Genomic DNA, 122,689 nt, shown 5'->3' with positions numbered 1-122,689 from the left:
CCGCATAGCACACAACTTCATACATTCAGGCCCACAACTTTCCCCCCTAATTATTTATAAGACAATTTGAAAGTACAAAGATAACATAACAAACAAAATTTTTGCTTCTGAATTATCAGCTATTACAGTTTCTTGTATTTGCTTTCAACATACAATTATTTGTGATGTTTTGTTTTTTTTTTTACAGATATATGTACTGTAAATCTTAAAAAGTCTCTTAGAACCTGTTTTGGCATCAACCTCTATATGAATGTAATGTACATCAACTTCTAGCAATGACAGGCAACTTCTGTCATGAGTGTAAAGTATTATTTGGACACTTCAATACATATCTCTTCACTCTGCACTGCCTCCAGCTACGGCCAAAACCTGGGAGAACTTTCTGGACTGTCCACATCATCTCTCCTCCCATTCTCCAAAATCCAGCCCAGTTAGGTTTTCACCCCCAAATGCTGTATCTAAACCCTCTTGTCAATGTCACTAATGGCCTCTACTGGAGAGGAGAAGTCTCTTCTTCTACGCATCATAGGGTCTCCTGCTGGGGTCCTGTCAGTTAGACTAGCCAAAGACCGATTAACAAGGAAAAAGCAAAGAGAAGGGGCACCTGGGTGGCTCAGTGGGTTAAGCCACTGCCTTTGGCTCAGGTCAGGATCTTAGGGGCCTACGATTGAGCCCCACATCAGGCTCTCTGCTCAGCAGGGAGCCTGCTTCCCGGCGCCACCCACCCCGCCTGCCTCTCTGCCTACCTGTGATCTCTGTCAAATAAATAAATAAAATCCTTAAAAATGTATTTTAAAAAAAAAAGAGAAGAGAAGTTTGTGGACACATATCATGTACCCACAGATGAGTGACTCAAAGGTCTAGTTAGATCTTGGGCTTATATATCATCTTAGCACAGGAACAATACATTTTTAGGGAAGCGACAAGACAAAGGAAAAGAACCTGTCTCCAGGGACAGCAAATTGTGGGAAGGCAAACAGAGGAAACTAATGACAGAGAATGGCTCATTAGTGAAGTTTGTTGTATAGACTCTTGGGGTACTAGTTCCAGCTAAGGGTCTAAAGCTGTCTCAGGGATTAACTCTTGTCCTTCTTGGTGGAGAAGGAGCAGGGACACCTTTGTAAATCTGTGTCCTCCTTTCATCTGAAGAGGGGGAGGACAGAGAGCCTCCCTTCTATCAGTCACTTCCAGCTCAAAACGGTCCTTACGCCAAAGCGGCATATTTTGGGGTATTGTACTCTGCCCTCTACACTTCCATGTTGCTCAATCAGCCATTCCTGAGTCCTTGTCTTTGTTTACCTACCAGAGCCTTCCATACATTTGATCACTTGCTCCTCAAACCCCTTTCTTCCATCAGCTGATGAAACTGCTCCCTCCCAGTTCTCCCCACCCCCCACAAGTCTTCCTCTGCTCTTCTGGCTATTCCTTCTCAGTCTCCTGTTGCTGAACCCTCCCCTTCTTGGCTCCCTTCTCCTCAGCTTCCTGCACGATCTCTACATGTTGAGGGCCCAAGGCTTGGTTCTCACCTTTGCACCGCTCTGTATCTATACTCACGTCTCTGGTGATCTCACCTTTTCTTGTGGTTTCAAATAACATCTATCTGCAGACCATACACAGATTTTTTTTTTAATCCCTTCTGCTTACAGTCCAGACTACTGTGTCCAGCTGAATACATGATTACCTGCTTGTCCAACAGAAACCTCAAACTCAGGACGTCCAAAAGGGAGCTCTAGGCCTTAGCCCACCTCACCATCCCCATAACCGCTTTCCACACTGTTTCTCCATCCAGGAAACAGTCCTTCCATCTTCCCACTTACTCAGGCCAAAAACCCGGGTCACCCTAGACTCCTTCCTTTCTTTCATGTCCATCCTCAGCAAATACTACCAACTGGATCTGCAAAATATGTCCAGGACCCAACCACTTCTTCGCACCCCCACTGCAACCATTCTGGTCCAAGCCACCGCCATTTCTTGCCAGGTTACTACAAAAGCCTCTGAGCGGTCTCATCTCAACAAAGCAGCCAGAGGAAGCCCTCTAAAGCCTCAGTCAGGTGCTGCTACCCCTGTTCAGACCCCTCCAAGGTCTTCATTGTGACTTCTAAGCACCCCCCCCCCACTGTAACCTCCACATCTCCTGGGCCTCACCTCTGACCTTTTCCCCTTCTTCTCTCTGCTTTAGCCACCCAGGCTTCCTTGCCACTTATTTTTCAAATACTCCAGGTTCAGAACTTCCTCAGAGCCTTCGACTTTGCTGTTCCCTCTGTCAGGAATGCAGTCACCCCCAGAGAGCTGCACGGTTCTCTCCTTCCTTGGGAATCTTTGCTCAGATGTTGTCTCTCAGTGAGGCTGTTCCTGAATGCCACATCCCCTCCTTAAATGTAATACCCCCACTCCCTTCTCCCTCTTTCCTCCCCTTCATTATTTTTCTCCACAGCTCTTCCACTGTCTACACACTACATACCCTACACATTTGTGTGGCCTGTCTCGCCATCACAGATTCAAGGCAGAGAGCGTAATGATTGGTAAGACAGCCTCGGAGCCAGGCTGGCTGGATCTGAATGCCCTCACTATCGCGGTCTAGACATGTGACCCTAGGCACGTTCACTTCACGGTGCTGCACTATGAGATGGGAGTAATAGGAGCACCTGTGTCATAAGGTTACTATGAGGATTCAATGAGCTAATGCATGTGAAGTTGTTAGAATTATACCTGCTCTGTAGTAAATGCTACATAAGTGTTTGCTGTTATTATTATTACTAATTATTATTATTACGGAGTGCTTGGCTCACAGCAAGTCCTATATAATTGTCAGCTATTACTATTCACTGCTGTATGCTCAGAACTGAAAATTGCACTTGGCTCGTACTAAGGCACTCATGAAAGTTCTATTAGATGAATGAATTAGGATACGTGTAAACATAAACAATATATGGTGGGGCGCCCAGGTGGCTTAGACGGTTAAAGTGTCTGCCTTCAGCTCAGGTCATGAACCTGGAGTCCTGGGATCGAGCCCCGCAGGGGAAATCCCTGCTCAGCAGGGATTCTGCTCTTCCCTCTGCCCCTTCCCCCTGCTCATGTGTGCCAGTGCGCCTGCGTTCTCTCTCTCTCTCTCTCTCTCTCTCACAATTAAATAAATAAAATTTTTAAAAAACCAATATGATATGTTTGTGTGTCTGTTAAATTTATATCCATGGCATCATATTTATCCTTCTTCCTCATTACTTTTTCATTCAATATTATATTTTTAACATCTAGCCATGTTAATATGTATAGATCTTGTTCTTTCCTTTGAACTGCTCTATAGTAAATATTTCATCATATTAATATATCTCAATTTTTATTTTTTTTATTTTTTTTAAGATTTTATTTATTCATTTGACAGAGAGAGATCACAAGTAGGCAGAGAGGCAGGTAGAGAGAGGGGGGAAGTAGGCTCCCCGCTGAGCAGAGAGCCCGACACAGGGCTCGATCACAGGACCCTGAGATCATGACCCAAGTCGAATACAGAGGCTTAAGCTACTGAGCCACCCGTGCTCCAATCTATCTCAATTTCTAAGTAAAGATTTATTTATTTCAGAGAGAGAGAGAGAGTGAGTGAGTGAGCATGAGTGAGGGGGCAGAGGGAATGAGAATCACAAACAGACTCCACATTGAACGTCTGTAGAGCCCAATGTGGGGCTTGATCTCATGACCCTGAGATCACAACCTGGGCCAAAACCAAGAGTCAGACACCTAACCAACTATATCACCTGGGCACTCCAACATATCTCAATGTTTAAATCTGTTTCCCTACTGATGCACATTCAAGATGCTCTAATTGTTTTTGTGAACAATGTCATATCAACTGCCCTTATACTTATCTCTTAATGCACATAAGTGCTTAAGAATTCTCCCTCTATACTTGAAAATTATTTCCAGATTGCAAGGTTTGTATATTCTCTGATTTCCTAAAGTGTTTTCCTAAAATATCTTTTTAAAAAAATCTCTATGCCCTATGTGGGACTCGAACTCACAACCCCAAGATCAAGAGTCATGTGCTCTACCAGATGAGCCAGCCAGGTACCCCTTCCTAAGGTATCTTTTGCCCTCCCCTCTGCAAGTATGAAAGAGCTACTTTACCCATATCTTCTCAATACTTGCTTGAATCAAACTTTTTATTCTTTGTTAATTTGATGGGTAGAAAAATAGTGTCCCAGCATTTTTTTTAAAGATTTATTTATTTATCAGAGAGAGAGAGAGCGAGAGCATGAGCAGGATGAGCATGGGGTGAGAGAGAGAGAGAATCTCAAGCAGACTGCACTGAGCACAGAGCCCAACACGGGGCTTCATTTGAGATCAGAACCTGAGCCAAAACCAAGAGCTGGAGGCTTAACCAACTGCACCACCCAGGTGTGCCTCCACATTTTTTTAAATAAACTTTTTATTTGGAGTATTTATTATTGGTGTATCTTTAGATCAACAGAAAAGTTGCAAACATAGTCAAGAGAGTTCCAAAATACTCCTCAGTTTCCCTTAATTTAACATCTTACATTACCATGACAGATTTGCCAAAACTAAGACACCAACATTGGCATATGACTATTTTTATTTATTTATTTATTATTTTTTTAAAGCAATCTTTATACCCAGTTGGGGTTCAAACTCACAACCCTGAGATCAAGAGTCGCAAGCTCTATCTACTGAGCCAGCCAGGGGCCCTGGTTTATTACTCTTAATTAAATTCGAGATTAATTCAGATTTCACTAGTGTCCTTTTCCTGGCCCAAGCTCCCATCTGGGTAACTACACAGCATTTAGTCTCCTCAGGTCTGGGACAGCTTCTCAGTCTTTCCCATCCCTATGACCTGGAGAGTCTTCAGGAGCGCTGATCACATCTTTGGCAGAATGTCCTTAATATGGGCTTATCTGATGTTTTCCTCATGACTAGATGAGGTTATGGGTTTATGAGAAGAATAGCACAGAGGTGAAGTGCTCTTCTTGGCACATCCAACCCCAGGGCATGAGCTGCCCATGTGACTTGTTGTGACTTGTTACTGGTGACGTTATGACCCTTGAGCACCTGATTAATGTGGTGTTTCCAGGTTTCTCCACTGTGCAGTTATTTTCCCCCTTGCCACACTCTGCTCTTCGGAAGCAGTCCCTAATTATGTTAATTTGCATTTCTCTTAGGACTTCCTCTCACAGGATTGCCTGTTCCTGTGCTTTGCCGATCTTTCTACTTGCTTGCTTATCTTTAGTTCTTACTGATTCCTAGGTGTTCTTTATATATGAATTGAAATTATCTTCTTCCAGGGAGCCCTTTAATGTTTTCACTCTGTTTACAATGCCTTTTGCCACGTATAAGTTCCTTATTTTAACCTAATCATATTTACACATTATCTCCTTTATTCTTTGTGCTTGTCGAATCACCTTTGGAAACCCAGCCGTGACTCAGCAATCCTCTGCTAACCATTGGTTCTCTATTCATGTTGCCCCTTGGCCTTGAATGCCCTTTCTCCCTTTCCCTCTCAGGTAAGCTACTTATCTTTGCTGCCATAAAACCAATGAAACCTCCGCTGTGGTTATCCCCAATTCACCCAAGTAAAATTAGATGGTTGCTCTCTCCACATGCTCCCACAACTTATTGCCCAAATCTTTAGTAAAGCACTTATCACAGTCCATTCTGTTGCCCTTTGCTTAATTATTTGTGTATCTTCTGTTCCAATGAGTTATTATTACTTAATAATAAGGGGACCCCTTGATGAGGGACCCCATGTAATTCACTTCTGTAGTGGAGCCCTGGGCACAATACAGTATTTATTGAATGAATGGATGAGGCTGTAGTCTGGATCAGTGGTCTTCAGATTTTTTACTTTTGTGGCCCCTTCAGGGACTTTAAAAAATTCTGTATCCCTTCCGTATTTGTGAGGATACCAACAGGAAACAAGTGGCACACTCAAATTAATATCCAGGAAACAAGTGGCACACTCAAATTAAGGCAATTCAAGACAGTTATACTATATACAAAGTGGTAATTTAGAAGGCGTGGTCAAGGTAGAGAAAATCACCAGGGATCATGCAGGAAGCTGGGACAGGCAGCCACAAGGCTGTTACCACCAGAGACCTAGAGGGGCAGTCCCTCTGCTGAAAAGCAGCATAACTCCCTGTCCAAGGACAAGGTCAGACCAACTAGACTTGCAGAGGTAGGAACCAAGGCAATAGAGACCTTGACTTCACTTTCTTACCCTCCTGCTAAGACTCCCCATTTACCAAACCCAAGCCATGGCCAGAAGTCACAGAGCTGGGCAACCCTCTCGGGTCGCCCCCTCCTTGGGACTTTGTACTATCACTTTGCTATCTCTCAATAAACTCTGCTTTGCTGCCCACCAAAAAAAGAAAAAATAAAAGTCACAGAGCTGTTGATGTTCTCCACCCAAGTGTTGTAAGATTTTTAATGCCTGCAGTTCTTGGTCCCACCACTTTGAAGAATAAAGAGGTAGAGCAGACAAGCAGCAAAATTTATTGAGCGATAGTTACCTTTACTGAGTGATAGAGTAGGAAGCTCCCAAAGAGAGAAGGGACCTGAGAGGGCCGCCACTGGAGCTTCTAAGTCTAGGGGCTTTTATGGGCTTGCTGCCAGGCTGTTTTAATCTGAGCAACCCTCCCTGTGCCTGTCATCCAATCAGGTTTTTGTCATCTATCTATCACGTGGGAAAGGGTGGAGGGCTCCTTCCAGGGTGGGGTAAAATCCTTTTAAGCATGGTTTCCGCTTGGGGGGGGCGCTTCCAACTATCTATCCTTGATCTCAAGTGAGCCAACTAGGGCAGAAGAAGGGGGGAGGAGGGTGAAGAAGGGGTCTGCAGGTCCACAGGTAAGATATCTGGCATAGTTTTAAGTTTTTGTGTTTTTTTTTTGAAGATTTCATTTTGACAGAGAGACAGCAAGAGAGGGAACACAAGCTGGGGAAGAGGGGAGAGAGAGAAGCAGGACTCCCGCTGAGCAGGGAGGTGGGATCCGATCACAGGACCAGGAGATCAGGACCTGAGCGGAAGGCAGAAGCTGGACTGACTGAGCTACCCTGGTGCCCCTCTGACATATTTTTGATTGACAACTAAAATGTTCATCATAGGGCGCCTGGGTGGCTCAGTGGTTTAAAGCCTCTGCCTTTGGCTCAGGTCATGATCTCAGGGTCCTGGGATCGAGCCCCGCATCAGGCTCTCTGCTTGGCGGGGAGCCTGCTTCCTCCTCTCTCTCTCTGCCTGCCTCCTGCCTACTTAGGATCTCGCTCTGTCAAATAAATAAATAAAATCTTTTAAAATAAATAAATAAAATGTTCATCATAAATGTAAATTGTTGCAAAGGATATCCTTCCTAGCATATTGTAAATGTCAGTATTTTAAATAAAACTGTTCCACCATCAACATACTATCATTCATTCCAAGAAAATACTGGAACAAAAGCTCTACTTTAACAGACAGAAATGGTGTTCCATTTTCTTTTTCTTCTTGAATATATAGCTAGTTAAACATTTTGCTTCCTCTCATGCAATGTTATCTTAGGCTGATGTATTCTATGCTCGGAAGTCTGTTATTGATTACCTAATTCATACTTCAACAGAAATTTATACGTAAAGTTACAGTTTAAAAATTTTTGAAATTTAGGGGCACCTGGGTGGCTCAGTGGGTTAAAGCCTGTGCCTTCAGCTCAGGTCATGATCCCAGGGTCTTGGGATCGATCCCAGGGTCTTGGTCTGCTCAGCAGGGAGCCTGCTTCCCCCTCTGTCTCTCTGCTTGCCTCTCTGCCTACTTGTGATCTCTGTCTGTCAAATAAATAAATAAAATCTTAAAAAAAAATTTTTTTTTTTTTTGAAATTTACATAGCACCAATATTATTATAGGTAGTAGTACACAACTGATCAAAGCAATGTATCTTTTTTAAAGATTTTATTTTATTTTATTTAAGATTTTTATTTATTTACTTGAGATGAAGCGAACAAGAGAGAGCATGAGCAGAGAGGAGAGGGAGAAGCAGTCTCCCCACCAGCAGGGAGCCCAGTGTGGGGCTCAATCCCAGGGATGAAGTTGGAAGGCAGGTAGGCCGGGACAAGTGCCCCTGCCCTAAGAGGAAATCTGCCTTAAAAGGATTTTACACAACCCTGGAAGGAGCCCTCCACCCTTTCCCATATGATAGATAGGTGACAAAACTCCAGTGGCAACCCCCGCCAGTCCCCGTCCCTCCTTGGGAGCTTTGTACCGTCACTCTGCTATCACTCAATAATCCTTGCTTTGCTGCCCACCACTCTGTCCAGGTCTCCCTCTTCATTTTTCCAAGTGGCCTAACCAAGAACTGCAGGCACCAACGGAGGAAAAATCCTGCAACCCCAGGACCCTGGGTTATGACCTGAGCCAAAGGCAAATGCTTAACTGACTGAGCCACCCAGGCACCCCAACATTTTATTTTTAAGTAATCTCTACACCCAACCTGGGGCTTGAACTCATGACCCCAAGATCAAGAGTCTGGTCTACCAACTAAGCCAACCAGGTGTCCCCATGACACATATCTTTTGATACATGTGAAAAAGAAAATCACAGGCCCCAAAAGGTACTACTTGGGCCAGGCGAGTTACCAAACCAGGGTTATCCAATTGCTCTTCAACCTCCTTGAGAAATGTAAATCCTAATCAGTCAGTCAGAAGCACCAATGAGGTAATCCATGCATAGGCCTTCTCAGTCTCCCAAAGAGAAGGCAGTCCACATAAGACCCCTGTCTTTCTCTCTAAGGGAAGACAATCATGCCTTTCTTTTCTTTTGTTCAGAACTTTCTTGCCCCACCCTCCTTCCTATATAAAAACCTTACATTTTGTACAACTCCTCCGAGCACCCCTTTACTTGCTTGATGGGGTGCTACCTGATTGATGATGGAATTACTCAGTTGAATTTTGTTTTTTAACATAAGTAATTATTAAGGCAAGAGCAAAATAATGTTGGAAATGCATCTCATTGAAATAGACTGTTGGGTGCCTGGGTGGCTCAGTTGGTTAAGCATCTGTCTTCGGCTCAGGTCATGATCCCAGGGTCCTGGGATCAAGTCCCACATCTGGCTCCCTACTCAGTGAAGAGCCTGCTTCTCCCACTTCCTCTGCTGCTCCCCCTGCTTGTGCTCTCTCTTCCTGTGTCAAATAAATAAATTTAAAAATCTTTTTTTTTCTTTTTTAAAAGATTTTATTTATTTATTTGACAGACAGAGATCACAAGTACGCAGAGAAGTAGGCAGAGAGAGAGGAAGGGAAGCAGGCTCCCTGCCGAGCAGAGAGCCCCATTCGGAGCTCGATCCCAGGACCCTGGGATCATGACCTGAGCCAAAGGCAGAGGCTTTAAACCACTGGGCCACCCAGGCACCCCTAAATATATAAAATCTTTAAAAAAAGAAGAGATAGACTTTTTGCAATGTGTTTACATATTTCTGGATAAATATTACTTATTGTTGGAATAAGGCTGGGTTCTGCCACAATTTTATATCAGTTTTTTATTTCTGTAAGTAGAATCACTGAGAAACCATGTTACCATAGGTAAGATGAGAATGGACAGAGTTTTGTTATAATAATGTCACTTAATTATTTGAATTCCTTCTGAGTTACAAGCCAAAAATCACATAGTGATCTATCATCAAAAGTTATTATAATCTTATTATTTTTTATTTTTTTAAGATTTTTAAATTATTTATTTGTCAGAGAGAGAGCAAGCACAAGCAGGCAGAGTGGCAGGCAGAGGCAGAGAGAGAAGCGGGCTCCCCACTGAACAAGGAGCCCGATGCAGGACTCGATCCCAGGATCCTAGGATCACGACCTCAGCCAAAGGCAGCGGCTTAACCGACTGAGCCACCCAGGCGTCCCTCAAAAGTTATTTTTAACGACAACAAAATGAGAACTTCCTTAAACTGTATTAAAAGCAAGGAACTAGCAACTGCCTGATTTGCAAAATGCCTTATTATTCAGTCATCAGAATCCTTCACCTTTGGTTGGTGCCCTGAAGTCATAACACCCCCACCCCCAATGCTGTGGGCAAAAATTTGGGTTGTTTGGGTTTTTTAAAACACTTTATTTGTTTGTTTTTGTTTGTTTGTTTGTTTATATGAGAGGAAAAGAGAGTGGGCACTCAAGCAAGAGCATAAGAGCAGGGATTCAAGAGCAGGGAGATGGAGAAGCAAACTCCCCGCTGAGCAGGGTGCCTGATGTGGTACTCAATCCTAGGACCCTGAGATCCTGACCTGAGCTGAAGGCAAACGCTTAACTAGCTGAGCCACCCAGGTCCCCCTAAAGACCTGGGTTGAGTGACTTCTGTAAAGCATAAGGAGGGGAGACGGGAAAGAAGAGGGCCCTGGACTCCATGTATTCTCTATGGATTTTCGGAAACAGCCCAAGTTTGAGGATCTGATATCAGTCCTTGGAATTATCTGTATCATTTATCTCTGCCCTCAAGGCGCTCCCAATCTAGTAGGCGACGGAAGTCAGCAAATTGCCAAAGTACAGAATATATGGAGGGGTTGGTGAGTAGTAGTTCTGGAGGTGTTACAGAGTTCATTCTGGCTGTGAGCGGCCAGGAAAGGCTTCATGACTGAGGCGGCATGTGAGCTGCTTTTCAGGTTCGGTAGGGTTCAGGAGAGATAGGAGAGAAGGCATTCTAGATTGCGCATACTGGATAAACAGAGGCTCAGAAACAAATAACCAAAGGGCATGTTAGGAGGATAAGAACAATGTAGTAGAAGCAGAATGTAGGCATAGGTAAAGTGCGGGAGAAAGGCTGAAGACCTAGAATTATAAACTCTCCAGGATGAAATCTACATTAAAGATCACCTAATCCTGGGGCGTCTGCCTGGCTGGGGCAGAAAAGCATGCAACTCTTGATCTTGGGGTCATGAGTTTGAGCCCCATGTTGGGTATGGAGATTACATAAAAATAAATATAAAACTTTTTAAAAAATCATATAATTCTGATAACATCCATTGAAGATGACACAAAGAGATGAAAAGTTATTCCACATTCGTAGATTGGAAGAACCAATATTGTTAAAATGTCCATACTGCCCACAGCAATCTACAGATTTAGTGCAATCCTAATTAAAATACCAACAACATTTTTCACTAGAACTAGAACAAATAGTACGAAAAATTGTATGGAATCGCAGAAGACGCTGAATAAGCAAAGCAATCTTGAGAAAGAAGAACAAGCTGGAGGTATCACAATCCCAACATGTACGACAAAGCTGCAATAATCCAAACAGTATGGTACTCGCACAAAAAATAGACACAGATCAATAAGGACAGAGTAACGAGCCCAGAAATAAACCCACACTTATATGGTCAATTAATCTATGACAATGGAGGCAAGAATATACAATGGGGAAAAGAGAGTCTCTTTAACAAGTGGTGCTGGGAAAATTGGACAGCTCCATGCACAAGAATGAAACCGGACCACTTTCTTACACTAATCACAAAAATAAACTTAAAATAGATTAAGGACTTAAATGTAAGACCTGAAACCATAAAACTCCTAGAAGAAAACATAGACAGTAATTTCTTTTACCATCAGCCATAGAAACATTTTTCTAGATACATATGTCTTCTGAGGCAAGGGAAACAAAAGCAAAATTAAACTATTGGGACTACACCAAAATAAAAAGCTTCTGCAGAGTGAAAAAAACCATCAACAAAACAAAAGGCAACCTGCTGAATGGGAGAAGATATTTGCAAATGTATCTGACAAGGGGCTAATATCCAAAATATATAAAGAACTTATACAACCTTGGGGCGCCTGGGTGGCTCAGTGGGTTAAGCCGCTGCCTTCGGCTCAGGTCATGATCTCAGGGTCCTGGGATCGAGTCCCACATCGGGCTCTCTGCTCAGCAAGAAGCCTGCTTCCCTCTCTCTCTCTGCCTGCCTCTCCGTCTACTTGTGATCTCTCTCTGTCAAATAAATAAATAAAATCTTTAAAAAAAAAAAAAAAGAACTTATACAACCTAATACCAAAAAAATAAATAAATAATCCAATTAAAAATGGTCAAGGACTGAATAGATATTTTTCCAAAGAAGACACACAGATGGCCAACAGGCACTTGAGAAGATGCTCGACATCACTCCTCGGGGAAATGTAAACCACAATCACAATGACTTAGCACCTTACACCTGTTGGGATGGCTAAAATAAAAAAGACGAGAAATAACAAGTGTTGATGAGGATGTGGAGAAAAAGGAACTCTTGTGTCCTGTTTTTGGGGATGTAAATTGGTGCAGCTACTGTGGAAAACATTGTAGAAAACAGGTTCCTCAAAAAATTATAAATGGAATCACCATATGATCCAATAATTTCACTAGTGGGTATTTACCCGAAGAATATAAAAACATGAATTTGAAAGGAGATATCCATGTCTATGTTCATTGCAGCAGTATTTGCAATAGCCAAGACATGGGAGCAGCCCAAGTGTCCACCCACTGATGAATGGATAAAGAAGATGTGAGATACATATATATATATACATATGTGTGTGTGTATATATATATATATGTGTGTATATATATATGTATATATATATATATATATATTTATATCTCCAGAGGGTATACTGCTAAGTGAAATAAATCAGAGAAAGACAATACCATATAATATCATTCAGATGTGGAGTTTAAGAAACAAACAAAGAAAAAAGGGACAAACAACAACAAAAAAAGCAGACTCTTAAATACAGAGGAACAAATTGATGGTTGCCAGAGGGGAGGTGGGTAGGGGGAAGGGAGAAATAGGTAAAGGGGATCAAGGGCACTGAGTAATTTACAGAATTGTTGAATTATTATATTGTACACCTGAAACTAATAGAACATTATATATTATTATACTTAAATAAGTAAATAAATAAATACCACCTAATCCCATCTCCAATGAAGCCATCACCACTCTACCAAAATCCAATCAGTGCTCAAATATATCTGGTCATGGGGACACCACTGTCTGATAGAAATATAATGGAGGCCATGTATATAATTTAAATTTTTCTGTTAAATACCAAAAAAAAGTGGTGCCTATGTGGCTCAGTGGGTTAAGCCTCTGCCTTTGGCTCAGGTCATGATCCCAGGGTCCTGGGATCGAGCCCCACATCAGGCTCTCTGCTCGGCGGGGAGCCTGCTTCCCGCTCTCTCTCTGCCTGCTGCTCTGCCTACTTGTGATTTCTCTCTCTGTCAAATAAATAAATAAAATCTTTTAAAAAAATAACCAAAAAAGTCAAACAGTTGAAATTAATTTTCACAATGTTTTAGTTAATTCCACATATCAAAAGTATCACCCTTTTAGCAAGTAATCAATATAAGAAGCTGTTAAATAGATATTTTACATTCTCTCTCTTTTTTTTTTTAAGATTTTATTTATTTATTTGACAGAGATCACAAGTAGGCAGAGAGGCAGGCAGAGAGAGAGGAGGAAGCAGGCTTCCTGCTGAGCAGAGAGCCCGACGCTGGGCTCAATCCCAGGACTCCAGGATCATGACCTGAGGCGAAGTCAGAGGCCTTAACCCACTGAGCCACCCAGGCGCCCATTCTCTTTTTTTTTTAAGATTTCATTTATTTATTTGACAGACAGATTACAAATACACAGAGAGGCAGACAGAGAGAGGTGGCGGGATGGGGGGAAGCAGGCTCCCTGCCAGGCAGAGAGCCCGATGCGGGATTCGATCCCAAGACCCCGAGAGCACAACCCGAGCCGAAGGCAGAGGCCTCAACCCACTGAGCCACCCAGGTGCCCCTACATTCTTTTTTTTTTTTTAAGATTTTATTTATTTATTTGACAGAGAGAGATCACAAGTAGGCAGAGAGGCAGACAGAGAGAGGGGGAAGCGGCTCCCTGCTGAATAGAGAGCCCAATGTGGGGCTCGATCCCAGGACCCTGGGACCATGACCTGAGCTGAAGGCAGAGGCTTTAACCCACTGAGCCACCCAGGTGCCCCCCTACATTCTTTTCTTGTATCAAATCATCCCAACTCAGACCCAGCCATGGTTCTTGTACTCACTGGCCCCATGTGGCTAATGAATGAAGCACAGATCTAAAGCGAGCCCATTACATCCTCAGATGGCTCTGGTTAGAAAGTTTTCCCCTGGACAACAGAAATGCTGGCTTGATTTCTTCCTTAAACATCTGCGTCTCCCAACTTGTTTACCGTGAACATGCATTAATACAGAATCGGCATAGGAATAAGCATCAGGTGGTACAAATGCTCATATGAGGGGGTGCCTGGGTGGCTCAGTGGGTTAAGCCTCTGCCTTCGGCTTAGGTCATGATCTCAGGGTTCTGGGATCAAGTTCCGCATCAGGCTCTCTGCTTGGCAGGGAGCCTACTTCCACCTCTCTCTCTCTCTGCCTGCCTCTCTGCCTACTTGTGATCTCTCTCTGTCAAATAAATGAATAAATTCTTTAAAAAAAATTGCTCATATGAGGGGCACCCAATCCTGGCCTTGCAGGTCAAGGGAAGGTTTCAGGAAGAAGAGACAAAGCAATGAACACAATGGTAAAAACAGATTTGATTATCTTCAGTTTATAATTATTCTTTAAACTGTACTTATCTGCTTGATGTACTCTTCTGTGTATATATAGTACACAATTTCAAAACATAGGTCTAATACTTTTCATTAAAAAAAAAAAAAAAGTCTACTCCCCAGTAGCAACAAGCAAGGATCCAACATCTAGATTTTGGGTTCTAAAAAATATTCTCCAATAAAAAGAACCAAGGGGGCACCTGGTTGGCTCAGTCATTAAGTGTCTGCCTTCGGCTCAGGTCATGATCCCAGGGTCCTGGGATCGAGCCCCGCATCGAGCCCCACATCGGGCTCCCTGCTCGGTGGGAAGCCTCCCTCTCCCACCACCCCTGCTTGCGTTCCCTCTCTCACTGTCTCTGTCAAATAAATGAAATCTTTAATAGATAGATAGATAGAACCAAGGATCTTTGGAGAAACTGATTCTAGACTTTAGGATTTTATCCTGTGGCAGTGGGGGACCATTGAAGGGCTGGGGCAGAAAAAAGGCAAGATGAGCCCAGAGCATCTTGTAGTACCAGGAAAGAAGGAAGCACTCAAAAAACAAAAGGATGGGGGCATGGCAAAGGGACATAGTAGTCAACCTGAAAGATCGCCCAATGACCAAAGCTGGGACAACTGGAGAAACAAAATAAATAACATAGTATTGGATTATAGCCCAAAGCATGAAACAAATATATAGGAGTTGAGTCCATATTGATATGAATAAATAATTGAATAAATGAATAGGGAAGATGAGTTTTTAAACTTAAAAAAAGAATTCCAAATTATGCAGTCGTTCCCCCTTCCGGAAGGTAGAGCTTAATCCCACTCTCTACCTCTTGAGTGTGGGCTGGACTTGGTGACTTGCTTAAGAATAGAGTATGCAAATAGCAGAGGGGGGCCAGGGAGTAGGGCGTGGGAGTGGATGGAAGTATTTTCACAGTAGAGAAACCTGGAAAATATCACGGAGTGATCCACTGTTTATGTTACCAGTAATAAGTGATGTGGGTCACACGTGCCCCAGATTGGATGTGAGAAGGCACTTCACCTCCGTCCTATTCTTTCTGTAAACCCGTAATTCTGTCTAGCCATGAGGAAAGCATCAGATAAACCCATGTTTTTTTGTTTTTTTTTTTAAGATTTACTTTTATTTATTTGACAGACAGAAATCATAAGTAGGCAGAGGCAGGCAGAGAGAGAGGGGGGAGGCAGGCAGAGAGAGAGGTGGGAAGCAGGCTCCCCGCCGAGCAGAGAGCCCGACGCGGGGCCCGATCCCAGGACCCTGAGACCACGACCTGAGCCGAAGGCAGAGGCATTAACCAACTGAGCCACCCAGGCGCCCCAGATAAACCCATGTTAAGGACATTCTGCCAAAGATCTGATCAGCGCTCCTGAAGACTATCCAAGTCACAGGGACGAGAAAGACAGAAGCTTTCCCAGACCTGATCAGACTATGGAGACCTGAGAAGTGCAACGGAGTGTCCTAGGTGGGAGCCTGAACCCAAAAAAAAGGCATTTGTGGGAAAACCAGTGAAATCTGAATACATCTGGAGTTTAGCTAATGAAACATATCAGTGCTGAGTTCTTTTGAGGAATGCACCTTGGCAATGTCAGACATTAGTAGGGGAAGCTGGGTGAGGCGCACAGGGAAACTCGCTTGACCATCTCTGTACCTTTTCTTTAAATCTAAAAGTACTCTCAAAGAAAAGGTTGTTTTTATCTATCCTGTATATGATGTGTGAAATGAAATGAATGGGAATGGCATCAGAAATGAGGGAAAGGCATCAGAAAAAAAAGGTCTTGCTTTTTCCAAGCAGAGAGCACTGTAGGAAGCATGGGAGGGGATAGGCTGGGTTCTGGTTAAGCCTTTAGGACTTTATCCTGTGGCTGTGGGGAACCACAGAAGGCTATTATGCAAGGGTGTAGCTAATTACATAATGACTCAGCCAAGTTCACACAGTTCAGCTTCTGGAGGTCCCCCTACAGCACTCCCCTCCTGATCCCCCTTCCTTCCACGTGCTTTTCCTTCTTTGCCCACAGAGGCCAAGCTCTGACAAGAATCTAAGTCATTAGCACAGGAGTGATTGCCTCCACAGCACACGCTGCCGCCCCCACTCTGGGCTGGTTCAGTGGTCCTTAGAGGCTCGGCAGTTAGAATCTCAACATGCCACACCTGATAAAGGCTGGAGCCTCCCACCCAGCATGGAGACCCCCTGGCAGGGTGGAGCTTTATTGCACCAATCACCAAACTCTAGGTTGAGTCATTTTTTCCACCACCTCCCCTCTGCTCATTCCTGCCTCCCAGAGTGAAATTGGGGACTCGGGGACAGAGGCAGGACCTGAAGACTGAACCTAGGAGACTGTGCCATCAGAAATGTCTGTTACAGTCTCGCTTCAACAGGCTTGCTTGGAAACACAAGTAAGTAAGTCCAGGTCAGAAGCTGGGGGAGGAAAAGAGAGGAGAGGAAAATGTGGTGAAGGAACATATATATTGGTGTACACTTTTCCCTCCTCCCATCATAGCCATGAGAGTTCAATTCTAGAATTTATTAGATTCTCACCTTGCCTTAGTTAGACCAGTTTTCCCCATCCCATATCTTTTAGTACCTCCACGGAAAAAGAAAACAAAAGGTTAAATTATTGAAGAATCTGTTCTTTGCCAGGCACTATGCCTAACTTCATTTAGCCCTCTGTATTAGTATACCCGTTTTATAGATGAGAAAGCTGAGGCTCGGTGAAGGTTAAGTGACATGCCTAAGGTCATGTAGCTGGTGAGCAGCATCACTGGGAGGAAGCAAAACCAATTTCTGACCTCAATCCATGCTGTGGCTAGAGTGGCCCCTGCATACAGGGAATCTCCCACCTCTAAGCCTTGCCCTTCTTTCTGCCCAGTAGGGTGACCCCTGCTCCCCATATCACTCCCTCTCTTCTTTCATGTCTGCCTAAAAGTCAGAGAAGCATTTCTTTATTACCCCTTCGAAACGGCAGCCTCCATCACTTACATCCTCTTGCTCTGTGTCATCATGGCACCTTAATGTACTTATTTTTTTGCTTCTTGTCTGTCTCCACCCTCTAGAATGGAAACTCCATGAGGAGGTTCCTTCCTGTATTCCTAGTGTCTGACACACAGTAGGTCCCTAATATATTGAATGAATAAAAAGAGGAAATTCTGCTTCCTTCCACAAAGAGTACTTGACCCCGCTCCCTAACTCCCCATCAGTTGCTAAATCCCTTTGCCCTTTGAAGCCCCTCCCTCTGGTCTCCCTTCAGGGACTACTCCCTCTTCTCCAGCCCAGGGATAGACACAGCCACCCACGCAGCTGCTCCAAGCCAGAAACCAGAAGTCATCCTCAACTCCTTCTTTGTTTCTGCCTGACTCCCCCCTACACACCCTCAGTTTCCAATCAATCACCAACTCCAATCCATTCTTCCTCTTAAATTGTTTCCCAGATCTGCCATGTCTCCCAATCCCTGCAATGCTCCCTCCACCAGGCAGTCCTCCGTTCTTGCCTGAATGCTCCATCAGCCTCCTCACCAGCCTTTGCCACCAGTTTGGCCCCTGCCATTCAGTTTCCACTTTGCAATTAAAGTGATTGGTCTAAAGCTCAAATTCCCAGGGTAAACACCCCATTGATTTCTCAGTGGCCCGAAATAAAGTCTAAGATTTTAATGTGGCTTACAAGGCCCTGCCCATAGCCTCACTTCTAATGCACTCCGCTTCTGCCTGGTTGAACTACTTCCAGTTCCCTAAATGTGCTCATATTTCTTTTAGCCTGGGACCTCTGGCCAACTCCTGATCATCCTACACATCTCAGCCTAAATGCCGCTTTCTGCAGGAAGCCCTCCCCAACCTCTTTTGCCCCATCAGGCTGGTTCAGCAATCATTGGTATATAGAATCAGGGCTTTCTCCCCACCCATAGGGATCCCAGTGGTTATCTGGTTCAATTTCATACCCACTCCCCCTGCATCCTTTTTTTTTTTTTTTTTAAGATTTTATTTATTTAGGGACGCCTGGGTGGCTCAGTTGGTTAAGCCGCTGCCTTTGGCTCAGGTCATGATCCCAGCGTCCTGGGATCGAGTCCCACATCGGGCTCCTTGTTCTGTGGGGAGCCTGCTTCTCCCTCTGCCTCTGCCTGCCACTCTGTCTGCCTGTGCTCGCTCTCTCTCTCTCTCTCTGACAAATAAATAAATAAAATCTTTGGGGCACCTGGGTGGCTCAGTGGGTTAAGCCGCTGCCTTCGGCTCAGGTCATGATCTCAGGGTCCTGGGATCGAGTCCCGCATCGGGTTCTCTGCTCTTCGGGGAGCCTGCTTCCTCCTCTCTCTCTGCCTACTTGTGATCTCTGTCTGTCAAATAAATAAATAAAATCTTTAAAAAATAAATAAATAAATAAAATCTTTAAAAAAAAAAGATTTTATTTATTTATTTGACAGACAGAGATCACAAGTAGGCAGAGAGGCAGGCAGAGAGGGGGAAGCAGGCTCCCCGAGAAGCCTGATGCGGGGCTTGATCCCATGACCCTGGATCATGACCTGAGCTGAAGGCAGAGGCTTTAACCCACTGAGCCACCCAGGCGCCCCTCCCCCTGCATTCTTAACGGGTGTCCCTGCTTGAAGAACCTCCACTGATTCTCCAATGCTTCTCCCCTTTCAAGACCCATCTCAAGTTCAGACTTACCCAGAAAACCTTCTGGGGAGTGAAAAGAAGCATGTCACTGAGTCAGGGTGCCCCTAACTCAAGTCCCACTTTTGCTACTTCCTAGTGCAACCTTGGGTAGTTACGTTGCCTCCAAGAGCCTCAGTTCCCTCTGTAAAAAAGGAGATGACAACATTAATTTCCACCTCACAGTTGTTATAAGTAAAATTATAGATGTTAAAGGACAGTGTAAACACTGAAGTGTTATGTAGACATGAGGATGATTATTATCTTCCCTGGTTCTGTGCTCCCACAGTACTCTCGGGCCATGACCCACCATTTTGCACTTAATTATACCCTGTCTCCAATGATCTGTTCTTGCTTCTGTGTGGCAGCCTGCTGGGATCACATCTTCTACACCCCTTCTGCAACCCCTAGAGTTCGATATCAGTCCCAAGCAAATAGAAGGTGTATGTTATTACTGTAATTATAGCCAACTATCATTTATTGATCACCTGTTATGCACTAAGTACTTTATGTATTAATTCAGAGGCTCAAAACTACCCATGAGATAGGTATTTTCTATCTCCACTGTGCAAACTAAGGCTTGGAAAAATTAAATAATCTGCTCAAGTTCACAGAACTGTTATGATCTTATGGGTAAGAACCTTGAGAATCTTTATTGCACTGTCCCCAGCTCGATGTTGAGGGGCTTATAGATTTCCACCTGCTGACTCTTCGCTTGGTCATCAGTTGAGCTGTGTCTAGAGAAAGAAAAAAAAAATCAAACTGGGGGCCTGGCAGAGGAGGTGGCTGCCATGCCATGGACCAGACACAGGGAGAGTCTTTTGACCTGTAAGTTGGGTATGGCTCCACCAAGAGCAGGGTCACAAAGCTTGTTCCTGTGGATGGAGGCTGTGGAATGTGATCGGGAAAAGCCCAGGGACACCTAGCAGTGTCAGCACAGAACTGCTTGTCCAAGTCTGTGAGGAAAGCAGACTGAAGTGGGATCTCATGGCCAAATTAGGCAGAGGAAGAAAGTGGTCCCCTCACAGTAGTTTCCGTCCTCTTTGGCCAAGAGATTCACCCAGAAGAAGGAGATGCAGGGTTCATAGTGCACCACTAGGTGGCACTGTGCAAGAAAGAAAAAAAATTACCCAATTAGAAGCCCCCCCCTTTTAAAAATAATTTTTTATTTTTTTGTTAACATATAATGTATTATTAGCCCCAGGGGTACAGGTCTGTGAATCACCAGGTTTACACACTTCACAGCACTCACCATAGCACAAACCTTCCCCAGTGTTCATAACCCCGCCACCTTCTCCCTAGCCCTCTTCCCCTAGCAACCCTCAGTTTGTTTTGTGAGATTCAGAGTCTCTTTTGGTTTGTCTCCCTCCCGATCCCATCTTGTTTCATTTATTCTTTTCCTACTCTCCAAACCGCCCCCACGTTGCTTCTCAACTTCCTTATATCAGGGAGATCATATGATAGTTGTCTTTCTCCGATTGACTTATTTCACTAAGCATAATACCCTCTAGTTCCATCCACGTCATCGCAAATGGCAAGATTTCATTTCTTTTGATGGCTGCATAGTATTCCATTGTGTGTGTGTGTGTGTGTGTGTGTGTGTGTGTGTGTATATATATACCACATCTTCTTTATCCACTCATCTGTTGATGGTCATCTAGGTTCTTTCCATAGTTTGGCTATTGTGGACATTGCTACTATAAACATTCAGGTGCACGTGCCCCTTCGGATCACTATGTTTGCATCTTTAGGGTAAAGGTACCCAGTAGTGCAATTGCTGGGTCATAGGGTAGCTCTATTTTCAACTTTTTGAGGAACCTCCACGCTGTTTTCCAGAGTGGTTGTACCACCTTGCATTCCCACCAAGAACCCCCACCCCTTATTTAAAGATTTTATTTATTTGAGAGAGAGAGTACACATGAGTGGGGGGGAGGGGCAGTGGGAGAGAACCAGACTCCCCGCTGAGTGGGGACTCAATGTGGACCTCAAGGTTATGACCTGAGCCCAAGTCAGATGCTTAACCCACTGAGCCACCCAGATGCCCCTAGAGCCTTTCAACACATGAATAATTAGAAGGCATTTTAGAGCAAACAAACATAAAGTAAAAGCCTCCTTTTACAGAAGAGATGTGAGGCCCACAGAAATTATCCAAGTTGCCCAGTTTCTTGGGCCAGAAACCACTACTAGAGACCTACATCTGTCTCTTTCTCAGTTCTGTGCACTTCACCTTCAATGCTCATCAAATCACATCTAGGTGCCCATCTACTCACAATGTGATCTTACTCAAGTCACTGACATTTTTTCGAGCCTAGACTTCCTGTCCATTGAATAAAAAAAAAAAATGTGTCTAGGCCTGTGATGTCAGTGTGGTAGCCACTAGCCCCATGTGGCTATTTAAATTTAAATTAATTAAAACTAACTACAATTTTGAGCGCCCTGGTGGCTCAGTCTGTTGATCATACAACTCTTGATTTTGGCTCAGGTCATGATCTCAGGGTCATGAGATTGAACCCCGCGTCCAGCTCCACACTCAGTAGGGAGTCTGCTTGATATTCTCTCTCCCTCTCTCTCTGTACCCCTCCTCCACTACGCTCTCTCTCTCTCTAAAATAAATAAATCTTTTTTTTTAAAAAAAGGCCTTAAAAAAAGCGAATTACAATTTAGAGTTCCAATCTTAGTTACACTAGCCAACATTTCATGTTCTCGGTAGACAGTTAAGTGTGGGGGCTATGGTATTTGACAGCACAGATAAGGAACATCTTCCTTGTTGTGGATAGTTCTAACAGACAGCATTGACTGGTAGCTGAGGTCCTCCCAGGTTCAGTATCCAATGGATCCTCTGCAAGAGCATTGGAGAGTATAAGACTAAATGCATAAGGTTTCCCAGCTCTCGTCCTGAGTTTTGAACCACACAAAAGCACTGGGAAATACAGAAGAGAATAAGATGGGTAAAAATTCTGCCTTCGTGGAGCTGACATTCTAATGTGCCTCTGGTACTGAGTCCAAAAACCATAGCTCCTGCAATGAAGGTACCCTGCCTTAAACTCGAAGGTGTCTAATTTATCTAGTTAGAATACAGTTTCTGGTTCAGTAGGTCTGGGGTGTAACCTGTAAACTTGCATTTCTGTTTTTTTTTTTTTAAAGATTTTATTTATTTATTTGACAGAGAGAGATCAACGTAGGCAGAGAGGCAGGCAGAGAGAGAGGGAAGCAGGCTCCTCGCAGAGCAGAGAGCCCGATGCAGCGCTCGATCCCAGGACCCTGAGATCATGACCTGAGCAGAAGGCAGAGGCTTTAACGCACTGAGTCACCCAGGTGCCCCTTTGCTTTGTTTTTTAAAGATTTTATTTATTTATTTGACAGAGAGAGAGATCACAAGTAGGCAGAGAGGCAGGCAGAGAGAGAGGAGGAAGAAGGCTCCCTGCCAAGCAGAGAGCCTGATGTGGGGCTCGATCCCAGGACCCTGAGATCATGACCTGAGCCAAAGGCAGAGGCTTAACCCACTGAGCCACCCAGGCATCCCTAAACTTGTATTTTTGACAAGCTTCTCGGTGATGTCATGTTCATGGTCCCAGAGCACATTTTAAGTAGCAAGGATTTGGAGAATTTTGTGGCAAGACAAAATGGGTATGTGTGATTCAACTAAAATAATACTGTGTTTGTATTGTGGATCTTCCTGAGGAGCCTGGGTTCAGATCTCACTCCAGGGTCGCCTATATTCCCTGGTCCTCAAAACTCACTTAGAAAGGCTCTCCTGGGCCTCTATCCTTCCTCACACTTCCATAGCCTGGCATTGTTCATGCTACCTTGTCTTTCCTTTAAAATCTTTGTCTCAGGGGCACCTGGGTGGCACAGTCGGTTAAGCATCTGTCTCTTGGTTTCAGCTCAGATCATGGTCTCTGAGTTTTGAGATAGAGTCCCACATCAGGCTCTGTGCTCAGCATGGAGTCTGCTTGAGATTCTCTCTCTCTCTCCCTCCTGCTCCTGCATTCCCTCTCTCTAAAATAAATAAAGAAATCTTAAAAAAAAAAGAAAAAGAAAAATCTTTGTCTCAGCCTCCCTCATGAAGCTGCAACTTGTTGTCAGTCTCATTCAGTTCTATACCCATTAATTCCCTCAGTAAGTACTAAGAGTCTCCTGTGTGCAGGCATCCATTAGGCTAGCTGCTGGAGATCCCGCCCGCAGCTGGTCCCCGCCTTCAGAGGGCTCACAGGAGAGCAAAAGCTGACAGTGAAAAAAAAAAAAAAATCATGGCAGCTGGGGTAAGTGTCACAAAAGGGGAAGCAGAAGATGCCATGGGAGATTATGACCAGGGAGCCACCCTGTTTCGCTCAAGGGAAGGCCTTCTAGAAGGGGCCTTTCATCTGAGAGCTGAAGAAGAAGTAGGAGTTAGCCAGGCAAAAAGAGGAGGTATCCTAGTTACTATGGACACATATCAAATTCCCCCAAAACCTTATTAGCATAGAATAACCATGGGACAAAAAATATCACTGTGGCCAGCGTTGAAAACACACTCTGCCCCAGTGGGAGGAGTGTAACAGTGTAGAGAATGCTTGAGCAACAATCTTCTAAGGGGAGAAGGCAGAGCCCACCTGAGGATATAAACACAACCTTAGGAAGACTGGCACATAGCCAAGAGAAAGAGACTGGTGTAAAATGAGAATTAAGAGGTCAAAACCCCCACATCCTCATCCTTGCCCTTGAGGAGTTTGTCCTCTTAACAGCTGTTGTACCTGCCTTGTGTTTCATAAAATCAACAAAGTAGTGCCTGAGTTATTTCCTCATTCAATTAATTAATTTATTAATTTATTTATTTAAAAGATTTTATTTATTTATTTGACAGAGAGAGAGATCACAAGTAGGCAGAGAGGCAGGCAGAGAGAGAGAGGGAAGCAGGCTCACCGCTGAGCAGAGCGCCCATGCGGGGCTCCATCCCAGGACCCCAAGACCATGACCTGAGTTGAAGGCAGAGGCTTAACCCGCTGAGCCACCCAGGCACCCCTATTTTATTTATTTTTTCAAGATTTTATTTATCTATTTGAGAGAGAGCATGAGGACAAGCGGGCGGAGGGACAGAGGGAGAAGCAGACTCCCTGCTACGTGGGGAGTTCTATATGGGGTTCTTCACTGGGGCTCCTCATTTATTTTAAACAACAGTCCCGTATCATGAGCCCTATTTACAGATGAAGACACAGCGCATCAGTGAGGGAAGTGGAAGGCAGAGCAGAAGGGGCAGGGGGTGTGGGGGGACTCGATGATTTTAGCTGACACATGGATAAATATTTTACATGTTAATAGTTAGCATGTTTTGGGACGCCTGGGTGGCTCAGTTGGTTGGGCAGCTGCCTTCGGCTCAGGTCATGATCCCGGCGTCCTGGGATCGAGTCCCACATCGGACTCCTTGCTCATCAGGGAGCCTGCTTCTCCCTCTGCCTCTGCCTGCCATTCTGTCTGCCTGTGCTCGCTCTCTCTCCCTCTCTCTCTCTGACAAATAAATAAATAAAATCTTTAAAAAAAAAATAGTTAGCATGTTTTCTCCTAGAAAACATCCAGCTTGTGATGTCACTGATATTATAGCTTGGGACAAATCAAAGAAGTGACTTGATTTAAAGTGGATTTAAGGGAAACTGTTAGATTAATAATAGTGTAGAAGGTCCATGACTTTGGTAATAATGACAAAGATGGAAGGTTAAGTGAGGAGAGTTGGAGAAATCCTGGCAAAGGAGTAAGCCTGTGGGATCCCTCTGGACTCAGATCGAATCTTGGCTAGGTTCTAAAGGCAAACATCCCAACAGAAAGCCGGACACGCTGTTCAGCTATCCTATGCCTTGGTTTTCTCATTTTAAAATGAAAATAACTCTATCACCTCCTTTCATAGGGTTGTCATGAAGAATAAACTAGTTAATATTTGTAAACTACTCAGAATAGTTCCTGGCACTTAGTAACAGCTACATAAGTGCATGTTAAGCAACTAAATTAAATTAACTGATTTAAGGGGTGCCTGGAGGGATGGCTGGGTGGCTCAGTTGGTTAAGCGTCAGCCTTCAGCTCAGGTCATGATCCCAGAGTCCTGGAATCGAGTCCCACACCCGGCTCCTTGCTCGGTGGGGAGCCTGCTTCTCCCTTTGCCTGCTCTGCCTGCTGTTCCCTCTGCTTGTGCTCTCTCTGACAAATAAAGAAATAAAATCTTTTTTAAAAAGGGGAGGGGGCTGGGTGTCTCAGTCAGTTAAGTGTCTGCCTTTGGCTCAGGTCATGATTGGGCTCCCTGCTGAGCAGGAAGTCTGTTTTTCCCTCTACCTTTGCCCCCCCACCTCCATTCATGCTGTTTCTCAATTTCCCTCACAAATAAATAAATAAAATCTTTTTTAAAAAAGTTAACTGGCTTGGGATGCCTGGGTGGCTAAGTCAATTAAACTGCTGCCTTCAGCTCAGGTCATGATTCCAGGGTCCTGGAATCGAGGCCCGCGTAAGGCTCCTTGCTCAATGGGGAGCCTGCTTCTGTCTCTCTGCCTCTGCCTGCCACCTGCTTGCTTGTGCTCTCTCTCGCTCTCTCTCTCTGATAAATAAATAAATAAAACTCTTTTTTAAAAAATTAACTGACTCAAGAACAAAAGGGAATGTTTTGGGTGGTGCCTGGGTGACTCAGTGGGTTAAAGCCCCTGACTTCAGCTCAGGTCATGATCCCAGGGTCCTGGGATCGAGACCCACATCCGGCTCTCCACTCGGCAGGGAGCCTGCTTCCCTTCCTTTCTCTCTGCCTGCCTCTCTGCCTACTTGTGATCTCTGTCTGTCAAATAAATAAATAAATAAAATCTTCAAAAAAAAAAAAAGAGGGGGGGAATGTTTTGGCTCTTGCAACCGAAAAGTTCATGGGTATCTGTTTGTCTGCAGGCTGGATCCAGCAGCTCAAAGTGTATCATTAGTTCTTTCGCTCTCTTTCTCTTCCCTCTCGCTCCCCACATCTCTGTTCTACTCTGCTCCATGTTGACCCATCCCCGGGGGACTGACCTCTTCACTCAGCCTTGGTCATGGCAGCTCCAGCTTTAGAGGAATACTGCCACCAGTCCCGGAGAAAGAGACACCTCCCCTCCAGTGTTGAAGGAAAAGCCCCTGAACTCGCTCTGATTGGTCCCACCTGAGTCAAATGACCATCCCTCAGCCAACTGCTGTGGCCAACTGGAGGACGATGTCACTTGGCTGGACTGACAGTCACACAAGCAGCCCTGAAGACAAGATAGAGCCAATGTCCCTGAGCCATGTGGACTAGGTGTGTAGGTGAGGGGGTTCCCTGGGGGAAAATCCAGGTATTTTTCAAAGAAGAAAAGAGACTGGATACTGGATAGGCAAAGAGGCAAACAGAGAAAAAAAGTTTTCTAAACTAAGTACCTGTAACGATCTGAGCTCTCCAAACTGTGTTTTCCATGTATGTGAATGAGTACAATCCAAGACAATTCCCAAAGAATAAAGTCGTGGCAAGGATTAAAGAAGATAAACATTTACTAAAGCTTAGCAATGTGTCAGTTATACAGTAAGCACTCAATAAATGTTAGTTGTTATTAGTAGTGATACCTAAGTCACAGAATTAATCATGGAGGAGCTAAGATTCAAACCTAAGCTTTCCGATTCTAAGGCCAGTAATCTTCACACATTTCCATCAGCTTTTTTTTTTTTTTTTTAGATTTTATTTATTTATTTGACAGACAGAGATCACAAGTAGGCAGAGAGGCAGGCAGAGAAAGAGGGGGAAGCAGGCTCCCCGCTGAGCAGAGAACCTGATTCGGGGCTCGATCTCAAGACCCTGGGATCATGACCTGAGCCGAAGGCAGAGGCTCTAACCCACTGAGCCACCCAGGTGCCCTTCCATCAGCTTTTTATAACAGCAAACCCTCCTGTCTCTGTAGTATTTTGCAGTATACAAAAAGACTTCATCTACATTTTTCTTACTTGATCTTCACAATAACCTACTTATTTGCTTTATGCAAATGTTGCATAGTTGGAGAACTGGAAGTTTGAAGAATAAGACATTTCCTCCATGGACGTCCTCAACAAATATTAAATATACACTATGTTCTACTGAGTGTGGCCTCTGCAAATGTTCCAACTTCCTTCCATATTCCAATCATCTAGGCTCTAGAGCAGTGTTTTTCAGGTTGCAGGTCCTTACCCATTAGTGAGTCATGAAATCAATTTAGTGAGATATTATCAGCATTTTAATTTTTAAAATGAAATAGAGAACACCATGTATGGGCCTCTGGGTGGCTCAGTCAGTTAAGTGTCTGCCTTTGACTCAGGTCATGATCCCAGGGTCCTGAGTTCAAGATTCGTGTTGGTCTCCCTGCTCAGTGGGGAGCCTGCTTCTCCCTCTCCCTCTCTCCCTCCCCCCTGCTTGTGCTCTCTCTTGTTCTCTCTCTAATAAATAAAATCTTAAAAAAAGAAAAGAAAACACCATGTATATCCCAAAAAGGGAGCCAGAATACTGGTTTGTGGAACTCCTCCGATTGTACTTCTGTGTATATGGGTGGATCCTGGGTCAGGATGTAAAATGGGTTCCCTCTGTGAGAACTTAGGAAGTTTGAAAGCCACTGACCAATGGAGGATCTCAAACTTTTTGGTTTCAGGACTACTTCACAATTTTAAGAAATATTGAGAACCTCAAAAACTTTGCTTTGGCTGGTTATAGCTATTGCTATTTGCCATGAGAAATTAAACAGAAAATTTTAAATCACGGATGTACACAAGCATGCATACCATTAGCCATCAGATCGATCTCATTACCACGTTTTGTGACCTCTGTACACTGTGTATACTGTACACTATGACAGTGGAGAAAGAAAATAACTTTTTTTTTAAGATTTTATTTATTTTTTGACAGAGAGAGAGAGATACCAAGAGATACCAAGAGAGCACAAGCAGGGGGAATGGAAGGCAGAGGGAGAGGAAGAAGCAGGAGCCCTGCTGAGCAAGTATCCCGATGTGGGACTCGATCCCAAGACTCTGGGATCATGACCTGAGCTGAAGGTTGATGCTTAAGTGACTCAGCCACCCAGGGCCCCAGCAAATAACTTTTTAGCACTATTATGGACATTGGTTTGAATGTGCAGACTCCCTGAAATGGTCTTGGGGATCGGTCCACAGGATATTTCTGTTTAAATGGTTCTGCCAATTTCAAATTCACCCTTTCCAATACAAACTCTTCGTCTTCCTCCCCATATCAATAGACCTTCCCAGGGTCCCTGTTTTGGTCATTAAGCCTTCTCTCCTTCAGTGACCCAGCATTCAAAATAAGGATTCTGTTTGAGATCTGTTTCTTTTATCCCTCAGAGTCAATGCCACGAAATCTCCTCTACCTCTCTTCTCTCTTCCAAGTAGACAAGGCTTGGAATTATTGGGAGGCAGCCTAGTGTGATGATTAAGAGCATAGGTGTACAGAACTTCTGTAGAACTTTGGACAATTTACTAGTGCATGTGCAAAATTCAAAAGCACTTAAAGATAGAATAAAAGGTAAACCTCCTTTCTTCCCAGGTCCCGGTCCCACACTGTTCCTTACCTATGGGGTAGCCACTTCTTGAATATGAGCTCTCTGAGTTTCTGATTTCTTGTCATCCCTTACCTTTTCTGTCTGTCAAACTCCAGTTCACCTTGAACCCCTTCCTGGCTCTCCCCAACAAAACAGAATGTGTTGCTCCTTCCTGTTGGCAAACTCTACATAAACTTCTACAAAACTTAGCAAATGTACTGCTTTGAACTGCTTCAATGCATTTAATTTTCCCACATTTTTCTGCACAGCAGGGGGAGAAGCAGGCAGAGGAAGAAGGAGAAACAGACTCCTCACCAAGCAGGAAGCCTGTTGCGGGGCTCAATCCCAGGTCCCTGGGATCATGACCTGAGCTGAAGGCAGATGCTTAACAGCTGAGGCACCCAGGTGCCCTCAAATAAATAAAATCTTTAAACAAACAAACAAACCAACAAACTCAGCTTTCCTAAGGGTACCTGTGTGGCTCAGTCGGTTAAGCTTCTGGCTCTTGATTTCAGCTTAGGTCCTGATACCAGTATCCTGAGATTGAGCCCTAAATCAGGCTCTGCGCTCAGCGGGAAGTCAGTTTGGGATTATCTCTCTCCCTCTCCCTCTGTGCCTCCCCACCCCACTGTCTCTCTGTCCCTCTCAAATAAATAAATAAATATCAAAAAGAAAACAACAACAACAACAAAAATCACCCTCAATTTCCCTATCCAAACTGGTCCTCTGGGAACTCTAAATGTAGCCAAGATAGTCTCCTCATTAGGCCTGTCTGCCAAACTGCTCATACTGCCAGGCCTTCGCTTATATTGTTGCCCATCAGCTAAAATTCTGAAATCAAATACATCATGTACATTCCATATTTATTCAATACGTAAATACTTTTTGTCTCATAAGAAATTGGTTTGGAAAGTTACATGAAATCAATCCCATTGCAACATTGTTTAAAATAGCCAAAGACACTGATCCCATGACTCTGGGATCATGACCTGAGCTGAAGGCAGATGCTTAACCGACTGAGCCACCCAGGCACCCCAAGAGATCTCATGCAGTTTTAATTTGCAACCTCATGACTGAGGTTGACCAATTTTTCACATGTTTAATGGCCATATGAATTTCCTCTTCCTGTATATGCCTATCCAAGCATCTTGTCTATTTTTATCTTGCCCTTTATTTTATTGAGTTTATTTATTTATTTTTAAGTAATCTACATCCAATGTGGGGCTCGAACTCATGATCCCAGGATCAGGAGTCTTATGCTCTTCCAAGAGAGCCAGCCAGACACCCTATCTCGCCCTTTATTTTTAAGGACATCTGTCCTAATTGATTTGTAGTAATATTTTTGTGTGTGTATGACTTGTAGTAATTCTTTATATGTTCTGAATATGAGCTCTTTACATTTATATATGTTGCAACTTTTTCTCCTTGTTTTTAAAAATTATTATATTTTTTTAAGATTTTATTTATTTATTTGACAGAGAGAGACTTAGTGAGAGAGGGAACACAAGCAAGGGGAGTGGGAGAAGGAGAAAGCAGGCCTCCCGCTGAGCAGGCAGCCTGATATGTGGCTCAATCCCAGGACCCTGGGATCATGACCTGAGCCAAAGGCACATGCTTAACAACCAAGCCACCCAGGTGTTCGCTTCCTGTTTTATTTAAGCAGTATGTAAGGTTGCCCATCCTTCTCCATCTTTGTCAGCATCAAAATGGAATTTTTAAAAAATATGTCTAAAAGCACCTCTCTCTTTTTTAATTAACAGATTTTATTTTTTAGTACAGTTTAAGCTCTATATAAAACTGGGTAGATAGTACAGAGAGGCCCATATATCCCTTTTCTATCCTCCCCAACAGTTTCTCCTATTATTAATATTTTGCATTCATATGGTACATTTATTACAGTAGAGCCAATATTGCTATATTAACTAAAGTCCATAGATTAATTAGGATTCACTGTTTGGTTGTGTATAGCAAATGGCTTTTTTTTTTTTATTATTTCCCATTTTTTTAAAAAGATTTTATTTATTTTCATTTATTTGACAGACAGAGATCACAAGTAGGCAGAGAGGCAGGCAGAGAGGGAGAGAGGAGGAAGCAGGTTCATTGCTGAGCAGAGAGCCTGATGTGGGGCTTGATCTCAGGATCCTGAGATCATGACCTGAGCCGAAGGCAGAGGCTTTAACCCACTGAACCACCCAGGTGCCCAGCAAATGGGTTTTGATAAATACATAATATAATATCCATCATTACAGGATTATATAGAATAGTTTCACTGCCCCTAAAATCTTTTCATCCCTCCCTTTCTTTTTTTTTTAAGATTTTTAAAAAATTTTATTTTATTTATTTATTTGACAGAGAGAGATCACAAGTAGGAAGAGAGGCAGGCGGAGAGAGAGATGGAAGCAGGCTCCCCACTGAGCAGAGAGCCCGATGCGGGACTTGATCCCAGGATGCTGAGGTCATGACCTGAGCCAAAGGCAGTGGCTTAACCCACTGAACCACCCAGGCACCCCATCCCTCCCTTTCTAACTCCTCCCCAAACCCCTGAAAAACACTGATCTTTTTATTATCTCTATAATTTTGCCTTTTCCAGAATATCATAGAGTTGGAATCATATAATATGTAGCCTTTTCAGATTGGTTTCTTTCACTAAGTGATATGCATTTAAGTTTCCACCATGTCTTTTATGGCTTGATAGCTCATCTTGTTTTGTCTTTTTTTTTTTTAAGTCACACATTTTTAATTTTTGTATTTATTTTAAATTCTGGTGTAGTTAACATACAGTGGTATATTAGTTCCAGGTGTACAATATAGTGATTCAACCATTTTATACATTACTCAGTGCTCATCATGATGAGTGCACTCTTAATCCCCTTCACCTATTTCACCCATCCCCCCATGCACCCTCCCTCTGGTAACCACCAGTTTGTTTTCCATATTTAAGAGTCTAAAAAAGAGGGGCGCCTGGGTGGCTCAGTGGGTTAAGCCTCTGCCTTCGGCTCAGGTCATGATCTCAGGGTCCTGGGATTGAGCCCCGCATCGGGCTCTCTGCTCAGCGGTGAGCCTGCTTCCCCCTCTCTCTGCCTGCCTCTCTGCCTACTTGTGATCTCTCTCTCTCTCTCTCTGTCAAATAAATAAAATAAAAATCTTAAAAAAAAAAAAAAGAGTCTAAAAAAGAAAGAGAGAGAGAGTCTTTTTGTTTGTGTCTTTTTATCTTTGGTTGCATAAGAGTGAAATCCTATGGTATTTGTCTTTGACTTTTTTCTGTATATATAGATATATACGCACACACACACACACTCACACACCCCACATACATATATATGGATATAGAGATATATGTATCTATATATATGTATCCATATACATATATATATGTATCCATATATGTATATATGTGATATGGATATGTATGTGAATATGTGTGTATCTATATATCTATATATGCACAATGGAATATTACTCAGTCATAAAAAAGAACGAAATCCTGCCATTTGCAAATGGCATATATGCCATTTGCAAGTGGCAGGATTTTGTTATATATATATGATATATATATATCATATATATATGACATCTTACTCATCCATTCATTTATAGATGGACATTTGGGTTGCTTCCATATTTTATGATAACTCTTTTCTTTTTATCATCGATTAATATTCCATTGTATGGATGTACCATGGCTTATTTATCCACTTATTATTTGAAGGCTATTTTGGTTGCTTCTACTTTTTGGCAGTTATGAATAAAGCTGTTGTAAATATCTATATGCAGGTTTTTGTTTTGACATAAGTTTCGACTCATTTGGGTGAATATCTAGGAGTACAATCACAGGATCATATGGTAAGACTATATTTAGCTTTCTAATAAACTGCCAGGCTGTCTTCCAAAGAGGCTATGCCACTTTACATTCCCACCAGTAATGAATGAAAGTTATTATTGCTCTATCCAAGAATACTTTATCCAACTAGGATGTCATCCAGCATAGGAGAGATAAAAAGTTTCCAGGACAAACAGAAACTAAAAACATTTGTGATCATCAAACCAGCCTTACAGGAAATAGGAAAAGGGATCCTTTAAGTAAGCAGAGAGCCCAAATGTAATATAGACCAGAAAGGAACAGAAACAATATATAGAAACAGTGACTTTACAGGTAATACAATGGCACTAAATTCATATCTTTCAATAGTTACTCTGAATGTAAATGAGCTAATCAAAGATCCAATTAAAAAAAAGCAAGGTATCAGATTGGATAAAAAAGCAAGATCCATCAAAATGCTGTCTGCGAGAAACTCATTTTGTACCCAAATACACCTCCATACTTAAAGTTAGGGGGTGGGAAACCATTTATCATGCTAATGGACATCACAAGAATACTGTGATGGGTTCCTGGGTGGCTCAGTCATTGGTTGTCTGCCTTCAGCTCAGGTCGTGGTCCCAGGGCCCTAGGATTAAGTCCTGCATCAAGCTCCCTGCTTAGCTGGGAGCCTGCTTCTCCCTCTCCAAATCCCCCATGCTTATGCTTCCTCTCTTGCTATCTCTCTATGTCATAAATAAAATAAAATCTTAAAAAAAAAAAAAAGAAAGAAAGCTGGGGTGGAAATCCTTATATCTGACAAAGTATATATATATTTTTTATTTCATTTATTTATTTAACAGAGAGAGAGAGATAGCAAGAGAGGGAATACAAGCAGGGGGAGTGGGAGAGGGAGAAGCAGGCTTCCCGCTGAGCAAGGAGCCTGATTCTGGGCTCGATCCTGGGACCCTGGGCTCACAACCTGAGCCAAAGGCAGATGCTTAATGACTGAGCCACCCAGGCACCCCATCAACAATTTATATTATATTTTATTTTTTAAAAAAGATTTTATTTATTTATTTGACAGAGAGAGGGAGAGATCACAAGTAGGCAGAGCAGCAGGCAGAGAGAGAGGTGGGAAGCAGGCTCCCTGCCGACCAGAGAGAGCCTGATGTGGGGCTCGATCTCAGGACCATGAGACCATGACCTGAGCCAAAGGCAGAGGCTTTAACCCACTGAGCCACCCAGGTGCCCCAACAATTTGTATTTTAAACCAAATGCTGTAATAAGAGATGAGGAAGACACCATATCATAATTAAAGGGTCTATCCAACAAGAAGATCTAACAATTATAAATATTTATGCCCCTAACAGGGGAGGGGCAATTACCTAAACAAATTAATAATAAAATTATGGAGACATGTCAATAATAATACAATAATAGTAGGGGATTTTAACACCCACTCACTGCAGGGGACAGATAATCTAAGCAGAAGATCAACAAGGAAACAAGAGCTTTGAATGACACACTGGACCAGATGGACTTCATAGATATATTCAGAGCATTCCATCTTAAAACAACAGAATACAAATTCTTCTCAAGTGCACATGGAACATTCTCCAGAATAGATCACATACTGAGTCACAAATCAGGTCTCAACAGGTATCAGAAGATTGGGATCATTCCCTCCTTATTTTTGGACCACAAAGCTTTGAAACTGCAACTTAACCACAAAAGGAAATTTGGAAAGAACTCAAAAACATGGAGGCTAAAGAGCATCCTACTGAAGAGTGAATGGGTCAATGAAGAAATTAAAGAAGAATTTTAAAAATTCATGGAAACAAATGAAAATGAAAACACTACTGTTCAAAACCTTTGGGATGCAAGAAAGGTGGTCCTAAGAGGAAAATATATACCAGTACAAGCCTTTCTCAAGAAACAAGGAATGTCTCAAATAAACAACCTAACCTTACACCTAAAGGAGCTGGAGAAAGAAAAACAAATAAGGCCTAAACTCAACAGGGGAAGAGAATTAATAAAGATAAGAGCAGAAATTAATGAAATAAAAACCAAAATAATAGTCGGAGAGATCAACAAAACTCAGAGCTAGTTCTTAAAAAAAAAATAGTAAGGTTGATAAACCCCTGGCCAGACTTATCAAAAAGAAAAGAGAGGGGCGCCTGGGTGGCTCAGTGGGTTAAGCCGCTGCCTTCGGCTCAGGTCATGATCTCAGGGTCCTGGGATCGAGTCCCACATCGGGCTCTCTGCTCAGCAGGAAGCCTGCTTCCCTCTCTCTCTCTCTCTCTGCCTGCCTCTCCGTCTACTTGTGATCTCTCTCTGTCAAATAAATAAATAAAAAATCTTTAAAAAAAAAAAAAAGAAAAGAAAAGAGAAAGGACCCAAATAAATAAAATTATGAATAAAAGAGGTGAGATCACAACCAACACCAAAGGAATACAAATAATTATAAGAATATGAGATATGCCAACAAATTAGGCAATCTTGAAGAAATAGATGCATTCCTAGAGGCATATAAACTACCAAAAGTGAACCAGGAAGAAATAGAAAATCTGAACAGACCCACAACCAGCAAGGAAATTGAAGCAGTAATAAAAATCTGCCAAAAAAAAAAAAAAAAAAAACACTCCAGGGCCAGGGGGAATTCTACCAAACATTTAAATAAGAATTAATACCTATTCTTCTGAAGCTATTTCAAAAAATAGAGATTGCAGGAAAACTTCCAAAATCATTCTACAAGGCCAGCATTGCCTTGATCCCAAAACCAGACAAAAACCCTACCAAAAGGGAGAATTACATGGATGCATACAATTCTCACCAAATACTAGCCAAGAAGATCCAACAGTACATTAAAAGGATGATTCACCATGACTAAGTGGGATTTACTCCTGGGCTATAAGGGTGGTTCAACATCTGCATATCAATCGATGTGATACACTACATAAATAAAAGAAAGGACAAGAACTATATGATCCTCTCAATAGATACCAAAACAGTATTTGACAAAAGATAGCATTCTTTCTTGATTAAAACTTTTCACAGTGTGGAGGTAGAGGGAAAATACCCAATATCATAAAAGCCATTTATGCAAAGTCCACAGCAAATATCCTTCTCAATGGGGAAAAACTGAGAGATTTTCCCCTAAGGTCAGGAACATGGCAGGAATGTCTACTGTCACTACTGCTCTTAGACATAGTACTAGAAGAAAAAAAAAAGTATTAGAAGAAAAAAAGAAACATAGTACTAGAAGTCCTAGCATTCAGACAACAAAAAGAAATAAAAGGCATCCAAATTGGCAAAGAAGAAGTCAAACTCTCACTCTTCATAGACATGATATTCTATGTGGAAAACCCAAAAGATTCCACCCCAAAATTGTTAGAATTAATACAGGAATTCAGCAAAGTGACAGGATATAAAATCAAAGCACAAAAATCAGTTGCATTTCTATACACTAATGATGAGACAGAAGAAAGAGAAATCAAGGAGTCAGACTTATTTACAATTTCACCCCAAACCATGAGATACCTAGGAATAAACCTAATCAAAGAGGCAAAGGATACATACTGAGAAAAATATAGAGTGTTCATGAAAGAAATTGAGGAAGACACAAAGAAATGGAAAAACATTCCATGCTCATGGATTGGAAGAACAAATATTGATAAAATGTCTATGTTACCTCAAGCAATCTATACATTCAGGGCAATCCTTTTTAAAATACTATTAACTTTGGGGTGCCTGGGTGGCTCAGTGGGTTGAAGCCTCTGCCTTCGGCTCAGGTCATGGTCCCAGGATCCTGGGATCAAGCCCCGAATCGGCCTCTCTGCTCTGCAGGGAGCCTGTTTCTTTCTCTCTCTCTGCCTGCCTTTCTGCCTACTTGTGATCTCTGTCTGTCAAATAAATAATAAATAAATAAATAAAATACTATTAACTTTTTTCATAGAGCTAGAACAAATAATCCTAAAATTTGTATGGAACCAGAAAAGACTCCACATAGCCAAAGGAATCTTGAAAAAGAAAACCAAAGCTGGTGGTATCACAATTCCAGACTTCAAGCTCTATTACAAAGCTATAATAATCAAGACAGTATGGTACTGACACAAAAACAGACACAAAGATAATGAAATGAACAGAGAACTCAGAAATAGACCCTCAACTCTATGGTCAATTGATCTTCAACAAAGCAGGAAAGAATATCGAATGAAATAAAGAGAGTCTCTTCAACAAATGGTGCTGGGAAAATTGGATAGCCACATGCAGAAGAATGAAACTAGACCATTTCCTTAAATCATACACAAAAATAGACTAAAAATGAATGAAAGACCTAAATGTGAGACAGGAATCCATCAAAATCCTAGAGGACAACACAACCAGCAACCTCTGACCTCAGCCGCAGCAACTTCTTGCTAGACATGTCTCCAAGGGGAAGGGAAACAAAAGCAAAAACAAACTATTGGGACTTCAACAAGATCAAAAGCTTTTGCACAGCAAAGGAAACGGTCAACAAAACCAAAAGACAACTGACAGAATGGGGGAAGATATTTGCAGATGACATATCAGAGAAAGGGCTAGTATCCAAAAATCTATAAAGAACTTATCAAACTCAACACCCAAAGAACAAATAATCCAATCATAATCCAATCACAACAGGGCAGAAGACACAAATAGACATTTCTCCAAAGAAGACATCCAAATGAAAAAATGCTCAACATCACTCAGCATCAGGGAAATACAAATCAAAACCACATGACATACCACCTCACACTGGTCAGAATGGCTAAAATTAACAAGTCAGAAAACAACAGATGTCAGCAAGGATGCAGAGAAAGAACACCCTGCACTGTTGCAAGTTGGTGTAGCCACTCTGGGAAACAGTATGGAGGTTCCTCAAAAAGTTGAAAATAGGAGTGCCTGGGTGGCTTAATGGGTTAAGCCTCTGCCTTTGGCTCAGGTCATGATCTCAAGGTCCTGGGATTGAGCCCCACATCGGGCTCTCTGCTCAGCAGGGAGCATGCTTCCCTCTCTCTCTCTGCCTACTTGTGATCTTTCTCTGTCAAATAAATAAATAAAATATTTTTTTTTTAAGTTGAAAATAGGGACGCCTGGGTGGCTCAGTTGGTTAAGCAGCTGCCTTCGGCTCAGGTCATGATCCCAGCGTCTTGGGATTGAGTCCCACATAGGGCTCCTTGCTCAACAGGGAGCTTGCTTCTGCCTCTGCCTGCCATTCTGTCTGCCTGTGCTCGCTCTCTCTCCCTCTCTCTCTCTGACAAATAAATAAATAAAATCTTAAAAAAAAAAAGTTGAAAATAGAGCTAAGCTATGACCCAGGAATTGCACTACTGAGTATTTACCCCAAAGATATAAATGTTGTGATGCGAAGGGGTTCCTGTACCCCAATGTTTATAGCAGCAATGTCCCCAATAGCAGATCTATGGATAGAGCCCAGATGTCCATTGACAGATGAATAGATCAAGAAGATGTGGTGTATATATACATTGGAATACTACTCAGCCATCAAGGGGAAAAAAAAAGAAATCTTGCCATTTGCAGTGATGTGGATAGAACTAAAGGGTATTATGCTAAGCAAAATATGTCAGAGAAAGACAATTATATGATCCTATTCATATGTGGAATTTAAGAAACAAAGGATCATAGAGGAAGAGAGGAAAAAATTAAACAAGACAAAGTCAGAGAGGGAGACAAACCATAAGAGACTCTTAATGATAGGACACAAATTGAGGGCTGTGGGAGGGAGGGGGGAGTAGGGGATGTGATAACTGGATGATGGACATTAAAGAGGGCATGTGATGTAATGGGCACTGGGTATTATATATAAGACCGTTAGGGGCACCTGAGTGGCTCAGTCAGTTAAGCGTCTGCCTTCAGCTCAGTTCATGATCTCAGGGTCCTGGGAATGAGCCCTGCTTCAGACTCCCTGCACAGCGGGGATTCTGCTTATCCCTCTCCCACTGCCACTTCCCCTGGCTTCTTCTCTCTCTCTCAAATAAATAAAATATTAAAAAAAAATAAAAGAGAAAGAAAAGAAAAGACTGCAGGAAGTAGCTATAATCAATTGTTGCCCTTCTTCCCTAACAGTAGTTAGGGCTACCTCTTCAGAGAGGGGAATGATGAAGGACAATTGGAAGGCAGGCAGGCAAGGACTAGGACTCCCACTGCCGTAAGAGGAAACCACCCTTAAAATGATTTTTATGACACTCTGGAAGGAGCCCTCCACCCTTTCCCATATGATAGGTTTCCCAAACACCTGATTGGATGACGGGCACTGTGAGGGTTAATCAGATTAAAACAGTCTGCCAACAAGCCCATAAAAACCCTTAGAGGTAGAAACTCTGGTGGCAACCCCCTTGGGTCCCCTCCCTTCTTTTTTTTTTTTTTTTAAGATTTTATTTATTTATTTGACAGAGAGAGATCACAAGTAGACAGAGAGGCAGGCAGAGAGAGAGAAAGAGGGAAGCAGGCTCCCTGCTGAGCAGAGAGCCCGATGCGGGACTCGATCCCAGGACCCTGAGATCATGACCTGAGCTGAAGGCAGCGGCTTAAACCACTGAGCCAGCCAGGCGCCCCGGTCCCCTCCCTTCTTAAGAGCTTTGTACCATCACTTTGCTATGGCTCAATAAACCCTGCTTTACTACCCACCAAAAACAAAACAAAACAAAAACACACAACAACAAACAACAAAAAACAATCAAATAAATAAATAAGTAAATGAAATAAAATAACAGACTGATGAATCACTGACCTCTACATCTGAAAATGATAATACATTCTATTATATCTAATTGAATTTAAATAAATTTAAAAAAATCAGCCAACTAGTTAACAAGCAAACAAAAAAGTTACTATTGTGTTACATCCTTGCCAGCATTTGGTTTTGTTAGTTTTTTTGGATTTTAGCCATTCTCATAGGTTTGTAGTGATACCTTGTTGTTTTAAGTTGCAATTCTCTCTTTTTAATATTTATTTACTGGAGAGAGAGAATCAGACTCCCCATTGAGCAGAGAGCCTGAGGTGGGACTTGATCCCACGATCATGAGATCATGACCAAAGAAAGACACTTAACTGAGTAAGCCACCCAGGCACTCAGGTTGCAATTCTTTAATGACATCTGATGTTGAGCATCTTGAAACCATCTTTTCATATATGCTTATATATCTTCTTTTGTGAGCTGTCCAGATCTTTGTCCATTTTTTAACTGGGTTGTTTATTTTTTCGTTGAGTTTTTAGAGATCTTTATATAATTTGAATACATGTCCATTAGCTGGTATCTGTTTTGCAAAATTTTTTCCCCCAGTCTGGGCCTTGTCTTTTTATCCTCTTAACAATGTCTTTTGCAGAACAGAAGTTTTTAATTTTAATGATGTCCAGGTTTTCATGTTTTTCTTTCATGGATCTAAAAACTCATCACCCCACTCAGGGTTACCTAAATTTTCTCCCTTGTTATCTTCAAGAAGTTTTATAGTTTTATGTTTTACATTAAATCTCTGATCCATTATGAGTTAATTTTTGTGAAAGATATAAGGGCAGTATCTAGATCCCCCCCCCTTTTTTTTAGTATGTGGATGTCCAAGTTATTCCAGCACCATTTTTTGAGAGGAATATATTTTCTCCCTGTCTTTGCTTCTTTGTCAAAAAACAGTTGACTACACTTGTGTGGGTCTTTTTCGGGGTTCTCTATTCTGTTCCGTTAATGTATTTGTTTATTCTTTTGCCAGTACCATGCTGTCTTGATTGTTATAGCTTTAAAATAAGTCTTGAAGTTGGGCGGTGTTAGTCCTCCAATTCACTGGTGTTTTAAAATTCAAGTGTCACAATTTCAATGTGTTCTACATACATACTGCTAATTTCTATTTATAACTCTTGTCAAGTAGATGGTGGCATATGGTGTACTCTATTTACAGAACATAAAGAGGCTAAATAACCTGCTTGTCCAACAGGTAGGAGAGTCTTGGCTTTCTAGTGCTTTGGTGCACTAACAGGTCCAGAGGGAAGGAAACTTGGTCCATCATCTGCAAGGTTAACTCTTCCCTATGTACATTAAAACACTGGAATTTTATTTGATCTGTTTTTTTCTGAGTTAGATGATCAGAAGTTATCTCCCTGACTTTGATTCATACTAGGAACCCTGGGACTGTCAGGGAGTCTAACCATATAGAATTGGGTGTGACCCCTGCACTCTGAATTATGACCCAAACTATCATCTTGAAAGTTTCTATAGCAGATATTCCTGGTGTGGCTAGCCCAATATCTATTCATTAATCTCATTTCCTTGACCTCCTCTTGCAATAGAGAGGCTGGAAATGCTAAATAATTGTTTTCCAGACTTTCCCAAACCTACCTTTTAGGCAGTTACAAGACAGTCTGGCAACTAAGATACAACCTCCTGTTGGGGGCTTCTAAAAAGCTTTTGCTTTCTTAATAAAAGGCAGCTGGTGATGCCTGCCCCCTGCCCCTGATTCTTCTTGCCTTTACCATAGATATGATGCTTGGTGCTGCAGCAGCCATTTTATTACTAGAGTGAGAAATCAAAACTAAAGATCCTGGAGCAGAAAAAATAGAAATGAATTATGTTAAACAGCTGAACTAATTACAGCAATCACCTGCCTCAAGCCCTCTTGTTAATTTGAGAACTCTCACCCCCATGTCTTAAAGCCACTGCTGGCCAGGTTATACATTACCTGTAACTGAAAACAGTCTCCACCTGCTAACCCTTCTAGTGGGGCTATCCTTGCCTCGATATTTTTGGAATGCTTCTTTTAGAAATGCCATAGGGTTCCTTGACATATTCTTTTGAACATCCTCACTAGTGTCAATCTTTGCCCCCCTTTTTTGGAGTGTATCAGAAGGAAATGGATATATTTTGTTTAGGAAAGAAAAGACTCACTGGGGACGTGAGAGCTGTATTCATTATCTGAAGCTTTTTTAGGAGGAAAAGGGATTATTATGAAAAATCTATGTTGTTAACAGAGAACAGAGTTGAGACAAATAAGAACTTTATTATTAAGGGCTATGATCAGTGTAGTTCAAACACAAAAATGTTGCCCCGTGAGACAGAGAACGTACTTTCATGGGAAAGGCTGATCAGAGAACTGAGGGTGCCTAGCAGGGGAACCCTTTAGGGCACGCTCAACTTTAAATTCAGACCGTAGTTTGGGGAGTGAGATTGGCTAATTCTTTCTTAGCCTAGCTGAGTAGAGTTTCGGAGAAAGAACAGACCAGTTAGGTAAATGAGAGTAGGAGTATGGTTCCCCTCAAGTGAAGAGAAGAACTTGAACAATGCTACAGTGTCTTTAAGATGAGTTTGGATACTCTGGATGGACCAGTTGGACCGGAGTGGACAAGTTGGGACCTTGGCAATTTGTGTACTGTTTTAGGCCACCATTTTCTCCTCAGTAAATGAAGGGACCAACTGAAACCAGCAAGTCTCAACCTTTTTTTAAGTGACCCAGATTGTATGCCAAATGTTTGCAACTATAAGTCCTAAAGAAAATACATGGAGATAGTACCTGTTTTTTTTTAAACAATGAGATTCTTATATAATAATAATTACCAGTGTACAGATATAGATCTTTAACTTTTTTCTTTTTTCTTTTTTTTTTTTTTAAGATTTTTATTTATTTATTTGAGAGAGAGACAGTGAGAGAGAGCATGAGCTAGGAGAAGGTCAGAGGGAGAAGCAGACTCCCCATGGAGCTGGGAGCCCGATGTGGGACTCTATCCCGGGACTCCGGGATCATGACCCGAGCCGAAGGCAGTCGTCCAACCAACTGAGCCACCCAGGCGTCCCAACTTTTTTCTTTTTAATAGACCTTCAACTTTTAGACAAGACTGGTGCCTGTGTTGAAATGGATTTCTTTGCCCCTTACTTAATCTTTAAATTTTTATAAATAATTACAAACTATTTTAAACCTTCAGAAAAGTACAGATAATAATATAATCCCCAAGATAAAATTTTAATATTTTAATATTTTGCTATATTTACTTCTAATCTCTTAAGATATAAAATATTACAAATATAGCTAAAACCTCATCCCTCATCTCTTCTTTCTTTCTTTTTCTCAATGGCAACTATTCTCTCAAAATTGCTGTGTGTCTTTCCCATGTCAATTGTGTACTTTTACTGCATGCATCTATAATATGTGGCATTTTTTGTGTTAAATTTTACACAAATATCATACTGAATGCATCATCTTTCAACTTCCTTTTTTCCATTCATCATTATGTTTTAAACATGTATCTGTCTTGATAGCACATAAATAATTTAATTGGTTGTGTAATACTTCACTGTATGAACAAATGATAACTAATCCATCCTTTCCCCTACAGAAGGACAATTAGGTTGTTTTGACCTTTTTTTTTTTTTTTTTTTTTTTTTTGCTATTACAAGAAGGCTGGAAGTCATATTCCTTGCCCATGTCTTCTTGTATACACATGCAACAGTTTCTTTAATATTAGAAGTAAAACTTCTGGGTTATAGAACAAGGGCATCTTCAATTTTAGGTTGCCTATGCCTCCTTTTGCCCAGGAGTCCAATCCAGGGATGAAAACGGTTGTATCAGTGACTAGCACTGCAGAGCTGATCAGCTGGGGGATTATCTAGTGCACTTAGGAGAGGAAAAGGAGCTACCTTTTTTTTTTTTTTTTTTTTTTTTTTTTTTTTTTTTTTTTTTTAAAGATTTTATTTATTTATTTCTCAGAAAGAGAGAGAGAGAAAGCACACAAGCAGGCAGAGAGGCAGGCAGAGGCAGAGAGAGAGAGGCAGGCTCCCCGCCGAGCAAGGAGCCCGATGTGGGACTTGATCCCAGGACTCTGGGATCATGACCTGAGCCGAAGGCAGCGGCTTAACCCACTGAGCCACCCAGGCGTCCCTAAAAAGGAGCTACCTTAATTGTCACAAGTCTTATTATTCAAATAATAATTGGTCTTCTTCCAAAAGCCAAACAAGAGAATATTGGAATTAGTTACTTAAATATGGACCCAATAAAGCGATTGCTTCCACAGTATTCTGGACAAGTGATTATACATCCTATTCTTGAATACTATCAAAAACAGAGAGTTTACAACTTCCCACAGAAACTCAGTTCTAGAAGTAGGAAATTTTTCTCTTAAATTATCTAAAAACATTTCTGGCTGGGAGGGGTGCCTGATTCTGAACTTAAGTCTCCTGTGAGCCTGTTTTTTCTATGTAAAAATGCGAGTAAGAATAATACCTAATTCAATCAAATGGGTTATGGGAATCAAATGAATTAGTGTGTGTGAATGTGTGTATACATAGATAAATGTATGCACATATACATATGCATATGTATATACATGTATATATAAGAAATATACTCATATAGCATATACGTGTGTATATTCCTATCTGTAGAAAAGAGAGTGCATGGGAGGGCAAGTGAGCTCCTGGTAGAAAATAATTATTTTTATTTTATATTATTTTTAAAGAAAATAATCAATTAATTTTAGCTGCAGCTATTATTTTTTAAGATTTTAATTATATATTTGAGAGAGAGAGAAGGGGGGTTGTCAGAAGGAGAGGGACAAGGACAAGCAGAGCCTGATGTGGAGCTCAACATGGGGTTCAATCCCAGAACCCCAAGATCATGACCCGAGCCGAAGTCAGATCCTTAACCAACTGAGCCACCCAGGCAGCTCTCAGCTATTATTAATATTCTTCATCTTATTGATGAGGGAGTGGAGGCTAGCTGAAAACAAAAGCATAAGCGGACACCCTGCAACCTCCCGGCCAGCCCCCACTCCTGGGTGGGACACGTGTGACTTTCTTCCAGGAATCTCCCAATTGTCTTAATGTTAATAACGTTGCTAGAAGGGAAAACAACCTTAACTTGACAATGGCACCTGGTCTCTGGTATCTTGCAAGGATCTTTTAGGTGGGTCTTCTTTAGCATATGAAAGTTCTTTTGAAACCTCCCTTTTCCTTACCTCCCCCAACTTGCAAGTATATAATGAGCCACTCCTCAAGACCCCTGTGCCATAGCTCTTTGTGCCAATGGGTTTTGTCCCCGTGCTCTAAAAAGAACACCATTTTGCACCAAAGATGGCTCAAGAATTATTTCTTGATCATTGGCTCCAGACTTCACTCCACCGAACCTCGCCTATATTCCAAAACCATACACTGTCACCCATTCCTTACCAACAAAAGTTCATTCTGCCAACCATTATTTACTGTCTACTGTGCTAGGAGCCACAGGTACATCACCCACACTTCTCTGTTGGTATTTCTTTCTTTCTTTCTTTCTTTTTAAAGATTTTATTTATTTATTTGACAGAGAGAGATCATGAGTAGGCATAGAGGAAGGCAGAGAGAGAGGAGGAAGCAAGCTCCCCGCTGAGCAGAGAGCCCGACAGGGGACTCGATTCCAGGACCCTGAGATCATGACCTGAGCCGAAGGCAGAGGCTTAACCCACTGAGCCACCCAGGCGCCCTCTGTTGGTATTTCTAAGACCCCCTGTGACATTGCCGGCATAGAGCAAAGGTTTAAAATGGGAATTCTGGATTAAAATAATCTGGGTTTGAATCCCAATTTTACCACACTTCCTAGCTATGCAATTTGTGAGTATTGTTTAATTCACTGATAAGAACTTCTTTCTCATGGTAAATACTCCACATATGTTAGTTATTTTTCGTTTTAATTGAGCCAGTGACCCTAGCCAGGCTTTCAGCCTGAGCCTGAGGAGCTATGGATAATTTCAGTTTTATTCTAGTCCCAAAATTTATGATATTTTATATTCAGTGGAACATCTGTGGGGGAGACATCAGGAAGAATGACCCACATTTATAGGAGAAAAGCATTTCACAAAGCTGAATTCACAAGTAGGTTCTAACTCCTCCAAATGGGAAGAAATCACCCTTTGGGAGCTCACAGACTAATTTATATACTTGATGTGAGCAGAAGTAGGAAAAAAGCAACTCATGGAGTGATAAACATGGAACAAACACTGTGGATGGTAAATACACGTAGTCCTTCCTGAGAGTAGGTGCTGCCGGGTTCTCACTGGAGGGACAGGTAGTGTCCCAAGGCTCAGACTCTGGAGTAAGGCAGATCTAGGTTCAAATCCCAGGCTTTTTATCCAGGCGTTTTATCCAGGCTCTGTGACCCTGGGCAAGTTGCTTTTAATCTCTTTGTGCTTCAGCTTTCTTTTCTTTTCTGCAAAACACCATAAGAGTAGGAGTATCTAAGAAATTGTACTCAATACAGTGGTGACATGGTAAATACTAAATAAAAGCGAATTACTGTTATCTGACAAATGGCACCCACCCTATGAGTGAGTGCCAAGTTTCCATTCTCAGAAAATGGTGACAATTTTTCCTTTTTCTGACCTGAGGCGCCTCATGGGTGGGGCCTAGTATCTGCTTTCAGAAGTTACACCTGATGCCTCCCTTGTCACCTTGAGCACTTTCTTAGAATGGTGCCTCCTCTAGCAGACGTCGCACTCCACTAGTCTGGAACCGCCTCTTCCTTAGAAGGGGGAACAGTAGTGCCTCCACCAGTTAGTCTCAGAAGGACCTCATCTCTGTCTCTTTCGGTCAGCCTGAGGGTTTCCGTAGTGTGTGGTTGGCTCCCCTCCAAGCCACTCGGTTGTAGGACTGATTACGTTTTATCCTCTTTCTTCAGGCCCAGGAGCAAGAGTGAGGAATGTGCCACTCAGCAGTCCTCCAGGGCTGGAAAGAGTAAGAGGAAGCTGGGCTCTGGGGGATTGGAGGGGGGCATCGGGGCCCCAGCCTGAAAAGTCTCCCAATTCAGGGGATCTGAGGAAGTCTTGGTGAGGCTCTCAGGAGACTGTGTCTGGCTCTGAGGGGCAATGGGTGAGTGTTAGGGGTGTCCCAGAAGCAACGTGACGGACCATTTTCCCTGGATGTGGGGTGGGAGGTGCGTCAGGGTAACTAATGGCAACTGGGCGGGGTGAGCCCACTGGGCAGGAGCTCTTCGACGGGGAAAAACTACGATTCCCAGGATGCCCTGGGGCTTAGCCCGGCTTTCCCGCCTGCCCACTGGCTGCGGGTCTGGCGAGCGCAGGAGTGGATTGGTCGCGGCGGTGCGGCTCCCCCACTAGCAGGTTAGGAGGCACCGCCGGCAGCAGACGTTGACCGGGCGCGCGGGGAGGGGGAGGGGCCCGGCTAGCCATTCTGGAAACCGCCGGACGCTCTCTCCGTAGCGTAGCCGCCGGCTGTGAGGCGCGGGACGGAGGCGGAGACTGCGTGGCGCAGGCGCGGTGCTGGGCTTCTCCTGGGTCCCCAGACAGCTGGAGGAGATAAACAGAGGAGGAGGAGGGAGGGGAGTGCGTGTGTGAGAGCGCGCGAGGGAGTGTGAGTGTGTGTGAGCGCGGGTGTGAGGCGGTGCGCAGGGGCGGGCGGAGGCGCTGTCCGGCCCTGGCCAGGCGCCGGGCGGGGAGCATGGGAAGGGGCTAGAGCTGCCCGGGCCCCCCAGCCCCCTCCCCGGGATCCGTGCCCCCCCCCTCCCGGGAGAGGGGCCGGGCCCCCCGGACCGACATGGGCTCCTGAAGTTGCGCCGCCGCTGGTCCTGGGAAGAGGCCTGACAGGTACTGGTAGCCACCGCCCCCTGCCTTCGCCGGGCGCCGAAGCGAGAACCGGCTCCCGCAGTCCCGGCACACGGGCCGCCCGCTCTGGGCCGGCCGCAGCCTTGCCCGCCCGGGGGCCCTGAGGCCGCCAGCCTCGGGGCTCCGGGGTGTCCCGAGAGGGGGCAGGCCTCTCAGGGGCGAAGGGCAGAGTGGGCCGGGGGCGGGGTGGGGATGGAGGGCCGGCCGGGACGTGGGTGGTGGGGGACGCTCTGGGAGTCCAGGGGGCTCTGCCAAGGGAGAGGTGGAAGTCATCCCATCACGGGACTTTTTTGCGGAGTTTTTGTTTGACATCTGATCTGGCGCCGGTCTCAGGAAGAAGGGGGCAGGTGGAAATGCCGGGAGGGCTACGTTGACCTGACCTGCACTCTTAGTTTCCTGCTCTCCTGCTCTCGCTCTGTCTCGCTTGCTCTCGCGCTCTGTCTCTGTCTCTCTCTCTCCCGCTCTCTTTCTCTGTCCGTCCGTCCGTGGCCAGGCTTCGTGCAGCCGCAGATGCCTTCAGTGGCCCATCCTGGCACTAAGCAGAACTCCTAAGGTGTTTCCACCAGGCGACTGTAACGCCCTTACAGAGGGCCTTTACTTGGGAACGGGCTATTCAGTAACCCACTTAAAAGGGAAATAGGAAGTGTAGAATAGGAGAGAGACTGTGAACCATCAGGTACCAAGTCTTGTCACTGAAAGCTACAGTGGGACGCCCCCACTCCTTGCCAGCCAGATTGACTTTGCTTAGTGACCTCTGACTCTCCTCTGTAGGTGTACCACCAGGGACTCTAGAAAAGAGGTATCAGGACTTATGACTAAAGTCTGACTGCCTAATTTGACTATTTTCCTCAAAGTCCTTTTCTTCTGTGAGTTTTTTTTTTTTTTTTTTTAGAACTTCCTGAGGTAGTGGTAGAGCAACTTTAAAGTTTTCTTCTGAAGTTTATGAGTTTAGAAACCTGATAGGGTGTCTGTAACTTCCCCATTCTTCCCAAGGATGGGGTAGATGATCAGGGTAAAGTGGCAGTTAAGTGTTCCCTTTTAACAAAGCCTGAAACAGTTTTCAGAAGAAACTATTCAGAGGACACCTCCAGACTCAAAGATGTTATGAAATCTCTGCCTAGGGTACAGGTATGCCCAGTGATCTGAACGAAGCTTTTCTGTACCTTACAGTCCCTCCTGAGTGGCTAGTGTCTTCTCGAAGTGAAGGAACTACTTAGGGCTGTTTCTGGATTAAATTGAATCTTGTCTGCTGAGTATAATAACTGGGTCCCTAGCATAGACCGGGGAGTAACTAGAAAGGCTTGATTGGGCTGACGATGTTGAGACTTAACAGTGGATTTCCAGTGCAGGTTGTTGTATTTCATTGGCTGACGGAGAAACATTTTCTGCCATAGTTTGTGATCCTGCTGCTTTCATACTGGGGTATTTTGACCTATTTGGGGACACTTATGTTCAAGCCACCTGTCAATTTGTAGAAGCAGTGCTTTGGGTCAATTCTGAAGAATAGTAGAACAACAATCCGTATTTCTGCCTAAGACTCCTTCTCTTGGAGTTACTGAAAGGAAGAGAATATGTATAGTGATTATGGTGATGGTATTAACATTGGCGATTTGCCACTTGGGGATTTTTAGAGTTGTCATGCAGCTGACAAATTTTCTAGCTGGAAGGAACTCAGTAGTGACTCATGGGACATCAAATTAGGGTTTTTTCACACACCTAGACTTCGGGACCTGGAAGGATACAACTGAAGATTTTAAAGCCCTCTGTTAAACATCTTTGGACTTTGAGGGGCCAGCTGCTGCAAAGACCCAGAACTATGACTTCAACAATTTTTAAATTATTTTCTTGTTAGTTTCTTCACTCCTTTTTGAATTAGGGAGTGTGGCCCACATGTGCAGTCCTGGGTCTTAAAGAGGGAATCATAAACAACATGTAATATGGTGATACTTACCTTTTTTTGGGGTCACTGATTGAATGATCCTGATTCCTTTCTTCTTATATCCTTACCTTTCTGGATTCCACTGCATCTTTGGGCCGCCGTTGCAGAGGGACTCACATAAGTCCTTGGCTACAAAAACACAAGCCCTGGTATTTTCCATCAGAAACCAATCCCTTGGTGTTACATTTAATTGTGTCTAACTTTGAGAGATATTTACTAATTAGAACACATTCTAAGAAGTAACTGACATTTATTGAGGGCCTGGTATATGTTGGGATGTGTGATAGTTAGTGTTTTACTTTATCTAATTTAGCCCTCATAACTGCCTGTGAGGCAAAGATCATTTTCCCTATTATACATATGAAGATCCAGGTACAGAGAGGTTAAATAACTTTCTTAAGGTCACACAGCAAATATAGGAAATGTTTAGAATTCAAACCAGGGCCTGTCTCCTTTGAGGCTGTGATGCTTGAAGGTCTGAAAGGACCAATGCTAAGAGCCTGGGGGAACACAAAACCTGCCTTCAAGTATTTGAAGAACTGTTATGTAGAAAGAGAACTGGACTTTATCTGTGTGATTCTGGAAAGCAGCACTAGGATCAAGGGATAGAAATTCCAAGAGAGGAGACGTTGGCTTGGTAGGAGAAAATTCAGCTTTCTAAAAGCAAAATCGGCCACCCTGGGAGGGAATGAGTTACTCGTCATTGTAGGTATTCAAGCAGAGGCTTTTCCACTTCTTATAAAGGATTTGGTAGAGGAGTTCATACTTACGTAGGTAACTGGACTAATTAGTTATTCAGTATTTTAAACCCTGTTATTGCATGGAAGTGATGTCAAACTCCTGCCGTATTGATCTGTAAAAGAACTAACTCATATTTCATACTTACTGTGTGCCAGGCGCTTGTTAGATACTTTTTCTATGATATTTCATTTACTCCTTAGATCCTCTATGAAGGAACTATCATTATCCCCACTTTATTAGTTTATTTGTCAGGGAGAGAGCACAAGCAGGGAGGGCAGTAGGTAGGGGGAGCAGCAGCCTCCCCACGGAGCAAGGAACCTGATGCAGGACTCGATCCCAGGACTCTGGGCTCATGACCTGAGCTGAAGGCAGGCACTTAACCAACTGAGCCACCCAGGCATCCTCATTACCCCCACTTCACAAATGAGGAAACTGAAGTTCCAGAAAGTTAAAAAAAAAAAAAAAAACTAACCTGTTAGGTGACACAGCTAGAAGTAGGACTGATATTTGAACCTTTGTACCTTCTTAGCTGTGTAATGTAGGGTAAATCATGTGTCCTCTCTGAGCTATAGTTTCCTCATATGTGAAATGAGATTTGTGACAGTACCTTCCTTGTAGTGGGTTTATGAGTACTAAGTGATGTAATACACACTTTTTGCTAGACCTCACTGATTGCCCTTGGGAGCCTGGGTTTGGGGTAAAAGGGTACCATTTTGTTTCTTTAGGGTGACACCCTGAGAATTCTGGGGTTCACTCTGTGTACTATTTGTAATAGCTGCTGACTCCTTGAAGGGCTTTGTGGCATTAGTGACTAATACCTTAAAAACTTGAGGCCTGAGTAAGAGGAGGGATCAGCCAGTAGGTTGGAGTATAGGAGGCAGTGTCAGAGGTCTTGTGGGAAAAAATTGCTCACCCTACTATAGAGTCAGATTCAGGGATCACTGTTTGCATTTTTATATTTAATGTCTTATTTTAAAATGAACAAGGTCACAATTGCTAGAGCTGTGATAGAACTGGATGCCAAGAATAATAACCCTTAATCCTCCCTGTAGCCATCTGGGGAGTTATTAATCCCATTTTCTTGGGGAATGGGCCAGAGCAGGATCAGACGTTACCCAGGGAGCTATCCAGGGGCTCTCGGGACGTTGGCAGAATTTTATCCTTGTTCGTAACTCCCCCGATTCTATTTTCAGAAAGCACAAGACTGTGCTTTTCCATGTACCTTTAGAGAGCTTTTCTTAGAATGGGAGTCAGGCATTTCTGGTCTTGGAGTTTCAAGTTGAGCCCTCAGTTAGTTGAGCCCTGAATATTTGGGTGCCGGTGGCTTACCTGATTCCTTCCTGAGTCAGACATCTGGATGTAACACAGCTGCAACTGAGTTGGAAAGGAAGCATTTCCACACTGATTGGCTTAGTTTTCCTTAACTTCTCTGCTAGAAAGAAAGTTACAGAGTGAAACTTCAAAGACTTCCCTATGAGAGGTACGCTGAATCATGCCAAAATTTGGAAAGATGCAAGTTAAAGGAAAAATCCAAGACTGCAGATGCTCATATATACAGTAAGAGAGGACAGCATTTTCAAAGTATGCTCCCTTTGTCTACCTGTTCCCTTTCACTACCTTAAGGTAATTGTGGCCCTAGGAAAAAGCAGATAAATTAGCTGTAATCACTGAAAAGCATTGTTCTAAAAACATCAAGAAAAATTTTTCACAAAGCACGAATGTAGAGGAGCCATGGAGGTGAGTTTTCATCCAGAGTTTCCCACAAAGTGAAACATTTCTTAAGATACACTTCACAGAGAAAGCTTTAGCCAACCCCAACCCCATATGGAGTCGTTTGAGCCAGGAGCCTCGAAGATGGCAAAGAACTTTTCCAAAGGTGCTTTGTTGATGGTCCTATCCTGCCAACCAAACCTTTCCCAGATGCTGTCCTTGTGCCAGCTTAGTCCATGACCCTGAAATACACTCGGGAACTTTATGTTTGACACTGGCAGAGTCAAGGTGATTTTGATTCCTTAGCTTAACCCTAAAGAATGCTAAGAGCTTCTTTGAGGTAACAGTGCTTGCACATGATCTGATTAAAAGTAGTAACTATTTTTTAGTTGTCAGTGACCTGGGTCTTAGAATTAAACTATCTAGTTTGATTCTCCATTTAATAACTGTAACTTTAGGCAGATTAACTTCTCTCTACCTCAGAGCTTTCATCTGAAATGTGGGGATAATGGTACCTGCCTCATAGCTTTATGAGCAATCAGAACACTTAAGAAATGCTTTGAAGGGGCACCTGGGTGGCTCAGTTGGTTAGGCAGCTTTCTTCAGCTCGGGTCATGGTTCCGGGGTCCTGGGATTAAGCCCCACATCGGGCTTCCTGCTCAGCAGAGAGCCTGCTTCTCTCTCACCCTCTGCCTGCCGCTCTGCTTAGTGCTCTCTCTCTCTCTCTCTGTCAAATAACTAAATAAAATCTTCCAAAAAAAAAAAAAAAAAAAGGTGGTTCATTAAAAAAAGAAAGAAAAATGCTTTGAATGTATTTTTACCAGGCTTGGTATCAGGCATTTTACATGTATGGCTCTTTACTCTCTGAAAGTAGGCATTATCATACTTGTTTTGCAGATTAGGAAGCTGAGGTTTAGAAATGCAGCCACACAGAAAATAGGTGGCAGAATTGGGATTTGAACCTTAGGTCTGTTGGACTCCAGCGCCCAACTCTTTATTTTATTATGCTACTTGCAATGACCTTTATCCTTTGGAAGTGTATTTCTCTTCTATAGGATTGCTCCAGTAGATAGACCACTGCAAATGGAGTGAAAGGAAACTTGCATACATCTTTTGCATAATTCAGAATGTTGAAAGGAAGCCAGTGGTCACTCTGGCTGGGGGCATCTCTCCACAGTGAGAGGCAGCATGTTCAGAGGAAAAAGAATACAGATGACTGGGGTTCCATCTCCACTCTACTGCTCCTAGGAGTGTGTTCTTAGAATCATGGGGTAGAGGCATTGGAAGAAGTTTTGTAGCTCATCTCAGAGTCTACCTCTCATTTTACAGATGGGGAGACAGTCTGAGAGAGTGAAACGCCTCACACAGGGTTTTTCAGCCAGTTAGAGGCAGAGCCCCTGCCTGGAGCACAAGATCCTAGATCCTGGTCTAGTACTTATTCCTCAGTGCCACATAGCACTGTGCTTCAGTTCTCCCTTGTTAAAAGGGATGATAATAGCTTTCTAGCTTCCTCACAGGATTGTTGTGAAATTCAAGGTAAAAGCATGAATGAAATGATCAGCACTCTGATAGGTATATAGCACTGTATGTACACAAGATCGTCATGCTATATCATTCATTCAGCAAGTACTTAGACAGGCGCCTGCTAAGCCCGCATCAGTCCTTGGAGACCTAGGAGGGTCAGTAGATTAATCAGATGAAGAGCTAGCCCTCAGGATACTTTTAGTTTTTTAAAGAAGAGAAGCCCCACAAAAGTAATTATAGTTCAGGACAGGAGACAGATGACGAAAAGGGTGAGAACTGAATTTTCCCAAGTTCTGATTTTGAGGCAGAGAAAAGATGAAAAGGGTTTGGGGACTTGATCTCTTCTTGAGATATAATTCATGTGCCATAACGTTTACCCTTTTAATGTATACAATTCTGCCCTTTTTAATATACCCACAAAGTTGTGCAGCCTTCACCACTATCTAATTCAGAACATTTTCATCATGCCCCAAAGAAACCCATATTCTTTAGCTATTACAACCACCCCAGTCACTCCCATCTTCTTCCTCAATTCCAAGGAACCAGTAATATACTTTCTGTCCCTGTAGCTTTTGCTCTTCTTTTTTTTTTTTTTTTTAAAGATTTTACTTATTTATTTGACAGAGACCCAGCTGGAGAGGGAACACAAGCAGTGAAGTGGGGGAGGGAGAAGCAGGCTTCCCAGTGTGGAGCAGGGAGCCTGACATGGGGCTCGATCCCAGGACCCTGGGATCATGACCTGAGCCGAAGACGTGCTTAACGACTAAGCCACCCAGGTGCCCCAGCTTTTGCTATTCTTGACGTTTCATATAAATGGATTCATAAAATATGTGGCCTTTTGTGACTGACTTCTTTCAAATAATGTTCTTAAGTTTCATCCCTGTTGCAGCATGAATCAGTGCTTCATTCCTTTTTATAGCTGATTAATACTTGATTATATGGCTATATCACATTTTACTTACCCATTTATGGACATTTACCATTGGTAGACATTTGGGTTGTTTCTACTTCAGGGCTGTGAACGTTGATTTATGAGTTTTTTTTTTTTTTTAAAGATTTTATTTATTTATTTGACAGAGAGAGATCACAAGTAGGCAGAGAGGCAGGCAGAGAGAGAGAGGAGGAAGCAGGCTCCCTGCTGAGCAGAGAGCCCGATGTGGGGCTCGATCCCAGGACCCCGGGATCATGACCCGAGCCGAAGGCAGAGGCTTTAATCCACTGAGCCACCCAGGCGCCCCCGATTTATGAGTTTTTGTGTAGACTTATGTTTTCATTTTTCTTAGGTTATACCTAGGAGTGGAATTTCTAGGCCATATAGTAACTATATTTAACTTTTTAAGAGGAGGCTCCTTCCTTCCTTCCTTCCTTCCTTCCTTCCTTCCTTCTTTCTTTCCTTCCTTCCTTCCTTCCTCTTTCCCTCCCTCCCTCCCTTTCTTTCTTTTGAGAGGGAAAGAGGGGAGGGGTGGGGGGAAGAGGGAGAGGTAGAGAGAATCGTAAGCAGGCTCCGTGCTCAGTGCGGAACCCAGCGTGGGATTTCATCTGGAGACCCTGAGATCATGACCTGAGCCGAAAGCAAGAATCAGACACTTAACTGAGCCACCCAGGCACGCAGAGAGGAAGCTTTTCTTAAATACTTTTTCCTTATTGTCACTCATACTTAATAAGTATTTACAGTGTGCAGTTATCCCGTATAATCCTCACAGCATCTCTGAGGTAGGTGCTGTTGTTACCTTCATGTAACAGATGAAAAATAGCCAGTCTTTCTTGAGTGCTTACCACATGCCAGGTATTGTACTAAGTGTTTTTTTAATGCATTATCTCATTAATGTTCCCAATAACCCTGTGAGGTAAAAATTACCTACATGTATACCTACATGACAGGTAAAACGATTAACAAACAAACAAAAAACCCCCAGGAGCTTAAACGTAAATAATTTTACCCAAGCTCACACAACCTAGTATATAGTAGAGCCAGATTCAGACTCATTTCTTTCAGTTTGAAGCAGGTTCCTAAGGGCTATTTCTATATTATTATAAAAACAATTAATGTTCACAACAGAATACTTGGAAAGTACAGAGGAACAGAAAAAAATACATTTATATATGTGTATATCACCTGTTGTCTTACCAGAGAGAAGACCACTGGCACATTTTTTTAATACATATCCTTCTTGTTATAACATTGTAGATATGTACACTTCTGGGTTGTTGTTGTTTTTTTTTTTCTCCAGGGCTAAGATGGCTATAGATATGTCTTAAATTTGATTTTCTTAAATCTGTTTTTGTGTTTCATTAATCAGTCTTCCATGTTTTGAATGACTCTGTAATAAGAAAGATTTTTAAAAGGACTTTATTAGAGGGGCACCGACATGGCACAGTTGTTTAAGTGTCTGCGTCTTGGTTTGGGCTCAAACCATGACCTCAGAGTCATGAGATCAAACCCTGCATCAGACTCCATACTCAGCATGGAGTTTGCTTGAGATTCTCTCTCCCTCTCTCCCTCTGCCCCTCCTGCTCACACACTCTCTCTAAAATAAATAAATATTTTTTTAAAAAGAACTTTATTAGAGAGAATTTCAAATATATACAAAGTAAACAGAATATTGAACTCCCATATATCTGTTATCCTATTTCAATAACAGTCAAAATTCTGCCATTCTTATCTGTACCTCCTCTGCTTCCCACTTCCATTCTTTTTTTTTTTTTTAAGATTCTATTTATTTACTTGACAGACAGAGATCACAAGTAGGCAGAGAGGCAGGCAGTGAGAGAGGGGAGGAAGTAGGCTCCCTGCTGAGCAGAGAGCCTGATGTGGGGTTCTATCCCAGGACCCTGAGACCATGACCTGAGCCGAAGGCAGAGGCTTTAACCCACTGAGGCACCCAGCCATCCCTCCATTCTTTTTTTTTTTAAATATATATATTTATTTATTTGACAGCAGGAGGGATTACAATTAGGAAGAGAGGCAGACAGAGAGAGGGGGAAAGCAGGCTCCCTGCTGGGCAGGAAGCCCGATATGGGGCTCGATCCCAGGACCCTGAGATCGTGACCTGAGCCGAAGGCAGAGGCTTAACCCACTGAGCCACCCAGGTGCCCTCCCTCCATTCTATTTTTTAAGTAAAATTTACAAATATTAAAATTCGCTAATCTTGATTGTACAGTTTTGACAAATGGATATACTCATGTAAACCATCTCCCCAATACTCATGTAACCATACTCTCATCACTATGTAGAACCTTTCTGTCACTCTAGAAAATTCTCAGGTGTCCTTTCCTTGTCGATCTCCATGCACCCAAGCAACACTTTTTTTAAAACTATATTTTTGCCTATTCTAGAACTTCATATACAGTTGACTCTTGAACAGTGTGGGGGTTAGGGGTACCAACCCTGCACCCCTCCATGTAGTCAGAAATTCACATATAACTTTTGACTTCACCAAAACTTAGCTACTAATAGCCTTCTATTTACTGGAAGCCTTGCTGATAACAATTGACACATGTTTTGTATAAGTATTATAAGCTGTATTCTTATACTAAAGTAGAGAAAATAAAATTTTATTAAGAAAATCATACATTTATAGTACTATACTGTATTTATTGAAAAGAATCCACATATAACTGGATGCACATAGTTCAAACTTATGTTGTTCAAAGGTCAACAGTAAATGGAATCATACAATATGTACTTTTTAAAAAGATTTTATTTATTTATTAGAGAGAGAGTGAGCTGGGGAGGAGCAGAGGGAGAGGGACAAGCAGGCTCCACGCTGAGCACAGAGCCTGAGAGAGGGCTCAATCTCACAACCCTGAGATCACAACCTGAGCCGAAATCAAGAGTCAGAACCAACTGAGCACCCAGACACCCAGGCACCCCTAGTATGTACTTTTTTGTGTCTTGCTTGCTCAGAATATGTGAGATTCACCCATATTGTTACCTGTACCAGTAGTTCCTTTTTAAAAATATAATAACTTTGGGGCATCTGGGTGGCTTGGTCATTAAGTCTCTGCTTTGGGCTCAGGTCATGATCCCAGGGTCCTGGAATCAAGCCACCATCAGGCTCCCTGCTCAGTGGGGAGCCTGCTTCTCCCTCTCCCTCTGCCTGCTGCTCCCCTTGCTTGTGTCTCTATCTCTGTCAAATAAATAAAATCTTTTTAAAAAAGTGTGTTAAGGATGTGGAGAAATTGGAATCTTGTACATTGCTGGTGAAACTGTAAAATGGTACAGCCACTGTGGAAATCAGTTTGGCCATTCCTCAAAAAAGTTAAACGTAGCATTACCATATGACTCGGGAATTCCACTCCAAGGTATATACACAAAAGAATTGGAAACAGGTAGTCAAACAGATAATATATACGAATGTTCACAGCAGCACTATTAACAACAGCCAGCAGATGAATGGATAAACACTACGTGATAATAGCAGTGCAATGGAATAGTATTCAGCCATAGAAAGGAACAAAGTACTGATAACGTGCTAGAGTAATGGACCTCAAAATATTACATAAGTGAAAGAAGCCAGTCACAAAAGGCCACATACTGTAGGATTTTATTTATATAAAATATAATTATATATATATAATATATAAATTTATATTAAAATTGTATTTAAAATCCTATATAAAATTGTATAGGATAGGTAAATTCATAGATGCAGAAAGTTAATTGGTAGTTGCCAGGTATGAGGGGGAGGATGGAAGAGGGACTGACTACTTAATAAGTATGATTTTCTTTTGGTGCAATGGAAATGTCTTGGAACTACCTAGAAGTGATGGTTGCATAACACTGTGAGTGTACTAAATACCACTGAATTGTACACTTTAAAATGGTTAATTTTATATTATGTGAGTTTCACTCAAATTAAAAAAAAAGGAAATACATATCCTTTAGCTATTACTACTCTAAACCCCATCCCCCCAGCCCCAAGGAACCACAAATCTTTCTATTTCTGTAGATTTGTCTATTCTGGGCCTTGCACGTAAATGGAATTATAGGCATCCCTTGGTTCTTGAAAGTTCACATTATGCCACTTCACTTTTATGAAAGACCTACATTAGCACCTTTTTCTTGCTAACCGAAGGAAATCCGAAGAGGATTTTTGCTTTTATGAAAAGGGTGAAAATCAGATACCGTGTTCATCATTTGTTTTGCGGTGAGCCCATTACAGAGGCAGCGCACACCCTGAGAAGCGAGGATGGCACCTCCCAGCTTCTCCCCTGGGAACTACACTCCGCATCAAGCCACCATAGCTTTGAACTCTGAGCCTCTGTGCTTCATCTTCATTTAGTTTTTATTTATTTATTTATTTATTTATTTATTTATTTTTAAGATTTTATTTATTTATTTGACAGAGAGAGATCACAAGCAGGCAGAGAGGCAGGCAGAGAGAGAGGAGGAAGCAAGCTCCCCGCTGAGCAGAGAGCCCGACAGGGGACTCGATCCCAGGACCCTGAGATCATGACCTGAGCCGAAGGCAGCGGCTTAACCCACTGAGCCACCCAGGCGCCCCTAGTTTTTTTTTTTTTTTTAATCTGTTAGCAAGATGGTATCGGAAAAGCCCAGGAGAGGTTTTTTTTGGGGGTCGGGGAATGCTCAAAAACTTTCCATATAAACTAGTGATAACTGCTTCTTCACTTTATGTCATTGCAGCTTAGGATAGATTTCATAGGAATGCTTTACTTTTGGATAGCTGGAGAAACCTGTATAAGGCTCAGCTCGTGGCCTTCTTTCACTTTGCATAATGTCTTCAAGATTCACCCATATTGTAACATGCATCAGCACTTCACTGCTTCTTATGGCCAGATAACATTCCATTGTATAGCTACACCACATTTTGTTAGTCCATTCATCAGTTGATGGGCATTTGGGTTTCTGCTTTTTAGCTATTATGAATAATCCTGTATAACCCTTCTGGTACACACTGTTGTATGGAGTTCCTTCAGCAGAAGTGAGAAAGTCATCCCACTTTGTGTGCCCCACCACCCTACAATGGAATCCCCAGTGTCAGCTTTGTTGCTCTGGTAGGGAAGGAAGTAAGGTAGAAATGTTGTAACCATGGCACTGCGCATAGATCAGGAACTATCAAGTCTTACTGGAGTTCAGATTTGGCTGATAACGTCTGTTGAGCACCTACTGTAATCCAGGCACTATTTTGTACCTTCATATATATTTGATCACTTATTCCTCACAACAACCAATTGAAGTCGATGAGCATCCCCATATTACACACGAGGAACTTGAAACTCAGAAAGGTTGAGTAACTTGCCTAAGTAAGTACTAATTGGTACAACAAGGGGGCTGGACTTCAGGCCCAAGTGCCTAAGTATTTTAAATCTGCTTCCCTTTCTGCTACATTAACCAGAGCCCAGCCAAGGACTGTGGCACACCTGAAATGAGTGGTTCCTCATGTTTATTTGGAAATTACCATTCAATCTTTGGTTCCAGGTGAGTAATCTTTGCCAGGTGTACTTTGTTCTAAGGCTTGTTAACCTTGGGCTATTATATTACCATACCCTTTGCATTATGAAGGAGATTAATTCCTCCAAATTGAGCTGTTAAATGAATTTTCTTATTAGCTTCCTTTATAATATAGAGGTCTGCCTATGGAAGAAAAGTTCCAAATAGCCTGAGTTTTAGGGTTTTGTTTTTTTTTTAAAGATTTTATTTGACAGATAGAGATCACAAGTAGGCAGAGAGAGGAAGGGAAGCAGCCTCCCTGCTGAGCAGAGAGCCCGATGTGGGGCTCGATCTCAGGACCCTGAGATCATGACCAGAGCCGAAGGCAGAGGCTTTAACCCACTGAGCCACCCGGGCGCCCCCCAATAGCCTGAGTTAAAAGTTTGTAGAAGGGATAGCGTTAGGTGGTGACATGCTATGCATTTTAGGCTCTAAGAGTAGAATACCTTTTGGGAGGAGTATCTTAGGCATGGCAGCTCTTATTTTCTTTGTAACATTATGTCATATGTTTTCCTCTGTGCCTTTTAGTCATTTTTACATTTTTCATATTCCCAGAAACTAGCTTCCTTCTTCCTCCTTTTATTGAGTGTCAACTAGAGCCGGCCTGCAGTGTCCTCAATGACAGCAGATGCCATTCCTAAACCTTTGTACTTCAGCTAGAGAGATTTTTTATGGAGCTTTCATGTTCTGCAAATTAGCCCTCAGTGTCATTAGAGCTTTAAGGGTGAACGTAAAGGTATACTCAGTCCACTGTGCTAGCCTTAGAATGAAGAATACACATATAAAGTTGCTTGTGGTCTGTTACCGTCCTAGTTTTTTGCTGGTGATTTACATGTCTCCTTTCTTGCTCTCCTGCCATGTTTATTTATTTTTTTAAGATTTTATTTATTTATTTGACACAGACAGAGCAGGGACACAAACAGGGGGAGTGGGAGAGGGAGAAGTAGGCTTCCCCTAACAGGGAGCCCAATGCGGAGCTCAATCCCAGGACCCTGGGATCAAGACCTGAGCTGAAGGGAAATGCTTAACGACTAAACCACCCAGGTGCCCCTCCTGCCATATGGTTAGTTTGTTTCCCCCACTGTCATTTTTGTGCTTTCTTCTAAGATGTATGAATAAATGAGTGTAAATAAGATTTAATTTATTATTCCTATTGTTCCTTTTGAATTTACTGTCCTAGCTATTCATTTTGGTCCTTTGGTTAAATTAGCCTTTTTCAGTCTATCTACGGTATTAATGGTCACAATAGCCTTGGTGCTATTGATATATTCAATTCATGACAACTATATGAAGTGCTCTTGAAGAGAAGGGTTTGCGTTTGGCTGCTGCTTTGCTGTTTTTTCAAAGTCAAGTGTGGTGCTGACATAATAGGCATTGAAAATGTTATCTTATGGATTCTTGAAGTCACTTATTTCAGTCTTTTGCATCTCAGCAGAACTGAACATATAATTTGCATACTGCACCAGAGATAGAAATCCCCTCAATATAGTCTTTTCTAGTGTTTAATCATAAATATACGACTTCCTTTCTTCAATTCCAAATGTCTCCATCATGTCATTCCATATCTGAGTTCTCTTTGTTCTATAGAATTGACTATTCCAGAACACGCTTTAAAATAATGCTTTTAAAATTTGACTGTGATTAAATCTCCTCATATTCAAATAACTGTTCCTTTATTGATTTGATTATTTGTGTTTGAGAGATTTTTTAATCAAAGTATGAAACTGATTATGCCCCTTATAGATTTGGGGGTATTTCCCACCTAATGTAAACCTTTTAAATAAATCTCTACTTAGAAGGGTTTCCAGTTATGCTTGCCTACCTAAAAAAGTTTGTGGAAGGCACTGAATCCATGTTGCCTGAAAGAGGGGAGAAGGTGGGCTGTGCTCTAGAATGAGCTGTCTGCTGGTGTGCTACCATTTCTTCTCAGGATGGGAACAGAAATGTTCACCAAAATACTGAGCAGTAGTTGTATTAAATTTGGCATTTTGATTTTTAAACCTCTGCCTACCAGTCTGATACTGTATTAAATCCCACTTTCCATTTTACTATTTACCTGACTTGTAGTGAGGTTTTTTATATTTGTCTACTTTCTCTGCTTTTTCACTTCTTTTGTTCCTTTTAGTTTCTCTAAGTATGTACCTATCTTAGCTAAAGTCCCTTGCCTTTGATTCTCTGATTTCTTAGGTGCTATGTCTTTCATCCCAGTCAGTATTACCCCATGTCTAGCCCAGTACCTGGTACCTGGTACAAACCAGGTTAATAATTTAGGAAAATTAATGAATGAATAGTAACAATTTAGTTGACTCACAGTGATCATTACTCTAGGAAATTATGTACCCTAGTAATTTATCCTCATATACAAAGTGGTTAAGAGTGTACATACAGCTCTGGTTTGAGTCCCTGCCCCAGCCTCACTTATTACCTGTGTGACATTGTGAAAATTGTTTCATGTCCATGACTCTGTTTCCTTTTCTGTAAGATGATGATAGTAATAACATCCACCATACAAGCTTTTTGAACCAGTCTTCCCCTTAACAGTGGTGGGTCTCTCTCCTCAGAAGCAACCTCCCCAAGTTCTTTGTGACTTCCTGTCATTCGTGTTTCAGCTTGATTGTCATCTGAGGGTTCCTCTGTTATCAGGCGGGATTTGTAGGTATAAGCAACAGAAACCAACTCTGGCTGATTTTTGAAAGGTTATAAGGGAAACTCACAAAATATCAAGGAAGGCCGCAAAGCCAGGTTTGAAGAATGGGCTAGAACAAGGGAAGTTGGGTAGCAGCCAGGACTTTTAGCCAAAATCATTCACAGAACCAAACCATGAGGTCACTGCTGACGCTTATACAGCTTACACCATTACCACCAGCTGACCGGGCTTTACTGGCTACTGTAGCCACACCTTGCTGCCAGCATGAACTCCCTCTGGTCCTCTGATTCTTTGATACCAGATCCCAATAAAGGTCTGGGGCTGATGTGTCGGGTTGGAACAGCCTGGGCCATATGCACGCACTCTAGCTGTAAGGGACCTCAGAGAATCTTAGTCTCTGCCGTTCCCACCTCATGGTGGGAGGCATTCTGTCTTCTGCCAGACTACTGGGTGGGAGACTCTCAACTTACAGGAAGGGTTTCAAATGCTGAGCAGCTAGAAAACTCCACAAATGTATACTTCATCTTCTTTGACCTCACATCTAAAAGTAACCCATCAATCACTTTAATATCACCTTTTTCTGTTTTCATCACAGCACTTTTCCCTACTGGATATATTCTTATTGTATTTGTATTATTGTTTATTATCTGTCCCCTCCTCCTAGAATGTACCATGAAATTTAAGGAACTTTTGTTCACTGCTGTATCCCCTGGGCCTGGAATACTGCCTGGCATACAGGAGAAGCTTCTTGTGCACATTTATGAGCCCAGGAATGAATAAATATATAAAGCCATTAGCACAATTCCTGGTACATAGTAAATGTATATTTGGCAACTTACTATTTCTTAGGAGATAAAAGTATTTACATTCTTTTTCATTTAAGTTCAATTACTTAATGTATAATATATTATTTGTTTCAGTGGTACAGGTCTGTGATTCATCAGTCTTATATAATACCCAGTGCTCATTACAACACATACCCTCCCCAGTGTCCATCACCCAGTGACCCCATCCCTCCACCCTCCTCTCCTCCAGCAATCTTCAGTTTGTTTCCTGAGATTAAGAGTCTCTCATGGTTTGTCTTCCTCTCTGGTTTCATCTTGTTTCATTTTTTCCTTTCTTTCCCTATGATCCTTTGCCTTGTTTCTTAAATTCCACATATCATTGAGAGCATACAATAATTGTGACAATTCTCTAATTGACTTATTTTGCTTAGTGTAATACCCTCTAGTTCCATCCACGTTGTTGCAAATGGCAAGATTTCCTTTTTATGGCTGCATAATATTCCATTATGTGCATCTACACCACATCTTCTTGATCCATTGATTTGTCAGTGTACATCTGGACTCTTTCCATAGATGGGGTGTTATGGACATTGCTGCTATAAACATTGTGGTGCAGGTGCCCCTTTGCATCACTACATTTGTACCTTTGGGATAAATACACAGTAGTGCAATTCCTGGGTCATACAGTAGCTCTATTTTCAACTTTTTGAGGAACCTCTACTATTTTCCAGAGTGGCTGCACCAACTTGCATTCCCAACAGTGTAGGAGGGCTCCCTTTTCTCTGCATCCTCGCCAGCATCTGTTGTTTTCCTCACTTGTTAGTTTTAGCCATTCTGACTGGTGTGAGGTAGTATCTCATTGTGGCTTTGGTTTGTATTTCCCTGATGCCAAGTGATGTTGAGTATTTTTTCATGTGTCTGTTGGCCATTTGGATGTCTTCTTTGGAGAAATGTCTGATCATGTCTTCTGCCCTATTGTGACTGGATTATTTGTTCTTTGGGTGTTGAGTTTGATAAGTTCTTTATAGATTTTGGATACTAGCCCTTTCTCTGATATGTCATCTGCAAATATCTTCTCCCATTCTGCTGGTTGTCTTTTGGTTTTGTTGACTGTTTCCTTGCTGTGCAAAAGCTTTTGATCTTGATGAAGTCCCAATAGTTTGTTTTTCCCTTTGTTTCCCTTGCCCTATGGAGACGTGTTTAGCAAGAATTTGCTGCGGCTGAGGTCACAGAGGTTGCTGGTTGTGTTGTCCTCTAGGATTTTGATGGATTCCTGTCTCACATTTAGGTCTTTCATCCGTTTTGAGTCTATTTTTGTGTATGGTTTAAGGAAATGGTCCAGTTTCATTCTTCTGCATGTGGTTGTCTAGTTTTCCCAACAACATTTGTTGAAGAGACTGTCTCTTTTTTTGGATATTCTTTTCTGCTTTGTTGAAGATTAGTTGACCATAGTATTTATATTCTTTTAAAAATAGCATTAAATAAAAAACACCATACCTACATTATATCATTTGACCTTTTCAGTCTTCCAAGAAAAAGGGTGTTGGGTGTGAAGCATATGGGCCTTTTTCTGGTGAGGCATATGTGGCCCCTTCAGTGTTTGTTCTAGTTCTTCCTGTGCCTGTGAGACACAGCAGTGAGAGCCTATGTGGAAAGACTGAGATTTGACCAAGGCCACATAGCTTACTTACTATTACCAGATATTCTCACTGACTTTAGTGTTCTTTCTGTTACAATAAATCTCACCCTATATTCTTGGTGATTGTGAGGGAAATTACTATTGGGTGTTTTTTTTGGGGAGAGGGGAAGGGGAAGTTGACCATTATATCACAAAGCAGAGCCATAAACATAATTGCAGGCCAGCATTAGTGTATGCCAATTTGTCCAAATTCGCATTTTTAATTTGGTGCCCTGAGACCCCTAGGAAAGTTATCATGAAACCATAGTTGTTCCCAGTTGGCATCCTTAGGTGTTATTCATGGTCACATGTTTTGTGATCCTAAACAGTGCCAGTGACTTACATATCTCCCTGGTAATGCTCACTAAGATGCAATGCTAGATGTCTTCCACATTATGGGGAAGGCTCTTGACCTTTTAAGAGCTTATGATCCCAAAAGATATCATTTTGATGTATTTGCATAAACCCCAAAGAACTTGGGCTGAATGGGAACATCTAATCAGGTAGCAGGATTTTTATTGTCCTACTGTGTGCCTAATGCTAAAAAAAAAAAAATCCGCAATAGCAAAGTGTTTACATAGAGTTTCTTTTGTGATTAAATATCAAAGGAAAAGAGGGAATCTGCTTACAGATCTGGTGGAGAGATGATTTCAGGAGGGTGTGCTAGGAATCTGTAGGGGTGCCACTGATGGAAAACCCGGGCCAGGAGATCGAGAAGTGGTCTTGGGAATCCTGCTGGCTTAGAGGGTTGGCAGAGGGGCTTGGCCCTGAAAGCCATCATCCCAGCCATACTGGGGAAGAAAGACTAAACTTCCTGTGTAGCTTCAGTGGTGGAACCAGGACCAAAAGTTGGAAATAACAGGGAGCAGAACTTTCTTTCAAAGCCTAGTAGGGTTTTTGGCTCTAGCATTCCTTTTTTTTTCTTCTTTTTTTCTGATTTCAATATTAATGTGATTTCGTAGAGGAGAATTGAAAATATCACAAAGCAGAAGGAAAAAAAATCAGTCACACTACTATTCAAAGATGGCTATTGTTATATTTCCTTTTTTATTTTTTAAAGATTTTATTTTTATTTATTTATATTATTTGTGAGAGAGAATGCAAGAGAACACAAGCTGTGGAGAGGGAGAAGCAAGCTCTCTGCCAGCAGGGGGCCCTTTGCGAGGCTCAATCCTGAATTCATGACCTGAGCTGAAGGCAGACGCTTAACCTACTGAGGCACCCAGGTGCCCCATTTATATATTTCCTTTTTTACTTTTTATTTTATTTTTTAAAACGATTTTATTTATTTATTTGACAGAGATCACAAGTAGGCAGAGAGGCAGGCAGAGAGAGAGGAGAAGCAGGCTCCCTACCGAGCAGAGAGCCTGACATGGGGCTCGATCCCAGGACCCTGAGATCATGATCTGAGCCGAAGGCAGAGACCTAACCCACTGAACCACCCAGGCACCCCTGTATTTCCTTTTTAAAACACAGTTTTGGTAGTAGTATTTATTTAAAAAGCATCATGTTATCATATAAACATTTGGTGTGATGTAAGCATTTTTCCTTCATAAGTAGCATTTTTTAATAAGTAGCATTTCTAATTCTGCTTAATATCAAATGGCTATGCATTGTTTAGCCATTACTCTATCATTGGAAATTTTGGTCCTTTTAATTTTTTTATTTTTAGAAAATTTGTGATGGGGTACCTGATTGGTACAACATGCGACTCTTGATCTCAGGGTCCTGAGTTTGAGCCCCACGTTGGGCATGGAGCCTACTTAAAAAAATAAAATAAAACAAAATCCTTGATGAATATGCTTGGGTATAGAAGTTTTGTGTTTCTTGTATTTTGCATTTTCTACTGGTAAGTTCTCATAAATAAAATTAGTAGGTTTTTCTAACCATCAGAGTTTATAACAAAGGAGTAAGTTGCTTCAAGAGGTGAGACTGAAAGCCTACCTACCAGGATATTGAAGAGGGATTTCTTTATCAGGTTGAATCTTAGACATGATCACCTTTACCTTTCCTGTCCACCTTTGATTTTGTGAATCTATTAGAGGGTTTAGTGCTGTCTGTGATACTGATTTGGTTTTGGGGAGAGCCAAGATGAGGGTCGAGGATTCAAAGTATAATTAAAAGACTGGTTGCCGGGGCGCCTGGGTGGCTCAGTGGGTTAAGGCCTCTGCCTTCGGCTCGGGTCATGATCCTGGGATCGAGCCCCACATCGGGTTCTCTGCTCGGTGGGGAGCCTGCTTCCTCCTCTCTCTATCTCTCTCTCTCTCTCTGCTGGCCTCTCTGCTTACTTGTGATCTCTCTCTGTCAAATAAATAAATAAAATCTTTAAAAAAAAAAAAAAGACTGGTTGCCACAGATGCATACTGAGCAAGTGAAACTTGACATCCTTCTTGCTACATGTCTTGTTCTTATTTTCAGGATATGCTCCCATCTTCCTTCGTACTTCTATCCAGCCCTCCATTTTCTGGTGAAGCATACATGACCTCTTCAGTGTTTGTTGCAGTACTTCCTGTGGCTCTGATTCATTGTTTCCCCTTTCCCACCCTTTTCATCTTCCAAAGGTTCTTCAGCACTATGCAGCAGGGCCAACTCACCATGTTGTAAATCATAGGCAATAGCTAGTTCACTAGGTAGGCTGTTGAACTGTTTCAGGGGATAGAACTAGGGCCCTGAAGCCACCCTATTCCATCCCTTAAGGTTTGATGGGTTTTTTTTCCCCCAGGTAATTAAATGTGTGTCTTGTGGACCTGGGCTTGGCTGGAATGCTCAAGGGTCCTGAAGATCCTTCTATAGCTTCCTGCTGTTGAATTCCATTAAGAGAAGATGGCAAAAGTCAACATAACTAGAGACCTCATCCGTAGGCAGATCAAGGTAAGCACCTTAGACCTTTGTACAAAAGCATGAGGTTCTTTCTTCCTAACAGACTGGGGAAGAAGCTGAGGTCTGAAGACCTTGACTTGCCTGAAGTCACACAGCTACTTAGTGGCAGACCCAGGACTAGAATCAGGGTCTCTTGACTCCCATCTTCTTTTGCCCACGAACATGGAATTCATGGAGACTCCTCTATCCTAGTGCTTTGTACCTGGGCTGCTGAAATTAATGAAAGCTGGTGGGAGAAGGGAGCCATCTGTGTCTTGTGCATGTGCATACACAACTGTGTTGTGCATATGTAGGTTTATGGGGGGGGTGCTACAGCAGGAGAAAATACAGCATCTTCATGTTGTTCTAGCTGCCGAGTTGTGCACGTAACAGAACATGGAAGAGTCTTAGTCCTAGTTCAGCTTAAACTCTTTCTTCTTTTCTTTAAGGGTCTCCTGCACCTGACCTATGCAGTTGGTACATTCTGCGAGATGAATGAATGACCAGGCAGTCAAGTTCATTTAGCAGGGTAGCCCAGGCTTTGTCAGGAGCACAGGGATTGATTGATGGATGGATGGATGGATGGATGGATTTTTTTTTTTTTTTAAGGACCACAGGGATTTAATGGAAGAGTTTCCACCAAGACATGATGTCCTTTGTAGTAAGAACCCCAGGCTGGGGTCAGGAGCTTAAGACCCTAATTACTTATAAGACTTGAGTCATTTTACTTCCTTTTGTTTTCTGTTGTTAAATGATAATAATGTCTGCCTTTAGGCAGATCATAGAGAATGAAATCTGAAAGTTCTTTGAAAAGGTTAAGTGCTAAAAAATTTTTTTAATTAAAAATCTTTAAAAAGTCAGTGGCATGCAGCATACGCTGTGATCATCATCTAAAAGGATTGAGTGTATGCCTCTACATGAGCTGTGTACTTGGTGCACATCAATCTGTTTCATGTATTTTTTTCCCTGCATCCCTGAATCCTTTGGGGGCTTTGTCCATTTGTGGGTTTTTTGGTAATTTCATTGGACTGGATGGCCCTCAAGGGCCAAGGACCATTTCCTAGAGGCACAGAATCAGAACTGGAGGGACAATGAAGTTATTTTTTTTCCTATGAATATACCCCACAATATGTGTCCTAAAGATGGTGCCCACCCACTCCATCCTAACAATGCAAACTCCCTATTTGTTGTTTTTAGTTTTTTTCGTTTTTTCTTTGCCTCCTCCTCCTCCTCCTTTTTTTGTAACCCAACAGCACAACTTTGTGCTTAATTTTATACTCTCTTATTATTATTCTCTAACCTTTACCCAAGTATAGTGCAGACTCCTGCAGGCCAATTTCTTGTTACTTTTGTAGATCCTATGGTGCCCAGCACAGTGCTGGGTACATAATAGGTACATGGGAAATCATGTTGGATTAAATTAATGAAACTGTGAGTTTGTATCTGTCCCCCAGGAGCGGGGTGCCCTGAGCTTTGAGCGGCACTACCATGTCACTGACCCCTTTATCAGGCGGCTGGGCCTGGAAGCAGAGCTACAGGTAAGAAATCCAGTTTGCATACTAGATGCAGATGGCTGGGTCTCCATTTTCTGTCTGTAGAGAACCCTCTGCATTATTCAAGGCATAAAAAAGTTTTTCTCTTCAGGTCACACCTGATGGTTACCTCTCCTTTCCAACAGTTTTATTAGGCAGGTAAAAATAGGCAGGTGAATCAAGGTTAGTGATTGGTATGGTCATGCAGAAGTTATTTCTTGGTCATATATTATTTGCTGTGTGCTTGGAAAAAAGATTGTTGAAATGTGTGCCACGTTTTTCCTATTGGCTTGGACATAATTATTCTTACCTTTGCAAAGGAAGTTAGAGTTTACACAGTGTTTTTACACACACACACACGCGCACGCGCTTTCTCATTTTAGCTTCAAAGTAATGTTGTGGGGTTATAGGGAATGGGTATTAAAAAAAAAAGGTTTAGAAAGGTCAAGCACCTTGTCCAGTGTTGTCCTGACCAGTCCATGGAAAGCCAGGCCTTCAGTCCAGAAGTTCAGCTTTTTCATTATGTCCAACACAGAGACACTCTATAATGTTATGATGTTAGTTCCAGTCCCTTTCCTTCTTCCAGACCATGTTTTGAATCCAACTTTTAGATGTCCTATCCAATTTAGTGTTATCAGTGGGTTGAGTTGGAATTCTCTTTGCTGGGATGCCTGGGTGGCTCACTCAGTTAAGCGTCTGCCTTCAGCTCTGGTCATGATCCCAGGGTCCTGGGATCAAACCCCGCATTGGGCCACCCAGGTGCCTCTAAATTTAGTTTTAAAACCTGTTTTCCTGGGCACCTGGGTGGCTTAGTCATTAAGTGTCTGCCTTGGGCTCAGGACATGATCCCCAGGTCCTGGGATCGAGCCCCGAGTCAAGCTCCATGCTTGGCAGGAAGCCTGCTTCTCCCTCTCTCACTCCTCCTGCTTGTGTTCCCTCTCTCCCTGTCTCTGTCAAATAGATAAATAAGTAAAATCTTTAAAAAAAAAAAAAAAAGTAAAACTTGTTTCCTCACTAGCTATATGGTCTTGTGCAGGTTACCCTAGTTTCCTGATCTGTGAAGTAGAGCAGTAACTGAGAATTGTTGTGATGATTAAATGAGATTTGTGTGAAGCACTAACAACACAGTGCCTGGATCATAGAAAGCTAGTTCATGATTCTTAAGTCTTCCAGGTTTTTTTCTTAATTGATTTATTTGACAGATAGAGATTACAAGTAAGCAGAGAGGCAGGCAGAGAGAGAGAGAGAGAGGAGGAAACCGGTTCCCTGCTGGGCATAGAGCCCAATGTGGGGCTTGATCCCAGGACCCTGGGAACATGACCTGAGCTGAAGGCAGAGGCTTTAATCCACTGAGCCACCCAGGCGCCCCCTTGCAGTTTCTTAATATAAATTTTTTTGCCTACAAAATGAGGCTCAAACCATTTAAATAGTTTGGTAAACTCTTTTATACTTTTATATCATGATTGCTTACATATTTCTAAAAATTCTTTGAAAACATAATTTTTTTTTTAAAGATTTTATTTATTTATTTGACAGAGAGAGATCACAAGTAGACGGAGAGGCAGACAGAGAGAGAGAGGGAAGCAGGCCTCCCGCTGAGCAGAGAGCCCGATGTGGGACTCGATCCCAGGACCCTGAGATCATGACCCGAGCCGAAGGCAGCGGCCTAACCCACTGAGCCACCCAGGCGCCCTGAAAACATAATTTTTAAGACATTTATTTATCCTTTATTGATTTGGAGTTTCTTTCCATATTTCCTTCAGAACATAACTCAAAGTACTCCCTTCTGGTGCAGCTGGGGACAGGGCATGAAAGATTTTTACCTCCAAGGGGATATTTAGCAATATGCAGTACCAGTTTTGGTTGGCCAGATGAGAAGAGTACTGCTGGCATATAGTGGACAGGGGATAGGGATGCTGCTAGACCTCCTACAACACCCAGTACAGCAACAAAGAATGTGCAGTAAAGAATTATGCAGCCCAAATGCCAACAATGCCGTGGTTGAGAAACCCTGCTCTGCTGGATGCTGAGTGGACAGTGGTCACTGGCTGGCTGGGCTCACTCTTTCAGCCGTGCCTCCAGCCAACCCATATTCTCTCCCATCTCTTCCTAGTTAAGTAACTTGGTCCGAAATAGACTTAGAAGCTTTTATAAACACAAAACAGGATCCCATGTATTGTTTCGCAAAGTTTGGAGCGCAAATACAAAATTACATTAAGGTGAAATGTTTCAATTTGCACTTCCCTAACCTACATAGTATGTACAGATTTCGATGTTTAAAAAAAAAAACGAAAGAAAGAAAAGAAAAGAAACAAAAACTCTAGTTTAAATCCCAGCTTGGCCACTTGTGAGACTTAGAGAAGTGAGAGCAGATGGAAAGATGATGACTGGGAGAAAAATGGGTTTGGGAGGGTTTCAGGGGTTGGACATATTAAATTTGGAACCCTGTTGGATAGCTTTATGGAGATGTCAAGTAAATAGGCAGTTGATGATACTAATTGGGAGAGAGCTATGGACAGGAGAGAGAAATCTGAAGACTCAACTCTAGGAGGGATAGAGACTAGGGCTCAAGACCTAGCTATGGAGACACTCCAGCTTTTAGAAGTTGATTACAAGCTAAGAAGATAAAAAGTTACCCAAGAAAGTCATCAGTGAAGTAAAAAGGAAACAGAACCAGGAAAGTGTAAAGGCCACATAATGAGAATATTTTAAGAAAGAAGGAGTGGTCACTTCTACTCAGTGCTTTTGAAAGGTTGGGTAAGATGAGGACAGAACAATGCATGTGGTCTTTACTGGAGCAGTTTTACTGGAGTGGTGGGAATAGATGCTAGATCTGAGGGGTTGTGAGAGGGAATTGGAGGAAAAGAAGTGACAGCCATATCATAGACAGCTTTCTTGTTTTCTCTTTAAAGAGAGATGGAAGTTTATCTTTTAATTTATTTAATACAAACTTTTCCCCCAGATGAGAGGAGGTAGGATATAATCAGTAAAAAGGGTAAACTATAAAAGATACCTTCTCTTGGCCATCTATGTATACTATTTACCTTTCTTCAGCTCTCTTGTCCTCCTGTCTTTGAGTTGGCTTTAACCAATTGTAGGGGGGCTCATTTCAGAAGATGGAGGAAGAATGGCATCTGTTTTTCTTTTTTTTTTTTTTTTTTTAAACAGAGATCACAAGTAGGCAGAGAGACAGGCAGAGAGAGAGGAGGAGGCAGGCTCCCTGCTAAGCAGAGAGCCCGATGCGGGGCTCGATCCCAGGACCCTGGGATCATGACGTGAGCCAAAGGCAGAGGCTTTAACCCACTGAGCCACCCAGGCGCCCCAAATGATGTCTTCTTTATTCTCTCGTTTCTTTCCTTCAAAGTTATTTTATTTTGTTTTTGTTTTCCACTTTACAGAGTTGTCTACACAACTCTTGAAAAAACTTTGTTTACAAAAGGAACTGGAGAACTGGAGAAGTGGCTGGGTCTATGGGATCAAGGGAGATTAATAAGAATGGAAGAAATAGGGGCGCCTGGGTGGCTCGGTGGGTTGGGCCGCTGCCTTCGGCTCAGGTCATGATCCCGGGTCCTGGGTTCGAGCCCCGCATCAGGCTTTCTGCTCAGCAGGGAGCCTGCTTCCTCCTCTCTCTCTGCCTGCCTCTCTGCCTACTTGTGATTTCTCTCTGTCAGGTGAATGGATAAAATCTTTAAAAAAAAAAAAAAAAGAATGGAAGAAATATGAGCATGTGATTATGTTGATGGCAGGGGAAGGTTTGCTGATGTAGTAGGACAGAATAATTGAAGGAGCAAAGTGCTGGGGAAGGCTGGAGGCAGTGGGATTCAAGAGTTCAAGCAGTTCAGGCCTTTGATAAAAGCCAAGACATTTCTATCATTGTTAAAGGGTCCAGTGGGTCTAGGATAGGAGAGAGGCATAGACTGGAATAAAAACTGAAGTGTCATTCATTGACAGAGAGAGAGAGTCTATAGTAGCAGTTTTCAAAGTGTTGTCTGCAGACCCCTGGGAATCCCCATGACTTTTTCAAGGAAGTCTGTGGTTAAAACTACTTTCATAGTAGTATCAAGACGCTGTTTGCAAAACAAAAATTAATTCATTTAAAATTTGCAAAAAATGGGGCGCCAGAGTGGCTCAGGTGGTAAGCATCTGCCTTTGGCTCAGGTCATGATTTCAGGGTCCTGGGATCAAAGCCCTGCTTTGGGCTCCCGGCTCATTGGGGAGTCTTCTTCTCTCTCTGCCCCTTCCCTGCTTCCGTTCTCTCTCTTTCTCTATCAAATAAGTAAATATGCTCTTAAAAAATAAATAAATAAAATTTGCCAAAAAAAAAGTGAGTAAAACTACTCTCACCTTAGTATGGATTAAGGCAAATAGCATCAATTGACTTATTAACGCCCTGCATTTGCAGTAACCAAAAAAAGCAAGTTTTACTTAAAATGTGCTTGATGTGAAGCAACAAAAATTACTAGTTTTATTAAATCTCAACCCTTAAGTATCTCTTAGTATTCTGTATCACGGGATGGGAAGTACCCATAAAGTACTCCTGCAAACCCACTATGATGGTTGCCTGGAGGAAGAAGCACTTGTGCAGTTGTTCGAGTTGTAAGCCCCACTACTTTTCATGAAGCACTATCTGAAAGAACCAGACGAAAACTGTGGTTATTCAAATAAGAGTACTTGGCAGACATTTTCTTTAAAAAATGAATGAATTGAGCTGTTACTTCAAGAAAAACAACTGATAGTATTTGTTGCCAAGGATAAAACTTGAACTTCTAAGCCAAGAAAAGAGAGAATATAGGAAAACTTTTATCTGTTGTGGTGAGCTTGATAACTTCTCAATACTTTAAAAGCTTTTTTGACAAGGTCTGTAGTGATAAAACAGATGTCAACAGCATTGCATAATGAATGTTAACATTGAAGACTTTTAAATTCAGTGAGTCAGTGTTTTCAAAATGACCAGTGGTTGATGTAACACTGTGTAAAACGTACATGTGTAATACACCTATGCGTAATACAAACATGTGTAAAACACCTATACATAATACATGTGTAAAACACCTATGCATAATACAAACTAGACCAATGCGCTTTAACAATAGGAGGGTACCAATAGTTCCTTCCTGTGGTTTCAGATTCTGGATTGTAACTTAAGAAACCATTACTTGTGGAGTTTTGGTGCAGTATCAAAGAAGGATATCTATAATTATAAGGCTATTAAAATACTCCTCCCTATTGCAACTACTTATCTTTGTGTGGCTGTATTTTCATTATATACTTTAACCAAAATAACATTGCAACAGACAATACAAAAGTAGGTGTGAGACCAGTTACGTTCCATTAAGCTAGACATTATGCAAAGCCACTCTTTTTATTAAATTCTTTTGTCTTAGAAAATATATTTACTACGGGCGCCTGAATGGCTCAGTGGGTTAAGCTTCTGCCTTCAACTCAGGTCATAGTCTCAGGGTCCTGGGATCGAGGCCCGCATTGGGCTTTTTGCTCAGCAGGGAGCCTGCTTCTCCTTTTCTCTGCCTGTCTCTCTGCCTACCTGTGATCTCTCTCTCTCTCTGTCAAATAAATAAATGAAATCTTTAAAAAAAAAAAAAAAAAGAAAAAATATATTTACTTTTCATTTAAAATGTGTTAATTTACCATTTTTATTTTCAAATGAAAATAATACAAATATTTCCATTTTAATTTCTAATATGTTATAAATATCAATAAATATAACCCCTATAAAAAAAGCTGTTTGGGATCCTCAGTAATTTTTGATAGTGTGGTCTTGAGACAAGAGGTTTGAGAACCACTGCTCTGTATAAGAGCCGTGAAACCGGATGACTGGGTAATGTCACTTGGGGACAAAGTAGAAAGTGAGAGAAGCAAGCTCAGGACCAGGAACCAAGGTGGTTCGAACATTTAGAGATTGCCTGTTACTGCTCTTCCTCTCTCCACAGGAACCAGAAACAATAGACATAGAGATAGGAGAACATGGTTATCGGGGAAGCCAAGGAGGAGGTAAAGTTCAACAGTACTGAGTTTTAGAGTCTTAACTCCCAAAAGGCCGTCTTATTTCCCTCTTTCCTAGTTGGAGGTTGGAGGGGATATCTTTTTGTGACTGTCCCACCTGACAAATAGTAATTAAGATACCATTATGAGTCATATGACCTTAGTTAGATAAGTCTAACTTTAGCACCCATTTCTTCATCAGTAAAATAATATCCATATCCTGTTTGTTAGGTTAGGTGAGGAGGGATAAACAAGTTAATTTGTGTAAAGTACTTAGCACGGTGCCTAGCATATCGTAAAACTCATATAGCACTCAAATATTAGCTGGTATTATTTTTTAAACACTTTACTGTCATTTCCTTTCCTTGTTTTATTTCCTACCCATTGTCACATATGGATTGTGTGTTAGTTAACAGCAGTTCATTTCTAGCATTAGGAAGAGGTGATTATTTGGGGCTGGAGGTGGGATAAAAGAGGTAAAATCAACAGTAAAAGCTCCTGCCTTTTTGTGGTTATTGATAATAATATTCTTTATTATCTGGGGAAGATTTTTTTTTCCTGGTTCTCCTAATTTACTACTTTGTATGCTTTTGAAAAACTCTAAAGGATAACTTAAAGAGAACTCCTAGGACAGAGCACTGAACATTTAATAGATGTTCACCAAAAACCTGTTGGTTTGATTTTTTTTTTTAATTTTCTTATTAGAGTTCCTTTTTTTTTTTTTTTTTTTAAGATTTTATCTATCTATTTGACAGACAGAGATCACAAGTAGGCAGAGAGGAAGGGAAGCAGGCTCCCTGGCGAGTAGAGAGCCCGATGCTATGTATGGCTTGAGATACCAGGACTCTGGGATCATGACCTGAGCTGAAGGCACCCCCGGCTTTAACCCACTGAGCCACCCAGGTGGCCCTAGAGTTTGCTTTTTTAATCTTATTCCCATACCACTTCTCTACCTTCCAGGTTAATAATCCTTCCCTGTTTTTACTTTCTGACTTTCTAGTTTGCATTTTGAGTTTAACCGGTCTGGTATTTTGTTACTTTTCCTGTATATTTAGAATTTATACCCAAAGAGATGCCTATTTAAAAAGCATCCAAGTTAACATTGATAACTTTATTTCTTGGATATTCTTTCCATTGCATTCATCCTGCGGGTTCTGTAAGCTTCTGAAAAATCTACTTTGCAAAGCTGATTTTTTTTTTTCATACTTCTCTCCTGAATTGTTTAAGACTGGTTTCCATCCACTTTACCTGAATTAATTTTGTTCCTAGTTGTTTCTTCCTAAGGAAGATCTGAATCAAGAAGTACATCAATCAGGGCGCCTGGGTGGCTCAGTGGGTTAAAGCCTCTGCCTTAGGCTCAGGTCATGATTCTGGGATCCTGGGATCGAGCCCCGCATCGGGCTCTCTGCTCGGCGGGGAGCCTGCTTCCTCCTCTCTCTCTCTCTCTCTCTCTCTCTGCTTCTCTGCCTATTTGTGATCTCTGTCTGTCAAAATAAATCAATAAAATCTTAAAAAAAAAAAAGTACATCAATCTGTTGTATTCATCTCTCTTTTATATTAGGAAATTGTCCTTAATACTCTCAGATCTTGGGGCACCTGGGTGGCTCAGTGGGTTAAGCCTCTGCCTTCGGCTCAGGTCATGATCTCAGGGTCCTGGGATCGAGCCCCACATCGGGCTCTCTCCTTAACGGGGAGCCTGCTTCCCCTCTCTCTCTGCCTGCCTCTCTGCCTACTGTGATCTCTGTCTGCCAAATAAATAAAATCTTTAAAAAAAAAAAATACTCTCAGATCTTGGCACTTAAAAATGTTTAAACTAAATCATGATCTAAAACTGCTCATTGTACTGTAATAAAAAATCAGAGTACTTAGCACCGTACTTAGCATTAGCATCTCTTCTTTGACCTGGAGGTTTGGGTGGATGACATGAATGATGCTTCTTTTTTTTTTTTTTTTTTTTTAAGATTTTATTTATTTACTTGACAGAGAGATCACAAGTAGACAGAGAGGCAGGCAGAGAAAGGGGGGAAGCAGGCTCCCCGCTGAGCAGAGAGCCCGACGCAGGGCTCAATCCCAGGATCCTGAGATCATGACCTGAGCCGAAGACAGAGGCTTAACTTCCTGAGCCACCCAGGCGCCCCTGAATGATGCTTCTTAAACATTTTTTTCCTTCAACCTAGCATCTTACTATTAGGTCCTTTCCTTTTTTATGTACTTATTTTTGATTAGGTAAACATTCATATAGTTGTAATTTTAAAAGTTTAAAAGATCATCTCCTTCCCATTCTTTCCCAGCCACCTAATTTACTTCCCTGGAATCAACTAGTCAGTTTTAGTATCATTCCAGAGGAATTTTATGCATTCTCACCCTTTCTCACAAATGTTAGCATAACATATTTACTGCTTTGTACCTTAAGTTTTTTAATTTAAAAATGTTTTATGATTTTAGTATATCAGTACATAAAGATATTTCTAATTTCTAATTCTTTCATGGCTTCACAGTAATTCATTTAAACTGTTCCTGTTGGCAGACATGTAGATTACCTACAGTCTTTTGTACATACATCATTGCTTGCTGTATCACTGGCACATATTGGTGTCTATAGGATAAAAACCTATAAGTGGGGTGCCTGGGTGGCTCAGTGGGTTAAAGCCTCTGCTTTCAGCTCAGGTCATGGTCTCAGGGTCCTGGGATCGAGCCCCACATCGGGCTCTCTGCTCAGCAGGGAGCCTGCTTCTCTTTCTCTCTCTCCCTGCTTGCTTGTGATCTGTCAAATAAATAAATAAATAAATAAATCTTTAAAAAAAAAAAAAAACCTATGAGTGGAATTAGTAGGTCAGAGGGTACACGTATCTGTGATTTTTGGATAATTATTATCAAAATTACCTTTCATGGGCACCTGGGTGGTTCACGTAGTTAAGCATCTGCCTTGGGCTTAGGTCATGATCCCAGCGTCCTAGGATTGAGTCCCTCAGCAAGCCTGCTTCTCCTTCTCCCTGTGCCCTCCCCCTGCTTGTGTTCTCTCTCTTTGTTAAATAAAATCTTAAAAAACAAAATTATCTTTCATGGAGTTTGTACTAAATTGTACGTCTTTTACATTCCTTCATTCTTAGAGCACTGCTCAACAAATGTTTGTTCTCTCCCCAACCCCAGTCTCTATTCCTCTATGTGTCCCGCATTATTCTGAGAAATTTCACAAATGGATGAAACTTGATGGGCTGGAGAAATCACAGCTTAGTTTCCTAAAAGAAATGTAGTCCACATTGATGCCTGAGAGCTGGATGGGAGGAGCTAGATTTGGGGATTTGTAGGGAGAGAAAAAGTGCTAGGTTGGGGGAAGAGCATATGAGTGATGCGAGAGAGAGTTGAGGGTACTCAGTTCAGGAGAACAGGCAGTCACAAAATACAAGTGGGAGAAGGATGACAGATGAGGTTGGTGAGACGAGTGTGGGTGAAATGCTCCTAATAAGACATTGTAAACTATGTTGAAGACCATGGACTTTATCCTAAGGTCAGTGGAGAGCCATTGAATGGTTTTTACAATAGGAGCAAATGATCAGAATTAAGCTTTAAAATTATCTTGGCAAAAAAAAATTATCTTGGCTTCAAAATGAAGATTGCACAGGTTTAAATATAGCCAGACTAGGGGCTCCTGGGTGGCTCAGTTGGCTAAGCGTCTTACTCTTGTTTTCTGCTCAGGTCCTGTTCTCATGGGCTGTGGGATTGATCTCATGGGAACCATCACAGTGCTCTCTCCTCTCCCTCTGTCCCTCCCTCTGCTCATGCACTCTCTCTCTCTCTCAAATAAATCAACCTTTAAAATTAATAACAATTAATAAGTAAATATAGCCAGACCAGTTTAAGGGACTGTGGCTGTGATTCAGGTAGAGGTGATAGATAACCTGACCCTAGATAATGGTAATTTGGATAGAGAGAAGTCAGTGAATTTGCAAAACATTTAAGAGATAGAATAAACAGGGGCACCTGGGTGGCTCAGTGGGTTAAAGCCTCTGCCTTCTGCTCAGGTCGTGATCTCAGGGTCCTGGAATCAAGCCCCGCATCGGGCTCTCTGCTCAGCAGGGAGCCTGCTTCCTCCCTCTCTCTCTGCCTGCCTCTCTGCCTACTTGTGATCTCAGTCTGTCAAATAAATAAATAAAAAATCTTAAAAAAAAAAGAATAAACAGAATTCTTGGTGACTTGATGTGAAAAGTTAGGAAAGAGGAGTCAAGGGTGAAGGTCAAGTTTCTGACTTGACTGGCAGAGTAAATGATAGTATCATTCACTAGGTTAACGAAGCACTGGAAAAGGAATAGGTTTGGGGGGAAGATAACAAACTCAGTATGGATGTTCTGGAGCTGTATGTTGTACATTATCTAGTGCTTTCTGGATAGGTAGTTGGAATACTTGACTCTGAGCCTAAGATACAGGTATACTTGGGAGATGTTGACGTGAGAGCAGGGAACATCATAGAGATTGGAACAATGGAAGAGTTGTAATCACCTCTGGGGAATATGCAGAGTGGAGGGAAAGCCTTGGATAGAGACATAAAGAAGACCAACGTAAGGGCCATGTGAACAAAGAAGAATATGCAAAGGGTACCAAGAAAGAGTAACTAGAGGAGTAGGAAGGAAAACAGAGAGAGATGGTGATGTCGCAGAACCCAGAAGAAGAAAGTTGTATTGAGGTGGAAGTATCAAATACTGCCAGGGTCCAAGTAAGATAAGGATTAAGAAATGTCCAATGAGGGACGCCTGGGTGGCTCAGTTGGTTAAGCGGCTGCCTTCGGTTCAGGTCATGATCCCAGCGTCCTGGGATCGAGTCCCATATCGGGCTCCTTGCTTGGCAGGGAACCTGCCTCTCCCTCGGTCTCTGCCTACTTGTGATCTCTCTCTCTTTCTGACAAATAAATAAAATCTTTAAAAAAAAAAAAAAGAAAGAAATGTCCATTGATTTAGGGCAAGGAAGCTACAATAGTAACCTTGGCAAGAGCCATTTTTGTGGTGTGTGGTATAGATGATAGAAGTAGATTGAGGAATTACTGGGAAGTAAGGAAGTGAAAATACTGAGTATAGGCTACTCTTTTGGTCTGGCTACAAAGGGGAATAGAAATGGAAGGCCATAGCTAGCTGCAGATTTGGCATCAAGGAAGTACTTTTCTAGATTAGAGGAACTTGTGCTTGTTTAATTCCAAGGGGAAGGAATTAGTGGAGAAAGGGAAGGTTAAAGATACAGGAGAACTAGAGTATCATTCAGGGTTGGGGTTTTGTCAAATGAATGTTGCAAGAGAATGATTTTAGTAATGAATCATGGATTCTTAGGGGAATAGGAAGGGAAATAAAGACATGATGCAGCATGTAAAGAAAATAAAGTGGTTGGCTGGACTTGGAGGATTTTTTGAGGATGAAGAATCAGTGAGGCATGCCTTGAGATTGTATATATGTATATATACATACACACTCTTTTCACTTGCCAAGGTATCTTGGAAATCACCTGTATCAGTGCATAGAGTTCTTCTTCATAGCTGCATAATATTGTATTATGTAGATGAGCCCAGATTTATTCAGTGAATATCCCCTGTATGGACTCTTAGGGTTGTTTCTAATAGTTACAACTACAACAATACCATGATGACTAACCTTACGTATAAGTATTTTAGTATTGCTGGAGGTGTATCTTTAGGGTAAAAACCTGAAAGTAGAAGTGCTGACCAAAGGGTAAATGCATATATGATTTTGTTAGACATTGCCAAATTTTCCTCCATGGGAGTTGCACCATTTTGTTTTCCCAGTTGTAATGCAGGAGAGTGCCTGCTTCTCCACAATTCAACAATAGACTGTGTGGTTAAGCTTTGGAATTTTTTTACTATTCTAACAGGTGAAAAATAGTATCTCAATGTAGTTTTAAGTTCTCTTTCTCTTATGAGTAAAATTGAATATCTATTCCATATGTTTTTTTTTTTTAAAGATTTTATTTATTTATTTGACAGAGAAATCACAAGTAGGCAGAGAGGCAGGCAGAGAGAGAGGAGGAAGCAGGCTCCCTGCTGAGCAGAAAGCCCGATGTAGGGCTTGAACCCAGGACCTGGGATCATGACCTGAGCCGAAGGCAGCGGCTTAACCCACTGAGCCACCCAGGCGCCCCTATTCCATATGTTTAAAGGCTATTATAATATAACTTTTGCTGATTTTGGTATAAGAATTTATATAGGTACCTGCATATTTTTGCAAACACAAGCACAGAATGGTTAAGCAGAAACTAATGAAATGGGTTACCCTCTAGTGGATGGAAGATATAGAGGTGGAGAGGTAGAAAAAAGGGAGTAACTTTTTTCTGGACCTTTTTGTAGAGTTTTTACTTTTAGAACCATGTTGAGGTTCACACATTCAAAAAGTAAATAAAAACAACGGATGGGGAGAGCGATGCCAACTAACCCAAGTAATTTTTCAACACAGTACTTTGACTATATATATTCTTCGAGTATATGTATTCTAAAGATAAACTTTAGGGGTGCCCTGGGGGGGGGCTCAGTCAGTCTGCCTGTGGCTCAGGTGATGGTCTTAGGGTCCTGAGATCAAGTCTGGCTCCTTGCTTAGTGGGGGGCCTTCTTTTCCCTCTTCCTCTGCTGTTCCCCTCTTCTTGTGCTTTCTCTCTCTCTCTCTTTCAAATAAATAGATAAAATCTTATATGTGTATTTAAAGAACTGGTATATTGGCAGCAACTGAGTAAGAGAGGCAGAAAAGTTGATATTACAGGATTTAAATTTAATATTAATTAGGATTAAATCTATGATGTTTTGGTATATATTTTCCATGGACATCTTTGCTCAGCATTCCACATCCCGCTTTAGTTACATGTGCTAGCTCATTTTGTCTCAGTGAGTTTTAATGTCAGAACCGGACAGGAGCCAAATGTCCTTGGATTCCAGTTTGTAGCCTGCAGTCCTCACTTTTGGGGGAGGCACTTTCATTTTTGGTTGCATCACCAGGATCTTCCAAGGACACTTTAAAGTTTTGTCCACACTTTGATCCATTCTATTTCTTTCACTTGTGGGATTTCTTGGCACAATGTTCCACACATGGTAGAGAGAGGGAGAGGAAAGGAATCTCACTTCACAAATAAGGAGAATAAAATTGAGCATTTCCAAGGTCACATAAGTGATAAAAATAAGATTAATAAGATTCTGTCAGGCCTGTCTGGCCCCATAGTTTATAATTCTTTCTACCTCAACCATGTGTCTACTTTTTAGAAAGGGTTTATCAGCACCTGGCTGGTTCAGTCAGGAAAGCATGCTGTTCTTGATCTCTGCATTGTGAGGTCAAACCCCACACTGGGTGTAGACCTTACTTTAATCAATTAATTTGTTAGTTCATCGATTAACAAATAGTTCTTGGCTTGGTAGATTCATTCTCTTGCCATACTAGTTTTCTTAATATTTTCCATATAAGTTGCAAAATTACGTATCTCACCTTCACAATCTGGCTTGATTGCTTTTTTGTTCCTGTTTTGTTTCATACATAATTTGAGCATAAATTCACTAGAAACAAGTAGTATCAAACTAGATTGGTTTTCTTTTTGAATATAGTTAGTAGACCAGGGAAGTTTTAGAGTATAACCTTACTCTAATAAAGATTTGTCAGAGTGTTTTTTTTTAATAATACCTTATAGAGAAGTAAATTATATACAAAGTTTATTAAATAGTCACCCACAAAGAAAAAGATGGACCTGGGACGCCTGGGTGGCTCAGTTGGTTAAGCCGCTGCCTTTGGCTCAGGTCATGATCCCAGAGTCCTGGGATCGAGTCCCACATCGGGCTCCTTGTTCTGTGGGGAGCCTGCTTCTCCCTCTGCCTCTGCCTGCTGCTCTGTCTGCCTGTGCTCGCTCTCTCTCTCTCTCTCTGACAAATAAATAAATAAAATCTTTAAAAAAAAAAAAAAGAAAGAAAAAGATGGACCTGACTTTTTTTTTTAAGATTTTATTTATTTATTTGACAGAGATCACAAGTAGGCAGAGAGGCAGGCAGAGAGAGAGGAAGGGAAGCAGACTCCCCGCTGAGCAGAGAGCCCGATGTGGGGCTCGATCCCAGGGTCCTGGGATCATGACCCAGGCCGAAGGCAGAGGCTTTAACCCACTGAGCCAGCCAGGTGCCCCAAGACCTGACTTTGGAAGAGATTTCAAGGAATATCCTTTAGATCAAGGTTCAGCAAAGTATGGTCTGTGGGCCAAATCCCGCCTGCCACCAGTTTGTTAGCTTGTTTTTAGTTTATTTTTTATTTTATTCAAGTGTACAATTGAGTGTGGTTTTTAGTATAGTCACAAAATTGCGCAGCTATCACCACTCTCTAATTCTAGACATTTTTATTGTCCCCAAAGGAAACCCTTTACCCATATTAGTAGTTATCCCTATCTCTGGCAGCCACTAGTCTATTTTTTGTCTCTGTGGATTTTCCTATTCTAGCCATGTCATAAAAATGGAATCATACAATACATGGCTTTTTTGTATCTGGCTTCTTTTACTTAGCATGATGTCTTCGAGATTCATCCATGCTGTAGCATGAATCAATCTTTCATTCCTTTTTATAGCCAAATAGCATTCTGTTATATGGATCTACCACATTTTGTTTATCCATTCGTTGTTGGTGGACATTTGGTTGTTTCCATCTTTTATCTATGAATAATGCTGCTGTGAACATTGTGTACAAGCTTTTGTGTGGTCATACATGTTCAGTTCCCTTAGGTATATACCTAAGGGTGGAATTGCTGGATCATATGTTTTTTGTTTGTTTTTATGTTCAATTTTTTGAGGAACTGCCAAACTATTTTTCAAAGTGGCAGCACCATTTTACTTTCCCAGGAAAAATGTATGACAGTTTTAGTTTCTCCATATCCTCACATGCATGATTTTAAATGGTTTTCTCCCATTTTGTGGATTGTCTTTTCACTTACTTGATAGCACCTTTGACACAGAAGTTTTTATTTTTAATGAAGCCCAAGTTATTTGTTTCCATTTATCATTTGTGCTTTTGGTGTCATGTTTAAGAAACCATTAATCATCTACCACCTCATACCAGTCAGAATGGCTAAAATTAACAACTCAGGAAATGACAGATGCTGGTGAGGATGCGGAGAAAGGGGAACCCTCCTACACTGTTGGTGGGAATGCAAGCTGGTGCAGCCACTCTCGAAAACATTTTGGAAGTTCCTCAAAAAGTTGAAAGTAGAGCTACCCTACGACCCAGCAATCACACTACTGGGTATTTACCCTAAAGATACAAATGTAGTGATCCAAAGGGGCATGTGTACTCAATGTTTATAGCGGGAATGTCCACAATAGCCAAACTATGGAAAGAACCTAGATGTCCATCAACAGATGAGTGGATAAAAAAGATGTGGCATACACACACACACACACACACACACACACACACACAATGGAATACTATGCAGCCATCAAAAGAAATCATATCTTGCCATTTACAGCTACGTGGATGGAACTAGAGGGTGTTATGCTGAGCAAAATAAGTCAGTCAGAGAAAGACAGTTATCCTATGATCTCCCTGATATGAGAAATTTGAGAGGCAGGGTGGGGGCTTGGGAGGTAGGGAATGAAAAAAATGAAACAAGATGGGATCGGGAGGGAGACAAACCACAAGAGACTTAATCTCACAAAACTGAGGGTCACTGGGGGGAGAGGGAGGGAGAGGGTGATTGGTTATGGACATTGGAGAGGGTATGTGCTATGGTTAGTGCTGTGAAATGTATAAACCTGATGATTCACAGACCTGTACCCCTGGGGCAAATAGTACATTATATGTTAATAAAAATAATTTAAAAAAAAGAAACTATTAACCATCAATTGTAGCCGCACTACCAAAGAAAGGGGGGGGGGGGGTGACAAAAAAACTTTTGCCTAATCCAAGGTCACAAAGATTTATACCCATGTTTCCTTCTAAGAGTTTTATACTTTTTAGATCTAATATGTAGGTCCTTGATCCACTGTGGGGCTCAGTCCCAGGACCCTGGGATCATGACCTGAGCCAAAGGCAGATGCTTAACCCACTGAGCCACCAGGTGCCCCTTGAGCATCTTTTCATGTTCTTATTGGCCATTGTATATTTCATATGGAGAAATATCTATTTAGGTCCTTTATCCTTTATTTTTTTTTTTTTAAGTAGGCTCCATGTGCATTGTGGAGCCCAATGCAGGGCCTGAACTCCACCCTGACATCGAGACCTGAGCTGTGACTAAGAATCAGATGCTTAACCAACTGAGCCACTCCAGCACCCCTTCTTTAACCATTTTTTTTTAAGATTTTATTTATTTATTTGAGACACTGTGAGAGAGAGAACAGAAACGGGGGGGTGGAAGAGAGAGAAGCAGACTTCCCGCTGAACAGAGAGCCTGATGTAGGGCTCAATCCCAGGACCCTGAGATCATGACCTGAGCCGAAGGCAGAGGCTTAACCCACCGAGCCACCCATGTGCTTCTCTCTTTAACCATTTTTTTTTTTAAGATTTTATTTATTTGTCAGAGAGAGAGAGGGAGAGAGAGCGAGCACAGGCAGACAGAGTGGCAGGCAGAGGCAGAGGGAGAAGCAGGCTCCCTGCTGAGCAAGGAACCCGATGTGGGACTCGATCCCAGGACACTGGGATCATGACCTGAGCCAAAGGCAGCTGCTTAACCAACTGAGCCACCCAGGCGTCCCTCTCTTTAACCATTTTTTAATTGAGTTTTTTGTCTTTTTATTGTTGAGCTGTAAAAATTCTTTATACATCCTGGATACTAGACCCTTATCATATATATGATTTATATGTTTAAGAAACCATTAATCATCATTTATAGCCCCACCACTAAAAAAGGGGGGGGCAGAAACCATTGCTTAATCCAAGGTCACAAAAATTTATACCCAGGTTTCTTTCTAAGTTTTCATATTTTTAGATCTTATATGTAGGTCCTTGATCCATTTTGTATTATTTTTTATATATGATGTGATGTAGGGGTCATGTGGATATGCAAGCCAGTGTCCTCAAAGATCCTTTAAGCTTGTTCCTAAAGCTGGATATTCCTTTCTTTTCCTAGGTTTTTTGGTGTATCTCTCCTTCACTATGGTAGAACTTTGACTCATGTTGCCATGAACATGGACCTGTTTTTGTGTATCCTACTATTTATTCCTTTTTTTCCCAGTACTTTGTATATAAGGGGTATTAAATAAATGGATTTTCTGTTTGGTCATAGCTTAAGGTAGCAATTTAATAGCTGCAGAAAATAACCCTTTTGGAAAAGTAAGTAAATAGGAAGGAATCCAGTTGTTCAAGATGTGTATCCTTTCTGAGTATCCTAGCCATGTCGGAGGCGTCTTTAAGAGCAGGATCTGGAAGATACACACAGATATACCAGGTATATCAGAGAGTATATGTGAGGACTAGTTCCAGGGATGGGGGCAGTGTTTACCAAAGTGTGGTTGCATATATTATTACATTACAGCATTTGATCTTCACAGTGATCTTGTCAGGTTTACATTATCATCATTTCCATTTCTAAATGAAAAATGAGGTTTGGAGAATCTTTTATTTTTGTTTGTTTTTTGTTTTTTTTGTTTTTAATTTTTAAAGATTATTTATTTATTTATTTGACAGACAGAGATCACAAGTAGGCAGAGAGGCAGGCACAGAGAGAGAGAGAAGGAAGCAGGCTCCCTGCCGAGCAGAGAGCCTGATGCAGGGCTCGATCCCAGGACCCTGAGATCATGATGTGAGCCGAAGGCAGAGGCTTTAACCCACTGAACCACCCAGGGGCCCCAGTTCTTTTTTTTTTTTTTTTTTTTTTTTTTTATTTGTCAAAGAGAGAGCAGAAAGAAGCAGGGGGAGCAGCAGGCAGAGGGAGAAGCAGGCTCCCCGATGAGCAGTGAGCCCAATGCGCGACTCAGCCCCAGGACTCTAGGATCGTGACCTGAGCCAAAGGCAGATGCTTAACCCAGTGAGCCACCTAGGCATCCCGGTTTTGGGAATCTTAAGTGACTACTCATAGACCTTGGAAGAGGCCAAGCCAGAGTTGAACCCTGACATCTCTTTTTTACTGTACAATTCTGATTGTCACTAACCAGCCTAGGCTTGCTGCTTGTAAAAAATAAATTAAGACAAAAGGCTCTCTAGACCCTTTGGTTATACCAGGATACACACTGATTTGTAGACTTCCTAGTTCTTTGCTTCTCTTCTTTTTTTCTTACTCCCTTATAAAATGGTTCCTATTTTTTTTCCTCTAGAAATGAATGACTTTTATTATATTTCCCCTGTGGATCCCATATTTTAATAGATTGCTGTCTACTAATTTGTACTTATTTAATTTCAAAGATTTCCATTTATTATTTATTTTATTTGACAGACGGAGATCACGGTAGGCAGAGAGGCAGGCAGAGAGAGAGGAGGAAGCAGGCTCTTCACGGAGCAGAGAGCCCAATTCGAGGCTCGATCCCAGGACCCTGGGATCATGACCTGAGCTGAAGGCAGAGGCTTTAACCCACTGAGCCACCCAGGTGCCCCAAAGATTTTATTTATTGATTGATTTGAGAGAGAGGAGAAAGAGTGCACACACAAATGGGGGAAGAGGGAGAGAGACAAGCAGACTCCATGCTGAGTGTGGAGCTTGACATGGGACTCAGTATCATGACCCTGAAATCATGACCTGAGTCGAAATGAAGAGTCAGATGCTTAACTGACTGAGCCACCCAGGCGCCCCTACTAACTTGCATTTGTTAATAATGTTTCCCATTCTAATAGTTTTCCACACCATTACTGCTTATCAGGCTCTTGAGTAGCACAGGTGATACTTAGCATTACAACACAGATTTTATAGGGGTCCCTGGGGGGTGCTCAGTCAGTTGAGTGTCTGACTCTTGGTTTCAGCTCAGGTCATGATCTTATAGTCACGACATTGAGCCCCATATCCCACTGCATGCTCAGCAGGGAGTCCACTGGGACTTTCTCCCAACAGAGAGATTCTCTCTCTCCCTGTACACCCTTCCTCCCTTCCTTTCTCTCTCTCTCTCAGTTAATAAATAAATCTTTAAAAAAGACACACACGTATTTTATATATTTCCAATCAAATGCCAAAACACACACACAAAAAAACAAAACCATGACATTAGTCCTAGTCTGGGCTGATCAGTCACCTATAAATGTCCCTTTCCCACTAGAATTTTAAAATACATCAACTCGGGACACCTGGGTGACCCAGTCAGTTAGGCATCTCCCTTCAGCTCAGGTCATGAGTCCCAGGATCCTGGGATCAAGTCCCGAGTTGGGCTCCTTGCTCATCGGGGAGCCTGCTTCTCCCTCTGCCTGCTGCTCCCCCTACTTGTGCTGTCCCCCGCCTTTCTGTCAGATAAATAAATAAGATATTTTTTTAAAGTACATCAACTCACCAAATTTGCAACTAACTTATATGTACAACACTAAGGTAGAGGTAGATGTGGTTTAACCTTCGGAGGAATATTCCTTAGCCATTTGAAGTGATGTGTATGCGATTATAATAACGTAGGCAAAGGCTAACGTTGCATGTTTAGAGAAAAGGAGAAAACAAAACCTCATCAGTTCTGTGAGGACAGATGTGTCTGTCTGACTCAGTCATGTCTCTCTGAGCCCACACAATACTTGCAGGCACATAGCATTTAAGTTTTAGGAGAGACAGCTCAGAATTTAAAAAGGCAGTCTGACATCATGGTTGACAGCCAAGTTCGGAATCTGTCAGACATGGGTTCATAATCTGGCTATGCTATTTACATAGTATGTGGCTGCACTATTTACACAATTTCCTCATCAGAAAAATGAAAATAGTGATGCTTCCATCATAAGACAGTTGTAAAGATTAACTAAAAGCATATATGTGGGCGCCTTGTGGCTCAGTCAGTTAAGCATCTGCCTTCAGCTTGGGTCATGATCCCAGGGTCCTGGCATTGAGCCCCATGTTGGGCTCTCTGCTCAGCAGGGAACCTGCTTTTCCCTCTCCCTCTCTCTCTGCCCCCATGCCCCCTACCGCTTGTGCTATCTCTCTCAAAGAAAAATATAAAAATCTTTAAAAAATAAATAAAAATAAAAGTATATGTGAAGGGCACAGTAGTGTCCCTGGTACATGGTGAGATAGTGCCCAGTATATATCAACTGTTACTATTGCTATTATTATTATTATCTTTTTTCTCTCTTTATTGAGGTATGATTTACACAAAAATACAGTGCAGAGGTCTCAGGTATTGAGTTAGGTGAGTTTTGACACTTGTATAACTACTGTCTGCAACAAATTGGAAAGTACTTCCATCACCATAGAAAGTTCTCGTGGTGCCCTTTCCAGTCAACCCTTCTGCCTCAGAGCAACCACTTTTTGGCTTTTGTCTCCAAAGATTAGTTTTGCCTGTTCTTTACTTAATGTAAATGGAATTAGATAGTATATTTTTGCGTGTGTTTGGCTTCTCTTGCTTAGCATAATGTTTTTTGAGTTTCATCCATGTTGTTACTTGTATTTATAGTCCATTCCTTTTCATTGCTGCATAGTATTCCACTATGTGGATAGACTTATTTTATTTATCCCTTTTCCATGGATGACCCTTTAGCTTAATTCCAGTTTGGAGCTTTTATCTTTTTTTTCCCCCCTAAGATTTTATTTATTTATTTATTTTTTAAAGATTTTATTTATTTATTTGTTAGAGAGAGAGAGTGAGCGAGCGAGCACAGGCAGACAGAGTGGCAGCAGAGGCAGAGGGAGAAGCAGGCTCCCTGATGAGCAAGGAGCCCAATATGGGACTCGATCCCAGGACGCTGGGATCATGACCTGAGCCAAAGGCAGCCGCTTAACCAACTGAGCCACCCAGGCGTCCCTCTAAGATTTTATTTTTAAGTACTTTCTATACCCAGCATGGGTCTCCACCTTAAAAACCCAAGATCAAGAATCATACACTTCTACCTACTGAGCCAGCTAGGTGCTCCTGGAGCTTTTAAAAATAAAGCATCTGTGGATATTCTTATGTCAGTCCTTTTTTTTTTTTTTTAAGATTTTTATTTATTTATTTGACAGAAAGAGATCACAAGTAGGCAGAGAGACAGGCGGGGAGTGGGGGAAGCAGGCTCCCTGCTGAGCAGAGAACCCAATGTGGGGCTCGATCCCAGGACCCTGAGACCATGACCTGAGCTGAAGGCAGAGGCTTTAACCCACTGAGCCATCCAGGTGCCCTTATGTCAGTCTTTGTGTGGACAAATGTCTTAATTTCTTTTAAGTAATTACCTAGGAATGGAATTTCTGGGTCATGGGGTAGATGTAAGCGTAACTTTACATGAAACTGCCAAACAGTCTTTAAGGTGATGGTAGCAGTGAGATTTCTTTTTATTTATTTATTTGGGTTTTTTTTTCAATTTTATTTTTATTTATTTGACAGACAGATCACAACTAGGCAGAGAGACAGGCAGAGAGAGAGGAGGAGGCAGGCTCCCCGCTGAGCAAAGAGCCTGCCGTGGGGCTTTATCCCCGGACCTTGGGATCGTGACCTGAGCCAAAGGCAGAGGCCTAATCCACTGAACCACCCAGGCACCCCAAGATTTCTTTTTTTTTTTTTTTTAAAGATTTTATTTATTTATTTGACAGAGAGATCACAAGCAGGCAGAGAGGCAGGCAGAGAGAGAGGAGGAAACAGGCTCCCTGCTGAGCAGAGAGCCCGATGCGGGGCTCGATCCCAGGACTCTGAGATCATGACCTGAGCCGAAGGCAGCGGCTTAACCCACTGAGCCACCCAGGCGCCCCCCAAGATTTCTTTTTTCATGGACAGTAATAATCATGACATCTGAGGTACCCAGCATAGCCAGAGAAATAACTTTGGAGTTATATTGACCTGGGTTCCCAGCTGGACTTTGATGTTTATAATTTGTGCAACCCCAGGTAAATTATTTCGTATCTCTGAGACTTAGTCTTACCTGTGGAAAGGGAGCGATAATGAGATCATGTATAGTAAATGCTAGTGTTCTACATACTAGAGGCATATGAAGATGGGGGCTGTAGTGCAGGATATAAGCCCCCTATATGGGTTACGTAGTCTGTAAAGAATGTAAAAGCAGTAATAAAACCCACTGTAATTCCATTTGCTTTTTATCATCATTGTGCACCTACAATTCTGAGCAGTATTAGGATAAAATACTTCTTCCTGACTCCTCTTCCTCCCATATATCACACCACTCAGCAAATTATAGGGACTTAACAAAAATTTTAATTATAATCAATATTTTAAAAAGTTAAACAGGAACTAAGAGGTTGTAACTTGGAGTGTAAATGAGATTTAATCTTTTCTTGCAGGTTCTCTCTGCACTTTCGGTTTCCTCTAGGTCCCTGATGTGCAAAGCTCACCCCAAACAGCAGTATTTCCAAGGGTCCGGGGAGGCACACAGAGGTCTGTTCCTCTCTAGGGAGCCTTCTCTGTTCAGTCCCTCTTCTCACTTTCTTAAAAGTTTGAGGCTTTATCCCTTTATTTTTTACTCACATTTTAATTCTGATAGGTCATAGGCATATTTTCTTCCGTTGTATTCTACGATGTAATTATAGATTGTGACCATATATCTAAGCCAGCTTTAGTTATCAGGGCCAAAATAACTCCTCTGAAACACTCTATTCCTTATAAAGTAGCTTCCCAAACAGGTGTTTTAACTTGTAAAGTCCTTTATTAATACTTTTTGTCAATAGTTACTTTATATTTTTGTAGAATCTGGTTTGAGCTTTCTCTCTATATTCTCTTCAACTTACCCACCTCTAAGCTAGGTTTTACCATGTGAAATTAATCCTAAGTATCATGTTTGTCTACTTGGCCTCTGTCTTCTGTACTTGAGAGGCATTACTGATTTGAGGACAAATAAACAGTAATTCTAGAGACATTCATCCATTTCTCAGACAGTACTTAAGAGCTCAGGCTCTCAAGTGAAAAATCCTGCTTCCTGTCCTGTTAGTGGTGCCAGGTCCAGTGTGTGTTGGTGGGGGGGGGTCTTTTTACACACCATCAAGCAACTCTCCAACACCAAATAGGTGCCCTACAATATAACTCAATTCTGCCACTGTCAGTCTGGGGATAGATAGCATCACATTGCACAGGTTAAGGGCTTAGTCCTCTAAGATGGCCCCGCCCCTTGCACCACGACCTTCAGATGCCAATCACAAATCCAGGTTGTCACCTGTGCTTCTGACTCACCATCTATAGATTGGAGGTTCCAGCAACCTCCTCCTTGGATTTGATTAATTTGCTAGAGTGGCTCACAGAACTCAGAAACATTTTACTTACCAGATTACCCTTTATTCTAAAAGGATATAATTCAGGAACAGCCAGATAGAAAAGATGCCTAGGACAAGGTATGTAGGAAGGAGTGCAAAGCTTCCTCACCCTCTTGGAATGTGCCACTCTCCACCAAATCTCCACATGTTTACTAATGCATAAGCTCTCTGAACCCAGTTGTTTTGGGTTTCTGTGGAGGCTTCATGTACATAGGCATGACTGACTAAAATTTTGGCCATTGGTGACCTAGTCAACCTCTAATTCCTCTCTGACTTCTGGGGAGTAGGACTGAAAGTTTTTTGGGTTTTTTTTTTTTTTTTAAGATTTTATTTATTCATTTGAGAGAGAGAGAGAGACAGAGATAGTGACAGAGCATGATCAGGGAGCCTGACAAGGGTCCCAGGATCCTGGGATCATGACCTGAGCCAAAGGCAGATACCCAACCAGCTGAGCCGCCCAGGCACCCCTAGGACTAAAGGTTCTAATTCTCCAATCATATGGTTGGTTCCTCTGGAAACCAGCCCCCATCCTTAGGTGCTTTCCAAAAATCACTTAATACGTAAACTCAGGTGTTAAGGTTAAAAGGGATTTGTTATGAACATCAAGACATGTTTTTCTCTGTTATCACTAGGAAATCCCAAGGGCTTCTAGGGGCTCAGAAATGGCAAAGAAGACCAAATATGTATTTCTTATTATAAATTACAATATCACAGCAGGTTACCTAACCTCTCTGAGTATTGCTTTTCTTATCTGTGAAATGAGTAGTGATACCTGTTTCTTAAATAGGTTAATGGATATAGAGTGCTGTATTAGTGTCCTGTTGCCGCCATACAAAGTTACCACAAACTTAGTGGCTCAAAGCAACACAAATTTCTTATCTCATTTCTGTAGATCAGAAATCTGACCCAGGTTTTACTATGCTAAAAGCAAGATCTTGACAGGGCTGTGTTCCTCCTGGAGGCTGCAGGGTAGAATCTGTTCCTTTGCAATTCCCAACTCCTAGAGGCTGCTGTATTTCTTGACTCATAAGCCCCTTCTTCCATCTTCAAAGCCAGCAATAACAGGACAGATCCCTTTCACACCTACATCTCTCAAGTTCTCTGCAGCCAGGAGAGGTTCTCTGATTTTAAGGACTCATGTGATCATATTGTGACCACCTGGATAATCTAGAATACTTTCCCATTTCAAAGACCTTAACTTTAATCTCATCTGCAAAGTCCCCTTTGCCACCAGACATTACATATTCATAAGTTCCAGAGGATCAGGACACAGACATCAGGGGCCATTTTTTTGCCTACCACAAGTAATTAACACTGTGCTTGCTCTTTGTAAGCCCTCACTAAGTAGCGATTACTGAAGGCCTGTGATGTGAAGCGACCCTAGGCACAGTAATTTACATCCTGGTGGGAAAATGAAACTGCTGAGGACAGAAGTTATTCTGACCCAAAAAGAGTGACCAGAGCCACGTGTGGGAGTTTCAGCTGAGTGCCATGGGAATGTGAGAGAGGTTCAGGTCACAAGTGGTCTGACAAGTCTGAACAGAGTGAATGCACGTAAGTGCAGAACCCGGAAAGAAATGTGGTTCAACCCAGATGAGAATCTTTACAGGGCAAAGGGTAAGAGGGAAGGAGAAGGCAGAAGAAAAGCGTTTCTAACCAGATAGTTGCGGGCACACCTGGGTAACTCAGTCAGTTAAGCCTCTGCCTTTGACTCAGGTCATGATCTCAGGGTCCTGGGATCGAGCCCCATATTGGTCTCCCTGCTCAGCAGGGAGTCTGGTTCTCTCTCAGCCTCTGCCCCTCCCCCTACTTGTGGGTGCACACTCTCTCTCTCCTTTAAATAAATAAAATCTTAAAAAATAAAATAAGCCTAACCAGATACTTGGGAATTAGATTTGTTCATATTTCTCGATCCTTCCTGCTTGTCCCACTGGACTCATTTGTTCATTCAGGCAACAGATAATGTTCCAGGCTCTGTATCTGGCCTTGGGGATACGATGAATACAACACAAAGCCTGCTTTCTCAGGCTCAGTCTAGTGAACATGTCAACATGTCAACAGAGAGGGTGCCTGGATGGTTCAGTTGTTTGGGCGACTGCCTTCAGCTCAGGTCATGATCCTGGAGTGTCAGGATCAAGTCCTGCATCGGGCTCCTTCCTCAGTGGGGAGCCTCCTTCTCCCTCCGACCCTCCCCACTCTCATGCTCTCTCTCAAATAAAGAAATAAAATCTTTTTTTTAAGAGATTTTATTTATTTAAATAAAATCTTTTTTTTTGAAAGATTTTATTTATTTATTTGACAGACAGAGATCACAAGTAGGCAGAGAGGCAGACAGAGAGAGAGAGGGAAGCAGGCTCCCTGCTGAGCAGGGAGCCCGATGTGGGGCTCCATCCCAGGATCCTGGGATCATGACTTGAGCGGAAGGCAGAGGCTTTAACCCACTGAGCCACCGAGGCGCCCAAGATATGAAATCTTTAAAAAAAAAAAATCATGTCAACACAGAGCCATAGTCCAGTGTGACAGGAGGAGCCCACAAGGAAGGGTATATCTCCTTCCCAAATTTACAGGACAGGAAAGGCATCTTGAAGGAAGTATCCATAAACTGGGAGCTTAGCTGGAACTATCAGTTGGCATGCGTTGGGCTACAAGTAGCAACGCAAGTCAGAAGACCTTAATAATGAACTGAGTGTCTCATTTAACTAAAAGTCCAGAAGTGGAGTAGGTGTCAGTATTGGTTACTCTGGTCAGTCACTCTTGCTCTATTTTTTTGTGATTCCCTTTGACTGGGCTGTCTTCTGTGTGTTGACGTCACTCTCAGGCTGGTTTCCCTTGTGTGGCAATTCCAAGTCCGGCTATACACCCAGCATCCAAGGAAGAAAGGTGTCTCTCATAGATTCTTCTGAGAATGAGGAAATGCCTTTTTCAGAATCCTCCCAGCAGCTGTGTCCCTAGCATCTGATTGGGGTCACAGCTTACTTCTCAGCCAATCCCTGTGCCCAGGTGAATGCCATGTCCAATTTGGCTAAGGCCTAAGTTGCTAAACCTATCAGTATGGCCAGGATAGTGGGTTTATACTTGCTGAAACACATGGTCTTATTTGGAATAGGGAATTAAGTAAATGAAAATCTAGGTTCCGTTAGGAATAAAGAAGGGTGGGAGAACAGACAATAGTATATAGGAATGCCTGGTGACTTGTTCCTTCCTTCTCCCATGTAAGACTCACTTCTGCCACTTGATACCTTCTGTTTTTCATGGGTTTTCTTTCCTCATTGCTCTGGCTTTACCATGATTCCTCTCTGTGGATGCTTTCACCTTCAGTGTCTGCTACTAACTGCCTCTCTCTCTCCATGTTTCTCAATTCAGACCCCCAAAGCTCAAGACTCTGTCCCAATTAACCTTACTATACCAGGCTCCACCTACTTGAAGTAAGCTCCGGGAGATCAGGGACTTTGTTTTGTATACTGCTGTATGCCCAGTGTCAAACAGTACCTGATACGCAGTGTGTGCCTGACAAATTAAATTATATGCCAAATGGACAAAAAATTAACCTTCTAGTTAATTGGCTGCCTTTGGGTCAGGTATTCCTCTGGGCAAATTTTCGGTGGCTGAGGGGGTGTCCCCCTGGAAGGGGACATGCCCATTTTAGTGGTAGGAGCAGAAGTTTGTCTCACTTCCATGGCTTACTTTGGTCTGAACTTTAGTTTACTTTTCTGCAAAATAGGATCAATGAAACGTGGCCTTATTTAAAAGGCTCAGGTGGGGGCCCCTGGGTGGCTCAGGCAGCTAAGCATCTGCTTTTGGCTCAGGTTGTGATCCTCACAGTCCTGGGATTGAGCCCTGCATCAGGCTCCCTGCTCATCGAGGAGCCTGCTTCTCCCTCTCCCTTTGCTGCTCCCCCTGCTTGTGCTCTCACACACACACACTCTCTCTCTCTCTCTCAAATAAAGTCTTTAAAAAAAAAAAAGAAAAACAGGCTGAGGTGTTCAGTATTAAGCGAGATCATGATTATGAAAATACTTTATATATTGTAAGATACTAGGCAGTTTAATTCAATTCTGGTCATTCACATGCACCAGCAAAACACTAATGATGGAAAGGCCAGTTTACCTGTTTAGTTCTACTTCTTGGTGTTTCATTTCCTGAGAGAATCTCTAACTGGCTCTCTTCTTGTCCCTTTCCATTTGCTCCCCCAGGGTCACTCAGGATGTGTCAACTGTCTGGAGTGGAATGAGAAAGGAGAGTGAGTATGAGCTAGAGCATCTGAGAAGGTGCTGGGGACGGGAGTGGGGAGGCTGGGAGAAGGGACTTTCCTCCTCCTTAGTAGATCTAAGGAAAAGAGACTTTTCTGTGTACTTAAGTTTATAAAGTCCATCACTATCAACACACAGTTGAACAGTGAATTGGATGACCACCCAAACCCTGGTGTTTTGTTTTTTTTTTTATAATCTAATGCCTTTAAGGAATAATGAGAAATCCTTAGGACAAAATAGAAGAGTCTCAACTAATGTTTACAAGATAACCTTGAATTCCGTGATATCTCCTGTTCGTCACACTCTCTGTGGATTTATTCCCTATGAACAGGGGAGGTGGGGTAGGGGAGTAGGACCTAGGAACTTGAAGAGAGGTCAGAAACTTTCATTCTGCTTGCAGTTTGCTGGCCTCTGGTTCGGATGACCAGCACACGATCGTGTGGGACCCACTGCACCACAAGAAGCTGCTCTCCATGCACACGGGACACACGGCAAATATCTTCTCTGTCAAGGTGAGCAGGATAAGGCATAGAGCAAGTAAGAGGCATGACTGGGCTGTGCACATGGTTGTATTTGCCCATTTGGGTTCCACATACCCCCTGGGGTCACAGACACCTTTGTGATCTGAGCCATCTGACTGTGATTCCTGAAACCCCATCTCTTTTCCATGTTCTCCTTCCTCACTTAGAGCCACAAGGCCAGCTCCAGGTGAATTTATATTTATTTGAGTGGTGATGGTGGGTGGTATGGTTCTAAGCATGAGCTTAGATAGCAGGAAGACCTATGTTTGACCCCCTTATCTGCCTCTTAGAAGCTGTGTGACCTAGGCAAGTCACCTGACCTCTCTGAGCCCCTTTACTCATCTGTAAATACAAAGTAGCTTAGGAAAATCCCCTGGATTCATGAGTAAATGAATAAATAGGCCTTTAATTTTAAAAGGGAAGCAGCACTCCATAGGCTTAGTATCATAGTTCAATGAGATGATTGTAAAAAGGTACCTGGCATAGGTACTTTTAGCTATTCTACATTCGAGCTACAGATTTGTTGGTGAAAGTGAGCTAAGGAGAGGTGGGAACAGGATTTAAAAATGTCTTCATACCTCTGAAGCCCTGTAAGTGGAAATGACATGAAGTTTCTGACTTTTGATCTCAGAAAACAGACGTGGGATTATTGGCTCTTAAGTACACAGAAGCAAATGTGGGCCTGATGGAGAGACAGGTCTAGCGCTTAGAGTTTGGAAAAGGTAGAATGGGCCCTTTAAGAAGGTTGTAAATGTCCAAGCACTGAGGTACTCTCCACAACGGGAACTTACCTGACAGGTTTAAGGTTGGAGGAAATGACCTTTAAGGACCTTTCCAGCCCTGAAATTCTGTAATGGATGTATGTGAGAGAGTGAGTGTCCTTTGGAAAGCCTCACTAATCTGAGAAATATTTCCCTAATTAGTATCAAGAAGAATTACAAGATACATGAAGAAGAAGGTAGATTTGAGAGCTGAGAACCTACTTATTTCCCTAAACCCTGCCCCCTTCCCAAGCTCTCATTTTCACCTCTTATTCCAGAGACCAGTCCTAGATAATTTTCTGCAGTTTTTAGAGACCGAACAATGCTGATTCACCTCTTGCATGGCAAACAGACTGTTTTCTGCCCCCTGAAAATTGTTATTAGGTTCAATTTGAATCTGTGGGGTGGGATCTGGGAATGGGACCTATGCCATCAGCTTTGGCATCGTAGAGCACAAAACGTTGAGTTCAAAAACCAGAATTTGACAGTGGTCTTGATACTAATAGTGAGATTTGGGGCAAGGCCCAAAATTAAATTCACAGACCCTCAGCCTCCTGTGAAAGTGTAGAAAAGGATTCTTCTCTCTTCCGGTAGTAACAATACAGGTATTTTTATTTAACCCACAAGCTCCCCCTGGTGGCAACTACAGTGTGTGAGTGTGGCACTAGGCCTCAAGATCTCCCTCTTCTGTTGTGCCTGAAGTACATGCTGTTTCCAGACAGGATTAAAGACTACTGGTTGCCCCTAAAAATGATGGAATTCCGTCTGTTTCATCCAGCCCTTGTTCTGGTGAGCCCTTAGACAGTGGTGTGTGGAAAGAGTGAATTGTTGCTCTTTCCTGAGCAATTAAGTCAAGTAGTGGAGCTCTTTAAATGCAGACTAATACCCCAACCCCAGCACCGGTTCAGCCTTGTTGTGGTTTGGGAGGAACTTTTCAGTTAAGAAAGAAGATAATTAAATTTTTTTAACTCAAGAAAGAAGAGAAAAAGTCAACTAACGCCATACCCAAATATTTTTCTTCCTCAAAGCTAGGTGATAGAACCGCACACCTTTTAAAGATTACTGTTCAGAGCTATATTTATGGCTGTTTTATTCTTACCACATGTCATCTGGAATATTTTATTCTCAACTTCATCTGAATGGCGGGGTTCTCATTCTTTGTAACAGCTGCAGGGAGATGGTTCCTCCTGATGCTCAACCCTTCCCCAGGGCCCAACATTTGAGCCATTTCCAGTATTTGTCATTACGAGGAGTGCTGCTCTGAGCATTTCTGCACAGGTCCCTTTTTCCTAATAGAAATTTCTCAAGAGTGGAAGTGTGGGATTAAAAGATAGAAACATGTTTTACTTTGTTACCTATTGCCAGATTGTTCTCCAGAAATATTAGAACCCAACTTAAAATACTACTTTATTCTTAAAACACTGGAAGTCCTTTTCATTTTAAGCCTACTTTATTATGTAATTCTCAGGTTATCAAATGGTCCTCATGAGGCAGTATTCACATGAGAATCAGACAGACTCGAGTTAACTCAGTGTTAGTGCTGAACCTCAATTTTAAGTGGGTTATTTAAAATATCGGTAAGATAAGGAACCTGCCCAGTGTCTAGCACATGGTAAATACTTAGTAAATGGTAACAACTGTGACTGTCACCTGCTCAGCTCTTACCTGGGGAAGGGTCAGAGGAAAAGGCTTTCTTAGGTAGTTCAGTTTGGCATAAGTCAGGACTACTCCACCAAAGTAAAGGCATAAGTCCCAATTTTTACCTTTGGGCCTGTAGGCTGATGCTTGATAAAGTTTCCTTAGTGGACTGTCTTGGATGGGCTCATTTTCTTACCCAAAATGAAGGAAAGAGGGTACTAACATCCAGGCTAGTCTTCTTTCCTGGCCAGCCCGACCCACACTGCCAGCCAATCTCTTCTTCGATCTCTCTTAGTTCCTGCCTCATGCTGGGGACCGCATCTTGATCACGGGGGCAGCCGACTCCAAAGTGCATGTCCACGACCTGACAGTAAAGGAAACGATCCACATGTTTGGAGACCATACAAACCGGGTGAAACGCATCGCCACAGCGCCCATGTGGCCCAACACATTCTGGAGTGCTGCTGAGGACGGGCTTATCCGGTAAGGGCCTGAAGCATGGAGTGGGGCCTGTGCCTCCCCTGCTCCCCCTGCATGTTGGCTCCCCATCCCATCCGCCCCACCGCTTCCTTCCACAGGCCTGGTTCCTTCCTGTCAGCAGAGTTTAGCCTCCTATATCTGCCCAGGGCACTTTTCTGTGAACATAAAACTGGGAACATTGCTCGTCCTGCTCTCCTACACTACAATCAGGCCTGCAGGCCTGTTGTCACCAACGCAGAGTCAGCCTCCTCTGGACTTTCACACTTGGTGTTCCCTCCACCTGGTTTTCTCTGTCCCCAGTTATTTCCATATTTGACTCTTCCTTGCCCTGAGATCACCTTAAGGATCACCTCCTCAGAAGCACCTTTTCTATCCTGTCTGAAGTAGGACCCCCCCCAATCATTCTGTCTCAGCACACTAATTGTATCCTCTCTAACTCCAATCACTATCTGTAGTTCTTTTATTTTATTTACTCATTGGTTTATCTTTTTGTCTGTATCACTCACTGAACAGTGAGCTGCCAGAGCATCTCCATCTCTCTCTCATCCCTGGTTTTGTTCCTGAAGCCCAGCACTGCCTAGTACATAGAGGTGCTTGATACATTCTCTCAGAGAGTTGATCAGTGGGCATATGTGTGAGAAAGGGATAGCCAGCCAGAAATGGTCACGTGGGCTTTCCCTCTTCCCAGTGGCCTAGGTTATGACAACTTTGCCTCTACTTTCCTTCATCCTAAAATGGTCTCATTGCCTTTTAAATCCTTTCTTCAGAGGTGACTTTAGAACTTTTTCCCTGTCTCTCCAACCTGATTTAATGTCTCCCTTGAGATCTTGTAGGACTTTATACCCTCTTCCCCGTTAAAAAAGAAGTGAGATCTAGATCGCATGAACTATAAAACAGCAGTTAGAAACAGGGCACTGATGTCAGACGGACCTGGGATCAAGTCCTACCTCTGTCACTCAGTATTGGGGCAAGTCACTTTATCCCTGAATCTCAGTTTCATCATCTATAATGGAAATTATCATAATATCTCCCTTGGCCTGAGCATTAAAATCAAGATAGTGCCTATAAAACCTTAGGAGAGTACTTGGAAGACAAAAAGCACTTTGGTCAGTGGCAGGTACAATTCCGTGTTACCCTTGTTGACCCTGACTAACCAGACTGTGCCAGGGCAGCAGGGAGAGGCTAAGCATCTAGGGTCAGAGCCTGAGTGGCATTTAGGCAAAGGTACAGTCAGGGAAGGTGTCCTAGCAGAAGGTGAGCATACACTGGACCTTGCAGAATAGGCAAGATTTGGATGGGTAAGGAAAAGCTGAGTGGACTCCCCAACTTGAGCAGAGTTCGTGGAGGCAGGGGTAAGATAGCCATATGAGGGATAGTTGTCATCGGCACGGTTAGAAAGCTGAGGGATGATGTTAGTTTGAAATTGGGTCTTAAAAACCAGACTGATGAGTTTGGTCAATGTTTACTAACAGTAAGCTAGAAGTATTGAGGAACCTTCTCAGGTTTTTGAGCAGGAGAGTGATGTAACAAAAACAGTATTTTAGGAAGAGCAATCTGATGAGGTCGGCATAGAAAGGTGAGGCGGACAGGGTGGAGATTATTGCCAGTGTCTAGGCAGGAGGTGGGTGAGCACACGGGGCACATCTCCCCATTCTCTGTGCCTGTGTAGTGGCAGCACAGCAGTCCTCCAAACTGCCGTGAGGGGGGTGCTGCTGCCGGGGAAGTCTGACATGACCTTTAAGCTCCTGAGTGGGACTCAGGCTTGTCTTGATGCTAAGTGTTTCTAGATCGCTCTTAGGTGACCTCTAGATTCTCCTTTCAGTCACCTCCATACTTCGTTTCCTGTAAGAAATTAGATGAAAAGTGGAGTTAAGGAGCGGAGCCAGGTGGTTAAAGGCTGTCTCCCCAGCTCTGCACTATCCCAGTTTCACATTTACTGGCAGTGTCATCCCAGACAGGCTGTTTAGCTGCCTTCAGCCTCAGTGTTCTAATGGTACCTGGGAATGGCATGAGGATTTAATTAGATAATCCATGTACAACATTTACAGATAGTACTGGACACAAAGCAGTTTCTCATTTTTAGTAATCAGTAGTAATAGTACTTAATAGTAATATCACTGACACCTGTAAAAGACAAATAAAAAACATTACAGTAGTATTTACCGTAAATAGTTACATAAAGAATAAAACAGATTGTATGAGAAGTCTATTTCAGGTGCCTGGCCCATCGTGACCACTGGAGAAATGGGAATGGTTTTTCGGGGCGCCTGGCTGGCTAAGTCAGAGGAGCATTCTACTCTTGATCTCAGGGTCCTGAGTTCAAGCCCCACACTGGGTGTAGAGATGACTTAAAAATAAAATCTTTCAAAAAAAAAATAAAAGAAGTAGTGGTTTTTGATATTCTTATTATTTAGGAACAGGTCAGAGCTGCTCTCAGTCCCTTTGTATAACAAGGCCTTAGCTTCTCCCCTGCCTCACAGGAGGACCCAACCCCCATCCCCTAACGCTGTCCTCTCTCACAGCCAGTATGACCTTCGGGAGAACAGCAAACACTCGGAGGTGCTGATTGACCTGACAGAGTACTGTGGCCAGCTGGTGGAGGCCAAGTGCCTCACCGTCAACCCCCAGGACAACAACTGCCTGGCAGTAGGGGCCAGTGGGCCCTTTGTGAGGCTCTATGACATTCGCATGATTCATAACCACAGGTATGAATAGCTCGGCCGCCCATGGCCAGGTCCCTGGGAACCTGCTGCCCCTTTCCCTCATTGCCATGCCCTCTTGTTTCTGAGATGGGTCTTTAAATTCTTGTGATTTTTTAAAAAATGTAATCCATGTTTATTTTGTAAAATACGGAAAATATAATGAAAAAACTACCCATAATCCACCACCTGAAACAAATCACTGTGTATAATATTTTCTGCTTGTTCTCTTACTATGAGTATTTGTGCAGAGTTATAATCTTATACATGTAATTCTTTTTTGTACATTTAATTTTATTATTCTTTTTAAACAAATGTATAATATACTCAGAACCTCCACCTAAGTCCCAGACCTGAGCAGCTCTGCCAGCCTGGGTTTTCAGTCAACTTCTGGGACAGGCACAGGGGTGTCTGGCCTGCTAGACTTTCATTTGTGGGTTTGGGCGACCACTGCTGCTCCTCATACACTACATGACATGGAGTGGACCTTGAACCTTAACTCCATCATCTGTAAAATGAGAATAATAGGGTGGTCATGAGGACCAAGACAATGGATAGGACCTACCTGTAAAGCACTGTAATGTGTATGGCCATGGCTGTCTAGTTGGTGAATCTTTGGGGTTGCTCAGGTAAGGAAGAAAAGTATCTCCTTTCAGAGGTAAAAATTTAGGTTTTCCTCTAGGGATTGTGATCTCGACTACTCAAGGGTAGTGCTAGGGGTTATAACCTATATGGTTTGCCTTCCCACCAGGAAGAGCATGAAGCAGAGCCCTTCGGCAGGTGTCCACACCTTCTGTGACCGGCAGAAGCCCCTTCCGGATGGTGCCGCCCAGTATTACGTAGCAGGTAGGGCTCAGTCCAGCCCTGGCCCCGCACTCTTGGCTGGGTGCTGACTCTGTCTGGGGTGGTGCGGGGAGGTAGCATGGCATGGTGGTCAAGAGAAAGGGTTTTAGAGTAAGGCAGATGTGGGCTTTAATCCTGACTGCCACTGACCAGCCATCCTGTGACCTTTGGCAAAGTATTTCCCCTTGATGAGTCTTAATTCCTTTTCCATAAAATGGCACTGTAATGATGAAATGAAATAAAGTACATAAAGCAGTCAGCCTAGTGCATGTAGTGAGTGCTCAACACTCACAGCTGCTTTTAGGATGAAGGTAATTGCTACCATTATGGATATGATTGGCTTCACACAACTCCCTGCCCCTCTGGGGGAAGACAGGGAGCTTCACATTAGGGTAACTGAGCTGCTCCCCACAGGTCACCTGCCCGTGAAGTTGCCTGATTACAACAACCGTCTGAGAGTGTTGGTTGCCACCTATGTGACCTTCAGCCCCAATGGCACAGAGCTGCTGGTCAACATGGGAGGGGAGCAGGTATGTATGGGTGCCCAAGGTAGCCCTGCCCTCCTTCACCCTACAGTCAGCAGCCAGGGCTTAACACCTCACTTCCACTGCCATGAGGCAGACAAGCAGCAGCCTTATTGTAAATTACTTCATAGTGAAATGTAGGAGCAACCTGGCATCACTGGAATTCCCAGAGAGGTGCCTTGGCCTTGGCTTTTTCTGAAGCTTTAGAACTGACGGACCGGTCTTCAAATGCTGGCCTTCTGTGTACTGGAAATTTGAACTGTGAGGGTCTTCGTTCTTCTGAGCCTCGGTTTCTTCATCCTCCATTTTCCTAGGAGGAAACCCTGGGGCTCAGAGTTGGGCTGTAAGAGTGTTCCTTAGTAATGGCAGGCTACTAACCCTTCTCTTTTCATGTTCTCGGTCAGGATATTTAGTAAGCCTTGCTTAAATCCATTTATTCTACAAACACTCACTGAGCACTTACTCTGGGACTAGCATTATAAACATGAAGGAGACAGAGGTGAAATATGATCCAGCGCAGGTTGACGGGAGACATGGCAGGTGAAGCAGTTGATGAACAAGGCAAGGCGGACTATGTACCAGAGAACTGGGATGGAGAACTGGTCCTGGCTTCAGATCGCTGAGCCATCACCTGGCCTGAAGGTAGCATTAGGATGAATAGCGATGCAGTGTAGCAGAGTGGCTTAGAGTCAGACAGACTTGGTTTTGGGTCTTGGCTGTGCCACCTACTACTTTTATGGCCGTGGGTAAATAAAGGCTCAGCCCATATTTCTTTGTCTGTAAAGGGGGTGATAATAATAGTACTTCTTGGGCTGACTTGGCTGACTCTGTCAGAAGAGCATGCAACTCTTGATCCCTAGGGCCGTGAGTTCAGAGTCCTATGTTGGGTATAGAGATAACTAAAAACAATAAACTAAAAAAAATAATAGTACTTCTTTATGAGGTGGTTTCTAGGGTGAAATGAGGTAAGTCCTATAAAACATTTAGCCAAAAAAAAAAAAAAAAAAATTAGCCAAGTTCCTAAAGCAAAGTAAGAATTGAAAAAACGTTAAATAATAATAATTTTATGTTCACCGAGACAAGTAAGTAGCAGTGATGCTTTGGGCAAATTGCTTCCCTTCTCTGAGGTTTCAGTTTTCCCAACTATAAAATGAGAAATTTGGCTTTGTGACCTCTGAGGACCTTTCAAACTTAAACACGTGATTCTAATTAATGGCGGTGTTTTAAGCAGTCCACCCTCGGGACTGGGAACTGGGAAGATGTTCCTGTCTGAGGTTTGTTCCGTAGAACACCTCCTGGCCTTGCAGGATGGCTCCCTACTCAATACTCACTGTGTTCCTGAGAGCCATCAAGCCACCAAGGCCTTGCTTCTGGCCAGCCACTTTCTTACCTCACAGCCTCCGTCTCTTTTCTTGACCCTTCCACCCTAGGTCTATTTGTTTGACCTGACTTACAAGCAGCGGCCGTACACCTTTCTCTTGCCTAGAAAATGCCACTCCTCAGGGGGTAAGTTCTCTCTTGGGGTAGGGTTATCTCTGCTGGGGAGCTTGAGCATTTGCCACTTCTGCTGAGAAAGCTGCCCCTTCCCTTGTGCTGTGGCTGTGCCCCAGAAGGACTAGATTCTCTGAAAGAACGATCTGTGTACAGTAAGAAAGAAGAGAACAGTAGGTCAGAGATACCTTCCCTCTGAAAAAGCACTTTCCGTGTTGTCTCTGGAGGACCTCAAGTAGTTGCCCTTCCTTTCTCATCCTGGGTCAGTCTCCTCACTGACTCTTTCCTGGGGCCTGCAGTTGATTTAGGCACCTCTACAAGTCCTGTTCTCCCCACACACACACCCCCCCGCCCGCCCCACAATCCCCCAAATCCCACCTAAGGGTAATGCCAAGTTAAAGCTATGTCCCTCTCCAACCAGCAGAGGGCGCACAGACTTTTCTTTATGCACTTGCCTGCCTGTGTCCAAACTTGCTTTCTGGGAAGGAGTCTCACCCCAGGAGGATGGCCCACAGTGGAACCATCAGATCCTGTGATGGAAGTTGGAGGGCTGCTGAGGAGCAATGGGGAATTTCTCCTGAGTTGTTGCTGTTCTTTCTCCCCATCCCTGCCAGAAGTTCAGAACGGCAAGATGTCCACCAATGGTGTATCCAACGGCGTGTCCAATGGACTGCACCTTCATAGCAATGGCTTCCGCCTGCCGGAAAGTAGGGGACATGTCAGGTGAGGCCAGTCTGACTTGTCCAGCCCTTCCAGTCCCAATTACACCTTATGGTACCTTACAGTGTAATTGGAGGGATAGAGTCGGAGGGAAGAGCATGTCTATTAAACCTTCCATCCAGGTACATACTTCCAAGTCTGGGGTCTGGGGCAAGGGATATAATGGAGTAATGGAGTATTTATGGATGTGGCTGGTGGTTCCAATACTGCTCCTACCTGGTAGGATTCCAGTCATGCTCAGACTGAAGTTCCAGTCCCTTGGTATCTGTAGCTGGGTCAGGACCAAGGGATCAGCTGTCTCTTAGTACTGAGCTCTCTCTTAAAGGTGTTCTACATAGATGTCCTTCCCCCATTATATTTTTCTTTGTCCCATACTATGTTTTGGCCTCTATTCACTACCAGGCCCAATGCTGGGCTTTGGTATAGAGGTGTTCAAAGCCTCTAAACTTTGAGAGAAACAGAAGTCTCTATAGAGAGATACATGGGAGGAACTCGGGTGGTCACAAGGTTCAGCTCAGTGTGGAGGTGGGTGGTTAGCTACTATCATGCTCAGGAGTTTGATTAAGAATTGCCTTTGGGGAGCACCTGGGTACCTCAACCAGTTAGGCATCCAGCTCTTGATTACAGCTCAGGTCATGCTCTCAGGCTCTTGAAATTGAGCCCCCTGTCAAACTTCGCACTCAGCACAAGTTGGCTTGAGATTCTCTCCTCCTCCCTCTGCCCACTCCCCGCTCGCACGTGCAAGCTCACACACACTCGCACTCTCTCTAATAAATAGAATCAAATTGAATCGCCTTTGGGGTGCCTGCCTGGCTCAGTCAGTGGAGTATGCAGCTCTTGATCTTGGGGTCATGAGTTTGAGCCCCATGTTGGGAGCATAGAGTTTACTTAGAGCTTACTTTTAAAAAAGAGAGAGAGAGTTGCCTTTTACCTGTCCATGACAGCTTCATTTCTGTTCCTCTTGTTTTCTCACTGGTTCAGAGTATCGGGACTTCTGCCCATTACCTATTGTAGTAACCCAGGCCAAGGATGGAAGTGCGCCCCTCTTCTAAATGACAGTGCAGACCCCAGGGACCAAGAAAATAACAGGTGGCCCTCAGGCAAGGCTATAGACTTCCTGAGAGGCTGCTCTGACCTTCTTTGGCTGGCCTAACTTGGCTCTCCTTCCCCGTAGTCCCCAGGTAGAGCTGCCCCCATACTTGGAGCGCGTGAAACAGCAAGCCAACGAGGCCTTTGCCTGCCAGCAGTGGACCCAGGCCATTCAGCTTTATAGCAAGGCCGTGCAGAGGGCCCCTCACAACGCCATGCTCTACGGGAACCGAGCTGCTGCCTACATGAAGCGCAAGTGGTGAGCGGACCTTAGGACGGGGGATGAAGGCAGGGGGCCTGATGGAGTCAAGTTGCTGAGGCCTCCAGGGAAAGTGGCAGTGGCATCCCACTGCCTCTTAGGGCTCCTTAGCCCCAGGCTGCTTCTCCCCACCTCCAGACTGGAAGCCAGGAATTCTCAAGCACCAAGGAAGGTCACAGTGAAATAGTTTTGTTAAGTAGTGGTGTTTTGTTAATAAAGTGATGTGGCCACTGGATAAGTAGGACTTGAGAGATTGATTAATCCCAACTGTTGGATAATTGTGCCTTGAATTGGGACTATGAAGGAACAGTGGAATTCTTGCTACACAGGAAAGAGGCATTTGGTGAATTCAGTTGGTATCTGTCTGAATTGATTCTGCAGCTCCTTGACCTTGGAGCTTGCTTTTCTATGCTCTTAGACCATTGGACTAAGCACAGACAAGATACCAGAGATCTGAAGCTGGCTGTGGGTCATGTTGGGTCATAGTGGCTGGTGGTAAAGGGGTGGGGTCCATATCCTGAAGAACCCGCTATCTTTGGAGACCATCAGGGCTCCTAGCCCTTCTGCCTGCAGCACCAGCAGGCAAGCAGGCCCCCTCCCCCAGCCGGGGCCAGGACTGGAGATGGATAGAGCTGGGCCCACAGCCATTTCTGCTCCGTCTGGCATCCGTCGGCTCTGCCCAGACAGACAGGCCAGCTGGTGTGCCATCGTCTGGCTGCAACAAGGCAGGCCAGAGAGGGAAGCTTAAGAAACCCACCCAAGTTAACAGGATGGTAGATGGGGGTTTGGGAAGATGCTACCCCATTGGCCTGAGCTCAGGCGTTAAGAGTTTACCAAAGACTCAGATGGTAACCTGACTGAGGAGGTGATGGTTTGGGGGCCATCCTGAGGTGTTTGGCCTCTCTGTCCTAAGAGCTGGGTAGAATACGCAGTGTCCTCATCCAGGCTTTAGACTGAGAGCTGTTTCACTCTTGCATTCTTGCTAAGAGAGGCTGATAAAGCCCTTGACATGTTCTCTGAACTCCTACTATGCACTAGATACCAGGGACACAAAGTTCTTCACTTTGAGTTCCTGTGCTCCAGAGTCCCCAGCTTCTGGACAGAGGACAAAGACATGATCATGGTTCTCATTGTCAAAGAGTCAGGAAGCAGTGAGTCTTTGTGTGGTCAGGTAAAAGGCTGTGGGCACTAAGAAAAGTTAAGTCACTTCAGCTGGGGTCAGGGAAGTGTCAGGAAGATGAGGTGTCTGATGGGGCTTTAAGTGTGGGCAGACTTAGGCAAGGAAGTGAAAAGGAGGAGGGGATTATGGGGGAAGGACATTCCCAGAGAGATGGTGTGAACAAAGGCGTGGGGGTGGGGGACTGACTGAAGAGCTTGTTTGCAGAACAACAAATCCATTTGGCTGGAGCAGAGGGTTCTGGAAGGGACTGGCAGGAGATGAGTCTGTGAGGTAGCCTGGGGCCGGCCTGGGAAGGACTTGGAATGCAGAGCGGTGGCTGTTTTGGCCTGGATTCAGTGGGGTGATGGGCAGCTATTGAAGGGTTCTGAGCAGGAGAGGGATGTGCTGAGGGCTGTCCTTTCAGGGAGATTGATCTGGCAGAGAGTCTGGTGGATGTGTGAACCCTAGGGCCAGCCTACTCTCTCCCCATCCCCACATGCCTGCCAGTGACCCCAGAATGTCGCATTCTGTCCCAGGTCAGTCTCTCCAGGGCTGCCATCTGCTCCTGGGTGCAGTGGGAGCTGTCACCCTCTGGCTCCTGGTTGGTCTCTGTCTGGCTCTCTCCAGGAGCTCTGAGGTGCACTTTGCAGGTGGTAATTGGGTTTCCGAACAGTGCCTGCTCCTTCATCACAGCCAGTCGTTCTGACGCAGGCCATGCCTTCAAAGCACTCTGTCCCCTGCCTGCTCCCACACTGGTGAGCTGCTTGTTCCGGATCTGAGCATGGCTGTTGCAAGGGCTGGATGCTCCCTCTGAGTGCTGTAGGAGAGGAGGGTCAGGAGGACATTTCCCCTGTCGGGGCTGCTTTGACCCTGTGCAGGAGGGTTGTGAGCTATGCCTTGGTGGAAAGAGCATCAGTTCTGGGGAATGCTGCTTGTCACAGTTGGGTCCTAGGCCCCTCTCAGCCCAGCAGGGTAAAGGGGGGGTGGCGGGAAGGGTACTAAAGGAGAAGTCCTGTGACCTGTCTGGATCTACAAACGACAGGTGGGAACAGATGAGAGGTATGGGAGAAGTGTATCCTATATTCTGGCACAGGGTGGGAGAGCAGGGGACTTCCTTAAGATCCCTCCCTTCTTGCTGTCCCCCCGAAAACTGAAAACCATCCCCATTTCCCTTCATCCATGCTTTGGGAGGTTGAAGGTAGTGAATGGGGATGATTTGGAGTTCCTGGCGTGCACACCCCCCTTCGCCATCAGCTTCCAGAGAGCTGACTCTGCCAGTCTGTCAGGCCCCATCCTTCAGCCCCGGGAGGTAGAGGCCACAGCTGCTGTGGATCAGTCAGCCAGGACAGAGGGGGGTCTGGCTGAGGGCTTGCTGCCTGCTGGTCAGACCCTCAGTCCCCAGCCTGGCACTTCTGGCTTCCCCAGACCGCCGAACTGTCCTTGAGGGCCCCCTGCCTTGGCCATGGCTTTGAAGACCAGCCGGGGGGATTTGAGGAGGTAGTTGGAGGAAGAGAGAAGGAGGGCTTGGGGAGCCTGAAGTGGGCAAGATGCCAGGCCTTCTGCTGCAGAGCTGCAGGGGCCTGGGGTGAGCCAGTGCGCAGTTGCACTCTGTGCCCAGCAGAGGGCAGCCTGACACTGTTTTTTCTTTCACACATGCGCGCACCCTGGTGCGCGCACTCCATCCCTCCATCCCCCACCAAGACTTCAGGGTTCCTGACTCATCTCCTTAACATACTCTGTCTCCTGGGGAGCAGGGTCTGGGCTGAGCCAGGGTTCTTTTCGTTTACAAGCACCCTCGCCCTGAGATCTGTCAGAGGTGGGCTGAGGTGGCCCACCTCAGAGGAGACTGGGTGGACTCCTTGCTTGCCACGCGGTCCTACCTCTAAGCCACACTCCCCTGCCTTCCCAGGGATGGTGACCACTACGATGCCCTGAGAGACTGCCTCAAGGCCATCTCCCTAAACCCGTGCCACCTGAAGGCACACTTCCGCCTGGCCCGCTGCCTCTTTGAGCTCAAGTACGTGGCTGAGGCCCTGGAGTGCCTGGATGACTTCAAAGGGAAGTTTCCGGAGCAGGCCCACAGCAGCGCTTGTGACGCATTGGGCCGCGACATCACGGCAGCCCTCTTCTCCAAAAATGACGGTGGTGAGTGGGCACTGAGGAGGGGTTGCTGTTACTTTGAGGTCCTGTGTGACATGCTGGAGAAGACATGGTTCTGAGATTAGAGAGGCCTGGATTCTTAGGTTGATTCAGAAATTATGTGAGGTTGGGACACTCACTTGGTCTCTTTGAGATGCAGTTTCCCCATCTGTAAAGGGGGAATGATAGCACCTCCCATTTAGGGTTTCTCTTGAGGATTAACAATAGTATGTTTAAAGCACCTGGCTTAATGCCTAGGACTCAGGACAGGAGGAAACAGCCCAGTCAGGCCGTCTGCATAGCTCCAGCTGGGCCTTCTCACCTGCTCACAGAGACAGGGTCTTAGCTATTCCATTGGACATCTGAGTAAGAGGCAGCCGTGGGGGGTTGTACTCCTTCCAGTTGGGCTGCTTGCAGCAGAGGCAGCAGTGGAGGGCAGTGGAAATGCCTCACACATGGCAGCTCTGCCGTGTGGTAACCATGTGACCTAAGGTAACGCACAGCCTCCCTGACCCTACTGCCTTGCCTCCACAGAGCTCATTTGAAGCCCTGTCCAGCTCTGCTCAGTAGCATTGGAGGGTGAGCTGGGTATTTGTGGTGAAACTCAATGGAGGCAGACATGGACCCTCACCTCTCTCCTATGCAATTTACTAACCATGCGACTGATGCATTGTTTGAGTAGTTATCCAGCATCTACCACATGCTAGGCACCGTGCTGGGTTGTGGGTGTACAGCTGTGGACAAATCAGATGGGATTTGTGGAGTTTACAGCCCTAGCGAAGGAACCAAGCAATGAAGAAGAAACAATGTGATGAGTGCCATGGGGGGCTGATATGGTACAGGTGCCTGGGGCAGGGCTTAATGTCAGGCTAGGGTTCTGGAGGAGGAAACATTTAATCTGAGATCTCAGGGATGGGGAAGAAGAGGTAACTAGATAAAAAGTATACCTGTGGGAAGTAAAGATTTCTGGCCTAGGAACCAGCACATGCAAAGGCCCTGAAGCAGGCAGAATCAAGGCACTTTTAAGGCACTGAGAAAACTGTTGTGATTTTACCCAAGGCACTGAACTGATCAGTGCCTCATTTGGGATCTATAACTCATCTTCCAGTGAGGAAGGGCTTGGACTTTACTCCTTTCAGAGCTGTGGGTCTACTTAGAAAAATTATCCCTTCAAGTCTCTCAGTAGTGCTTCACCTTCCCCTCCCTGCCTCTTACTCCACAGAAACAGACTGTGGGCCTGTGCATCCTTGGGGCTTCCAGACATTGTTCTGGGACCTGAGCAAAGGCCCTTCTAGCATCCGAAGTCCCCTCTTGAACATCCTCAAGGGTTAGGTCCAAAAATGCTTCTTCCTTACAGTCATTCCCAGCTTTCAGGGGTGGGGGTAGAGGCAGATAGACCTACATTGTCAGCACTTGAGCTGAAAACAGGGTCAGGGGTAGAGACAAGGTAGGGGAGGGAAAATAAGGACAGGTCTCACCTTTCCTTGCTCTCTGCCCCTAGAGGAGAAGAAGGGAGCCGGCGGTGGCGGCGGCGGCCCTGTCCGCCTCCGCAGCACGAGCCGCAAGGACTCCATCTCGGAGGATGAGATGGTGCTGCGGGAGCGAAGCTACGACTACCAGTTCCGCTACTGCGGCCACTGCAACACCACCACGGATATCAAGGAGGCCAATTTCTTTGGCAGGTCCGAGGCCCTGAAGAGGAGAGGGCACAGCCTGGTTGGCAGCAGGAGACTGGGGCGGGGGGCATAATGCTTTCAGAAAAGTCTCAAATCCCAGTTCTGCCTCTGTATCCTTGACCAAATGGCTTCACCTCTGTGGGCCTGTCTCTTCATCTATAAAATGAAACCAGCCATCCCCACTCATGGGGCCATAATGAGGATTTGTGAGGTAATCCACAGAGCATCCAGCATGGGGTCTGGATTCTGCCTTTATCCCCTGCCTCCTCTCCCTCTGTCTCCATGTGCCAGAGCTTGGTCTTGATGTGGATGCTTGGAGCTTCCCTCTGCTGGGGTATGAGGCCAGAGCCCTCAAAAGCTGGCAGTCTTAGCACACTTGTGTTCTCAGAACTGTGCCCCCGGTATTGAGCGACATAGCCCATGTCTACCCCCAACCCTCCTTTGTATATGGTATACTTTCTAGGGGTAAGTGAAACCCTTGAGTGTTGAGAGTCTCACCATCAAGATGCCCTCTAAGTGTCAGTGGTGTGTAAGGGGGTTGTGGACCCGGGAATCGAGGACTGCTGGGGAAGGCTTAGATAAGAGTGTTCCCAGAGATCGAAGAGATGCAGGATTGATCCCGCACCCAGGGAGCTTATAATATATGTTGAGGGAGAGTATCTTGGAGGCACCCAAGCAGTCCCTGATCTTAAGCTTAATAGCTGGACAGCGACTAAGGCTCTGCAGTATGGAGAAGATTGCCATGTGTGGGAGTTCTGAGTCAAGTGAAGACCCCAGAGTTCCCTGCTCCCCTTGCCCTAAGCCGTACAGCCTCTACTTGAGGCTGTAGGGCAGTACCCCACCTGACCTCCCTGCCCTTTGCCCCTCTGCCAGCAACGCTCAGTACATCGTCAGTGGCTCTGACGATGGCTCCTTCTTCATCTGGGAAAAGGAGACCACCAACCTGGTCCGCGTGCTCCAAGGAGACGAGTCCATCGTCAACTGCCTGCAACCACACCCCAGCTACTGCTTCCTGGCCACCAGCGGCATTGACCCTGTTGTGCGGCTCTGGAACCCCCGGCCAGAGGTGAGGGTGTGGAGAAAATGGCCAAAACTGGACAGGGACAAAGGTTGGGCTGGACCCTGTGCGAGGCCTCTGGCTGAGCCTGGGAGGATTAGGGAGGGAAATGAGTCATTCAAAGATGGAAGCCGCTAGGATGAGTGAACTCCTACCTGAGGGCCCAGCACTGTGTCAAGGTGGGAGCCATCAATTCCAAATACAGTAGGCAGTCCCAGGGGGAAGAGTAGGCACCTGCCTTCTCGAGGCACATCCCTGAGCAGGCTGAGAGGATGAGACTCCCATACAGGAAACAGTAACCAAGGACAGGGTGCAGGAGGCTGGGAGGGAACTAGAGCAGCCCCAGTGCCACCTCATGCGAACAGTCCCTCAGGGGCTCCCTAGGGACCTCATATACCACTGTCTTGTGTCCCCCAGAAGCTGGACAAAAGCCAGTCCCTTGGTTACATGGGAAGTATGCAGGCTTTGGAATCTTGGTGAGCCTAAGTCTGAATCCTGGTCCCTTCACTCACTGCCTAAGGGACTTAACCATCTCTGGCCCAGGATGTCCTACCCACTGGAATGGGTATGACAGCACCACCTCAAAAGGTTGCTTTAAGGATAAAGAAGTGATGCCTGTGAAGTGTCCAGTCCACAGGGACACTTAGGAGGATGTGGTCCCCTCTACTCCCAGGGTGGGTAGCCAGGCAGGCTGGCCTGAGGCCTCCACTGCCCTCTGCCCCACTTCCCTCCCCTTTCTAGCCAGCAAAACAGAAGTCAAGTGGTGTATCTAATTACAGAGGCAATTTACTGTGAATTTTAAAGAGAACCCTACAGACCTCTCCCATGAGGGGAGAGAAAAAGAAGGATAAAGGAAGGGTTGTTGGGAGTGATGACAGAAGAGTAGGATGGGGGGTGTTGCCTGTTCCTCCTGCCCTGGGTATCTAGTAGGTGTGCCCAACAGACCCTGGTGTGAGTCCTCCCACATATATCCATGTATGGGCCCCCCATGTGGTAAGCCCCACCATTTCCTGTATGGGGCCCCGCCAATATATACCCCAATAGGGGTATGACCCCCCAGTGTGTATCCCAGCATGTGCACCTCCATATATATCTCAGTGTATTGTGTCCCCTCCCAGTGTGTACTACCAGATGGGCCAGATGTATAACCCCACATGGCGTGTCTCCCTCATATCTGTATCCTGGTGAGCACGTGTCCTGTACGTATCCCCATATGTGGGTTCCCTGGCATCCGCATCTACCTAGGATTATACGTACAGCCCCACGTACATCTCTTGGTGTGTCCAGCCACCTCTACGTATACCGCCCCATCTGTATGTGTGTGTGTGTACGTGTGTGTGCGCATGTGCGCGTGCGCACGCTTGCCAACCTCCCCCACACACCTCTCTCCCGGTGCTATGTGTGCCTTCCCCACAGAGCGAAGACCTCACAGGCCGGGTTGTGGAGGACATGGAGGGTGCTTCCCAGGCCAACCAGCGGCGCATGAACGCCGACCCACTGGAGGTGATGCTGCTCAACATGGGCTACCGGATCACAGGCCTGAGCAGTGGGGGTGCGGGGGCCTCTGATGACGAGGACAGCTCCGAGGGCCAGGTTCAGTGCCGGCCCAGCTAGACCCTCCAAGCTCTGGTCCCCGGCCCCTGCTACTGGCTGGACCCTCCACCATGGGCAGGAGGTCAGGGGGTTCTGGTTTGTCTTCCCCCCTCCCCCCATTTTTTTCATTTCCCTGTTTTGTTGTTAGTTTGGCATTGGGGGTGGGGGGTTGCTACAACTCGCTGGCTTTCAGACTTTGGGGCAGATTGCCCCTTGACTGGCCTCAGCTCTGAGCAGAAGAGCAGGAGGGGAAGCCCCTCTAGACACCACCCACCTCCCATATCCCTGGAGGGCTCTAGCCCACCTCAGGTTGGGAGGCAAGGGCCAAAGCTGTCTTCAAGGACTGCCCTACACTTCAGTTGGCGGCAGGAAGGGGAGTGGAATTCCAGTCCGTAAGGGCTAGCCTTGACCTGTTGCCACTCTTGCTCCTACAGGCAAGGCTAGCTCTTCTGTGGCTTCAGGGAAGGTTCTGAAAAAGGATGGGGTCCCACCCTCCCTCCAGAGCCACCATGTCAGGGTGGAAGCCGAAGGAAGGTGGGAGTCCTACAGTAGGCAAGGCCAGGCCCCTGCCTGGGCAGGAGAGTGTCCTCGCCCTTCTCCCAGTGCTGGCTCCAGACCCTGCGCCTGCGCTCACTGGCCACCTCCGGGGGCTTAGCCTTTCCCAAGGGCCCTGGCAGAGGGTGGGGCACCACGCCATAGCCTTCTGCACTGCACTATGACCACTCCCACTCCCCTTTCTGGGGGCTCCTTGGCCTCACTGTGACCTTTCTGCCAGAGCTCCCAGCCAGGCCCACTCTGCTGAGGTGGCACTCCCTGCTAAGGGCCCTTTCTGCCCTTCCTCCCACCCCACATGCTGAGCCGCCACAAAGACCAAAGAAGTGATGGCTTTTCTCTGTCCCCCTGCTGCTCTGGGGGGAGGGGGGTGGGTCTCCTGAGCCACTCAGATGGGAAAATCCCTAACTTGGCCCCCTCCCTCCTCAGCAGCCCCAAGCTTAACACTGGACAGCAGTCACCCCACCACTCACCAAGCCGCTCTCTGCCCCCTTGGCTCTCAGCTGGGAGCTGCTCCTGACAGTTGCTCAGCCTTCCTCCCCTTCTCCCTCCTTCTCCCCTCAGTGCTTACTTGGCTCCAGCCCTCCAGCTGCAGCCTCTGGGGAGCAGCAGCCTCCCTTCTTCCCTCCCTCCGTCCTTCCCTCCCTCCGCCTGGTCTCTGCCAGGTGCCTCCTCTCAGTCAGGCTTCCGAGCAGCCCTGGAGACAGGAGGGCCATGTTAAAAGCTTTTTCACAGTTTTAAGAAGACAGGGGGGGTGAGGATAGTGGTGGGGGGTCTGGCACCATCTCGTCATTGCTTTAATCCCAGCAACACAGGTGGCAGCTTCTCCCCCCTCCTCCCCACCCAGTCCCTCTCCCACCCCTCTCTTCTAGCTTGGTAATGAAGTATATTTATTGGTGAAGGAAACAGCTGCTGCTGCTTTTCCTGCTGCTGGGACTTGCTCCCCTGTCTCTTCTCCATGACCTTTCTCGAGCCAGGGAGGGGAAAGCAGGAGTACTGGGGCTGGGCCCTGGGGCCCAAGGACCAGCAGGGGCCCCTTTTGCTTTCCTGTGTTCGAGCCACCTGCCATTTCCTCTCTGCCTCCTGCCCGCCCGTCCTGTGTCCCCCATCTGTCTCCCCCCCCCCCCCCCCCCCCCCCCCCCCCGCGCCTGCCCAGCCTGGGCCCTGCAGTGTGGAGAGACACATAAGCCTTACTGTCCTCTGGGGGCAGGAGCCGAGCCTTTTTGTTGCTCCGCTCCCAGGAGAGTGAGGGTGACGCAATTGATTAAAACCATTTTGTTCTAGGTGTGGCTGCTGGCATTTGTGGGGTGCAAATGGGTCTTGGAACCAAAGTGAGGGTACCTGATCCTCACCTCTGTAGCTATGTGACTTTGAGTAACCACACCTCTGCTGGGTAGAATGAGGCCTGCCTTGGAGGATCCCTGTGAGCAGTGGCCTCCCAGCACAGCGAGGCTGAGTGCAGCAGCGCCTGGCCCTGGTGGCTGTGAATTGCAGTAATCAGCTTTCACTCTCCAAGCTGTTTTCTCATCTCTAAAACAAGGAGGTTGAAGTCTTAGTGGCTTTTCAAACTTCTAAAATCAACCCAAACAAGAAATACACATTTTACATTGTGATCCAAGATACCCATGCTTATTTGTGTGTATATAATGAACATAAGCTTTACACAATAATATTTACCGTTGCTACATGCAGTGTATTCTAGTGACCATTCTGTTTTACTAAGGTAAAAAAAGGCTGGCCATAACCCACTAAACGGATTTCACAATGTGATGCGCCCTGGATTAGAGGGTATCTTAGACCAGAGGTTCCCAGACTTTCTCAGCTCATAGCACTCACCCAGCTTTAGTGGCTCAGTAATTTTCTCATGGAGCCTCTAAACCAAAAGAAATGCCCAAGAGTTCTATTTATCAAGTAATTGTGCTCGCTTCGGCAGCACATATACTATTTATCAAGTAATTATACTCAAATTACATAAGAACTATGTGGTACCAAGTCACTTTTTTTAAAAAAAGTACTTATAAACTAGAAGAAACAGTATTTTTATTTCATTCTTAAATACAATAACTAATGGGATCTGTGTGCTTTTTGGGCACTATAAAGCCTCTCAAACTTTCTAATCCCATTGGACACTACTACCTATTCCACACTGACTTTGAGTTGCTTTTTACGAGAGCGACCACCAAAAACCCAGCTTCTCAAAGATGATCTAACCAAAGGAATGTATCACAACCTAATGATGAAACTGTGATCTACCTTGAACTAGTAGATCTCTCCATAGCCAACAGATGTTGAGTGTCTCCCAAATTTAAAATCCCCTACCATGCGCTCTATGAACTTGTTGGGGCCTGCCAAGGTTGTTGATGCACAGTTTCAGGGCTGTGATTCAGTACTGTGGGAACAACAGCTTCACTACTGAAATTTTGTCATTCTTCTGTTTGTACATTTGGAAAGAACAGCGTGATGGGAAGGCAGCAGGGTATGCTAGGGTATTCTCGGTTTAATTCAGGAGACAGGAAGGAGATCCTGACAGAAACAGAAGCACAGTAGGTGGTGTTATGAAGCAGGTGTTTTGGACCAGTGTCACTTCTTTGTGTCCAAGATGAAGTCTTTATTCTTTTGACAGAGAGAGAGATCACAAGTAGGCAGAGAGAGAGGGAGAAGCAGGCTCCCCACTGAGCAGAGAGCCCGATGCGGGGCTCAATCCCTGGACCCTGAGATCATGACCTGAGCTGAAGGCAGAGGCTTAACCCACTGAGCCACCCAGGCACCCTCAGGATGAAGTCTTTAGAAACTTCCTCAAGACATTTGCAGACCAGGCAAGGGAGGGGCAGTGTCCCAGGTCAAGAGACTAGTGTAAAGTCACAGGTTCCCTCCCGGAGCCCGAGTGATTCAGTTCAGCTGCACTGTTCAGGGAGGAGTGGCTCATGGGCTGAAGGGGCAGTCCAGCTGCAGAGGGCTCCCCGTGCTTGATGAGGGGCTGTAAGCTGGACCGTGTAAGCAAGAAGGAGCCACTGGAAGACTTCATTCACCAGGGCTCCCTTTCATTTGGAATTGATACTCCCCCCATCCTTTTTGTAAGTAGACTTTGTCTTTCAGAGCACTTTAAGGCTTAGATTCGGTTGCGCGGATACTACAGACTCCCATATATCCCCCTCTCTCCCTGGCTCAGTTTCCCCTATTATTAACATCTTGCATTACTGTAGTGCATTTACTACAATTAATGAACCAATACTAATACATCATTATTAACTAAAGCCCATAAGGTCACTTTCTTTATAGTTCTGTGGGTTTTGACAAATGCATAATGTCATGTATCCATCATTACACTGTCATCCAGAATAGTTTCTGCCCTAAAAATCCCCTGAGCAGGGCACCTGGATGGCTCAGTGGGTTAAAGCCTCTGCCTTCAGCTCAGGTCATGATCCCAGGGTCCTGGGATCGAACCCTGCATCAGGCTCTCTGCTCAGCGGGAAGCCTGCTTCCTCCTCTCTCTCTGTCTCTCTGCCTGCCTCTCTGCCTACTTGTGATCTCTGTCTGCCAAATAAATAAATAAAATCTTAAAAAAAAAAAAAAATCCCCTGTGCCCCAGCTGTTCACACACACACCCCTTAGGAATGAATCTGACAAAATATGTACAAGATCTATATGAGGAAAACTATAAAATGCTGATGAAAGAAATTAAGGAAAATCAAAATAAATGAAGAAATAACCCATGCTCATGTATGGAAAGGCTCAATATTATTAAGATGTCATTTCTTCCCAACTTCATCTATAGCTTCAGTGAAATCCTAATCAACATCCCAGCAACTAGTTTTGAGAACATTGGCAAATAGATTCTAAAGTTTATAGAGAGGCAAAAGACCCAGAATAGCCAACAACAATAATGAAGTCAAAGAAAAACAAAGGAGGATTGGCATTACCCAACTTTAATATTTATCATAAAGCTATAATAGTAAAGACAGTGTGGTACTGGCAAAGGACTAGACAAACAGATCCATGGAATGAGTGGAGAACCCAAAAGTAGATCCACATAAATACAGTCAGCTGATCTTTGCCAAAGGAGCAAAGTCAGTTCAATGGAAAAAAGGACAGTCTTTTCAATAAGTGGTGCTGGATTTAAACACTGTACACCAGGGGCGCCTGGGTGGCTCAGTAGATTAAGGCCTCTGCCTTCAGCTCGGGTCGTGATCCCAGGGTTCTAGGATCGAGCTCCACGTCAGGCTCTCTGCTCAGCAGGGAGCCTGCTTCCCTCTCTCTCTCTGCCTACTTACGATCTCTGTCTGTCAAATAAATAAATTTTTTAAATCTTTTAAAAAATAAAAAAAAAAAAAACCACCGTACACCATTCACAAATGTTAACGCAAAAGGGATCATAGACCCAAATGTAAAAGAGACTTCTAGTCTAGAAGATAAATAGGAGAAAATCTGGGTCACCTTGGATTTGGTGATGAGTTTTTAGAAACAACATCAAAAGCACAGTCCATGAGCGAATTGATAAATCAGGTTTCATTAAAATCTTCTCCATGAAGTCATTATTACAAGAATGAAAAAGACCAAGGACTGAGAAAATATTTGTGAAACATGTCAGATAAAGGGCCTATACCCCAACATACCCAAAGATCTACAAAGAACTCTATTCAACAGTATGAATACAGACAACCCAATTTAAAAATGGACAAAAGATCTGAATAGATACTTGACCCAAAAAGGATATACAGGGAACTAATGAGCATACAAAAGGATGCTCAGCATTATGTTATTAGGGTATTGCAAATTCAACCAACAGTGAAATCTCATTACATACCTATTACATACCTATTAGGATGGCTGGATTTCAAAAACTGACATTACCAAACACTGACAGAGATGTGGAGCACCAGGAATTCTCACTGCTGGTGAGAATGCAGAAATGGTACAGCCACTTGAAAAGACAGTTTGGCAGTTTCTTCCAAAGCTGAATATAGTCTTACTGTAAGATCCAGCAATCGTTCTTCTTAGTATTTACCCAAATGAGTTGAAAACTTAGATCCGTGCAAAAGCCTGTATACAGATGTTTGTTGCAGCTTCGTAATTCCCCAAACTTGAAGCAACCAGGAAGTCCTGCAAAGGGTGATAAGAAGAAATGAGCTATCAAGCCACAAAAATATGGGGGAAACCTAAATGCATATTGCTTGACGAAAAAAGCCAGCCTGAAAGCCACGCTGTAGGATTCCAACTATATGACATTGTGGAAAAGGCAAAAACTAGAGTAAGAAAGGTTGCATGGTACTCCATTTTTAGTATGTTTTCTGCTTGTGTGACTCACCCAAAACTCTCACCAGCCTTACTGATAAGAGAGGCAGGGTCAGGGACGCCTGGGTGGCTCAGTTGGTTAAGCATCTGCCTTCGGCTCGGGTCATGGTCTCAAGGTCCTGGGATCGAGCCCCACATCCGGTTCTCTCTGCTCAGCAGGGAGCCTGCTTCCCTTCCTCTCTCTCTGCCTGCCTCTCTACTTGTGATCTCTCTCTGTCAAATAAATAAATAAAATCTTAAAAAAAAAAAAAAAAAAAAAAGCATCTGCCTTCAGCTCAGGTCATGATCCTAGGGTCCTGGGATCAAGTCCCATATTGGGCTTCTTGCTCAGCCAGGAGTCTGCTTCTCCCTCTGCCTGTTGTACCCCCTGCTTGTGCTCACTCTCGCTCTTTCTCTGACAATTAAAAAAAATATTAAAAAAAAAAAACTTTGATAAAAACGAGAGAGAGAGGTGGGATCAGATAAGCCCACCCAGTGAATACATGGCAAAACAATTTTTTAAAATACATTTTTTAAAGATTTTATTTATTTATTTGATAGAGCGAGAGAGCACAAGCAGGCAGAACAGCAGAGGGAGAGGGAGAAGCAGGCTCCCCACTGAGTAGGGAGACTGATGGGGGACTCACTCCCAGGACCCTGGGATCACTACCTGAGCTGAAGGCAGACACTTAACTGACTCAGCCACCCAGGCGCCCTAGATTTTTTTTTTTTTAAGATTTTATTTATTTGACAGAGATCACAAGTAGGCAGAGAGGCAGGCAGAGAGAGAGGAGGAAGCAGGCTCCCTGCTGAGCAGAGAGCCCGATGCGGGGCTTGATCCCAGGACCCTGGGATCATGACCTGAGCCAAAGGCAGAGCCTTAGCCCTCTGAGCCACCCAGGCACCCCGAGAAATCTCTACACCCAGCCAATGCGGGGCTAGAACTCACAACCTCAAGATCAAGAGTTGCAGGCTCTACTGACTGAGCCAACCCTGGCAAGCAAAACAGACATTAGAATTGCCCCCGCTGCGGTGAACCAGGGTGGCTCAGTTGGCGAGCATCTGAGTCTTGACCGTAGGGTCATGAGTTCAAGCCCCTGCCGCCATGCTGGGCTCCACACTGGGCAGGGAGCCTACTAAAAAAAAGAATTGGGCCACCTGTGTTTGTGGTGGGTAGGTGTGGCCCTAGAGGCCTGCTCCGCTGTCTCTGTGCTTCAGCACATGCTGAAATGTGCTGCAGAACGTAAAGGGCAATGAGAGACCATCTAGCTCAGAGGTTCTCCACTCTGGCTATGCTATCAGAATCACCCAGGATTCATTCATTCATTCATTCATTCATTCATTCATTCATTCATTTCTTCTTTCAAGAAGGTGGGAGAGCCACAGAAAGGGAGGTAAGAAGAGAGTCTGAAGCAGCCTCCATTCGTGCTCATTATGGGGCCCACCATGGGGCTTGATCTCATGACCCTGAGATCATGACCTGAGCCAAAATCAAGGGTCGAACTGAGCCACCCAGGCGCCCCTCACCCAGTATACTTTAGGAACTAAAACTGTCCCATCGCAGAGATTGTTTTAATTAATCTGAGGTAAGACCCAGGCATCCAACCATTATTTTTAAGCATCCCAGATTCATTCTAAGTATGGCCAGAGCTGAGGATCACTGATCTAGCCCTAAACTCCACATTTTTGGAAG

General features: G+C 43.6%; 1 protein-coding gene across 4 annotated transcripts; it reads left to right on the top strand.

Moving 5' to 3' along the window:
• The first annotated feature begins 46,730 nt into the window (after window positions 1–46,730).
• Window positions 46,731–117,008, top strand: WDTC1 (WD and tetratricopeptide repeats 1). Of its 4 annotated transcripts, none has more exons than XM_047725976.1 (16): window positions 46,731–47,101; window positions 67,320–67,468; window positions 68,911–68,994; window positions 96,468–96,514; window positions 96,925–97,036; window positions 99,740–99,927; window positions 102,447–102,629; window positions 103,375–103,469; window positions 103,881–103,996; window positions 105,421–105,496; window positions 106,099–106,204; window positions 107,376–107,549; window positions 110,618–110,853; window positions 112,349–112,529; window positions 113,397–113,589; window positions 114,997–117,008. In XM_047725976.1, the coding sequence occupies exons 2-16, from the start codon at window positions 67,421–67,423 to the stop codon at window positions 115,192–115,194; spliced, it is 2,037 nt and encodes a 678-aa protein (XP_047581932.1). In that variant the 5' UTR covers window positions 46,731–47,101; window positions 67,320–67,420; the 3' UTR covers window positions 115,195–117,008. The 4 variants fall into 4 exon arrangements, with proteins under 4 accessions (XP_047581932.1, XP_047581933.1, XP_047581931.1 ...); XM_047725977.1 differs by having other exon boundaries at window positions 106,096–106,204; window positions 113,455–113,589; XM_047725975.1 differs by having other exon boundaries at window positions 46,733–47,101; window positions 106,096–106,204.
• Window positions 117,009–122,689: the final 5,681 nt, after the last annotated feature.

Source organism: Lutra lutra, chromosome 4 (genome assembly GCF_902655055.1).
Source record: "Lutra lutra chromosome 4, mLutLut1.2, whole genome shotgun sequence".
NCBI classification, from domain to species: domain Eukaryota; kingdom Metazoa; phylum Chordata; class Mammalia; order Carnivora; family Mustelidae; genus Lutra; species Lutra lutra.
This window is presented reverse-complemented; position numbering and strand designations above follow the sequence as displayed.

Coding starts and splice junctions, on each gene's coding strand:
- WDTC1 (XM_047725975.1), top strand. CDS start 67,421: ATGGCAAAAGTCAACATAACTAGAGACCTCATCCGTAGGCAGATCAAG. Junction 97,037..99,739: donor CAAATATCTTCTCTGTCAAG/GTGAGCAGGATA, acceptor GATCTCTCTTAG/TTCCTGCCTCATGCTGGGGA. Junction 103,997..105,420: donor TCAACATGGGAGGGGAGCAG/GTATGTATGGGT, acceptor CTTCCACCCTAG/GTCTATTTGTTTGACCTGAC.